A 119710-nucleotide genomic window follows, 5' to 3' on the forward strand; every position below is an offset into this window, starting at 1 on the left:
GGAAATTCCTCAGGATGTCTTGCTCACAGAGTCAGAGTACTGCTTGTGAGATGCAGGATACGTGCGCCTTTTATAAAGGCAAAAGCTCAGTTTTATATCCTTGTAGGAAAGAAGGTTCTGGCTGTGTTGTCGAGTTTACAAGATATATTTATCAAAGTCTTTCATGAAAGGCAGGTGTACAAATTGTATTTACTCTGTGGGGAGAATGTGAATCATCACTATCCTTGGAGGATGCTGTGACATGTTATGCGTGAGCTGCACCAAGTGTATATAACCTGTGCCACGAATTACCTTGGATTTCAGAAGCTGCAGAAACTTTTACCAGTACAAAAATAAATAAAAATCTAGTAACAAATCCAGCAAGTTATTCTTTCTTAAGTAGTTCACGCAGCTAATGTCCCCGGGGGCCCCTGGGCTAAAGGGCACGAGACAAAGATTTCAGTGACAGTTGGTATTTCATTGTCTCACCAGTTTCGTGCCCATTCAGAACCCCTGCAATGCTGTTTTTCACAGCCGTAGCAAACCTTCACTGTCCCAGTGTGAGACAAAGCCAGAGGCGTGCCTCAGCAACAAGTTATTTAGAAATTCAGAGCCAAGAGACTTGCCAGCAGGGGTCACCGCGAGTGTGAGCTCAGAATTGATGCCGAGTCCCAAATCTAGGGAGTAGTTTTGATTAATAAAGTTTGCTGAGGCACTTAACCATGGAATCCCAGACTGGTCTGGGCTGGAAGGGACCTTAAAGCTCCTCCAGCTCCAACCCCTGCCACGGGCAGGGACCCCTTCCACTGGAGCAGCTTGTTCCAAGCCCCGTCCAGCCTGGCCTTGAACACTGCCAGGGATGGGGCAGCCACAGCTTCTCTGGGCACCCTGTGCCAGCGCCTCAGCACACTCACAAGGAAGAGCTTCTGCCTAAGAGCTCATCTCAGTCTCCCCTCTTTAAGTTTAAAGCTATTCCTCTTATCCTGTCCCTAGACATATAAAAAGTACCTCTCCAGGATTCTTGTAGCCCCTTTAGGCACTAGGAGGTGCTCTAAGGTCTACGTCTTCCCTCCTCCAGGCCGACCCAGCCCAGCTCTCTCAGCCTGGCTCCAGAGCAGAGCTGCTCCAGCCCTCGCAGCAGCTCTGGGGCCTCCTCTGGCCTCACTCCAACGGCTCCACGTCCGTCGTGTTGTGCCGTGCTACATTTCGTGTTCCTGTGGCGTGCATCAGGTCACAAACACCCTGAGGCGCAGGGGAATTCAACTCTACGGGTTTGCCTGGCGGGAAGACACATACGGCTGCTCTGCAGGCAGGAGTCAGCGCGGCTCGGGCCTCGCTGTGCGGGGGTATGAGGAGGCCCCACCGGGTCTCGCAGGCCCTGAGCTGTCCGGTGGGGTGCGACACTGTCCAAGCACGGAACGCTGGGTGTCCACGGGCGGTGCCGGTGTTCTCCTGCCACCCCTCTGGATCCGCTCTTCCCTTGGGAACATCCCGCTCCCGGCTCCGCTCCCGGCGCACCCCGGCCTCCCGCCGCTCACCGCTGTGGTAACGCCTCGCGCCGGTGGACGGGGCCTGCGCGCGCACGGGTGAGGGGGCGGGGCCTCGGCGCGCTCCCCGCAGGCGCCTGCCGGCTCGCGCCTCATCTGCATAATCTATGCGGCGGTCTCGTTATCATGCAAATGTATGCGCATACATTTGCATCCCGATAAGGCCGGGCGAGGAGTGGGTCGCGTTCAAAATGGCGGAGCGGGGCGGGCGAGGTAGCGGCGGTCACGGCAGTTTGGACAAGAGCATCACCCTCCCGCCAGACGAAATCTTCCGCAACCTGGAGAACGCCAAGCGCTTTGCCATAGACATCGGTAACCGGGCGGGGAGCGGCGGGTGGGGGGCGATGGTCGAGGAACGGGCGGCGGCTCTCGCCCGCTGAGGGGACTCACCGGGCCGGGCGGCCCGCGGGCGCGGGGCACGCTGGGAGATGGAGTCCTCTGAGGCGGACGGTTTGGTGCTGGTAGCGGCGGGCGAACTACAGCTACCGGCGGGCAGCGCGGCGATTGGGGGGCGCGGGGCACGACGGGACCGGGAGTCCCGGCGGGCCGTGGCGGTATGGCGGAGGCGCGGAGCGGCACTACAAGGCCCAGCATGCCGGCCGGCGGCGGGGTAGGGGCAGCCGCGGCTGTCCTTGGCGGCCCTGGGGAGAGGCAGCGCCGGCGGGTCGGGCCGGCCGCCCTGGCGGAACAGCGTACTGTCCTGTCAGAAGGGTAACGGGGCCTGGAGGCCGGCGGGCCGGTGCAGACCCCCTGGTAGCTGGCCGCGGCGAGCAGGGCCCGTCACCCGCTCCTCCGTGCCCCCGGAACACACCTTGAAGAAGGAGCTGGCAAAGCAGGAGGGGAGCGGGTTGGGACTGCAACAGCCGTTGTCTGTACTTGCGCCCTCAGTCACCCCTTGAAACACCCCATGTCCTGTGCACAACCGGAGAACAGTATTCCTGGTGTACAACAGCCTGCACCAAGGGACAGCTGGAGTACTGCACATCCAAGTGACACCTGAGCACGGCAGCAGGGAGCTGGGCTGCGGTGGCGGCTGGCCTGGGCACCCTGGGCTAAGCCTGTTAAGGAGTAGGGATTAGCATTCATTCTGTGGAGAGCGGCAAAGCCAGGTCAGATTCACACCTTTCGCTTCCATTTTATACTTACTAGGTTAGTGGAACTATTTACTAAGAAAACCAGGCAAGTGCTTTTCAGCCACAGTACACTGGTACTACTGCCAGCCTCCCTTAGTCCTCTGATTAATGTTGCTCTGGGTGGTGGAGACTTACTGTATAGTGGGAAGAATATATGCACCATAATACACAGTCTTGCATCACAAGTCCACCAGGTCCTTCAGAAGATACTTGTTTCATGCCTGATAAAATAACAGCTGGATTTGGTCTTTTCTGGGGATCAGAGTGGAATTAGAGTTGTGGGATTAGTTACAAAGCCTAGTCACATCTCTCAGCTGGTGTTGCAAAGGTATTTAAATGCTCAAAACTAGGAGAGGAAGGGGAGGAAGTGTAAAGCTGTGCTTTACATACCATTTACCTGGTGATAAATTACTGATGTACATGCGTCATTCTCAGTGTTGTGCAGTGAGACATTCCAGCACAAGCTCCAGAATTCCTTTAGAAGGTTTGGAAGGAAGTTTTTCCTCATAGGGCAGAGCTACTAAATTCAGTTTTCTTAAAAACCAAGCTAAGAAAATAAGAAAACCCTCACCTTCAAGCAACAAGCTAGAATAGAGTATACATTTTGTTAACCAGAAACTTTAATGCATTGGCTAGTACACTGATGTAAGGTCAGGAAAGCTTTGCTGCTTTTGATGCTTTGAGTGTCTGTCAGTGATCACTAAGTTGACCTCACTTAAATTTTGCTGGAGAAAGCCCCCAGAAGGCAACAACTTGTGTTTATTTGAGCACCATGCAAGAGCTGAGAGTACTGTTGCAGGCAAAGCTATAAGCACTATCTGATTGTTAACACGCCCATGCTGCATTTCTCGATGACGTTTGTTTATAAGGCAGAGCATTGGGCTACTGAATTTACTCATCATGTTAAGTTATTTACTGGTGGGACTTCAATTTTAACCCAGTGGTTGGTCATAATTACTTCCTGTCTTGTACAAAGCATGTTCTACAAGATGTGTGGTAAACTTGCTGAAAGGGGTGACATGCCAAAGACTTGGCAAGAGACAAGTAATGCACACAGACTTAAATTCAACTACACATTAGGCCTGTAACAACAAGAGATACTGACCACCTGACTGCCTTGTGCTCCTGTTCCAAGAGCAGGGTTGCCAAGTTAGAACTGACCCTCTGTACAGATAAGGGTGGTTATGGTCTGCAGCCCAGGGTATTTTTAATGCAGAGTTAAAATTAAGGGCTTCTCTCCAACAAAGAAAAAAAGCAGAGCTTTTTCCTATAGAAAGTGCATTCAGAATTAACCATGCCAGATCAGTTTCTAGACCAGGGTTCTTTGGCTCGCTGCATTTTGCATTTAGCTTAATTATATCTGGCTTTAACTGATGAGATCTTAAAAACCAAGAACCCTTAGATAAAGCAAACGTACATAAATTATATTGTTTGCTCTGAGGTGAGACATTAATCATAATCTGTCATCTTCTTATTGACAGGTGGCTCATTAACCAAATTGGCTTATTATTCAACTGTGCAGCACAAAGTGGCTAGAGTGAGATCCTTTGATCATTCTGGAAAGGTGAGAATTTTATCATTCATCAGTTGCATGGGGTTGAATCATGCGAGTGAAGTACTGGACTGGCTTCTCACAGTAGAATACAAGTTTCATCTGAAACTCATCTAGTAACTTGTCCTGTATGAAGCTTTATCTGGAACTTTCTTATCGTTTAAGTATGCTCTTTGTAATGTCTGTTATTCAGCTTAAGGAGAATTAATATCGTTGAAAGAGCTTGGGATGTTACGTTTTTAATAGCATTAACAGTTTCAAGACAAAGGAAGCACAGAAATTTATGTTCAGAAATTCAGCATAACCTTGTTTCTCAAGGAAGGCTTCTGAATGATCTGTAATAAACTCTTTTCTCTCTTAAAGGACATAGAAAATGAACCTTTGTATGAAATAACTGTTCAGGAGGAAATTACAGCTCGACTTCACTTCATTAAATTTGAAAACACTTATATTGAAACCTGCCTAGATTTCATCAAAGACCATCTTGTCAATACAGAGACAAAAGTCATCAAAGCTACAGGTGGTGGTGCCTATAAATTCAAAGATCTTATTGAAAAGAAATTGGGTTTGAAGTAAGTAGAACTATTTAAACTTAGTTACAGGAGTGTATAATTTCTTTGAGTTTTTAGAAGGCTAACTTGCCACTTTGCCCATCCACCCTCAGAAGCCACCCATGCCACAAGATAGCACTATCATGAGCTGACACAGCAGAGATGCAGGCATAGAGCCAACAGGCAGGAGCACAGGGTTCAGGAGAAAGCAAAAACAAGAAAGCAAGGTCTTATCACAGCTTTTTTTCTAGAAAGGATCCATTTTTAAGTTACATTAATCTATTCCGATTACAGTTTTTAGTTCTCACCTCTCAACTTTAGCAGCACTTCAGTGATAGTATCCTGACTATCAGGAGCATGCTTTGGACATACCGTTAGACTCTAATGGAGCAGAGCTCCAAATGCACAAAACTGTCAGTGGTATATAAAACAGAGTCATATTGGAAATCAAGTAGTTGGTAATTTCATTAGTAACAAGAATTTTCACTGGGAATCCTTGATCCATTACTGTGTTTAAGTGTGTCAGACCTTCTACTTAAATTTTAAGAAGAAATCCACTTGACAACTATTACTACAAACCAAAATATTATTAGTAGACACTTTTTTTCCTTATATACCTAATCTCTGTAATTGCCTAAGCTCTCAAGCGTTCCAAAAGCCTCTAACATTTTTCTGTGCATGCTCAGAAGTAATTAATATCATACAGCAACTTATTGCATAGCTCCTATATAAACTTCATGCAGAAGCATAGGCTTGCAGGAGACTAAAGGGCAGTCTCATGAATCCACAGCCTCATAAAGTTACAGTTACACACATCTTTATCAAACACCACAAGCTAAAAAGATACTGTGGGTACAGATAAAAATATCATTATAATTTATACCAATGTTAAACATACCTGATGTTACTACTGAGAACTCCAAGGCTCCTCTCCCACTGCAGTTCCATAAGGCACTGTGGTCATCTTCTTTTATACTACTTTTCCAAATTACTTTCTTGTCCTGATAGGCAGGATTCTGTTAACTCTTTTTCAAACCAGCCTACATCAGTACCTTACTGGCTGGTGCTAATCAAGTCAAGGAGGCAATTCCCACTTCTCATGTGGGGCACCTGGTCTTTGTTTCTTTGGTTTTTACTTTATCATGACATACTTAATTGGTCCACAGGCCCAAAAAGCAGCACCTTCTCCATCCTGACAAACATTCTGTATTAGTTGACGTGAATATCTGTGCTTGGTTTGTGTTCTCAACAACTCTTGTGATATTTCATGTGAGAAATTTACCATAAATCAGTAACAATATATAAGATATAGAAGTTTACAGAAGTCAGTGTTAGCTGGCTTAACTACATCATTCACCTTATTGAAATTATGTATCATATTCCCAAGCTCCATATTCAGGATATATACTGTTATGAATCCTATTATTCTTGTAAGAAGTCTTTTTTTTCTGTGTTTAGCAATCCCAATAGTAGGCCCCTCACAGTCACTTCAGTCTGTCACAGACAAGTGCTGAAGTGTTTTTTCCTCTATTGAGAAGGAAGAGGAAGAGTGATAGAAAAGTATTCCGTGTTAGGAAATTTTGTTAGGCTACTTTCCAGATTAGTTTCCTGACCTACTTTGTTGCAGGGGTGCACATATGCTTGTGCTAGCACCAGTGCCCTAAAGAGGCGGTGTAAACAGGCAAACAAGGGAGCAGGATTATTTTTAATGACAGCACGATTAATGTAAGATTAAAGTTACCGTGTAACTCCAGTCTAACTTTGGCCCGTGTGTACTGGCATAGAGGATGAACATCAGAACATATGCAGAAGTAGGTTTCATGTTTTAAGAGAGCTGGACTTGCCATGCAGTGTGGGTTACTATCTCCTGTTCTTACATTTACGTAAGGGGTTTTTTCTTCCCTTTCCCCTCAGAGTAGATAAAGAAGATGTAATGACCTGTCTAATTAAAGGATGCAACTTTGTGCTAAGGAACATACCCCATGAAGTGTTTGCATACCAGAAAGATTCAGATACAGAATTCCGATTTCAGACGAATGACCCAAACATTTTTCCTTATTTACTGGTGAATATTGGCTCTGGGGTTTCTATAGTGAAGGTGAGTAGTTGCTAAAATGTTTTATTGTAGAATTTGATAAAGGTGATCTGAAGCATCTTGCTTTTTTAGAGTAGTAGTTGTTTCTAATAATGCTTAGAAAGAAAATTTCTCAATTTCCCTTTCTTACAGAGTTATGAATGCTTTTTCACTCACTCCCATAGTTTCTTTTTAATCACATGTAATTTGGTGTTTAAAGAAGTTGTTATATTAACTGATAAGGACAAAGGCTGTCAGATCAAAGTGATTTTTAATATTGGTTTGGTTTGATACACTATGGAGGGGACCAAGTTTTATGTCTGTATTTAGGGTTATTGGCCAAGAATTAAATACAAACATTTCAGGAACTGCTTAGGGTATGAGGAACATGCACTTCTCACCTGATAGTTACATAGTTAAAGAGTTCCACCTACACGAATTCCACTGTTCAAAAAAACCCATGTGTTCTCATATGTAACTGTTTGTAGTTAAAATAGGACTTTCTAGAAAATATGCCTTGTTTTATTAACAGGTAGAAACAGAAGACAAATTTGAATGGATTGGAGGGAGCTCAATTGGAGGTGGAACCTTCTGGGGTCTTGGAGCACTGCTTACAAAAACAAAGGTATCAAAGTGTCAGTTTTAAGGGATGTGGGATTAAATGAGATGCTAAGAGGAAGCTGGAAACGTTAGAATGACAGTAGGGAGAAATAATTATTTTAAAATAGGTTTCTGTGGGAAACCAGAAGTCTAACATTGGAGTACTAAAAAAATGAAAAAAATTATGTGTCTCTTGGCGTGTTTCACTTTTTATTCGAAGATTTGCTCTCCTGGTGCAGAAACAGAGCAGGCAGCTCTGCAATGCTCAGAACAATTTCAATACTCTCCATAGGTGCTTGTGGTCCCACACTGTTAGATAACAAGGCTGAGTCCTTGACTTATGTTCATATTTTCAAAGGAATCTTTAAATGCAAAAAGATACTGGTAGAATGTAGGGCCAAAAAGGGTAAGATGATCATTAGTGGCAAAATAATTATCCTGCTTGGGCTTGTCTGCAAGGATGAGCACTGTTTGTAGTGCGGAGAATAGCCTCCTCAAAGTGGCCTGTCAATTTTCTATGCTCTTGTTCAACATGAAATGCCCACCTAATTCCTTCCACATGGTCTGCAGAAGAAAAGCAGAGAACACCCAATTACTGTAAAATATCTGGGAACAGAGAGGAGGAATTCTACCTCTCTGTTTCACACTATGGTTTCAGGGGTTCATCACTTCAATCCCAGCTTGGTGATCTGCCAGAATAAGGCCTGGTTTAGTACTGTTCTGCCTAACTCAGCTCTTAAATCATGCTGCTTTTTCCTGTCTCAAAGATCCATGTGGTTTAAATAGGTGTTCCTAAATGTCAGCAGTGTACAGAAAGCTAAAGCTACATATGCATCAAATAAGAAAATGTCAAAGGGAAGACCCATACTTGCAATAATTTGTTTGGTGCTTTTAAAAGTTAATCTTAGAACATGATAATGTGTGCTCTTAATGCTTCCTGATTTTGTAGAAGAGGAGAGTTATGCTTTTCATCATTAAAGGAGCTTTGCTTAAGACCAGTCTGTCTGATAAGATAATGGACTTAATTACTATTAGGAATAAGGCACCCTTTGCTGCCAGACTGATTCTAAGACAAGCCCAAACCAGTAAAGGTGCTGCAGAACTCTGGGTTTATGGGCAAGGTTCTCTGTCTGTCCAGGAAAGCTGGAGTAACTCTGCCTTTCATCCTCAGAAATTTGATGAATTGCTGCAACTTGCTTCCAAGGGACAGCACACAAATGTAGACATGCTGGTGAAAGATGTATATGGAGGAGCCTACCAGACCCTGGGCCTAAGTGGAAATCTGATTGCTAGCAGCTTTGGGAAATCTACTACAGCTGATAAAGGTATCAGTGTATAAAAGATCTACTCAAGATTTGGTATAGATTAATTACTTTATATTTCCTGGATTTGCTGCTTGTGCTAGGTTCAACACTTAAATGGATGGAAAAACAGTTGCCAGCTTCATCAGCATAAACATACCTTGCCTTAGCCATTTCCCCGTGCTCGGCTGAGAGGGGACTTGGAGCACTGCTTGTGTTGCTCAGTTACTTAGAGTCATGATTCAAAACTAATAAGGAGAAGAAATGCCACCATCTCCTCTGACCCTTGGGAATCTGCTGTTCATAATGATCTAACAAGTAGAGCTGGAAAATAACCACCACTCCTTTCCATCATCTTGCCTACATGTGTTTTGCCTGCACAATATTTTATTTGCTAAATCACATTTCAGTTTGGGATTGCATAATTTCAGGCAAACAAGAAAAATAGTTCTCTAGTTAGCCTACTGGGAATTCATTCCTGTGGGAAATACATGTGGCTTTCTTGGTCCAGAAAAGGACCCATGGCAGTGATTTACTGTCATTTGCAATTTTATTTGCATTATTATTTGCTGCAGCTCATCTCAGGTCAAGCTGGATGGATGAACCATCATCTGTGGTTCCTAGAGAGAAGAAATGGAGTTCTTGCCATTGCTGTTGGCCTTTCAAGCAGGTTTCTTTCAAGCAATGTTTAACAGAGGCTTAGAGTCTTACATGATATCTTCACTCAAATATAAACTCCTTGTTGTTTGAAGTACTTTTTAGTAAGAGATGTTTTGGGGATGTGAGCACCTTTCCATACCCATAGAGATTGGTCGCACTGGATATTTTTTCCTCCACCTGTAGGCTGTCTGTTAGAGAAGCACAGTCTACCTGAGGATTCTTCATCTGTGTTTCAATTAGTTTACTATTTCTTTCCTTTAAGAATTTTCCAAAGAAGATATGGCAAAAAGTTTACTACATATGATCAGCAATGACATTGGTCAGCTCGCCTGCCTCTACGCCAAACTCCATAACTTAGAGAAGATATATTTTGGAGGATTCTTTATTCGAGGTCACCCTGTTACTATGCGCACAATAACCTACAGTATCAACTTCTTCTCCAAGGTAATGAAGCAGAGATTTTCCTGATAGCAAAGTCAAATTTTAGTTATTTTTCTAGGTTGTTGGGGGACTTTAATAAGTGGAATTACACATAAAGTAAGCGTAGAGGTCTGCTGATTAGGTAGGCAAGTAGGGCTATAAAGATCTGTTGTGGGAGGGGTAAAATCAATGTGAAATGTCTGGGAGTTCTGTCTGGCCTCTCTTTCTCTCCCTCCCTCTCCCTCTTTATTATTAGTTTTTGATTGACAGTCTGTCTTGTAGCTGCCAAGTAATGAGTTTTCACTATTCTCTTCATAGCTAACATTGTTATTCAATTCCTCTTGCTGACTTGCATCTATTTCTTTTCACCCCCTAGGCTATGCAATGTGGGATAGTTCTGCTGAGATAGTTAGTGTGGTGGCTTTGTTGTTCAAAAATACCCAAAACCCCCAGAACAAATGAGCCCTAGTTCTTTACAGGTTTTGAAGATGTGGAAAATGCTGAAGATTTTTCACAAGAAAAACTGTCAAGTCCAAAAGCTCACTTAGTGGTTCTTACAGGGAGATTAGTTCTGCACTTTTGTAATTTGATAGAATAGGCAGGACCATTTTTTTTCTCTTCTCAATGCTTTGGGCAAGAGACTCCTGTATGCTGCTTTCCCCCCCCTTTATTTTGCCATTGTGGTCCCTTTCTGTAAAACTGTTGGGTTTCGAGAAAACTATTGCAAAACTGCAGCTTTAGATTCTTGTAAGAATAGCTTCATCTATTTAGTGATTCACATCGCAGTCTCTCCAGGAATTGTAGCTGACCTCAGTGTTAGCTGTTGTTCCAGCGGCTGCTGCAGATGTAGCTGGCTCTCCTGTACAGAAAGCAGTGTCTCACCCAGCCCTGCCTAGGAAAGCTAAGGGACCCTGCTGCTAGGATGGAGGGTGTTCTTATTCTCCCTAACATTCACGTATTATATTAACAATTAAATGAATTTGATGGGGGAAATGCTTGTCTATGGATAATATACAGAGTGTCCGCATGTTGTCGAACAGCAGTGTAATGAAACCAAGGTAATGAACAATGTCTCAAATGTGTACAGTGCACAGTGGCACACACTTAGGTTGGTGACCTAGAAATCAGATGAGCTGATATTGCCAGCGTGTTTAAGCAAGAGGATTTGAATATTCATGGCGTGATGCAGTGGTCTTTTCTAGTGGAGGCACTGGCTTCCCTCTGCTTCTGTGGTTGTGCAGGCATAGAATACACACCACTTCTGCATGTATTTTTTTCCCCAGCTGTTTAATAACTGTGGAATGATGTTTGTAAGCAGTTCCTCCTGAAGCTGTGTTTCAGAAGCACCATTAAAGTTACTGAATGTATTAGAATATAGCACAAATTAATATTACCATCTTTTAGTTGTTTCTATTAAATTTAAGTGTAAAACTAGTGACAAAGAAGTACATATTAGCCAGCAGGGACCATCCAATTGCAATGTTTCATATTGTGGCAGGGAGAGGTTCAGGCATTGTTCCTGAGACATGAAGGCTACCTGGGAGCCATTGGGGCATTTTTAAAAGGAGCTGAACAAGACAGTAAGTACAGCACTGCTCTGTTCTGTATATGCTGTGTTCTGAAATGTCAGTGTAATGTCCAAGTTTCTCTTAAGAGGCTGCATGTAAGTTTTTGCCCAAATAAATACCTTTGACACTAATAAACACAGATGCTGGGCTTTGGTTTTATATATCCTGGCAGGGACATCTTAATTTCTCACCATTTCTCCTGCTCAGCTTTGAGAAGCCAGCAGGATTTCTGCAGAGAGCACTCATAACTAAATCAAGTTGGGGAAATGTTGTTTCTGAGAACTTTCCTCCTCTTTAAGAAGCCAGCTTCTGAATTCAGTTAATGCACTGAAGAAGACTGTGTTCCTTTGAGAGAGAAAAGCCTCACACATTTATGAAGGATGAGACACTTCTGTCCAGCATTCTTTGGGTTTAGGGTGCTTTGGTTGAACTCTGCCATTTGTCTTTTTCTTTATTTCTTGCTGATGCACAAGCAAGCCAGTAAGTATATTAGTTAGAATGGAACATAGAGAGGTTGTTAATGGTACTTAGTAAGTATCAAGTAGACCTTAGAATTATGGATGTGGAATAATTTTCATACCCATTTTGTAGATATGGGCAAGGAACCAGCTACTGAGGAATTACAGACGTTGCTTTTGCAGCATATACTGTACATCTCAAGTTAATTAAACTTATTTCTAAAAACTTTTTAGAAGTAACTTTAGTGTTTGTGTGGAACTTACATTGTGCTTTAGTGATTACATTTTGTTAATACTGGATCTAGATTTAGAAACAAGAAATCATGATTAGCAATAGGGCTTTGAAGGCATGCTGGTTATAGCCCTTAATGGCAAGGGAAGGGGGTTAAAAAAAGACTGATTTTACAGCTGTTGTCTTATGTCTCATTCAGATTGAAGCTCTTCAGAGCTAGGTAATTCACTGAGTGGTTGAAATGTTTCTTTAGAGGGTTGGAGGGGAAATTGTTTACTTACAAAGACAAGGGAAGATGGCTTTGGTAGTGAGGCACCTTCTCTGAAGGGATGCTAGCTCTAGACTCACTCATGGGAGTATTCTCAGTTTTATTTTCAGATTATGTGTGTTTCTGTCTTTCTCTTTTCTAGATCCAAATCAGTATAGCTGGGGAGAGAATTACGCTGGGAGTTCTGGTCTTATGAGCACATCCCCTGATGTTTACCCTATGCAGAGAACAAGGAGTGGTACAGTATGTGGTTGTCTTTTCTAGAACTAAGTGCTTTCTCTTAGTAATGGTTATTTGAAAACAGATGATTATTCTCAAGCTGGTTGCTTCCTGCCACTGGGGCTCCTTCTTACCAAAAAAGTGATTAATATGGTGTCTTGTATTGTGTGATGTTGTCTTGTGTGATGGTTTGTTGTAATGTCTCATAAAAACAGATGGTGGCTGCTACTTTGTCTTGGTGTCCTTCACCAAAGTGGGGTGGGGGGAACATTCATCTCTTACTGTTTCTCTGAAGTAGCTGAAATATTGTGCTTCAGAATTTTGAATTCGATGTTCCCCTGTCTTTAAGCAGCTTTTATTTACTTCCTATGAGAAGAGATATATATAATTGGACAGAAGAGTATGAGCCCAGTCATCTCTTAAACACACTGACAATACAGTAATTCCGATTGCACAGTGAAACTGGCATCCAGTAAGCACCCAGAAAATACCTTCAGGTTCTTAAACTATTCTAATACTTCATCTACTGAAGTGCTTTTGAAAGGAGCTAGAATAGTGGAGCTCATTGTTTTACTGTGTTACTAGTCTGCATGTCAGTGTTTTTCATGTCAAGTTTGCTTAAATGTCCTCAACCAATGATTTATCTCTTTCCAGTTTTCAGGAATTGGTTTCCTTGCTATAGGGAATGGGGTGGGAGAAGCAGGTCTTGGCTTTGGTTCATTGTTTTCTGTTAGTTGCTCAGCTTTTTTAGGCCTGAAGACGAGGTGCAGAGCTCTTACTGAATGGTTTCCCATATAAGTCCACTATGAGCTGCAGATGATGGATTTTGTGGGTTGTGCCTGTATGTAAAAACGTCGAGTTCTCAGCTCTGCCATAACTGAAATTGGGTTAATAAATTTGTGGATTGCAAGTGTGACCAAAAAATAACACCCCCATCCTTCTTAATGAGAAAATGTATTACAGATTTTAAAAGCATTTATGCAGAGGTAATGATCTGTTGTTTGTCAAGCCTTTACTCTGTGAGAGATGATATTTTTTCATGCTGGCAATGGTATAAGAGTGTCAAACCAGCTGTAATGTGCTGTCCACAGCTGCCCCATTTTGAATTCTTCTATTGCTTGGCACTCACTTTGTTCACATAAAGTGGGATCTCTTTGCAACAGTCACAGTTCACTAATGTCTACTTTCCAGCAGTTGAATTAATACTGAAGACACTTGTTCTGTAACAGCCACTTTAGTGTGTGTGCACAAAGACCTGTCACTTTGTGGGCTTTAATCTTTACTTAGGCTGAGTGTTTCTGTTGGCAGATGCGATGTGATTAGGTAGTTGTATAAAGTACAGATAAACGTGCTCAGGTTTTTTCAGATGCAAGAAATAAGGCACACTTTCGGTACAGAGCTGTGTAACGACGCATATTTCACATTAAATTAATCTGTGTCCTTAGAAATCTGATCCCAAGCATTGTTTTTACAAGACATGAGGAAAAGTTTTGGGGACTTACCAGGACTCTGAAAGGGAAGTTGTGAAGCAACATAGCAGCATTCCTTTACAAATAATCCTGTGCTCAGCTCTTTGTGCTCCTTGAACTTGATAGCCCAGCAGATCTGGGGAGGAAGGGAAGGAAAATAATAATAAACTAGAGGGCCTATAGTAAGTTTTCAGCCTGAAGCTTTGATAATCTCCGTCTGCAGGATGGGCACAGATAAATAATCCATGCAGGGGAGTGGATTATTTATGGTGACATAAAGTTGTCTACAAACTTGTCACTCTCAGCTGTGGATGGACGGACTTCTGTAGCCCTTGTACAAGTAAATCTGTTATGAGTCTATTTTTGAGTAAGTCCTAATAAATCTCTTTCATTTTTCCACCTAGTTTGACATGCTTGAAATGGATAGGTTGGAGAGACCGCTTGTGAACCTGCCACTGTTGAAAGACCCATCAACCTATATTCCAGACACTGTTGACCTCACAGATGATGCCATGGCCAGAAAATATTGGCTCACCTGCTTTGAGGAGTCTCTGGATGGGGTAAATATCACAAACAGTCATATGTGTGAGTGACACAAATATTTAGTATATAAATCTTCTGTGGACCAGCATGTTAACCCTGCAAAATGCACCTGCTGCGTGGAACCTATTGTGTAAAGGTTTGTGTTCTCTGGTGGTGCTTTTAAAACATCTCTCTTAATGACACTTACCACCTCTTCATACAGAGCTGGCAAGCAGGATGGTCAGGCCATCAAAGGCCAGAAAGGCCAAGCGTTAGGGCCTTGGCCCTAATCAGGCATGAGGTATTGCTTCTGCATTGTAAAACCGATTCAGTCAGTGCCTGCTAGTATTTAAGAGCTGTTTATGCTTAATAAACAAATCAGAAACTTCATGAGTGAGTGTCAGGAGGAAAAGGGCTGGGAAAAACCCATACTGCAGTAAAGAGAAAGACACAGTGGGTTAATGCAGACTGTTAAATTCCTGCCTGTTTCTCCTTTTATGTGTGTGTGCATGTTATTTTTTTCCCTCCCTCATGTAAGTAAGTTGTGTTTAATTTCTGAAAGTACAGTCTTGAAAATGAAGCTGAAATCCTTTGGGAAGACAGGAGGTATTTAAAATTAACTATTCTTTGGTGGCTGGAATAAAGGAAAGCTGGAAGATGCTGTGTGGGAGGGACTAGATACATGCAGGCACTGAAGAGCAGATGGAGGGGTTATTTCTCAGGCTAAACTTCAGATCAGTTACATGGAGGAAGAATTCATGTGGTAACTTGTGTCTTGCCTCGTTTCCCTGCCAGGTGGCAAAGCGTGCTGCAGCCAGCCAGCCAGACTCCATGGATGCTCTGGAGAGAGCCGAAAAGTTCCGGCAGAAGTACTGGAACAAGCTGCAGACGCTCAGGCAGCAGCCCTTGTAAGTGTCTCTGTGTTCCCTTTTCATCACTTGCTGTTTGTTTCGAGCAGAGCAAACTAAAAGCTAACGAAAAACTAACTAAAAGCTGCTTAGGTTACAAAGCAGAGCAGGCTGAAGACTGGGTAGGCCGAAGGCTTTAACAAGGTGATGTGCCAAACATCAGGTCCTCTGCACAGAACTTTTGGGTCTCGTATATTGGAATGTAATGGAAAAATTAGATGGGTTTATATTTAAAAATTTATTATTTAAAATTGCTACCTGCTTATTTAACATGGCAGCATGTTAATGCCAGTGTCCAGCTTTGCTCTGAACATCTTCCCACTCTGTATTTAAGTGACCTGTACAGCAGATTTGCCACTTAGAGGCAGTGTTTAGCACGTGTGGAATGTAAAGACTTTCAAGTGCTTGTGTGATGTGCAGTGACTTATGGAGGAAAGAGAAGAGTTTTCTTTCTATACAAGTAGTTGATCTCTTTTTTTTTCCCCCCCTTCTCCCCTTTTAAAGTGCGTATGGTACCTTAACAGTTAGAAGCCTTCTGGATACAAGGGAACACTGTTTAAATGAGTTCAATTTTCCGGATCCCTATTCAAAGGTAAGTTGTTCCCGCTTTACAGGGTGGACAACATCCAAGTTCAAGACACTTTTTCAATACTCTGAAGCTTTGTGTAAGTCATGGCTTGGGGTGGGGGGGGGTCGATAACTGGCTACCTTGCAACAGCTTTAATCAGTTGGTGGTTGTCGCTGAGGAGAAGCAATGGTAATGGGATATAATACCCTGGACTGTCAACATGCGCATGGGGAGGGTAACACTAACCATAAAAATTAACAGCTTCCATTGTCTGATACTTCTGAGAAAAGAACTGGTGTTGAGTGTGTGGTGTCTGTGTCAGCTACCAGTGTAACCAGCTCCTCCCCGAGGAGGTGTTCCCGTCAGTTTAGAACTGGGGAAGCTGGGAAGATAACTGGCTGTGTAACCCTGATCCCACTGAAGGAAAAATTCAGGAACTTTTTAACATCTGGGATGATGAAACTCTTGATGCAGAAATCAGAGATCTCCAGTGTTTGTGAGCCAGGCAGTGCTGAGCCTGCTCGTGGTAATTACCTGGGTTTGATGGGTCATGGCCCTGCAAAAGTCCCTCTATGTGCCCACTCTCCAGTCCCCAACCTGCTCAAGATCTGTTGCACCTGAACTTCTTAAGCAAAGTAATTCTTGGGCTGCACTAACAAAGCTTTTTGTTAGAATCCCAGGAAACCTTTTTCTTGATACCAAGCATGCTGATAACAGTAACTTGTTGGTCCATTAGAGGCCAAGAACGTAGAGGAGAATGCTTGAGCGTGGTCTTGCCACCGAGACAACCAGTGATGGGTAGTAAGTTCTTGTCTATAAATCCACTGTTTCATGTCTTTCTTACAGATAAAGCAGAAAGAAAATGGCATAGCCTTAAAATGTTTCCACAGCGTAATAGAGTCTTTGGATTCATTAGACTGGGAGGAGAGGCAGTTTGCTCTGGTGAAAGGACTTCTTGCGGGGAATGTCTTTGACTGGGGAGCAAAAGCAGTCTCAGAGTAGGTGTTCAATGTTTCAAAATGTTTTAAAAGTACCCTTTAAGATTCAGAATATCCAATTGTTCTATTTTCTGTAGAGAATTAAGTGCACCAATCTAACTGTAGCTTGTATTAAACCTGCATCAGGTGTTGGCTGTTTCTTTACAAGCATTGTGTGAGGAATCTCACTTCTAGAACTGTCTTTTGGGGGGGCTGATAGTACAAATCTAAGTCTTTAAGGAAGGAACTGAGAGATACTGAGTTAAATGTCATTTAGTGCTGGATTCAAGGAACTTCATGAGACTGAACTGACAAGCAGTGCCCACATGCTGTAATATTGGTACTGACATCTTAGAACCAAGTCACCTCACTGTGGAAGTCCTCCTCACCACCCACATGTCTGGGGCTACTTTACTATCAGTTCCTGGCAGTACCTTTGAAAACCTGGGTCTGGTTATTTTAATCCCTTTTTGTGCCACACAGGTACAGCTTCAAAAACTCTTGTAGTTCAGCCTTCAGAGGAGACTGTGTCACTGAGACTTTAGCCCATGACCCCATTTTATGGTGGGCTGCAGACCAAAAGGTGTCTTTTGTGCCTGTAGTCTAGTGCCTGCAAACATCTGGGTGTTAAATTAGAGTTCTTATGCCAAAAGAAACCAGCTTCAGTAATATACATCGGAGCCTTCGGTTTTTAACCCAAGCACAAAGTATCTGTTTCTCACTCACTGGACCTGTCTACACTCCCCGTTTTAACCAGTCAGATTGCTGACTACCTGCTAAGGAAACATTTGAGCTATACTTGAGATGAAGCTGCTTAACTGCATACCCTTTATTTCCCCTCTGATGCAGCGTTCTGGAATCTGAGCCACAGTTTGGATTTGAAGAAGCCAAGTCAAAACTACAAGGTAAAGGGAGATGTGTGGTGGTGGCTGGCACTGGATGTTGTGTGCCCGGGTTTATTGTGGCAGTTCTGCTGCCCAGGTAGCTGGAAACCTCAGTGCTCGCTGGGGTGACCTGGAGCACAGGCTGCAGAGTTTGAGTGGAACGTTCCCATCTGTGTGCCAAAGGAACTGCAATCTGAAAAGCTCTCCTTGAACCGAGGCCTGAGCTGCACAGATATTCAGAATGTCTTTGCTGTTTTCATAACTGTTCTAACCCACTCGGGGAGGTAGTGTCCTGGGAGGCACAACACCGTCCATCTGGGATGGATCCTCACGCAGCCAATCTGCCTGACTTCATTGCTTTGTTAGGAAAAGCCCCTTTCAAGACTGCTCCAGTTGGGCTCTTCCCTGAATTCAGAGCTCTGAAATTCTTTGTTTAACGTTCAGAAGCCTGAGCTCAACTGCTTTAATGTTTAAACACCTGGAAAGAGCCACCTCCTGCTTTTCATAGCATGCAGAATTCCTCTTTGCCTGAAAGCCACACTAACATGATCTTGTCTATGACACAGAACGTCCCTGGCTACAAGATTCCTACAACCAGTGGCTGGAGCGACTGAAGGTATGACCCACAATCGTTACTAACCATGAGTAATTAAATACATTCATCATAAACCCACCTTATTAATCTTGGGCTTTAACAGAACCCTCTTCAGACAACTCAGAATACATTCTGGTAACCCAGTACCAGGAACTCAGCAGCCATACCATAAAGAAAGGAATAAAACGGATTAGTCTGACGCTTCATCACTTACCAAGTTTCTTAGCTGTATTCCTTCAGGTTCTACAGAGTTTGGGACCCAGTTGCTCCCAGAGCTGTTCCACAGGAACCACGTTGTACCCCTGCTTTATAAAGACATTTATTTCTATACATCTAGACCCAAAACTTTGAACACTGGGCCCAAAGGTAACATTTGGCTTGTTACTCTGGCTGAGTAGCCAGCCTAAAACCAACAGTAATGTAGGAGCTTGCTGAAGGCAATTAACTCGCCAATTAGCAAAACCCTTTCTGCCCCCTGTGATCTCTGTTGCAGCTTCGTTAGGGTTAATTGAAAAGCTTTTGTGTCTGTGTAAATCCCTGTGGGCAATGGGAGCCAAAGCTTTGCTGTGAGTAGATTATTCAAACTCCTTACATCTTAAACCAGAACCTGTCAGCTCCTCCCTTGTGAGAACCCGTGAGAGCTGAGCAGTGCCAGGCACTGTCCTGACAGTGCTTTGTTAAGAATGAAGTGTTGTTCACTATGAAATTGCTGCTGCTGGTGTGAACTGGAGGGAGCCGAGTTTATAATGTCAGCTTGAGAACTGATGGAAAGGTTAACGGAGGAGAGGGAATCTCTTTGCATTTTAGGATGTCACTGCCCCCAGCAGCACATCCTGCCCTTTCCTGGCAGGGGGAATCCTGTCACCCTACAGCAGGGTAGCTTAAAACAGCCACCGAGGTAGGTGCACCCCGATGACCACCACATCACACCAGCAGCTGCTGCTCCTCCTCCAGCCTCCAAGGATGCTCCTGTTCAGAGCTGCTGTCTTTAATTCCAGTACAGGTTATATGAATGGAGGTTGAAGGGCCTCTCAAAGAAATCAGAGTTACTGAAGGCTGCTTTAAATTACTGTGCAAAGACACCACTAGGGAACTTAATTTCCCCTGAGACTGAGGGTGTGGTGTTCTGATGAGTTGTGCTGCTGCTAGAGAACCAAAATGGCCAAGTGTTTGAGGCTATAAAATGTGGGGTCTTAAAGTGAGTAGTTGTAAATAACACAGACTGTGCACTGAAATGAGCTGTGAACTCAACCCTGAATACGTTGGTTTTCTCTTTCAGGAGGGTCCCCCTCATAAATGTGCCTTAATTTTCGCAGATAACAGTGGAATAGACATAATTTTAGGAGTCTTTCCTTTTGTCAGAGAGCTCCTTTCTAGAGGGACAGAGGTGAGTGGGTTTCATTGTGAATTCACCGTGTAACAGAGCTTTGGTAATTGCCAACTATCCACCTGCAGTACTCTTGACCAGACTGGCTCCTGGCATCAAAACTGGGACTAATCCCTACCCCTGGAACTCCAAAGCCTACAAGAAAGCTGGAGATTAGCTTTGGACAAGGGCCTGTAGGGACAGGCCAAGGGGGAAGGCTTTAACCTGCCAGAGGGGAGACTGAGATGAGCTCTTAGGCAGAAGCTCTTCCCTGTGAGGGTGCTGAGGGTCGTAAGTCCCAAAATAGCAGTTAACTGAGGGAGAATGAGCTCTGGGCCTCCTGCCTTCCTCTTCGCATTTCCTCTTCTGTACAGTAAGTCAGGGCTCGATGACTTAGACAAGCAGCTCTGCCACCACACATGCACTGCATTAACCAGTGGACTCTTCTGGACCCTTACCTCAGGTTATACTGGCCTGTAACTCTGGCCCTGCCCTGAACGATGTCACCTACAGCGAATCCCTGATCGTGACTGAGCGGATAGCAGCAATGGATCCCATCATTCAGTAAGCACATTCCCAGCCTTCATTGTGTATTGAACAGTACAGGGAAGGGAAAAGCAAGTTCCTTGTTACATATTTAGCTGTGTTTATTTGTGTCTGGAATCTGGAAGCCAGGGCAGGACTTGTACTTTCATTAAGGTGAACAATTTACAGATCAGATCTTTATTAACAACCCATAATTGTATTTCTTTTCTGTGTCTTCCCTGATGAGCACTCGAGCTGCTAAAACATGAAGCTGTGTTAGAAAGAACAGAGGCAAATGCAGAGATGTCACATACAGAGTAGCCCTGTGGAGGATACGCAGCCGACCAAATAAGCCTTTTGTTGAAGGAAGCGTTGTGTTCCCTGCTGGAACCCTAGCAGGGAAAAAGCCTTTGCAGAGCAGCCTCAGGCAGTTGTTGTCATGGGTTTAGTACCAGATTTCCATGACATTTAATGGTTTTGTCGTTGTCTTTCTTCTTCAAGATCTGCCCTGAAGGAGGAGAAGCTGCTCTTGGTTCAGACGGGTTCGAGTTCTCCGTGCCTAGATCTCAGGTATGTTGGCAAAGTCCCCATCTGTTCTTTGTCTCCATCAGCTGCAGAACGTTCCGAGACTCAGCACTGGAGGATCTCAGCCACCCTTTCCGATAGGAATCACTTCCAGACAACCAGTAACGTTGCTTAGTCTGGATTTACAGACTTGTGGTCCTGATCAGCCCTTCCTCGTTGTTGGGTATCTGCCTTATCATCGTGTGTTGAGCAGTGACACGTGGCCATGGTCAGGAGCAGCTCAGTTAAATCCGGCGCATGACCAGGAAATCCCTTCGAGCACAGGCAGTGTTCCATGTTGTTAACCTGGTTATTGTCAATTCAGTTCTCTGGGGGAACAGAACTTCCCTGTGTGTTTCCTGGGAAATCCCAAGTGTGCTGGGGATGGAGCTCTAAAACTACGATTCAGTCTCATTGCCTTTAAGAGTTCCTGTTGATTGGCATCAGTAATTCCAGCTGAAAAGCCGTATCCCACCCATTGTATGTCCAGAGCCCCTAGAACCACCCATCTCTCACTTGCGGCACGCGTAAGGTCTGTTCCTAACCAGAGCTCTCCTTCAGCCGACTGGACAAAGGCTTGGCTGTGCTGGTGCGGGAGCGCAAGACAGACCTGGTCATCATCGAGGGCATGGGCCGTGCCATCCACACCAACTACTACGCGGCTTTCAAGTGCGAGAGCCTCAAGCTGGCTGTGATCAAGAACTCGTGGCTCGCTGACCGCCTGGGGGGGAAGATCTTCAGCGTCATCTTTAAGTACGAAGTGCCGTGTCAATGATGGGGGCTGGCCCGCAGCGCCGCGGCGGCAGCAGCACGGACTTGCACTAGTTTTACTTCAACTGTAAAGAATGTATTTTTATTACAACAGGGAAAAGAGTTCATAGGAAATTCCGTATTTATATTGTGCTTTTGTGACTTAAAAAGCAACAATATGATTCACTCTATCGTATCCACCCCCAAATATATATATATGTATATCACTCATTGTTTATTTTGGTAAGTGTTTATTTTCATGCTGCAGTATTTGTGATGGAAAGATTTTATTTTTTTGTTCTGTGAGACATTCGTATAGAAATATATTTAAATGTCAACAAAACTTTTTTTATACATCTCTGCCTACTCTGCCCCAAGGACATGGCACACCCCAAGTGGTTCTAAAGAGCTAAGTCAGTCTGACATGTCGGCTTTTAAACTTGGCTCAAGTGTTTGATGCTCTTTGCAGTTAAGTTGACTGAAGGACTGATCCACCTTCTAACCTAAGAAACATCACTTCAGCTGTGTTTAAAACAGAGCTGTCCTGATCTGGGCTAACTGGACAGCACTGGTTTACCACCATTTGGAAGAACCCGTAGCTCCTGTTGCTTTCCCTGTTTGTTCTTGTTACCAGCTGGGTTGGGAGGGGAATTCTGCAACTACATGAAATTACTCAGCCATAGTTTGATGAAGTTTAGTCTTACTAAGTTACCCTCAAAGTGAACATGAAGTGCTCTGTTAAGGAGCACCCATCTGTCCTCCTGTTGCAGGCATATTAGATTCTGTTGCCTTCAGTTATTTAATGCTGGGATGGGTAGGAGTTAGTCTCTTGGTTCCTGCAGTGCAGTTAAAGCCATTCCCAAGTAACTGAATTTGCCTTCTTTCCCCCTCCATGGGCTGTGCAGTACCTAAATGGAGTAATTTAACCATGAACTTTGCATCAGCCATTCCAGCTCTGAGTGGGAGAACTGTAATACACAACTGAGCCAGCTGCTCCCTTTAAGACCCAAAGATTCTGCTTTGCAAGCAAGAGGCTAATGCCCAGTCCCCACAGCCTCACCCTTCCCTGGGGAACTTGTACTTCAGCTGGCCCATAACCAGGCTTCACACTCTGGTACTGCTGGATTCCAACCTTCAGTCTTCCTCAGTAGTTCTTGACTGGGTAAACTGTTAACCCTCTATGGCTGAGCAGTGAAACCCGTCCCTGATGGGAACTGGGCAAGGACAAGTCCACATCTGGCACTTCTTATGTCCAGTAGTTCCTCAGTTGCATGGGCTCCCTCAGGGCACTGCACGGGATCCAGTTAAGTCCTACTGTTGGGGGTTACGCCTCAGCTCTCTCATTCCTCATCAGAATCAATCTTCCCAGTGAGCAGCATCTGCTCAGAATGGGGCGGTTGGTAACTGGCACGTTTCAGCAGCAGCTCTTGATGAGAACAGGCAGCTAAGAGAGAGCTTTCTGTTTCCAAGGCTGTACCTCAGGCTGTCAGTAGTAAGCAGAGGCTCTGTATTAACTGTCCCAAGTCACCGACTCCTACAGGTGTTCATGTACTTCTAAACTAAATAACAGACCCACCACTGCAGCCACCTCAGCTGTATCTCACCACATCATTAACCTCCCTTACTGCTAAGTTACCCTCTATCCCTCATGGACTTAAATTCTTCCAAGTCACTTAATTTTCTTCAGCATCCAGCTCCACCAATCCAGAAGTGCTCTGTGTGTGTGTAATTAGAAAACTAACACTCTAGACCTGCAGAGAAACATGTGTCTACATCGATGTAGTTCCTATGAAATACACATGGTATGAACCTAACAGAGGCCTGTTCCTTCAGGACAGAAGTGTTAAGCATTGGCCCTCCCTGAAGTCTCCTGGCTCTGTCTCATGTTTTTCTTTATGTGCAGACGAGTGCAGATTTCCTCTGTGAAAACAGCACAGCAAGATTTCTGGAAGACAAAAGGGAGGAAACACAGGGATGGGTGTTTCTGTGTCCTGGGAAGGGGTGCACAACCCGCCCCTGGAACAGGCAGGGAACAGGGACACGCTCAGATTCTAGTGCGGTTTCATTTACATGTGTTTTCCTGCTTGTCAAGTGACTTGAGAGAAGCCATACTTGAGAATAAACTTGTTACTGGTGATCTGTTGTCCTCTGTACACCCTGAGCACACTGGAATGCACTTGGGCTGCCAGGGAACCGAGCAGACGTTTCTACTTAGTGTTTTGGCAGGCTGGGAGGTTATTTTATTATTGCTGCCCTGTCCAGGCTAGGAATCAGTCACCCAGCCTAAGCCATGAAAGCCCAGCTCTTCAAAGAGTAACTGGGTACGGTGGCTTCCCCTGTCACTGCACTGCTTTCCTCAGAAAAAGCAGGATCAGGCTGGTACCGAGCTTGTTCCTGCTGGTCCGGTGGGATACAGGGAATCAGGGCAGGAGATAAACCCATCACGCACCTTGGCATGCCCAGCAGCGCGTCTGCTCTTGTTGGAGAGCTCGGCCACGGCTGCGATCACGCCCAGGGCCAGGCCGACGGCCAGGGTGAGGAAGAGCCCCCCCAGTGCCTGGGGCTGCAGAGGGCTCCACCGCTCGCGGCTCCTGTGCAGGCAGCTGCTCTCCCACCACTTGTTGCGCAGGTAGTCGAGGTCCCCGGACTCGCGCAGCTTGAGGACGGCCACAGAGAGCTGCTTCGTCCACGGGGATGCTGCGGGGGGGAGAATGAGAGCGTGAGGAGAGCCCGGGACAGCTCAGAGCACGTCTGAGCAATCCTCTGCTATGCACCAAGAAACGCTGGGGTCTGAAGCAGGAGGCTGACGGGACGAGGGGCATGGCTTAAAACTAAGAGGGGAGATTCAAGCTGGATGTGAGGAAGAAATGTTTTACACTGAGGGTGCTAAAACCCTGGCGCAGGCTGCTCAGAGAGGTGGTGGCTGCCCCCTCCCTGGAGACATTCCAGGCCAGGCTGGATGTGGTTCTGAGCACCCTGCTCTAGTCGAAGATGCCCCTGCTCATTGCACGGGGCTGGATGAGCTGTGAAGGTCCCTTCCAACCCAAACCATTCCATGGTTCCAAGTGGAGAGGGGGGCAGGAGCAGGACACAGGCTAACCCTGGGTGGTGGCGATGCCAAATCCTCTGGCTCCGATAACTTCGGGGGCCCTGATGAGGTTGCAGTGCCGGGCGGCAGCGAGGTCCTGGGAGATGGATTCCCCGATGAAGGCGTAGTTGGACTCCATCACTCGCTGAACTGCCTCCTGGTAGGTCTTGACTAAAACGTGGTCTCGTCTCTTGTCCATGTACTCGTAGATCATCTGATGGATGGGATTCTTGGAGTTCTGCGGCCCAAAAATCCAAGTGTCAACTGAAGTGCAAAACCATCACATAAAATCTGCCCGTATGTGCAGGGGTTGCAAAATAACTTGTTCGAGGCACACAGGGACAGCCCCTGCAGGCTAGAGTGCTGGCTTGTAAAGGAATGCACTATAAACACACAGTCCTCTACAGGCTTTTCTCCCTGAGAAAAGGTGGAGGGAGAGACGAACAGAACAACAGGTACCTTGAAGAAGTAGAAGGTAGAGGAGCCCTCCAGTGTCCCGAACTCCAGCTTCCTTTGCTTCACAAGGTCCTCAAAGGTCTGGATGGGGAGCTGCTCGCTGCCGGAGCTCAGCAGGGCAGTGAAGTTGGCAATGTAGGCAGCCAGCAGTGCGATGGTGAAGAGCCACCAGACAGCAGCAACAACCCGCACAGAGAGAGCCTTGGGCCGAGGGGTGACACCTGCATGGCCGGGGCCGGGAAAACACATGGGAGGGATGCACAGAGACACAAAGAGCTTTAGACCGGGAGCCGAGTTCAAGGCTTCCCTCTACATAAAGGCCAAACTGCAAAACTTGCCCTGCAGCTACTAACTGCATGAGCCTGAGAAGAGCTGCGATGGCTGCTTTGACCTGCACCAACCTGCAGAGCAGAGCTGGAGCAGTGTCAGCAGCCAAAAGCAACAACAAAACGCTCCCCTCTACGAAGCACCAGTGCAGTGGTTACCTTCACATTCCCCAGAGTAGCTACAGACACACCAGAGCTGGGTATACAAACCCCGTACCTCCTCCAGAGCCCCTCCATGGCTGTTCTCCAGCTCACCTTGCAGGGCAAGGGCTCCTGCCCCAAACCAGAGGCTGTTTAAGAAGGTGAAGTGGTTCTCTTCGTTCTTTGGCTCATTCCACTCACAGGGGCTCAGCCTGTGGGAAAATGACAGGATAAAACAAGACATTCAGGGGAACAAAAGATCTAAACCATCCTGCAGCATGAGTGCAGCAGTGCAGATTAGACTGAAAATGCCCCTTCTGTGCATGGCAGCTCCTCTTGCACCTGAGGAGTCCAGGGCTCCAGAGCAGGGCTTTTGTTCAAGACTGCAGCTGCAGAAAGCATTAGTGTAGCCTAAGAAAGCAGGGGAAGCCAAATCTCTTGGGAAAGAGTGGAGGGGTGGCAGAGAGAATCTTCCATCAGTCGATGCAGGACACAGTGCATAAAAATACGGGAGAGGGACCTGCCCATGGGAACATGGTCATAGTCCAAAGCAAACTCTGGTAAGGGTGAGAAGGAAGAGCTGAGGTGCTCTCAGCAGCCCTAGGTAGGCCACATCCACAGATCTCGTGCTCTTTGTGCTCTTAACCTGACATTACCGAAGCTTTGTTGGCCCTGGTTCTGGACCTGTACAGAAGGTTCCTCAAAGCAAAATGCACCCAGGTGCTTCCTTTAGAACCGAGGTCTCTCCATAGCTGGGAAAGGAGCTGACTTGACCAAAACCTGGGAAACAAATTCATTCATTCGTACCTGGCAACGAGGAAGAGGCAGAAGCACGTCAGCACGTAGGCAAACAAGAGGCCGGTCCAGGTCTCCTTGCTGAAAGGGGCCAGGAAGTGGAAGAACGACATCTCCTCAGAGAGGGTTTCTTTGCGGAGCAAGATTCCGATCCCGGTCTGCAGGAACGGGGTGGTGAAGGAGACCACCTCTTCCCTCGCTGATGTCACCGTCAGCGGCGCCACTGCAATGTCTGCTTCCTGCGGGGTGGGGAGGAAACCAATGGACCCTCAACCTGCCTGAAGAGCCTGCGCAAGCAGAGCCCCCCAGGCTGAGGCAGGTCTGCAGCGCCGGGCACTGCCCTGTGCCACGACAGCTCTGACAAACAGGGCAGCTTTGTGCTGACGGCTGTGGGCTGGAATCTGGCCTCATGGTTTCCTGCCACAGCATCACAGACCGGCTGAGGCTCCGGTGTCCAAGGCCAGTTTTCCTGACAGCTGTTATCTTTGTTTCGCCATGGAGCTGAGGTGCCTGTGCAGTTCCTCAGAGCTCAAAGAAACCCTGGGTGGCCTCTGAGACCAGCCCAGGAGGGCCTCTCTCTAACAGCAAGCTCCTGCTGTGGCCATCACCTCCGTGTTCCCTGCTTTCCATACACGCAGGCCAAAGCCAACCACAAGTCTTGCTGCTCACAAGTTCTATGCCCCAGGCAGGATGACCCCGATCTGCTCGGTCCCTGAGCAGACCCCGGCACTGCTCTGCCCTCCCGGAGCCCACTCTGGAAGAGCACAAACAGAGGATTACCCGTCTCAGAACTTCACCGATCATTCCGGTCCAGTTGCCTCCGGGAGCGACAGCTCCGTACTGCCCATCGCCCACCACCTTCACCCTGTAGCGGAACCGGAGCATTGCAGCCAGAGCCTTCAGCAGGTCGATGCAGTACCCCTCCAGCTCCGCGCTCCTCACCATGACGTAGGGATCTTCCTGCATGTTGGAGGAAAGACACAGAGTTCTGGGCTCCCAGAGCCTGCAGGGACCTTAGAACAGTCTCCCAGTGCCTAAAGGGGCTGCAGCAAACCTGGAGAGGGGCTTGGGACAAGGGCCTGTAGGGACAGGCCAAGGGGAATGGCTTTAACCTGCCCGAGGGGAGACTGAGATGAGCTCTTAGGCAGAAGCTCTTCCCTGTGAGGGTGCCGAGGCGCTGGCACAAAAATCCACTTTCAAATACATGGGTGGGAAGAAAAGGCAAAGTGTGACCCCAGCCACCCCAGAGCCATGCCACTGCCTCACCAGGATCGTTGTGACGGTCAGAGTTGGAAGAGCCTCTTCTGGTCTCCTCGAGTCAATGCCCTGCAGATCGAGAAATGGAGCGGGAATGATGGGGTTGCAAAGTCCCAGGCAGGGCCCTCAGCTGGGGGGGGGGGGGGGGGTGGTGGTGGTGTCAGGGGGTCTCCTGTGCTAAACCAGCTGTAAATCTGCCCCTGTGAGCTGCAGCAACCCCACCACTGTGGTTCCCCAGCAGGAACTGAGCCATCACAACCGTTTCCCCTCACTGCCTGTTGTCAGGATTCGTTGCCTGAGTAAAAGTCACTTTAAATGCTGTCATGCAGCACACAGTGCACACAGGCTCCCAAAGAGATCAGTGCCTGTTGCAGACACAACAGTCAGCGGCTGGAGGCTGGTTCTGCCCTGGGGCATGGCTGAGTTCTGAATTCTGGACTAAAGGAAAGCAAAACCCCAGTCCAGACACACACAGACTCAGACATGGCCAGCACCAGCCACGGAAATGTACTCAAAATGATAACTTCATGGATTAAAAGCATTGCACACCGTGACCACATCTATTTCTGGTCTTGTGCACCCGCACCTTCACTGGCAGCTTCGCTCCAGGGAACTCAAACGTACCTGACTTAGAGCATCGTCATTCCTTGAGGTTCCTGAAAAACACAACAACATCATCAGCTTCCTGCAGGGCTTTTATTTACAGCTCCTCAAAAGTGACGTTTCACACCCTCATTCCCACTGCACTTCAACAGCAGGATGACTGTCCTGGCCTCACCAGCTCATGGCTGAAGCAGTTCAAGTTTGCTCATGCACAGCACAGTGCTAGTGTGAAACAGGAGCAGGAACAGCCACAGCCAGATTTAGACTACAAAAGGTTCTGACTGTAATTCAGCAATGAGGGCTGTCACTCCCACATTGATCCTGCACAATCAGCTGGCTTATTTCCTGACTGTCCTCCCCAGCGAGGCGAAAAGCCAGTTCTGCTGCTCCACACACTGAGATTTCCCTCTAACTCCAGCAAACCCCATCAATATCCCTAAGGAAAAGCCCTGTAAACAGTCCATCACTATCAAGTTCCAAGACACGAGGGGCTGCACCCACCGGGATACAAACCTTTCTCCACTATGTCCTGCTCTGTTCCCCCCTCAATTTCCAAGCACCCTGACCTTTCATTCCTCTGAAAACTAAAGCCTCCAAAAGGCCCACGTCCAAAACCAGGAATCAACAGCAAAAGGGGCCAGGAAGCCTCTCTGGGGTTGCCTGCTCTTTGTGTCACATCAACGAATAGAGAGCAAGGGAAGTCCATAAAACTGACAGGGTTTAAGCATAATGGGAGCCAGGAACAACTCTGTGAACCGCACAGAGTGAAGACCAAATGTCACACCACTGTTGACCTTTTGGGTATTACTTCTCTTTCCCATGTCTTAGTTTCCCATCTGTAAAACCAAGGTAATGATACTCCCCTCTTCGGTAAAAACACCAAGTGCTTCTACTGGGGTCAGCCTTGCCGCTGGGTTCTACTCTCTGCTCTGCTGTGTGACTTCCAGCAAGTCTTGTTAAATTATTTGATCCACAGCTTCTCTTTCCTTAATCCTGAGGAGAATCCCCCCATTTCACCCCAGCTGCAAAAGAGCAAAACTACAGTGTCTGAGATGCAGAACTGACCCCACAGTTGTGTCAATGTACGACTCACTAATTGCCTAGGATGCTTCTTCTAGAACACGCACAGCTTTGCTCCTGGGAATCAAAGAATTGACAGTGGAAAAGCCAAAAATCCCTCAAGATAACACCAAAAATTCACTCTTTCAAGCAAAAGCTGCGAGTTTTTCATTAAATATAACAGCATATTCATTCATTATGTATTATTCATCCTTTGGTTTTGCAGTTTTTGGCCTTGAGCTGAACTCTACATTATGGAGAAACAAAACCTGTTTTTTCCCTCTCCACTACAGTTCTCCATGGGAGCTGGAAATCTTCACAAAGGAGTTCTCTTGTCTCCCTTTAGAAACTCATTAAAGCCACTAAAAGCTTTTTGAGGCTTCTTTTTGAAGACCTGCTAGGGTTTCCTGGAAGAAAACAGCCTGTACTGAGGGCCTCAGCTCCCCCACAGTGGCACTGGATGCAGCTGTTCAAAGCCCCATTGTAAGGACTCCTGAAAGGACCATAAGTAACCAAGTCACAGCACTTGCTCACAGTTCATGGAAGTGATGCTTCAGAAGCCAACTCCTCACTGGGAGCTTCTATGAAGAACAGAAGACAAAGAAGAGGCTCATCCCTCTGCTCTTGTTCCCCACAGGCTGGTGGCTGCAGGAAACAACTACAGTGGCAAAAGTCAGCCTCATCTTTACCCCTTCTCCTCTGACATGCCCAGCCTTCCAAAGGGAGCTGGCTGCCTGCTTAGCTTCCTGTGGAAAAGCTCGCAGCACTGTTAAGCACTGGCCACTTCACCTCAGTTTCCTACCCCATCCTCTCTCTAGGCTGGGAGTCTTGCCTTTGCATCCTTTGCCAGCATTTGTCTCCCCTAAGAAACAGCTTTAACCACAATGATGGTGTTCAAGGACACTAGACACCCTTTTTCTAGGCTTTTTAACCTGCCCTTCTCTCTGTCATCTGATTTACAGCTACAGCAGTGAAGGCACAAAGAGCACAATCACAAGCTGCAATAACAAGCTTGGCCCTGGTGATATCTTAATAACCAATTCAAAAGCAAAATCCTATGTTGATGTAACCAGCAGAATAAGCTGCTGAAGAAGAAGAAAATCAGGCAAAAAAAGCACTAGCAGTTAAAGACTGAAAGAATTGACTCTGTAAAGAGCAACAAACCCAGATTTGGATGGAGGCAGCAGGTTTGGACCATTTTTCTCACCTGTCCGGCTTGACTCTCCCAGGAGCAGCATGGTTGTAATCACACAGAGAAGGAAGGAAAGACCTTTGTCCATTGTAGCAGAAATATCTTCTGCCTAAAGGAAACTTCCTGCTGGAGGTGAAAGGCAAGCAGTTAGAGCTGTGTTTAGAGATCCTCACTGCTGAGTTAGAAGCAGTACATCCTGGATTTTCTGCAACTCATTCTGAAGGGTCCCAAGTCAAGCAAAGGTCTCTGGGTGAAAACAGAGTCACCGCTGAGCCCAGTCATACAAGTATTAAAGGAAAGAGTCTGCTGAGCAACTTAGTGCAGCAAAAAGGATGTGACCAACCTGTAGAGTGGATTTATCACAGATGTTGTGCTGTGTCTCTGCTGGTCAGCTCTCCACAAGGGAGAGGTTTGCCACCATGAGCATGTAGGCTCTGGAGAGGGGTAGGCATAGGTGTGTGCCCTGACAGGGGACACAAACCCATGGATGTGGGAAGGGAGGGGATACACATCCATGGGCTCCCAGGGGGAAGCAGCTGAAGTGCCCCTGAGAGCCAGGCCCTTGTGCTCTGGGAAATGGAAGATGCTGTCACAGAAATTTTAGAGTATGAAGAGGCACTAATAAAAGAAATCTAGAGAAAAGAGAAATTGCTTCTGAAGCCCTCTTTCATCTCAGCCTCCTGCCTGCAACTGAACAAGGGAAAAGGGACAGGCAGAGGAGGGCAGAAACCAGCATATTTCCAGTGAACTTTTTTCAGTTCAAACTCTGCAATGAGATTTCTGCAGGGCTTGCCACAGTTGTACATTTGTCATTGTAAAACAGCACGAGAACTATGAAAAACCATCAAGGCCAGGTTATAGTAAGTCTTCAGCTGCAGAGATATTTTGGATTGTACGTGTTGTCACAGAGTCAACCAAGGTCCAGGACAACGTTATCCCAGAAACAATAAAAACCATATTAAAAAATGAAAACTTACCTTTTAGGAGACTGCAGACAAAAAAAACCTACACTACATACAGTGTTAGCTGCTTCTGTTGCTGCTCAGAAACACGGCTTCAGTTCATCTTACCCCATCATGAATGTTTCCCCAAACCTGCCCTCCTGGAAAACTCTTGGCTTTACATCTCAGGAGCCTCCCTCCCTCAGTTTCTCTACATTTTTCACCTAATGAGAGGAGTGAATAAAATGAACACAGAAGATTCTTTCTGGGTTTAATTTAAATGCTGTCTTTGCTGTGAAAAATACTTCAAATGGGAATGTTTTGATCCTTGCAAAAGCACCAAAGAAGGAGACTGACATTTGAGTTATGGATCAGTCTGCTTGTTTCCTGGTAGATTTCACCTGTGAATTACTGCTACTTTCTCCATACAGCTCAGTAAAAACTACAAAATGAGCTTTATTTCAAGCAGTCTCCTTCATAAAAAAGCTAATTAGAGCTGGCAATGTATTCCTTGCATCCCCTGAAAAGAGAGCGCTGTAACACACTGCTGCTGCTGTCTGAAAGAACAAATACAGTGTAAATATGTGCACAAATGAAAACCACAGACTTTTAGCAATGGCTGATACACTTCCCTGGCTCTGATTTATACTGGAGTCATTTAGGGACAAACAGAATCCCTTAGAATAAAGGGAGAGCAGAGGGGTTTAGTGCCTCCCAGTGTGCAAAGAGTTCCTGAGGTACTGCTTAGATTAACCATTGCAACATCCATTCACCATCCACCTGAGGAGATACTACAAAGTTTCCTCATGCTGGCTTTACAGCAAAAGAAACTAAGGATTTAAACAGCTGCTTTGCTAGAATCAGCTCTCACTCCTCAGAAGGTTTTCAGTCTGTGAACCAAAGAAGACATCATTACTCCTCAGCCAGTCTTCTGTCTGCAGTGCTGCCAGCAGAAGAAAAGGTGAACAGCCATGACCTAGGAAGGAGACAGCCTGCTGCACACAGACGTTGGTCCTTGCCATCTACAACAAGAGCAGTGACTGGAGGCAGTAGCTCACTTACAGTGTTCCTTTCTCCTCTCCTAGTCCGTTTCCTGACGGGGCAGGAGCAGCAACTCGATGAGCAGGCACCAGGGAACTGCTGGGATGCTGCGCTCGCAGCCAAAGCTGTTATAAGGAGAGAAGAGAGGGAGGAGCCAGGCTGAGAGGCTTCTGTAGAGCATGCGGGGGCCACCACACACCCCGCGGTACCTGAGGCTGGGAAAGAGGAGACTACACCCAGCAAGAAGACAAGGGTTGGAACCAGTTTGGTGCAGCAGCTGAATGCTACACTGAGGCTCAGAAAATCCTATTACTGCCCTGCTGGGTGGTCCTGTGAAAGTCCTCTCTCTTTACAATAGTGTCCTGTCGAGCTGTGCCCATCTCTCCTGTCTATTGCTAGTGTGAGCTGCTCCAGACTTTCTCCACTCTGTGGCTGCCTCAGAAGATCAGCTGGAGACTCATGAATAACACCAAAAAACCCCCCAAACCATTACATACATCTAGGGTTTCCTCATAATGCCTGGACAGTTGAAGGAAGGCCTGAGCTTTCAAGGTAAACCATTACATTCCTCTCTGGATTGTACAGTACTGTTTAACACACAGGCACAGGAATTAATTCCCTATCCCCTCCATCCTCCCATTTACTAGCTTCACTTCAGAAGTGAGCTGAAGCACTACACTGCCAAGTGGCTGCTCTGCTGCGCCAGGTCAGTTATAAATACGCACATCAAGGCACTGTAACAACAAAGAAGTGCCTTCACAGGAACTCAGCAGAGTAAACTACTACAACTCATCCTGCAGGGGACTTGGAACATGTCCACACTTGAGGAAGAAACAACAATTTACTCCCTGCTTGACTTTAAGATGATGAAAAACTGAAGATGGAAAATTCTCCAGGAGCGTGCACGTCCTGGCCTTCTTCCCTGAGCATTCTGTATACGTGCCACTGAGGAAATCAATTATTAAATATCAACACAGCTTGATCTGTGTAGCCAAAAAGTGCTTACACTTCAATTCAAAAGGCTGCAGCTGGGGAAGCTGGCCCCTAACAGAGTTCAAAGGCTTGCCTCATAGCTCACTGCAATTAAGGGGAGTCCTTAGATCACTTTTAGTGCACTTCAGACCCCAGATGGTGTAAATCATTCTTGCAATATAAATTATGCCGAGGTGCTAAGATCAGTTACAAATGACAATTACCTCCTCCCTATAGGACAAAACAGAAAAGGAATCCAGAAAGAACTCTTTACCTTGGATTCCTCTCGGAGGCTCTGACCTGCTCACAGGTTCATCTCCAGGTGCTGTCTTTGGTGGTTTGAAGGCGAGTGCACAACAGTGTGGGTACCACGAAATGAATTCCATTTCTAGGAATAAACAGACACACCATTAACACTCATGTGTAGTGTAACAGAACGAGCTATAAAGGTAGCTACTATTAGTTTAGAAGCAGGAAGGCAAAATTCAACTGTACCCACTAAGTTAAATCCAGACACTGCTTTTTAAAACCTTGAACAAAGATAAATGCTTGGAAGTGCTACAAGGCACTGCATTCTGTGACGTGCATTAATTTAACAAGTATCAATCAAAGATAATCTGATTGTTAAACTTGGTCTTTGAAAAGATACAAATAGGCCTTTTAAGCATTAACTTTCTGAAGCTGTCAAGTTGTGGGTGCTTTCCTGCTTTAAATATAAAAAAGCAGCAACTCCCTGCAGCTTTTCAGCCCAAAACCAAAGTTTTACAGAATGACTTTTCATCCAGAGAATGCTAATGACATCTGCTTTGTGTTAAGACACAATGTGAGACTAATCTTGGCAGACTTACCTTTTTTCCTTCAGAAATGATTTTGTAGGGTTACTTCAGGGCTCTGCTACACAAACCTCGAGAGCTTCTCATCCAAATTATGAAGTCAAACAATGAAGATCTGAGCCAGGATGGAAAACTGAGAGAATATTTTTAGACCAAACATAATGAAGACAATTTAAAAAGGTTTAATTGGAAAATTTAACCCCTCACAGCCCCATCCCCATGTCATGATGATATCATTACCTATAGGTAGCCTTACATTTTGATACCTCAGAGGTTAACTGCTTGTGGCCAAATGATACTAAAATTAGGAACCAAGAACTTCTTTCTAGCCCTGCAAGCCACAGGTAAGCTGAGGACCTTCCAGGAGTGAGCATGAACTAACACACTCCTACTGTGCAATCTGTGGGGACTGGAAGACAAGAGATTTTTGAATGAGACAGGTGAAGAGCAAAGTTTTGCTGCAGTATTGTCAGCCAGACTTCAAACAACTTCAGTGATGGAAAAGGGCTGACTACGTTCCTTGGAGAGCTGTAACAGAACAGCTTAGGTCTTTGGATTGTGTCTGTTTGGCTACTAGTTACATGAGCTCCCCTAGAATGTTCATATACACAGGCATCACTGGGTGCCAAGCAAGACATTGCTTTGAGACAACCCATGTGCTGTGCATCACAGCATGACAGAATGCCAGTCTCTACCAGTACTGGCACGTGATTTGGTGGACCTGAGAAAACTTGAGCTGGATCTGAAACAGAATGAAGAGTAAAATTAAATGTTACCCACTGAAGATAAAACAAGGCAGATGGGATTCACCATGTTTGTATAGTACAGACTTCTAGACAGCATAGAACGAGTGTTATGTTACAGGTAAACAGTCACAGCTGGAGGGTTAAATATGTTTATTTTAGTAGTGTAAGGTGGTTTTACAAACAGATCTTTAGATTTTGCAATATACACAAAGGAATCAGTACAAACAAAAAGCAAAATATCCTCTCAACAATGCAGCCTCTATGCAGCCTGAAATAAAATTAAATCCCTGCTTCTCTTTAAAACACATCTCAGTAAACATTCTTCTCCATCACTGGTAAAATGTGCATCTATAATAAATGACATAATAACTGGGGGGGGGACGGGGATGGATGGACAGGAAGACAACGATGACATCCCTAAAAACAGAACGTAAAAAAACTGGGGAGGAAAAATTATTCTCGTGTTTCGGTTGGTTTTTAATTCTGAACGTGTCCATCTACAAAAAATTAAATAGCTCTATTTAAAACATACCTGGAAAAGTTTGCATGGCAGTGCAATACAGAAATAGTAAAATTCATCCAAAAAGTGCTATGTACAGCAGCATTGTTAAAGTACCGGGAGGAAGGGATGGTCTGTTTCCAAGCAAAGACCAGCCTGCTTTTGAGCCATTTCTGAATCAAAGTCAGAAGATGTTTCCAGTCTATTTTCAGTAATTCCCTTCTCTCTCCTGTCTCATTCCCACAGATGATGCTTTGAGACAAGGAACAGTCACAGTTCAGTTAAAAGTGTGTGCATGTGCACAGCTAGGTGCAGACATCTATTTGCATACACACAGATGTGTATATATGTATAGATATATATATAAACAAGCTTGGTTTAAAAAAGCATTGCTTTGGAACAGAGCGAGAGCTCTTCTTCAGAGTCGAGACCATCTGCAATAAACAGGTCCACGATGGAAGATGGACTTTATCTACCACATTACTAATTCATGAAACAATTTCACTGCAATTTGGAATATTTCCCAGAGAAGACACCCTCAGAGGCCTCAAAAAATAAGCAAGGACTGGAAGCATGACTCGCAACCCAGCCTCTTTTTGTGGATCCACAATTTGTAAGAGCAAAATTAACCTTTAGCTGTCATTAGCATCACATTTACCTATTAAACATCAGCTTTAGCTATTTTAAGAAGCAGTTACTGAAATTTGTAAAGAACGTGAGATTTGCATGGAGCAAAATGTGAATGCAAGAAGTGGTGACACACAAGAGAGGCCAAATTTGAGGCTGGGGAAGTGTATTTAGAAAAAAGGAGGTCAGATCACCAGGACTGTAAAAATACAAGTGCCTGATTTCACTCGATGGTTCTATTTCTACAAGCTGACAAATTTAACACTCATCTGTTCTTTTGGAGTCATGATATTAAGGCCCTTTACACTGAAGGGAAGGCCAGGAAGTGCTGAGCCAGATGAGGGTGTTTTGTGCCTCTCAGGTCACTGTGGTTTGCTTGCTAGGAATGTAAACATCACCTTCTTCAGTGCTCCCCAGAACTACAGTTTCAGCATAAAGAAGACTTCTGTGTCAGTGTTATAATCAGTCTGGTTCTTGGGCTGGGATGTAAACACGGCAGGAGAAGCTGTATCTGTACAAACTGCTTTTGCAACGCTGCAGGCTCCCTCGGGATTACCTCTCTCTTCGATGGGGCTGGCACCGAGCTGGCCCAGGCTCTGCAGCCGCTGCCTCTCCTGGGCCTGTTTAGCCCTGTTGGCGATGTACCGCACCCGGCTCTGGCTGCGTGACGACGAGCGGCGCAGGAGCCCCACGCTCTCCCCTTCCTCCTCAGATTCACTTGGGTCAAGGCTGATAGGGGAAGTGATATCATTTTCCTGCTGAAAGGCTGTCAGCTTCTTCAGCTGCTCCGTCAGTTCATCCTGGGATCTGACTGAGGATCTCAGGCCTGAAGAGCGGCGCTGCTCCCGCATTGACCGAGTGACGAAGCTCCTGCTGATGCTACGGTATTTGCTTTCAAAAGTGCACACAATATCATCAGAGGTAAGGTCCCCAAGACTTTTGGATTTTGCCTGGTTATTCCCAACCATGTCCTGTGCTTTGGATTTGTTAGAAGACTGTCTGAGACTTTCTATGTAGAGCCTGCTCCAGGTATGCCTTCTAGGGATGGATGAGAATGCATCTTGAGGACCCCTGGCAAGAGGACGGGAGCACAGTTCATCTGCTGGCAGCTGGCCAGACCTCAGGTTAGGGTTGGATTTGCTCTTGCTCACCATTGGCATCTCGTTACTGGAGGCTGTGGCTGATCGTGGACGCATACCCTTCCTTATGGCAAGGGGCTCAAAATTCTCATGATGGATGCCAAGATCTGGGAGGCTTTTGCGAGCTAGATTGGGGAGAGAGAGATCTATCACAGTGTCATTGGAGGACATGCTGGAAGAGGAGGACATGCTGTCACGATGATTGCTGCAATCTAGCTTGCTCCAGATCCGGTCATTAACAGTGGCATCAAAGTATACCTCTGCTGCTGGAGACAGGTTACTTGGAATTTTTATTAAGGCTGAGGAGTCTGCCATCTTCAGGCCTTCACTCTTTGACCTTCGTACTAACATGTAAGAGCCTGTCTGAGAAACAGGTAGAGCCTGTGCAGCCTGGGCTTTCTGAAGAGTATCTGGAGGCAAAGTTGTGTGCGTGCTGTGAATCGCATCGTTTTGCTGCCGTACAACAGCTGCTGCACCGAGTGTTTGCCCTTTGGATTCAATGGCGCTTCTCATGCCTGGTTGGCCATTTTGGTCCTGGCAGTTCTCAACAGGTTGTCCATCAGTCTTACCTGTTGCCAGTACCAGCCAGGCTTTCTGAGGGTGCACTGCCAGTCCACACTGGTCTTCAGCTTTACTGCATGCCTGTTTCCAGCCATTTTCTTCTTTGAGACATCCTGCCACGCCTGTCCTCTCATCCTCTTGAACTACTAAACTTGTGTCAGCCGCTCTTGTGACTACCTGCACTTGGTCTTCTGCAGCCAGATTTGTTCTTTGCTCTTTAGTGAGTAGAGACTCTTGAGGCTGGTTGGATCTGCTGCTTGCTTCTGATAGAGATTCAGTGGAATGATCAGACACAGATGCTTCTTCAGAATCACTGTAAGGAGCAATGTGCAGAGGGAAGAAAAGGCTGGTGTGATGGTTTTCATTGGCAATAACAGGCTCTTCAGTGATAGTTTCTAGGCTGCATAAAGAAGTGACTGACCTCTGCATGGAGAAATGGCAGACATCTACTTGGGAGACATGAAAAGACAGGAAAAAGAAAGAAAGAAGAAAAACAAAGACATGAGTTAACACCTATTACAAATGGCACTTCAGCTGAAGATTCATTCTTCTTGTGTTATTTTGTTTTCAGGTAGTAGCTGCAGATATTAATAATGATTTTTATAGTAACTTATGATTTAAATCATCTGGCTAAAGGCAGCAAAATCTTCTGCCCATTCAGTTTTACCTCCTCAAAAGCCCCACTGCTTTCAGATAATCTCAGTCCATGCATGGTAGCACCACATTGCCTTTCTGATTATCTCATTCAAACTACCCATCCATTTCTTTGTGTCCTTTGTGCCCCTTCTCATAAAATAACTTTTCTTCCTCCACCTCCCAGCACCACTTGAATTGCTCTTTTCCTTCCTTGCAGCATTCAAACGCGTCAATGCATCAGAGCATCAGCAGACTATGTACAATAATCAGAGCACCACTGCCCAAACAACAGACATGTTCCCAGGGATCAATTACATGGAAGAGAAGCAGCGCTGGATTTCTGGAGCAGATGACAAACAGCACAAGCTATACACATACAATGGAGCGTAGTCAGTGTGCCTTTTAAAACCAAAACTAAACTTTAAACAGGCTAACTTGGTTTTCCTAATGAAGTTTATAATTTCTTTTGCACAGACACGTGGCTCACGAGCACCAGGTGACAGCACAATCCATAGGATCCCTATGGCCACCAACTACCTGAAGGGAACTCTCCTTCTGCCTGCAGTGTTCATAACCTGTATCCCAAGAGCCAAAGCAATCACGCCCAACAGACTATTTCCCACATCTCCAAACCACAATGCAAACATGCACTTGAGAACTAGCAAAGCACCACTGAGCCAGACAACAACCTTAAGAACATAGGAGCAGATAATTATATGTCAGGAAACAAACAAAAACTGGGACTACAGGCAACAAGGTGCTTTGATCAGTGACACTCAGGAGACAGTTACCTTTGGCTTGCTTGTCCTTTCAGTTCTTAACTAGAAAGAGAGAGTGTGCATGTGGAATAATAGGACAGAACAGAGGAAAAATCCAGTTAATGTAGGGAAGGCAGGTGCAGGTAACAGGATAAATTAGTGCTGAGGGAAGGAAGGGAAACAGACAGAAATATTCACGCATTCTTGTAGGATCCTAAGAATTTCTGACCAACCAGAGCACTCAGTGGGATCCATAAATGGAGGGATTTAAAATCCATTATTTAGTGATAGAAAAATAAAGAGCAATTTTTGCTATTGTTCAATAAATGCACTCTGCTGGGCTGGGGAATGGAATTCAGCCTCCTCTTCTCCAAAGCCCTTTCCTAATGCTAAGGGAAAAGATAACCTGCATTACCAAAAAATTCCAAGGAAATATTGGGCCTTTCCCTTCAACACCAGTATTCCCACCCCAGTGCAGTGACAAGACGCTTAACGATGGAGAAAGCCGCTCAATGGCCCATGTGAGATCAGCTGGGAGTGTTCAAAGGGAAGGCAGCACGTGTGTCCATAAGCAAACCCCACTATTCACAACACAACAGAACTTGTCAGGATCTGGAGGAGGATTGGGAAGAGTTTGGAGCTGATCAGACCAACGAGCTCTGCTCCCCATCCATCAGCATGGGGAAAACCTTGGCCTGTCAGCACAGATTATGGGACAATTACACAGCCCAATACTGGGAACTGTAATGCTGCTGCCATTAAGGGGACAATGAGAGACTATAGTTTCCTGTCTTATCCCAGTGGCACTTCCCACCAACGGACTGTTAATTATGAAATGCACCCATATTAGGCTGATGTTACTGGTTTCCCTGGTTTCTTGGCACAAGGCATTAAATGGAGGGCGGATGGGGAGAGCACACTGTGCAAGCACAGTGTTTTGTTACTGGATCAGCAGCAGCCACTCCAAGTGGCTGCTTCACCATTTTAAAGGTTTGCTGAGTCCATGCTTGGGAAGTCAGATGGATTTAATCAAATTTCAAGCATATCACAGTATTTATTTAGTGACTTGGGGGGCTGGCAGGGGAGCTGGCACTGGTAATGGGAAATGGTTTCATACGGCACACTACTCAGAGCTTATGAAAAACCTAATGCCAATAATCTGGGCATTGAAAGAGTTCTGCTACTTTGGATTCATTTCAAGGCATGGGAATGGGCAAACTTCTCCCCTCTGCTCCCATTGCCCTGGGAGTTTCCTAAAAGCCTCAAAGCAGATATTGGAAAAAATACATAAAAAGTAGAATTAAGAAAGAGAAATAGAAAAATCGTAGGCACTGAACCAGATTTAACTGATCAAACAAATGGGGCATTTTACATTCCTGTATGTGGCTCTCAAAGAAGCCACAATCTGTTACTAAAAAAGGGATTGCATTCCAAGAAGCACCAAAGTCCCCTAATGTTCCCAAAAATATAACCTTGTCCAAATTCCTGAGACAATTAAGGGAAAGGGATTGGAGGAGATGCTTTGTAGTCACAGACAAAAGCCGTGTTTCTTTACTTCCTCTTCATAATTGTATGAAACAGAAAATCTTGCCAAAATCTCTTCCCTACCTCCTCTCTTTGACAAACCAGGAGGGTAAAAAAGCATCAGCTTCCTTATTAAAATGTAAACCTTGATCACCTCTGCTCCTGTTCTCCATCTCCCCAAACATCCAGCTCATGAGCACAGACACAGCTGCGCAATCCCAGGGACCACGTGCATATTTCTGCCTGGGCACAGCTATGAAATGCTGTAGCTTAAGCAGCTGTCCTTTAAACCAACACATTTTACTCTGCAACCTGGAAATGCCAACAGTCCACCTAGCTCGGCTGGTGTCAGGCAACATCACATCAGATACCTCACTCCTTTATACCCTCGGGTCACAGTCAAATCACATACATAACACTAAGCACATCTATAAATGGGGATTTAGACATTTAGGACCAGAATGGTCTGCTGTATTCATTAAATGTGATCTCCAGAATAACCCAGAGAAGAGAATTCCATCCAGTAATCCCTGAACTGACGGCAGTAAGTTTGCAAGTTCTTTGAGGAAGGAATTAGTGCTACTGCCAGCAGAGTGCATCGTTTCTGGTGTGGTTATCCCTCAGTGAAACACAAATACTGATAATGAATATTGTTTGTTAAGACAGATTTCCAATGGCCAATCTCTACTTAATGCTCTGGTTTGGATCTTAAAATTCACTTAGTATCATACCACATTCACTAAAAACCCAAAACACATGAGGAAACAAAACACCCTAAACAAGCAACCCAAGCACTGATGGGCCATTGACAGTTCTACCACTGCAGATGCTCAGCTAGGCATGGGAAGGACTAATCTAGACCAGACACTTCTAGGAAAGAAAATAAAATAAAATACAAACATTTATGCAGACTTTTTTTCAGTCATTGCCAACAATAAAGAAAAAGAGCTTTTGGTAACAAAACAACAGAGAGGAGCTGCCAGGTAAAGCTGCTATGCAGAAGCTGAGACAATTATGTGATCTACGGTGGAGAAGGGTGAAGAAAATCTGGTCTTACCAGTAAAGAATATAGGGGATTTACTTCGAATTTCCTCCAACTTTTGAACGAACAAGGCGTTCATTTCCCTCTGTAGGGTACCCACTTGCCTTCGAGAAGTTTCAGAACAGCGCTTGGGGAATTCTGGGCTTCCAAGGCTTTCTAGACTGCTGGAGTTGGAGGATACAGAGCCATTGCTGGCTGCAACCAAGTTGACAGTGCTTCCATATTTGCCACCTGATTGGCACTGCCACTGCTGCCGGGAATGAGCCTTTATTCCATGACATTTAGATTCAACAGTTTTCTTCCCTGGGGTCACAAAAGACTGGGTGCTCCTTGTTAGATCATCACCAGTTCCAGGGCTGCTGCAAGACTGCAAATCTGCTGCTTGCCGCCTGGGCTGAGCTTTCACAGGTTTAACACCCCAGTTTTTTAGCTCTAACCTCTCTTCTCCAGTTATACTGCTATACTGGTCATGGTGAAGTATATCTTTAGCAATAGGCCTGGTAGGATGGTCACTCCACTGGCATTCTAGATCTGGGCTTTCCTGGGAGCCAATCATGCATTTCATGCAATTGGTGGCCACTCCAATCCTACCAGAGCTGTTGATGGCACAGCGTGCAAAGACGCTTTGCTTCTCGCTCTGGTGCTCCTGAAGCCGGACCCTGTCAGACCTCTGGATGGGTTCACTGAAAGCAGCACCCCCTCGAGCACAGCTTTGGCTTTCGGCTTTATGGGAACCATGGGCCTTACCTTTCAACCCCTTGCCATGCACCTCCCCACTGGCACCATCTCGGGGAGCTGGTGTCAGGGGAGCGCTTTCTGCCTCCTGCTCAAAGCGAGGCTGTGAGGCAGCGTCCACTTCATGGTCTTCACTGACCCCTTCAGAGCTGTTGTCTTTTGTGTCAAAAGCAATTTCAGGAAAGCCCTTCTTGTTCTTCTTCTGGCTCTTGGTGGGCGCACTGGCTGTCCTCCTCAGGATGTGGCTGCTAAAGGAATGTTTGCGATGGAGCTGACCAGCAGCATGACTGTCCAGAGAGGCCTGCTTTGGATTTCTGAGAAACAGACCTTTTAGACCTAGAGCCTGTTTGGCCTGGAAAATTAAAACAAAACAAAACAACATGTCCTTAATTGAAAAATCAAGTGTCTTCCTTGGGCCACAGGAACTCATGCACAAATTATCAGGTCACATATGCACTATGTATAGAGTCTCCTGCCGTATTCCTACCATCAGCATGAAAACTGAACCAGAAATAGGACAGAGATGAAAAATGAAACAAATCAGTAACAGCAGCTTTGCAAAACATTGTGTCTTTCTTTGCTCAACTATGTTTTTAAGATAAACTTTTCCAATCAGGCTTATCTTTGTATCTGTCATCATTTTCTTACTGTAGAAATAATGGTAATTTTAAAAAGTTACTTTAAAATCATTTTACTTGTCCTGCAGCATGATGTGGTTATAGAATTTAGTTGATAGTGACCTCTTAAGCTAAAGAATATTCTTGAGTTAAACAGGTAATAATAAATTGGATGTTCAAATGGAGATTTCCATTCTTCAGGAACTGTTGGGAAATAAACTGTGGACTAAGAGTATCAGATTTTTTCCCTATAAAGGAGATCTACACTTCAATTGAATTGACCTCTCCTATGAACAGCAGTTGAACTACCTGCCTGATAAATGATCATCAAATACTTCAATTTCCACTTGTGTGATTATGTTTTGATAAGTTCCTACCATACAACACTTATCCAAAGACACTCAGGTATGTTTGCATCACTGAAGAAACACACTATAAACAAGCCAAGTTAGTCATGGTGATAATACAGTACTTTGTAAACTTCAGTATTATTTAAGCATCAAACATATATCCACCATTATAAATCTCCCACCATCATACAGCTGATTTACATGTCAGTGAAACAGAGAGGTTCAGCATTCCTGTAAACATTCCGGGTGTATTTGCCAACTTTTAAAGCAACAGGCTGATGCCTGATAAGGACCGTGTTGGGTGTGCTCTGTACAAAGAGCCTCCACACATAAATCACTTAGAGCAGAGACACGGTATTTTTCTCCTATTTGTTTTCTTGATGTCCCAGTTAAATCAGACTCTTTAGCAGCTGTAGCACAAAGAATGAATAAAACCAGAGGACACAGGCTTGTGACTGAAATGCATGTTAAGAAGCCCATGATAAAATGTGAGCAGTGTCCATGCTTGCTGGCACTTGCTGTCAGTTCAAGTCGTGCCATGTGAGGTCACATTCCTGCAGTGCCAGCCAACAGCACAGAAATGTCTCATTTAAATTACAGTGGTCTCTCTTTCACCTCAAACTATTCAAGTGCATGCTCATGCATTTCAGAGTTTGCTTTGTAGCACTTCATGGATAGATATGGGCTGCGCTGTACACTAAGCCTGGGTTAAAAGCTGCTTTTATTCCTACGTGCCCTGTGCAATCTTCCCCATGGGATCAAGGTTTATTTGTATGCCACAATTTTTATAGCTGACTGAAGATTAGTTACTGCATGCCAAGACCCAGTATGAGGAGAAGATGATTAAGGAGACCTAAATTGGCCTTTAAAAGTATATACAGGATAAGATGAAGACGGTAGGGATTGATTTTTCCCATACAAGGCAAAGAAGATGTAATTTACATATTGATAAAGCTCTGCGAGAGCCAGACTAATGAACAGGCTGCCTGGATCATTTTGAATTTCACTTCAAATTGAGTTTGTGCAGTTGTTGAGGAGTGAAAGGAAAAAAGCATTCTGCTCCAACGGAGACAAGTTGGCAAGTACATGGATTTAGTGCTCTAAGAAACAGACAACGTAAGGATTTGCAAAACCCAGAGAAATTGTCATACACTGCCCCCCAGCAATATCCAACAAAAGGAAAGCACTGATGGAATGGGTGACAGCAGTGCAGGGCTCCAGGTATCAGTCTAGCTTACTCGGTGCATCTTTGTTAAGCTAGCTACTACTGCTTGAATCAGTGGAGTGATTCAAGATCCCAAACTCAAATTCAATTAACTCAGGGGAAAAAAAAAGCTGGAAAAAAAAGGGAAAAAGAGGAAAAAAAAAAAAGAAAGAGGAGAGCCATTTTGACGGAGATCCAGAACTTGGGCTTTCAGCTCCAGTCCAGCTTTGACAGGACTACTGCATTCTTTAAAGCAGACTTGGAAAACAGCACAAGAGGCTTTCCCACAATTTAGCAAACAATTCACTGTTAATCATAGAATCACAGACTGGTTTGGGTCTTAGTGGAACAGACACCTTCCACTAAACCAGGTTGCCCAAAGGCCCATCCAACCTGGCCTCTTACTGTTCTCTTCCATGTGAAAAAGTGGTTTGAATTACACCAGAAAAAAGACACTAGAGGTAGAGCCTCAAAGATGATAGAAAAGGAGGGTAGGAAGGGCTTGCATCCTGGATCTGCTTCATTCATGGAGGGCTCTCTGATCAATGACCCCACAGAACTGACCAAGTCAAATGTCGCCATTCACATTACATGAGTTGAGGAGCTTCAAAATATTACTAAGGAAACACTGATGTTAATGAAGCAGCTAGTCAGAGGCATGCAGGTGTGTCGTGGTGGTCACTGCACCTCCCTGAGGCAGGAGGGGGTACCTTCAAGGCGTCTAAAAACGCTCTGCTTCTAAAAGTAGACTTTTTGACATAGAGAAGCCCACTGCAATCACAAACAGACAGAGTAAAGGCAAAACAACAGTGAGGGAGGATCTCAGAGATATGCACATCTAGAAAACCACATTCTACAGTACATGAATAAACTACAGGAGAGACAGGGACAAAGAAAAGCACCTCCAGGAAACAGAGCAATCTAAGAGAGATTTCAGTTAAATACAAGTTAAGGTGAAAAAAAATCTAAGACTCTGCCTCAGTAATATCAAGCTACAGAGCAGGTGCAATACCTACAAATAGAAAAAAGCCTCTAAAGGGTAATGCTTGGATTAGAATATCTGGATTTATAAAGGGTAAAGCCAGGCTGATAACCCTGGTGATTTTTCTGACCATAATTAAGAGAGGGGAAGCAGGGAAATAATCCTCGTTTCAACAGCACTCTGTTAACTGAGAAACCAAAGCAGAGCATGATTCCAAGACACCAACCCAGGAAGGGCTGTGCAATAGCTGCTCCATATTTTCAGTAGTTTCTATTAAAAATGATAAACTAATTCAAACACACATACGAGCTTTCCTTCCTATTCCTTGTACTTCAATCCCATCAGTGCACAGCACCAGCATCTTAACACCAGTAAATCCAAAGAGACTGCAGTGATAATTAGATGAAATAAGGGGTGTTTGATAGACATAGGACATGAAAAGGGAATAAAGCAATCAAAAAAGCAAATCAGGATGGAAGCCAGCGGATAAGGACACAAAGGATGCACACAGGGGTCCTTCAGTTGTTTAAAACACTTACCAAGAAAATCTGAAGTCCTCAAAATAGCTGCCAAAGTTTAAATGGACATTGCACTACTGCAAATTATAACTGTCACCAGGCAGTTACTCATGAAACAGACAATAAGAGCAAATGCTTATTAAAGGCTGGGTAAAGTAAAGATTTAAAGGGAGATAATGCTGTGCAATGTTGCCAAAGAAGATTCGAGGTGAAAACTCTTAAAACATTCACACAGACTGCGAACATTGTCTCTTCATGAAACCCTGCTATAGAGAGCAGTGACTTGGAAGCTGATGAAGTTACTAGTCTGTGATTAAGGCATGCAGGCTCAGCTTGGCTTTCATTTAAAAATCCCATTTGCAGTGGGTACTGACTTAAAGAACTGGACTTCCAATGAAGGATGCTGAAACATTTGCTATCCTTACAATAGTACTGCAAGAGCAGTGCAGAGGACATCACCTGACAGTAGCAAACAACTGGAGGATCATGAATGCACACAACACAGGGAGAAGGAGGAGAATCTGCTTATTCTGTATCATTTTGAATAAGAACAGAAAGGAAGAACTGACAAAAGGATGAGTAGAGCTGGCCAGGGCAGTCACCTTCCCTGCTGGATGCATACAGCAAATCGATGCCTGCTTTCATTAAAGCATAGGTGAGGGATGCAGGCACTGCTCAGACCAGTTCCATCCCTCTGGCCTCGTGCCCAGCTATCTCACAGGAACTCCAAAGAAGTTCATGACAAAATATAAAGCTGGTTGAGTCTGCAAGTGTCTGTAAGGCTTCTGAGACAATGGCATCCCCACCCCATCAAAACAGGCACAACTTACATCCTATACAGCTCCCTTCAACCCCAAAATACAGTCAGGAAAGATCTTAGCATTGAAATGTTCAGCCTGCACCACTTTTCCCTGAAGCCTGGGACTAAATGACCATTGTCCATGACCTGGGTGCCTGTGACAGGCCCTACAGCCCAGAATTAAGCACTGCTCATCTGCATTGTCCTGCTTGTACCAACACCAACCACCTCTCTTTCACCTAAATCTCCTAATGTCTCTGTGCTTAACAGAGCTAAATTCAAACTGATCCATAGTGCCATCACAAGGAGTTCCAGGCAGGACTCCTATCCTGTCAGGATGAAGCTACACCTGCCTAAAGGTTTGGCATTAGACATCAAATAAAAAAAGCAGGAACTGAGGTAAAACGTCCAAAGAGACATTCTTTCCCAAAACAGCCCTTCCTCCCATAAATACAAACCGAGGCTTTCCTGGGATTTATCTCTGTTTCATCCCACAAAAGTCTGGATTAAAATCGAGCAGTTAAAAAAGCGGCTTTCCTTTCTAAGAATTGCTTTCATTGAACAGCCACCCAAGCAAGGGAACTCGGGATTCCCGGCCTGTTCAATGCTGCCCTCTGCTGTCAGGATGCTGATATTGCAGTTATCCTGAATTTCACTGAAATTAGCAACACGGAAGAAAACAAATCTAGTGCACTGCGAGGAAAGAAGCTAGCTCATTCTCGGGTGGCCTAGGAAGAGCCTGAAGTTAGGGCTTTCCTTTCCGCTTGGAGTTATTCGTGTGAATTTAGATACAGCACCCAGATAGTTTAATCCTTGAGAATTTAATTGAAGTGTGAAAGCATCAGGCAGGCAGAGCCTTTATAGAATAAGCTTTACATGCAACAAGCAGTCAGGGTTCAGGTGTGTAACGCTTTGTTCAGCAAGGTGCACTTATTGTGTTGGATACAATCATCACACAAACGTGTGACGGCTGCAATGAAATAACTTTCCCCCCTGGCTCCCACAAAAGGCACTGCAAAAATCTCTTTTTGATTTGCCTTTATCTCTATGTTATTCAGAAAGATCTCAGGCTACCATGACAATCACAGAGATGGAGTTTACTCTGGTTGAACAAGCTAGCTTGGACCTTCAATGACTGGGCTTCTCCACTGTGATACAAAATCCTGTCAGCTCACTTACGTACATATTCTATCCCACTGAAGACACTCACCTTACCACAGATGTCATTAATTGCCACATGAACAAAGATGGATGCTTCTTCTATACCCTCCAGGTACACATGCCGGTAACCTGAAACAGATGATAGGATCTAGAGACTCTGCTTTTGTAAAGAGTAAAAGAAATGCACCATTTTATTCCCAGTTCCTCCCTGCAATAAGCATCCAGGCTTGTGCATCACCCAGCCACACTCAGTTACCCAGGAGCCAGAGCACTCACAAACCTCATTGCCACCTCGTCTGTCACCCTGTAAGTTTAGAAAAAGCCGTGTCCTGTTTTCTCCAGTGTCCATTATTGCTGCTGTCAGACCGTAACTTACAGTGTGTGACTTAAACTACCTTGGGGACTTACAGTCTATCGTTAATACTGCAAACATTTCAACCAAGTTCATTTCCTTGAGATGTTTGATTTTTTGGCTGCTTGTTTTCAACCTTAAACAGAAACTTTGTTCTTTACTTTGAAAGAAAAGGAAAACATACAGAGAAGAAGCTTTAATGTGAAAGAAGACTGAATTCAAAACAGAACTAGGAAACTGGCAGAAAATGGCTTTTAATAACCTGGATCCCATCATTAGAATGGGTAACTAGTAGCTCTATGTTAAAATATTACTGATTGTAATAAGGCCAATCAAGCTCCAGTGACTCTCAAAACACTCGTGTACAGAAAATGGAGGCAAAAAGCAGTATGAGGCAACAGTGGTAAAGATTCTCTATGATAGTCTTCCAAATGCACAAGATTCAGTCATCCTGCATAACGATCTTACCCATTTTTTGTAAACCTAGTCCTGTAGAGCTGATTTAGTCTTGAGCATTACCTAAGTCAGGATTGAGGCAAGGGAGAGAACTCAGGGTCCAAACTCCCAGTCTCTTGTTCAAACCAGAAATTCCCACAGCACACATGAACCCTGCATTTTGCAGCTTCAGTTATCACAGAAGAGGATTTCAGCACTCCGGTCTTACCTGGCATCATGCTGCTGAAAGCTATTGTCCTCTGGCCAATGAAATCACGCCCAATTGGATCATGATCCCATACGAGGAACCGAATCAGTGCGATCTCTGGCATGTGCACTGTGAACACCAGCGTTTCCTCCCACATGGGGTTAAAACCTTGGAATGAAGGAGTCAGCTTTTAGACATTCCTTTCACAAGTTGCAAGAAGAAACAAGACTGCCTACATAAGGAATGCCTAAACTGCAATGCCACTCTGGTTTTCCTAATAGTGTGATCATTGTTCTTGGAAAATCCAGTACTCCCACTGACTTCAGATGGAGACACAACAGCACAAGAATTTGCAAGAAATAGTTGGATCTGACTTACATTTGGCCATGCTTTCAGCAGGTGTTTGGACAAGCTGCTTGCTTTTGACCACAGCAAACTCTAAACACCCTTCTCATACACAATGAGAAGTCAGACAAACGCTGTGTTTCACACCAAGACCTTCACAACATTATACCAACTCAGTAGAACAATTCAAGACCCAAGTCTGATGAACATCAAGAATGCTCAAATCAATTTTTCAGTGCTTTGTCATAATAGGTACCAAATTTCATCTATTCATATCTCTATGAACAAAACTTGCCTGAAAGAGGATGTTTCAGCCATAAGAAAACAAAGCCCCACATAATCTTACCATTATCATCAACTACTCTAGTTTGTTCTTTGAAGCAGTCGACAGGTAAACCTATGACTTCAACTTCCACAAACGGATCAATGATCTGGAAAACAGAAAGTAGCAAATACTGAAAAGAAAGAGTGACGAAGCTGAAATTCCAGCCCGTGGATTTTACAGTGTGGGCATTGTACGTTATTGTCTTAATAATTATTGGTCCTGAGCCTTTCTGTAAAGTATTATTATGCTGATGAGAGATCTGTGGCTAAATCATGTAAAGCATAATTTGGAATCATCATATTGTATGCATTTGTGATCATTTTTCTGTTCTATTCTATGGATCATTTCTGTGTTCTTTCTGTACAGAAAGAGTAAAAAGAAGATGATTGCAACATTCACATAAGAATCGGGCTTGTAAGAACTTGCTTGAGAGGTTTGATTCTAATTGCAAAAGGCTAAAAGGGAATTTTAACTCTGGCAGAACTTCATCCTAGCATTCACTAAAGACTATTCTTCGATAAAGTCATGTGGGTGACATCGTGACACCAACAAACGGCACAAGAAATGAAGAAGAAAGCCTCTAAAAAGTTTCCAAGGGGTGACACATCTGGCTGTATTGGCAAGGGTGTTCTGGAGGAAGGAGGAAATTTAGAATACTATGGTGAGTAGAAGTTCACTATGATGAGCTTAGTGCCCCCTTTTTGCTCCTGCTGGAGGCACTGTATTGACAACTGGAGGAAAAGCATCACATCATGTGATACTTAGAAGTGAAGAAAACCACCTAAAGATCCAGGATATTAATGACCTGATTTAGTCATAGACTATGTCTCCTGACAGACTAACTGCAGGAAGTTAAATCCTCATCTTTAGCCCAGCCAATATGGAAATAAACCTTCTCCAACATGCAAGCACAATCACAGACTGTGCCATACCTCTCCTCTGTCTCCCAGCATAGAATCACGTGGTTTGGGGAGCTGTTGACCACTGATAATTCTTAGAACTAGCTGTTTCTTCAATTGACCAGGCAGCGGGTCTTCAGAATTTGGATTAAACACACCTGTACGAAGAAGTCACATAATGTGAAAGAAGTGCAACCTGGGGCACATCTTCAGCTGTAGATACCTTATGGTCTGCTTGCTTTGAGTATCAGAAATGCATTTTTAAACAAACTGTAGTAAGGATCCACACCCTCTCTTCTCATGCAATAAGTGATCCACTCATTTTGCTCATTTTTCTTACCTTGACACATGCAGCTTGGTTTGAGGACATAGCCACAATTCCCATTGGCACTAAATTTGGCCCGGTTCAGTTGCAGCATTCTCCCCTCTGACTGGTAGTTTAGTGCAACTAGTTAAAAAAAAACAACACAAAACCTGGTGATATTACTTACTGAGTACATTAACATCGTTCTATTTTGTAGAACCAAGTTAAAGGAAGGACACCTAGACACACTTCCACATTTGACTTCTTGGCTGCAAAACCTCAAGTATTTTAGGAAAAAGAATTCTTCTATATATCACAGCTTCAGGGAGAGCAGCTCTCCAAAAGAGCCTGAACTCTGAAGTCCTCTTGCATTTCAGAAGTTCATTTATTTCCATTTATCAGACAACTACTTGCATGTAAGACACATGTTTGAGGCTATCTGTCTAGGTAATAACATGGTAACAAGGAGAACTCAATTATCAATAAAGTTGGATCAGCAGAGAACTCAGTGTTCTACGGGGTGATTCCAGAGCTCCTACTAAAACATCCCTCCCAAAATATATCAGAAATAAACAGGTTTTCTTTCTTCTCACCAAGTTGGCAGCCAGCATTCCAGAATGGCTGGGGATTGTAGTTGCTAGAGTCCACACGGTAAGAAGACGGGTAGATGCGGGACAACTGATGCTGGTTGAAACGCAGATACTGTGCTGGCTTTTGCTGCAGTATCTGGTGGGCTTTTGTTTCACTGAAAGATGAAACCTGCCAGCTGGAAGAGACTACAAAGAAAAGATTAGAGGTAATCTCCTTATTATTTAGATAAAGCATTCAAGCCTACAAAGCACCAGTTCCTTAAAAGTATCAAGCATCATTTGAATAGAACCCACCCAGAAAGAACTACACTTTTCTAATATTACAGCAAAATCAGTTCTTACTGGAGGAGTTATGGCTGGGAATGAAGCTGGATACAGAGAATGACCTGAATCTTCGTTAAAATGTTTTAAAAAGTGATCCAAGATTTTTGGGATACAAGAAGAGAGGTAGGAACAGAAACCTTTCCTTTTCTTTGTATAACAATTATTTTCAGCAGACTTTCAGCTCAACCTACTTTCAGTTTCAACATCGTGGATGCCAACAGACTTTGTGTATTTCACCAGGTCAGAGAGTGCCCTGGACAACTTCATTGTTTTCTTCTGTCGGTTTACCCTAGAAAGATAAAACAAATTCATTTCCCATTAATTAAGGAGTAAATTTTATCTTTCCTATTTAAAAATCAGTCAGGATAAAGATATACAAGAAGGTGGGAGACACTACTCAAATCTGGTGGGGATTACTCTCAGTTGTTTTGACCAAAAGGTGGAATAGCTATTCACATATATATTTACTTGTCAACTGCTAACAAAGAAACTTTTTAAATCCCAAAGAAACAATATGAAACTCATGCTCTGCTCCTCATTTGCTTCAGGTTTTCACTAACAGCATATCTACTAACCTCCCAAAGAAAACTCCAAAGTATCCTAGAGTACTGCTTGATCTAATTTCATACTTTTGAAGCCTGAAGCTTAAGCAACCATTCTGCAAAGGATCTTTGATGTCAGGGTTTTGAAGAGGCAATTTCAAAAGAAAAACCAAAACAATCACCTGAATGTTGGTGCAACTTCATTTAGCAAATTCTAAAACAACTAAAAACATCAGCTGGGGACCAGATACTCCTCAAATCCGCCTTAATGGATGCACTGGGCCACCAGCCAAGTGGCATGTATGTCAGCTGGATGACATGGTAAGAGCTCAAAACATAAACAAGGTCCAATGTACTTTGTTAATTAGTCTGAATGGCAACAGCAGTTCATTCTGATGATCTAGTGGCAGCCACCTTTATACCAGATTCCCATCATGTGCCTGCAGCCTTCAGCAATCTGCTTCTAGGCACAATATCTATTTAGTGGGTAAAATTATGTAGTTACCTTCTTTAGAAACAAAATTGTCAAATCACTTGTTAACAAACCTGCTGTAATGTACGGAGCTCCTGGCTACAGTTCCTTGAGAATCCGAATCATCTTCCCCCTCTTCCAGACTTGCTGCCTTTTTCAATTTGCTTCCTTTTTTCTGTGCCACAAGGAAATAAAACCATCATGTCGCAACTGTCTGAGGAATCTGCTATGCAGTGTTATAACCAGAGGCAGTTATCCAGCCTCTCTATTTAAGTGAACAGTCTGATAGCAAGCCTCTGCCAGACAATGCAATTACAATGCTGTTCTCCACCCATGTGTGCAAAGACAAAACCTATCCAAGAATATAACATTTAGTGCAGACCAAAAGTACCAAGCGTCTCACCTTGCGCTTGGAAAAGCTGCCCATCAATGACCTGCCGTGCCTCTTACTGGTGCTGAAATCTTCCCCAGATTCCACATCATCCTCAAGTTTAGTCTAAAGCAATCAAACAGAAAGAATAGCATAGCAGGACAAAGAGAGTGCCAGACAGCATATCTGAACAACAGAACTGGACCAGGCTGATGCAGCCTTTAGTTTTGAACACAAGCTGAGTACAGGACTTCATACCCCAGCAATAACTGCCATCATTTTCATCCATGGGAACTTCCAGAGCAGACAGAAATCACACAAATACCTAATCCCAACTTCATTTTCATCCAGGCAGAGCCTGAATGCCCCCATACCACGTACAACCACTGACCCCCAACTGGTTTGTAGCTTAACATTTGGAAAGCATAGTTTAACAGGACTTACTGCTGGCAATTACAGTTCCGGTAGGATACTCCATGGTAAGAAAGAAGAAATATTCTCGTAATCCCTAAAAATGTATATACATCCTTGGTGCCTCTAGTTTTAATACGACCTTGCAGTTTCATTGCTTTCTAGACTAATACAACACAGACTGTTCTGGTTAACACCTACACAAAAGGATTCTTGAAGAGCATCTTACAAGAATAACCACCTCATGTGAATCAATAGGCTTGAAAGTAGCTACAGAACTCATGCCATAGAAAGTTTTGGGAGGCTGGTTTCAGTTCTCATCTAGTTTTAAACCCTAGTTAGTACCTCTGCTTATTATTGACAGATCTCCAAGAGTTTTCATTTGCATGCAACATTCTTCCTAAGCTTTTTGGGGCTTATTACAAATTCTAAGACAAAGCCTCAAGTTCTTGAAGTGGAGCTGTGGGCTGAGCACATTTTTATAAATAAGCATTAGTGTAAAATTAAAATGCAAATGTAGATGCGCAGAACATAGAGAACGGAGGGGGGAAAGCCCAACTTTCCTGTGCACTTTGTGTAATGGAAAATAAACTTCTTCCTGTTAAGAAGTCATTTCATGTGCACATTTCATGCTCCAAATGCTGTGTGAGCAAGAAAAAAAGCTTTGTGTATCTGACAGTGATGTTCACCTGGCATCAGCAGTAACAGAATGAATTCAGCTGTGAATCCCAAGTCAGCAGTATAGGATTTATTTAGTAAGCTAATAAAACACAACAAATGGAAATGCTAAACACCTCTTTCTCTCAAGTCACTGCTGAAAGTTACTGCAGTTTGGATTTCAGTTTGTATCTTGAACGACTGCTATATTTCATTATTCACCTGCAACAACAGAGTACCCCTTTGCATCAAGTGTGAATCATAAAACCAGATAAAATTAAAATCTCATGATCAGCAAATGAAAAAGAAGCTTCCACTATGTGGACATAAGTGTAAAAAGTATTCTTCCTTATCTCATAGCTTCTGTAAGCAACACAAGGCGTTAATAAGATGTCAGGACAAAACAGTACAGAAAATATTAAAGAAGGGAACGTGTTTTCTCACATATTGAAATAGCCAAATAAGCTATGGTCAGAGCAGCCATCCAGGAATGAAAACGTAGCTTCAAAATCCCAGGGCTGCCTAAGTCTGACTGGGGACACGGACCTGGGTCTCCCACATCCCTGGAAAACATTTTGGACATCTGGTCATGTTGTATTATCCGCGTTAACCTAGAGGGGTCCTAATGGCAAACAGACTCCACAAAAATCATTGTGGGACTCACACTATCATGCATTCAGGGAAATGCTGAGCATTCTTTAGTTTCATTAGTTCTAGTTAGAGCTGCAGATAGGCAAACTGAGCTATCTTTACCAGGGAGTCCCAAAACAGATTTAAAGCCCAACTGCAGACATCCACCTATGAAAGAACAAGCATTATTGTTATGAAACAATAACACGATGTAGCTACAGAGACAAACAGAACAACAATCAGGTCCACTGAAGTACAATAAAACATGTTCACCTTCTTACTGTCTGATTTTAGGCCAGTCTTTCCTGATGGTAGAGTGGCAACTGTAAAATTGTTTGGATCTTCACAGTCACGGATTTTGGATTCTTTTATCAGTGAGTCAAGCTTTTTCTTTGCTATATTCTCCACTCTTTTCCTGTTAGTAGATGCCTATAAACAAAACAGAATCATGAAATCAAGTAGTGATGAAGAAAGTCTTAGCAATTCCAGCCAGGATTAATGCAAGCTAAAATGTTGCATGCAAGAAAAAAAAAAGAGAATAAAAAAAGAGGTTCTTCATGTGCATAATGTGAAGCAGGTACCTGCAGGTTGGTATTAGACTTAATGTAAGGTATGGAAGCATAGGAGACCCTGAAGCAGGTGTTAGATCTAAACAGATTATCTGAAGTGATGAGAGAGTAAGACTAATTAATACAGTTCTAATTTAATATTTTAAAAACCCCAAATTAGTTTTCCCCTTTGGTAGACTTATTCACAAAGAAGTTTCTTTTTCAGTTTTAGATGAAAATCCATAACACAAAATGAGGGAAGGCCCTAAGGACTGAAAAAGCAATCTTGTTTCAAGGCAATCTGGTTCATGCTATTAAATGGTTTTGCTGTGCATTTTATCTTGTTTCTGTGAGATGCAATGTCACTTGCCAAAAGATTAAAGTGACAAAATATTTAACCTGTTAAAAGGATGAAAAAGAAGGCAATTTCAGATGGAGGCAAGCAGAGTTTAACATGTTCTCCTTCTTATCATCTCCTTGCAGTGAAAATCAATTAAACCCAGCATTCAGCAAGCCAAAGGGGTGCTCTGCAACAATGACCATAATTTGGCGTAAGCAGAACTTTTTCCTTTCTTTTTTTTGCATTTGAGGGGAAGAAGAACCCCATGAAGGTTTAGAACCTAAAAGACTTGGCAATGAATCCCAAGGATTAGACCACATCCACATTCTAAAGAGCTCATACAAGGTTTCTTCTCAGTGGGATGGGAAAACCTGACTTATATTTACATTCAAATGGTTACTTAACTTACATCTCCATTCATTAGTTTACAGTCATCATCAATCTCATCAGCACTGTCCTCATCAGAAACTTCACCCTCCTCTGCATCATCACTGATGTTGGATGGAAGTTTCTTCCCCTACAAGATAGTGATTACACAGGCAGGTTAGCGTGCAGCTCTTGCTAGCACACAAGAAAAGAAAAAGTATTGCAAGCATGTAACCAGGCTCTTATTGATTGAGAAAGCATTTGTTCAGGACCTTAAGCACCAGGTCCTTAAAGACTGCTTTTTGTAAACTGATTTATGTTAGGGTATAAGCAAAAAGCAAGCAGAAACCATAATCATCACAAAGAAAAAGAGGGATGGAACAAATGAAGCAGGTTTTTACCTTAACCAGTATCTTTCCTTTAAGACTTGCTGGTGAAGGGAGAGTGGTAGAATCATCATTATGCACAGAAGACAGATCCAGTTTGTCTCCCAGGATTTCTGTAAGATACTGAGCCATCTTCTTCTGCTGAATGACACTGCAATGGTTCTCAATTGACAAAATAACAGGGTACCTGGCAGAGACATAAGCAAGTATCATCAACTGCAAATTTAGCTTTTATAGCATTAAGATGATAAGGGTTATTTCTCTCCGAGCCATTTCTGTAACCGGCATCACCACCAATTATGCCATTCATGAGGAAAACTTGAACAGCCAGTGCCTTCAACTCTCCTTCACAATCCATGCTTCAGCCCTTCTGTACTCTCACAGGTAAAAGTAAATAAAGGCTCCAAGGACTGAACCCAAAGGGGCTTTGTCTTTACCTTCCCACTTCCAACAACCAAGTGATAAACCTTCTGTTAGCTCTTGCCCGGAAACTTCTCTAGCTGGCAACAGAGCATTGCCATACAAACAAGGCTGCAATAAAGCCTCTTCTAAAAGACAGGAAGTATTATTTCTAGGTCTAGTTTTATCATTGCCATTTATTATTGATTTTCCAAGCCTGAGGCTAAAAAGTAACAATGCCTGGTTGTTTGAAAGGCATCAAGACAGGAATTGTTGAACATCCAGTGCGGTTGGTGTCATATAAAAGCACACTGAAGATGGATTGCTGTTTAGAGATGATGTACTTCTAGGATGAGCACAAAAGTCAGCATACAGTGCATTTTGTAGGGCTGAATTATAAGGGATTCATTAACTAAAAACTGATTATGAATAAAAGATGGCTGTCCTGACATCTGCCTCCCGTTAGCTCCTCATCAGGAAGAAAGAGGCTTCCAAGAGAGACAATGCCTGCAGGACACAACTTCCCAGCTGATGACTATGCTTGAATTCCTAGCTCTGCCTGAAGACAGCTCCTAAGCTGTCTCTCCCAGCCTAGCCTGGAAACGCAAACATCTGCAGGTCTCGTGTATATTTCATTCAGTACTAAACTCTGACTGAGCATCAATACCCATAAGGAAAAATCCCCACCACAAATAGTTAAGTAGTAACATCTTCCCATTGGACCTTTCTGTAAAGCTTTTCTGAACTGCAACAATTCCAGAAGTTCACGTATTCTGCTGGCCAGCTTTCCTGCCCTTTATTTGCCATCTCTTCAGGCAAACTCCAAAGATTTCAGGCTCACGGGAAATTTACCCAGGGTGAAATTTCAGAGCAAGCTCAGCTTTATTAATGAAGACAGATGGGCTGCTCTGGGGAAGCTTTTACACACATAAATTCATTTATCTTGAAAAAAACAGAACTAACTGGTTTGACACCCCTATTTTGACTCTGAGGAGGAGGAGGACAGTACTGCCAAGGTACATGAAGCTTCCCACTGCATAATTCTCTGATTTCTTGAGCAATATACAGGTAGGGAAAATAACCTATTTCTGTTGAACAGTCAGCTTTCTCCACAGCTGGGCTCCTGTCCCTTTGCTCTCTGACTTACTCCCTGTCCCTGAAGCAACCTAATGTAACCGTGGCATCACTTGAGTGCACATGAAGAGAGAGATGTGGTTAAACTGTCAGCCTTTCACTACATCATTCACTGTCAAAACATGTTGATCCTCGGGTCTACAAATGGGATAAAGACAGCCCTACATCTATGTACAGAATGTCCCTACTCAGACAGTTGTGCCTTGGTTACTCCTTTCTGAAGGCTTTCTCCCCACAATAAAGTACTCAGAATTCTGGCATATGCAGGAACAGGTCAGATTTTCACCATCTGCCTTTAGGAGGATGCCAGGGAACACTCCAGTTCACAGTCCTCAGACTCTCAAGTTGGCACACTGTATACATACTCATTCTTGATAAAGGCATATTTGTTGATAGTTTCAATCACATCTTTGAAGAGAATTTTGGAAGTCAAAGTGTATCCATGGTGGACAATTGGTTCACCGTCTGGCCCGTCCCAGCAGTCAACTGTAGAACAGAAACAATGACACCCATCAGACACTTTCTTTACTTTCCTGATCAGAAATATCTGCTCTCCTCTCGTGTAGCAGGAATTCTGCTGTATTTACCAGTTTGGTTGTCATACACTTGGCTAGAAAGTACAGACACCAAGAGAGTCTCCTGAACGTTAGTACTCAGTCTACAAAATATGCCACGATCAAGAAAATTTGTCAATTATATGGCAAGATCATTCTGTTATTCCACTTTACTTGGCTTTTTCTTCTACCCAATTACCACATCTTCTGCAGAAGTCGTGAGTCTTCCTTTACAGAGGAGAGACAAAACTATGGAGGCTACTACTACTTCCTTTTTGATGCTTACCTTCTACGCACCGACAGCCAGACTGCAGCACCCATGCATACATGTCCACCCTAGACTGGGACATCAGCTGATCTCCCATGAGGTAGGTATTATGTGAAGAGGTAATGAAATAGTGACTCAATGGATAACTCATGTCCTGATTCACGTGGTAGTGTTCTGGGTTGAATATGTCCCCTGATGGACTCCGCATGTAATTGGTGAAACCTGTAAACAAACAATACCATAAATAATACGGTTTTGTCCTTTTTGTTGCTATGGCCTTCCTGAAAGCAGCCAAAAAATGCATCCTACATTCACCGACACAGTCATGAACATGTAAGATAAATAAATAAAACATCCCCACTGTCACAACAACCAACAGCAATTATTGCTTTCAAGAAATTTTAGTTGCTTTGTACCTTTTCCTCCTCTGCCTTCTCCGAAATAAATATATCTACTTAATACAAACCTGACATTTGAGGCTTATAATTTTTGTCAAAAGACTCTGCTGGGACATTAAGTCGCATGGTATATAAAAGCCTCCAGAGAGCTGCAGTCATATCCTGCCATTGCTCCTCAGTGAAATGAGTTGGAAGATACATGGTGTTGCACTACCTAGAGACAGTTTCTAGTGGCACAACACAGTTTGAAGCAAGGGAGATGCTTTCCTCTCCTCTATTTCTCCTGAAAATACCAGAAGAATGTCAACACACACAGGCTTGTGCAAGCAACAGTCTCTACTGCTGATATGACACCACATGCACAAACATGTACATGGATGGGAGAGATCTGCAGTGCTGCATCCCTGCCACTTTGTGAGGCTGAGGTTCACTCCAGACTTACATCAAAATATCAATTCTCTGTAGTACTTGGGTGATGTGACCAGAAGAATTTATTTGCTGAAGTAGTGGGATGCAGACAACATCCCCTGCACTTGTGTATTGCAATCATTGCCCTTGTTCGGAAGGAAAGTGTTAGCAAGTAATGGTTTTTATCTTTGTATGAAATTGCTGCTCTCTCAGGTCACCAGCACACATTTGTGCACATATTCACAGACACCTTCACAAGACAAACATCAAAAACTGTACCTTCCATTTCAAGTCTCCCTAAAATCCTTTTAACTTGCCACCAATGAAAGACTACGGTTTCCACCCAGCTCCTGGCTGGAACAGCTACTGACAGTGATGATGCCTTATTCAAAAGGTCTTTGCTTCAAGACTTCTAATTCTCCTGACATTTCACTCATTATTCCATAAATAACACAGTGCCTTTATAAAAATTCTGCCAAACTTCTAAAGGTCTTAACGCCCTTTCTGTGACTGTGACAGACTGGTGCTTTGTTTCACTAAAGGCAAAAGAACGCCAGTCCTCAAAATCAGTCTGGTCTACAGAGCAAAGGGAAATTGAGCTTCAATAGAGTCTAAGATAAAATGTCCTTTATGATGGTTCTTATAGGCTTTATATTTCATGGTGATGAAAGTTTTATTAAAGGAAAAGAGATGATAAATACAAAGAGCAGCCAAAACTTTTTTAATGGTATTTGAGTCTCTGGAGGCACATATCAACTAGCAAACCTGTTATATAGCTAGAATAGGAACAAAAGAGTAACCAAGTCAGAGCAGATACCATGAAAAATGGATAGGGCACAGTGTGTAGCAGCAAACATATGGCTGATCACTCTTGGCAAATCAGTCATTTCATCTCACTACAAACCATCAGCTACTACAAGACTAACTCCACACAGCACTGTTAATGCCCCTGAAACAACACCAGTGTTTGCTTTAAGCATTTGTGAAGTTATAATACCAAAATTGATATTTGAGTTCACAGTAACTGGATCTATCAGCCTTTGGATGAAGAAACATGAATGAATCAAGACATTCTTGGCAGTGTTAACTGTAGATCTCTGGTATTCCCCCACTCAGGAAAAGCACGCAAACATAGTGGTCTGTTCTGATCAACAGAGGAAGGTAAGAGGGGTTTTGCAGGACTATGTTGAGTGAATTGGCACAGGCCAGTCCAAGGTGCTCCATGACAAAAGCCATCACAGCTGAGGAAGCAAGGCAATACAGACACATGAATGGGTATGAACAGGTCAAGAACACTGTTCTATTACTTTACTACTAGTGAAGTGCTGCCATGTGTGGCCAGGATGCTCCTGTCTGGTCTCTACCCATGTAAGGAATAAACACAGAGCTTCAGTTTCCATAGCTGCTGTATCTCAGCCTCCCCAGGTAACACTTGATTTAGAATACCAGAGGGATCTAAAGTCAGCTCCCCAGTCACTTCTGTTCAGATGTTGTTATCATACACTGCATTAGTTGAGCTCTTGACTAGGTATGTTCTGCTCTGTTGCACTTCCAGCAAGACACTGAAGTGGTTAAAGTCCCCCATACAAGGAGCAGAGCCTGTTAATGGGAAGCTTTTTCCAGCTCTTTCAAAACAACCTCATCTCCTACCTCCTCCTGACCAAGAGACCTGTAACTGACACCCAGCAGAATGTCACCCATTAGAGAGCCGGGCTGCTCTCTAATCCTAACTCGTAAACTCTCCATTGTTTAACCACCCATTCTTAGATCAGGCTAGTTTTTAAAAGGTTTTCTTTCCAGTATGGAAAGCTACAGCTGTTTGAAGCCTAGCCTTGCTTTCCTAGCTATGAGGAAGGCAAGATAATGAACCTGACTATTCATTATTTATGTGACTGCCACTGAGTGTAGAGCACCAGAAAATAAAAGCATGAATATGTCAACTGTCACACTCACTTGGCATTGGAATAAGCTTTAAAATAAATAGAAAATTTAGTCTGAAAGTAGAACAGACCTGAATCCATCCTAAACAACCCTCACTGCATGACATTTCTTACACTCTTACACAATGTAAGAGAAACTATCCACTTCCTTATGCAGTAAACCAAACTGAACTTATATTTTGCCACCTTTCTCTGTGACCACACACTCACAGAAATGGATAAGACAACTTTTGCACAGTATCTAATTCCTGAGGCATGTACTCTGCCCTTGGAGTCGATAAGATCTAGCAGACAGTTTGCTACTTGGGGGAAAGGATTTAGAATCAGTGCTCAGAATAACAGCTACCATCATTATGGCACAGCATCATTGAATTCAGAGTGAAGGCTCTAGCAGCAGAGGTCATGAAAGCATGCTTCAGGACAAATTTCATCTATCGTCTCACTTCACATGTTTATTCTGGATCAGATCACTCCTCTGATTAAAACTTAAAGGGTTTCCAAAAATACCTGCAGGAATGATGTAACTCAATTCTACTGTATTTTCCAAAAGCACAAACACAGACACATCTGGCTCCAGCTCACCTTTAATGACTGCTGTGCTGCTTCACAATATGTACCTTTAAAAACAAGACTTCCAAAGAGTAGCAATTTCCCTTTAGGTTCCTCAGCAAACAATAGGCACTTAACAAGGTACTGAACAGCATACTCTGTACAACCTGAATTCTATATATACAACAGAATTCTATGACTAAATACTCTGCAAATGGATGCAATATTCTCATAGGCATTGAACAGTTGCCTCTTCCCTACAAAAGCTATGCCTGCCCGCTTACCATCAATCCCCAGAGCTCCCTCCTTCTTGTTCTCCAGGCACGGTTCAAACTTGTTGATGATCTCCAGGCAGTGCTCTTTAGTCACATTTGTCATCTGTAAAAGTAGCAAAAATGGTGTTAAGTGGTAATCACAGCTTCGCTGGGCTCTTGTCTCTGTATACAGTTCAGCAGCTGACCAGATTACACACAGTGGTAGTAGGGATTTCCAGTTACCCAGTGTGATTCTCACTCCTGTCAATCAGTGTCAGGTCAGATAAGAACTAGTCTGCTCTGGGGAATGTTTCTGCCCTATTGGCAGCTGCCTGATCTCGGCCAATACAGAGTTCTGCTTTGTAGGTCAAAGCTGGTTAGAGTGTAATTAGGCACCCAGAGCATCCAAACAGAATGAGCTTTGTCCCAAACCAATGGGATTTCTTCTCTTGTAGGATTAAAGGATTAGTTTGCATTATCAAGGGCGTTTTACTTTGAAATAAACAAGAAAACGGCTCATCTCTATGCAGCAGACAGAAAAATCAGTTAGTGGCAGGGTAACAGAGAATCAGAAAGCTCTATGAGGAAATCTGCTAACTTCAATGTTATTTTGCATTCTCAACTGAAAATGACAGAGCACAAAGGGAAATATATGTTTCCAAGTGCTGTCATTTATTAAGAAAGGGCCATTTATAATAAGCTGTAGCATTTTTTGCCTTGCAAGTTTTCCATAGTTCAGTTTTAACACTATTATTTAATATTCCTCTTTACTGTAGATTTATCCTATAATTATTATTCCTGCTATTATTTAATATTCCTACCCTCAGTGGTCCAGCAAATCTTTTCCATTAAATGCTGTACAGGACACATGAAAATACAGCCCTTGTCACCAGAGCGGATTGCCAATAAAGTGACCAAGTCAATGACTGTTTTGGAAACACAGAATCTTTGCCCAGGGGGGAATGAAACCACCAGCATCTCTGCAACCAGATCACTGCCTCTTCTGGGGGTCATTTAAAACCTAATAAATACGAGTGAAATAAATAAGAGGAAGAAAAAATCCTAACCCTGTCTTTGCCCATACGCTACTGGTTTGCTGGGTTCAGAAGTTAAAGCTCTGGCAACAGAAAGCTTTTCTCGTGGAGCTTCAAAGCACAGAATGAACATTTGTTTCCCATGTACATATGGTATGAGTAAGGGCAGCACTAGACAAGAGAGAGAAGCCCCACAGGCCTGAGTTGTCCACGTCAGTGATTAGCTAATCCCAGTGTGGTGTGTTCGTTTTCCTCTCACCATCTGGAGGATCACTTGACCAATGAAATGGAAACACACCCCACTAATCTAATACCATAATTGCCAGAGAGGTGGCTTTTTATTCATTCATTTTTTGGACAATGTTTGAAACTGATGGAGATTCATGACTTAGAGACATGCAGTTACAAAAGAGGTCGCGGGAGGAAAAAGGCAAAGACGAGTCAATGCATTTGTTCCTGCACTGACTGCATCTTGCTGCCCTATCATTTTTTCTCTCTTCAGAGCCTTCCACAAGTTTCTAGATGAAAGATATTAGGATCATTCAGGGACCCCAGGAAGTCATTCAGCTCAAAATCCTGCCCCAGGCAGGGTCAATGATAAGGTCATATCAGTTACTTTACAGCAAAAACAGTATTTAAGACCCTCTCCAGCAACGGAGCTAAAGCACTATGAGACAAGGGAATATGTGCTACTACAGATACCCAGAAAACTGTCCCAGACATTAATAATCCTCCCAACAGCTCTTTAAAAATTAATCTTACACTTTACAAACTGAGGTAGTGTGACAAAGCAATTCAATGTCTTATCATGGACTGCGCAGTGAGTCAAAAGCAGAGCCAGAAACACTAGTACTGAATACTGGGAAAAGACAGATATGGATAGGATTGTCCTAAAATAACACATGAAAAAGAAAGAAACTGTAGAGACTATATTCAGTAGCACAACAAAAGAGCTTACAGAAAAGAAGAGGTAGTGAGAGCAAGCAGATTCAAGAAATAGTCAGGCCAGATGAAAATCAAGAGGCATCCAGCTGTCTATTTGTCATGTGCATGACAACAAAGCTCCCACCCTTTAGAAGGTGATGCATCCCCATGGGCAGCAGAACGGCATGAGGGCTGCAGTGCTTCTCCTGGCTTGGCCCTACCTTCTGTTCAGTCTCCAGAAAGCGTCTCAGGTCATCTGCATCTAGGTGGTCCTTGTGGTTACTGTAGGTGAGCATCAGCAGGTAGAGATCACGGCGCGTCGACATCATCTTATAGAAGGCGCAGAACTCATCGAAGCCCAGAGTGCCCTGGTTATCATCTGTGTCAGCCTCCTGCATTGCACAGCAATAAGGCAATGAGATCCCAGCAATAGCCAGAACAAACCTTAAATAAACAAACTCCTGCACGGGAATAAAGCAACATGGAAATTAAATGCAGGATAATAGCACCTGACCCAGCCACTTTCTGTATGACCTCCTAGAATAGAGTGATTTACCAGGCTGATGCTTTGCCATGTGAATGCTTTGCACAGCTTTCCCCTTTGAACCTCTTGAATGTATGCATTAGTGCACGAGCCAAGAAATAACTTTCATTGTTCCACTGGGAACTCTGCTTGAAAGATTTCTTCTACCTATGGCAACAAAGTAAGACAGCATAGAAAGAATGTGCATGCGCCTGGCAGAATTACCCACCCATGTTTTCTTGAAAAGATCATTACAACTCAAGTCATCTTGAAATTAATTTTATATCCAGGATTTGGGAGGCTAATAAGATCTGCAAGAATACTAATTTTGCAAGTAAAGAAATAATCATCAGTCAATGACACAATATCCTCTAGTATATCTACCCCTACAGTATGTATGTTTCTTGGTTTTTTACTTTTTGGGCTAGGTGTCCCAGCCTGTGACCTGAACCACTCTCAGCTGTATCAGCAGCGTTACTTAGTGCTACTGTGTTTGCACACAGTGGAGAAAGAATTTCTTCCCTGAAATCTTGTGATTGTCTGATCATGATAAGCTCTACTCAATGATATAACTACCTGGAGAAGAGATTATGAATTTACTGTGTTTCCAAAAAACCTGTTCCTAAAACCATGAAAAAAATGAATGAAAAACTCTGCCAGGGGGGAAGTATGAAAAAGGAAAACTGCACTGTTTCATGTAAAAAAGCTTATCCAGCACTCCCCACTTCGTTCTGAGTAAAAGAGTGGTCAGTTTATTGCTTTGCTCACCTTCACTGCGAACACGTTTAAGCCCATTTAAGGCCACAACATTGAAAAATAAATAAATGAGACAAGCTTTTACCAAATCTTCATGGTTTTCACTGAATTTCCTTCACAAACTGTCATGCGCATGCACTGTATCGGTTGAGGAAAAACTCCCTTAACCATGGACAGCAGCAAGAACAGCCTTCACAAAGCACTTCTGATCTGGCAAGCTGACATCCATTCAGTTACTTGCCCAAGACCAAAGTACTGCCCCAACTCTGTAATGTATTGTAATGCACCCCCAGGGATTGTTAAAGCCTTACACAAACAGCCTCCTCTTCCCTTGTTCCAGGACTTGCTCCCTACTTGAATTAACAGTCAAGGAAACTTTCTTCGAGACCTACATCTAATCTACTCTATTATATCTTTAAATACTTGGTGTAGCTATTTCATTAACCAAGAGATTTGATTTTTAATTTCAAGGCTGTTTAATATTCTAAGCTATCAAATAGCAATTGTATTTTCAGTTGAGGTCAGCTCAGTTTCAATTATGGATTGCATGTGGAAAAAAGAAACCTATTCTTCTCTGTTAATGGCATTTCTAAAGCACCCCTATGTGTAACAATGGTTGTTGATTACAAGCAGTAAAACCAGAACACAGCATACAGTAACTGCAGGGTTTTTTCCCCAGGAAATACTTCCCCAGCCTCTTTTATCCAGTTCACATCAAACCTAACGGCTCATCCTGGAAAGAGTCACTTTAATCTACACATTTTAATGAGTTTTTAAATTCAGTTCTTCGGTGAATTACTGAGCATTCATAAGTTCAGTGTTTGCTGGTATGAAAGAAAAAGATAAAAAGAAGTGATGAGTGAACCCCTCAGATTTCTCTGGCTGTACATGCATGATTCCCAAAGGGGTTTGAGCCTGGAATCTGTCCCAGAACTGAATTACTGAGAATCCAGTGATTCCCAGGCATGACTTTGCAAAAACATGAAGCAGTGCTGAGATGTCCCTGACTCAGGATAGTGCAAAACTCAAGGCAGCTCCCTATGCTCAGAACTGTTGATTCAACTTGTGCTTAGGTTCTTCACACAACAGACTTTCGGGTTACAAAAGTACACACAACACATCTCCGTGGTTCAGCTGCCCAGTAAATTGGGTCAAGGTCAGCAGAATGCAATGGCATTCAAACAGCTGATAGCAGTGCAAAACCCATGACAGATACAGAAGTCTCCATGCTAGGTATTTTATAGGTGCCAGTTACTGAAGGATTCTAGATACTTAGATAATATTTACTAGAGAAAAGGTAATCAGAGGAGGAAATGTGACTGAGATTCAGATCAAGAAGTTTAGCAAAGAAGCAATCTCTGTACTGTGTGTCTTGATGTTATGCAACACCAGAAGGTACCTGATGTAATGACTTTTGCTATGAATATCATTTATCTATGATGTGTTTCTGGAGCTCTTTTCAATTTACCAAATGGACTAGTGAGGTATCTTTCAGCAGAGTGGAAACAAAACAGCTGCTGAAGTATTTACAATCTCTCCTATTAGGTTCAATGTGAAATCTCCAGCAACTGAAACCTTGTTCTTTTAGAAACCAATACATTTTTATTTCTTACCTTAAACATTTGCTTGACTTTCTGTCGGGGTAGGTTCACATTCAGCTTGTGCATTAGCTGGAGCACTTCATTAATACTCAGACTGCCATCACCATTCTTATCTGCCTCATCAAACGTCTGCTTCAACCACATTGAACAGGAGTTAAGGAACAGCATGGAACAGTAACGGCTATTACTGATGTAATAATAGTAAAGGATATTATGTATATATGATATTTTCCATGTTAGGAAAGACTGGGTATTATACTGGGGATGAAAGGGAGTTTACAGTAATATATAATTCTACTCATGCTATTTCAGTAACAGTTTCCAGACTTGCTATGCTCAACACGCAACACATGCTATCGACCCATACTATATAGCACAGAAGAGCTAACTTCTGAGAGAGCTGCAAAGCTGCATCACACTTTGTCCTGTAGAACCAAGTGAAACAGACACCTTAACACAGGGAGTAACGGATGAAAGAATATACCTGTATGGTTTTCAGTTCACTCCAGTCATTCACCTCCAAATCTTGCCCAGAACAATCCTCTTCAAGGACTCCTCTGTCTCTGGAAACAGGGAATATAACGGGAACCACTTTGAAGCTTTGAGCCTAGTGCTTACTTTCAGCAAAACAAATACTTGAAGGAATCCCTATGCTATTGATAACTCTCCACCCCCAGGAATTACTCTCAGATAGCATTAAGAAGGATATTGGTCTCTGGTCCTTTGGCGTTTTGAGAGGCTGTCTTCATCACTGATCCCTGCCATCAGGTATTTTAGCCCTGTGATCCAGGTGCGTGCTTCCTCTCCACTGGAAGATACCAGGTCCAGAGATTCCATATGGTCTCCATAGTAGATACTGAAGCAGCAGTTGGGATCAAAACTGCCATCAGCATAGCGCTGAAAGATCTCTGACTGCTTCCCCTCGCAAACCTCCTGAATAGAGTCGATGGAAACTAGAATGACAAAAGCATGTAGTTCATCAATGAGTGTGTGCCAGCCCTTGGCCACAGGGTGTGTTTATCCTGTAGAGAAACCCTGCAGAGAAAGGGCCCAAACCAAACACTGCAAGGTCCCCAGCTCACACATGTTTGGCCTGCAACTCAGTACTACTACTACAGTATTGCAACCTGCAGAGCTGACAACAACCACTTCATCTTCAGAAAGTAATAATCATAAGATCATTTACTACCCTTTACATTCAAATACAACAATCTTCTTGGTCACCTATCAATGAGCTAAATAATTCCTGCTTGCTTGGTTGTAGGAGGGCAAGACCCTAGGAGGAATCAGAAGTTCTGGGGCTGAAACTCACTTTTGGCTTTCTCATTCTTCCGAGAGGGTCTCCAGCGAATACACGACTTGTGCTCATCCAGGTAATAGAAGCGGACCAGCCCTTTGGAACTGCCACGGAGCTTGATCATTTGGGTACCAGTTTGCATGGAACTCATACATCTTTCCACTGCAGAGAGAAATGAAGTGATATCAGTAAGTCAAGCTATTAGCAACACACTTATTTGAGGGGATTTAGCTGAATGAATAAGATCTACCTTCTGATCACACTCTAAATCAAGCTACTGTCAAGTATCAGTTACTAGAATAAGCACAAGGAAATTCAGACAATATTCCTAAATCGATAGGTAACACCTTAGTTGACTGGCAGTATTCCTGCAAAAGGAAAGCAGATTTGGGCACCATGTCTGCACATGTATGTGTACTGAAACACGCACCCTGGCCTGTCTGTGTGACTGGAGGCTTAGAGCACTAGAGAGGGGCAGGAAAACCTGCAGGAAGAACTCAGTGGTACTTCTATCAAAGAAAAAAGCAAACCTTTTTGTTCTGAGGTTTTTCACCGCATGGAAATGAGCGGAGCACACTGATGGAAGACAAGTCTGACTGCTACCTACCATTGTTCAGGTACCTGCTTTAAGGATTCATTTCTATGCATCAAACAAAAACCTCTCAATCTTGCAATGAATCATGTTTTTGAAGAAATAGCTGCTAACTTCAGGCTGGAGTTTTCTTTGTGCTTACATAACATTTTACACTTCAATAGAACCTTTTTGCAGAATTCAGCTGAGGTTCAGCTCTCTTCTGATCTAATGAGTTGCCTCAATTTGCATCTGGACAAAACAGAGTCATGGAGAGCAGATGGATCTCTGTACTGCAGCAAAAAGCAGTGTCAGAGCAGAGCAGGAGAGAGGAGCAAAGAACACTCAGTTCTGCACTTGTGTTCTTACAAAGTGACACTGGACTGACGCAGAGAAAAGGCTCAAAGTGATGTTTCATGGCTCATGGTAACATTTACAGTTTCTATTAAAAGTCTGAATGTAATGATAAATAACAAAACTATGCAAATCATAAATCCCTACAACTTGTCCTGCTACAGGAATACAAAATAAGGGCCCAATTTCCTGCTTATTGTTAGAAAGATGTTCTAGTGCCTGTTAATTAATGATTCCTGGCTCAGCAGCATTATTGTCCTTTAGGAGTTTCTGGGTTTGATGTATGCGTGTGAAGGAGTGGGAGTATTTCAGCATGTGGGGATGAAAAGAAGTTAGAAGGATTGAGTCACAGAGTATTTTTATACGGGGACCAGCTTTGTCAAAAGCTTCACGTCCCAGGTTCAGCACAGCTCCTGGTTATGTTGTACCACACTGACCCTCCCCAGCCTCTTTGGAGAAGTCAGGCTCAGCTCTGGCCTGATAACAGACCCTGACAAAGATGCATCCTGACTGTGCGCTTCAAAACAACCCCTCTTCAAACACTGTGAGGAGAGAGAAAGAGATTTCAGAGGCTTATTTCTCTCCAGGGCCTCCAGAAGACACAACATGTTTGTTGAAAGCCCTCCAGCACACGTGCGCTGTAAGGGCAAGCTGTTCCCTTAAAATACCACCAAACCACAACAGCTTTCCCCCATGCAGACGAGGACTCCCACACTTATCCTGCACCCAGCACTGCCAATCCATTGAAGAGATAATACTTGCTACGGGTTTTAAAAGTCTCACTGGAAATGGTTTTGCAGCTATAAGTGGCTCATCAATAGGTAAAGCAAAGAACTGACTGGCTCCAAGTATTCCTGCCAGGAACATTATGAATCATAGAATGGTTTGTACATGGACTATCATAGACTCATAGAATGGTTTGGGTTGGAAGAATCAATTTCAGTTCAGAGAGGAGGCATCAAATCCTTTAAAAAAATGAATATATAATAACAGCATACACATGTTCCCTCTGTACAATCCATCCAGTAGAGCTGTGAGAATTCTGTTCAAATGAGAGGTCTTGAAATCAGAAGATATTCTGAAAATTCAGCTGATGCCTGTGAGCTCAGGGAATCCCCACGGCAGCTCATGGGACCACTTAACAAGGGCTCCCAGAGTGTCACTTCTGACCCTGAAGACATCCGCTCAAGTAAGGGTCTTATTACAAAGTTTTTACATTAATTTCTGGCTACAGCACCCTGGGTTTGTTCCTTGTTCTTTGAAAAAGAAAATGTCTGTGTAATTCTGCCAGCCACGGCAGGGATGGCATTTGCTGCACCCGAAAGATAATGTGAATAGGACAAAAAAGTGCTTATAAGGCAGCAGGCAATTCTGGCCAAGGCCACTGAGGGTTTCCTCACTGGACATGAGTGGCTCAGGAAGCCAGCTATTAAAATGCAGTTAAATAGAAGAGGAAACATCTCATTTCTATAGCAAACTCCAACTGGGTTTGTTGCGCTTATTACCTGCTTAAAAGCAAGGCTGCTACAAAGCAAAAAGGGACCCTGCTCAGCTGGCTGGTGAAGCTTTAGAACTTTGCCATTCTATATCACTATTTAGAAAACAACCTCTCAAGAGTCCAGTGACCTATTGTGGAAGAAGACATCAGAGATGCTTCTAAACACTCATTTCAGAGTGAAAGCTACAAATCCTGCATGAAAAAATCAAAAAGGTAAGAGGCGTACAAATCCTGGTAGATAGCAAGGCTTTCCTACTGATGGCACGGAGAGGGAGATTGATTCTATCTCTGCAATAGAACATGTCTAAAGATCTGCACAAGTCAAAGTGTACAGCTTTGCATTTGCTTTTCCAGAATAATATAAAGAAATCAGTAATGGAATTATAACTGAGAAGTTCTTGAAGACCGAGAGAATTGCAGGAGCAACCATGCAACATAATGTAGGACTAGGGCTGTGGCTCAAGTTCTTCCTTCTTTTCTGCCCCACACCCCCTCCCCCCCCCCCCCAACACACTACTGCTGGACAAAGCTGTCACTAAATAACGGCTCAACACAACAGCTTTCAAGGTGATAGCATCACGCTCAGTGCAGTGGCAGGTATCCAGCCTGCATCTTACCAACATGGCCCATTTTCCATCTTGGAGAAGCTACAATGCTGCCACCAACCCAGAAAAACTCTTCAGCCAGACGGGCCACTGAGAACTTATTCTGAAGCAAGGGAGTGTTTGAGGCATCCATATCTGAGACAAAGAGCAGCTTCAGAACTGAACGCAAGCAAGCACCGATGGCCTTAGTAGATATCAAGGTTCTTCAGGACACATTTTCAATGTAATAGCATAAAAATATTAGCAGGAAAATCCAAGATAATCGGTGATTTCCAAAATCCAGTGGTATTTTCAGATTGTTACAGAGATGTTTCACAGTAAATTTAGGCCTTCTTCCAGATTTAGTCCAGATTTAGGATATTAAAATCCTAACAAATTCCTTTTTGTTCTCTATGTGTCTATTTTTGAGGACTGGGTGGGTTTCAGTTCCGTATTTTCAAGAAGACACATGACGGCACATGAGGCAGTATGACAGGTAAACGAATCCATTTCTGGACAGAAAGGCTGCCCCATGATATCCTTTGTCAGTTGCTACTTTACCAGCTGCTGGGCATACACCAAGACATCACACCGATTTACAGTTGTTGGCTTTTCCATGGTGCTTTCTCCTTCCAACATAGAGGTACCTCTTCTATATGATTACCAACAGATTTGCAAGTCCCACTCTTGCTGAGGGCTCTGCTTGCTCGTCAAAACCAAGCAACAATATCCACTGCAGTAAGGAAGCGCAAAGTTAGTAGCACAATCCATTCCTCCCCCTGCACTCCTAAGCCAGCCTTGCCTTTCACTGCGAATCTGTCCGGGTGCTGAAGCTCTTCAGTCTCTTTCCAAGTCTGAATAAAAGGAACCACATTTTCTTCTCTTACAGCTCTTCAAAATCTCCCTGTGTCAGTCTTCACCTTCTCTCAGAAGGTTCTCCTCAGTATTTTAATGGACATGCCTGCCAAAAGGCAGAATCTTTCTCCCTAGGCAGTAAAAACTAGATGCGACACAAACACAGCAACACATGTTTGCTTCCAATCCTAAATCCATCATACGCACTAATCCTAAAGCTGGGGTTCTGCCCTATCCAGTCAAGGGATTTGGGTGACACATTACAGCTGTAGGGGAAGAAAAAAAAAAGGAGGTTTAAAAAAAGTGCTTTCTTCTTCACCTCTGTTGGCAGCATCTTTCCATCTCTCAGCCTGTTTAGGAAGGTCTTTGCAAACTGACACAACCCCACAGAAGATGCCTGCTTTAGGACACATCCAGGCAGCTACCCTGTACAGAACAAATGCTGCACAGAGAGACCAGGAACGCAGAGGGTGCTCAAAATATGACAGAGATAAAAGCAGGTAAGGATTAATGTTTAAAAAGCTCTAAGTCACTGCCTCATTCCATTTGAAATGCACCCTTTAAACTCCAAACACAGAAATCTGTCCTTTATGTTATCGCAACACTTAATCTACATCAAGTTGCAAGCACAATATACAATCGCTCTTGCCATCTGTGATCCATACAAGGAGCCTAATATGCTTCTAGCTTGATGAGCTAAACACAAATTGCCCGTTTAAAAACACATTCATTAAGTGCTTCCTACTCCTCCTTTCAGTTTAAAAAAGCTTTTGACTAGTTAAATCTAGAGATGATTCACTCTCAGTGTTGTTTATTTCACCACCTCTGCCCAGAGTTCTTCTGTTAGGCTGGACCCAGAATTTAACCGATTCTCCAAAGCAAACCCAAACTGGGTCTGTGCTAAGGGTCAGCGGTGGCAATAATGCTGCATGCACTCTTGTCACATTCTGCTCTTTATTCAAACACTTCAGGAATAGCCTTCCCCTGTCCTAAGGCATCTTTCAAGAGTAATTTAATGAGAAGACTGCAAACTAATTGTCATCAGAGAAAGAACAACTTCTTCTGTAAAGAAACACATATTCGTACAACAGAAAACTGCTCCACAGAAGGCAAGAACCCATTGAGTGTTGTTCTGAAAATCCTAATCCTTCTGTCTGATGAAGACCTAGCACAGGCCACAACAAGACCTGAGAAATGTGAGCTTCATTGCCTGCTCTACTGCATGCTCTGGATTTCTTAGATACATCAGTAAACTTCTTTGTGGTTAATTGCCATGCCATAAAAAGAACATCTTAAATGGGAAGGATGACATTGTTGTACCTCATAAGGGAGGAGATACCACTAAACTTAAAGGCAACAGAGTTAAGGCAGAGTTTTGCAATAAACCAGAAGTATTGCGGTGGTTTAGCTCCCTTTTGTTTCCTCTTGCAACATTAATCAGGACAATTACTCGCAGTCTCTCAGGTTGTACATGCACCAAAATCTCAGCAGCTGGCACTCTGTGTGCTGGGCACCAAAGGCACTCCTTTTACAATTCAAAAATGGATTCTGTGAAGACATCCTAGATTCTGCATTAACTATTTATGTGTTATCAACCTGGGGATAAAGGGAAGAAGGAGAAAAAGAGTGAAACCTAACTCTTATTACAGTACTGCCCAAGGTATTAGTTTCACAGTTCAGAACTAGAATTCTGCATAAGGAGGACTCTGAATGTGGATTCAGTTTTATTCAAGGACAGAGAAATGTCAGTGATTTATAGCACCAGAAAAGAAGAACTAATTCAATGTTCAAGTTAAAGTTAGATCTGCAACCCAAATCCCACCCAGAGAAGGTTAATTTAAGTCCTTTTACTTGGCACTATCAATCCATCCTCCAGGCCTCTTAAGAAAATGATCACAAACAGAATCGTTCCAAAAGCCCCTCTATTCCCTGGTTGTGCTGGATAGTAAGTAACAGTGTGGGAAAGCAACAGGAAATAACAAAGGGTTAAATGTGACATAATCCCTCTCCCAACTCTTAAGCTACTCAGCTGAGTACTTAGGACATAAGCCTATTGAAATGGGTTTCTATTCTTGTCTCACTGGACATCCTCAGAAAAGCCTTGCTCACCTGACACAACATGCAGATTACACACTTCTTTCTTTCCCTGGCACTTCAGAAACTTACTGTTCTGAGTGTAACAAAGGCTTTCCATGCCACAGAAAGCTTTTGAAAAAAGCAAGGTCTGAGTCTGCAGGCTGGCCCTGGCTCAGCTAAGAGCAGAACTTGGAACACTTGGCAAACAATGCTAGAAAATGACAAGTCTGGAGAAGGAAGAAACTCACTTCAAGACCGGTGGAAAAGCCAGAGTCTACCATATGGAGAAAGAGCATCTTGCAGAAGAGACAGGAGCACAGCATATACATGGTTTGGAAGATGGGAGAAAAAACTGTAAAAGGGAGATCCTACTGAGACCAATGGGTTTATCATTAATGCAATCCATCAGGGGGATGACAGCCTTCTAATACACCTGCTTTACTGCTGAGGGAAGGAGAAAGTGTTAATAATGATTTCATACAGAGGGAAACAGCAGTAGCACTCAAGAAAAGACAAAACTAAACATTTCAATGCAGGAAACTTCACTATATGGGCCAGACTCTGCCTCTCATTTGTCTTCTGCACATCAGGACTCAAGCAGAAGACAAAGCAAAGACCCAGCACCAGAGGTAGAAAAGGCTCGAGTGTTGCAAGAAGCTTGAGCATGTCAGGTAACAGCATGCTACTGCTACAGCTAGCTGCTACTCTGCAGCTCACTGCCAGTTGAAGATAGCACAGAAAATACCTCAGATGTACTTTATAAACTGATTTTAGTTTAAAGTTCGTATTTTGATTGCCACAGACATCAAATATTCCAGCCCTGATACTGTAACTGACCTGTAAACCCACAAGGATTACACTTGTAACTTTACAGCTCTGAATTCCATGTATCCTCACATGAACGCACTGCAGACCCACTTTACCAGATTAACAAACTAACCTCATCACAAAGGCTGATTCTAAACCACTTAGCAGCACATGGGCATCTATTAACTTTAATACAGGTATCGCTATATCTGCCTTCCTACCCAGGGAAATCTTGCTCCTGATGGCTGTAGAATAAAAAGAAGTGATTGCCAACCCACAGCATGGGTCATAAAAGAAGGAAACAAAAGGTTCTAATGTCATCAGGCACACTGCTGTTGTGGGTACGCTTGCTCTCTCTCACTTACTTTTATCCTCCCCATTGCACATTTACCTGCAAACACCAGTCAAAAAGCCCTGGAAAACCAGCAGAAATTACAGGTACAGCCACAACTCTTGATACCCATAGAGCTTCCTATGAGTTACCAGGACTGTTACTGTCTTCTGAAGTACTAAATGCTGAGAGTTTTCCAAGGAAAATAACAAAAGCAAAGAAACCTCACTGAAAGGCACATCACTAAATACATTTGCATTACAGTAAAGGTTCAAAATCCAACATACATAAGCACGAACAGCAGGAACACACAAAGCTTGACTTGATGAACCAAAGTCATGCTGCTCATTCACTGCTTCTAAACGTGTGATTTATGCTTCTTCCCTTTCCCCCAGAAATGCTGCTTCCTGAAGAGCTGAAGTAGCCTAATCTACACAGCAAGACCAGTTAACTCAGCTTCAGTTTCTCCTCTGCTGGAACCATATGCCTTCGGGTTCACATTGCTCTCTCTTCTTTTACTGCTGTGTGTCCATATGCAAGAGCTGTTTCTGGTATAAACTCTTACCAAAAAGAGGGAGATGGACAGTATATGCTGAAGAGTGTTACATTTTCTATCACTGTCTGACAACTAAAAACTTCTGCATTACTTATATTAAGAATTCCCAAAATAAATCACTTTTAGATGGTTTTGGTAACTCCCATGGAAGGCAAAAATCCAGCTGCATGGAGAGCTACGACCAAATTGCCCGCACTCACTTCACGGGCTCAGAAAGGCCGGAGCACTGGCTGGGCCGCAGCATTATCCCAAATGCCTGTAAGCTGCCTTTCCCTTAATTCTAACACACCGCACTCTGCTGACCTTTGGCGCGGACCCTGCAGGGCTATAGCCTACCACAGGCTGCAGGACCATCTGGACAGCAACTCTAAGCACAGTAATCCACACTCGAGATTAGAGCCACGCATCTCGCCTGTGGCAGTGGAAGCTGGGTTAGTAACTGGCTTCTGCTTCGCACCCCCATGCTCCAGAGCTCAGTGTTTTTACACTGGCTCCGAATATACTCAAGTTATTCAGTTTGACTGAAACACATCTGTCTTCAGTATGCACCAATCTACGAGGCCACTAATTCCACTGGGAGAAGCAGGAATGACTCCAACATTGCATGTCCCAGTGCACCCTCTCAATACTGGAATTCCCAGCAGGTAAGCCCCAAGACAGCTGCTTTAGCTGAGCAACCACACACAGGAATGTTTCCAGGGCTTTCCAAAACTGTTGAGAAAGTTGCATTATTAAAATGAGCAGACCCTGAAATCCCTTAAATTACTTTATTCCCACAAAGGAATATTTGTGGAACTGGGATCCATTAGCAGCGACAGCACAAACGTAACTCCAACAATTAGTCTGCCTCCTTCCACGATGCAGAGTTCTCCTGAGCTCCTCGGAAACAAATGAGGCAATTATTTTAATGAAGTGAGAACTGGCTCTGTGTTTTGAGGCCTGGAGTAGGTTTTGCATTAAGGAAGACTGTGTCTTTAATAAACACAATCAGATTTGTGTGTCAAGCTTCCTCAGTGAAACTGTAGGAATATTATTAACCCTTGTCCACTTCAGACGTGTACCATCTTGGAGATGTGTCTATAGTTTCTGCCTTCAGTGATTAAAATATAATAACAGTAGCTAGCTCCTGACCTCTACTAAGAATTCTGATGCTGGTTTTGGCAAAGGAAATCCCATTTCCAAGATACCTACAGTAAAAAGGAATTCAAGCTATCTGAACCTTTTTCCTTGCAAAGCTGTAGTAATGCAATTTTGTTGACTGTAGAAAATGTCAGCATAAAATAAAGATTTTAAGACTCTAAATGTAGCTCTAAGGTCACCTTGTTTCCAACCTCTGACTTGCATAAGAAAATGTCCCTACACACTTAATTGAAGTGAGACTGTAAACTCTTTATATTTAAAGATCTTTCAGCACTTTGCCATCTGTTCTGTGACACGGGTTATAAAAACTGACAGGGAGATTAAGGCAGGTTGGGAGGGAAGAAATCCGTCAGTATGATTGAATGCCTTCTATGAAAACACCTCTAAAATTCAAAAATCTGCAGCAAAACAAGACACTGAGAGACACTGAGAAGAGTCATCTCCTGCTCCTAAATGCATCACCACAAATTGATTTTAACTCACAACTCTGCTTCCGTATTTGGGGTGAATTCTAATACATCCTACCTGTAACAGACTCAGAACTCTTCTGGACCTTCCTTTTGTGCCATGTACCATTTAAAATATGTGAGAGGCTTCTTATTTCTTCACATATATACCAAATACATACAGCTTCATGAAAAGGGGACCTGAGCTGCACCGTCTCCAGGAATAACCCAGTGTCTGCCTTCCCAGTTACACGGCGAGTGCAGGCTACTGAATGGAATCCACAGCAGGGTCAATGACTGCAAGTCACTGCAGCTTATTGCCTCATTTTTTTCAAGTCTTGGATGCAATATAGCCGGGGTAAAAGCCCAGGAAGTAAAGTAATTGCTTCTGGGTTCCTAGAGGAAAACTATTTCCATGTCGATAGGGTCTCCAATATCCACCTCGGTTTGAAACAAAGTCTGACCGATTCACTTCCCCCAGGGTTTAGAGCCAGAAGACAAGCAGCGATTTGAGGGCTGCTAAGAGGCTCAGCTTGCTGGCTGCACTGTGAAACAGGCTCTCTGGAAAATATTGTACAGAGATCCACATCTAACAGTGCTTCTGACAGAGCTGGTCCACATTCCTTCTGTGTCAGGCCACATCACACCGTAGAATTTAGTTGCTCTCTGCCACATTAATGCCTTTAGACCTGCAGAGGCCAATCCTGATGATCCCTCCTTCTGTAATTCCCTAAAATGGGAAAGCTTTCCCTTTTAGCTGAACCAAAGTCACATCCATCAAACAAATTATTCTATCTAGGGAGAGAAGGTATATGAATTAAAGACTCCACATGGAAGGTGTCAGGTTTAAGTTGTGCTCTCAGCATCGACACAGAATTTTCTTTGCAGTCTTCTCTTTTTCACTCAAGCTGAAGATGAGGCATCTTTAACCACCTGTAACTGAAGGCAGAACAGCAAAAAAAGGTGTGCAACATCAATAGGCACGAAGCTGCAGAAACAGAATACCTGTGTATGGATTTTTCTTTGGTGACCTACATTTCAAGAATAATCACTGTGATTATATCAGCTCCTCAGCAGAAGACTTTTAAAGAACCCTTGCACATAATGAAACAGAAATAGCACCCAAGAAGGTGGATCATACCTGTGTAAAGCAGTTTAATTATAAGCCATGTTAGTATTCGGAACTTAAAAAGCAAATTCTGGCTCCTGTTTTCTGCCATTTGCTTTCAATTCATCAGAACACTCACAGTGACAACAGGACAAAGAAAATAATTTTGATAGAAAATCTCAAAAACTATAACTGGAAAGTAAAACCATAATCAATCAACAGACTCCAGAACAGGGACCTTTACAAGCTGATCCTCAGAGTGTCAATTATTTCACAACTAAAATCCTTCTGGAATTCAGACAGAAAGAACGGTGGGGACATATTTGAAGGAAACACCAACTGTCAGTTGCCGAGTATAAAAAGCAGCATCAAATGCATCATCTCTTCTCCCTCACTTAATTCCCACCTGCATCACACCAGCGTAACACAAGGACAGGGCAACAACTCTGACTGAATTGAGACAAAAGCCATGTCATTACTGATGCTTATGATCCACTACTTCATGGTTTCCACCATTACCCTGCAGTGGGGTTTGAGCTGCTGTTGCTATGGGACAATACAGAAGTGGTTAAAGTAAAATAAAGCCATACTGTGGTGGTAGTGGCCATGAAAATAGCTGTTTCAGTGAATTTGTTTTGCTACAGTTTCCATGCCTGTCAAAAGAAAGGATCCATCGTGATTTATGCTTTACGTTGCTCTCACCATGATGTTTGACCTGAGAAGACCTTGCAAGATGCCACAACTGCCAGATGTAAAAATTATGTGAAGCACATCAAGAAATAAACAGCACTGTGCTGTAGGTTCCAGACCTATGCTTGCCAAGCACTTCATCTCCATCATCATGCCCTAACAAGGACTTCTACTCTCCTACATCTTACTGAAGATAAAACCTGCTTTTATGTGTATACCAAGGACAACGCAATTTCTCAACTGAGAAATCAATTTACAATCTCAAAAGTAGACAAGGATTCACAACAGCTTGGTGTACCTTTAAAGAAGTGGTATGTTCTTCCTTATAGAAGGTTTCCTTTTATATGATGAAGGCCTCTAATTAGTTGGATTAAAAAACCCAAACAAACCACAGCAAGAAGAAGATAGTTATGCATAGAATATTGTATGCAATTTTTCTTCTAAGCAGTTCCTGTGAAATGAACCAATTCCTGCAACACAAATATGTGTTCAACAGCAGTCCATTGAGATGCTCTTGTCATTGACCAAATTAAATATTCCTTTAGATTTAATTCCTGGTGCAGTGCTCATTTCCATTGTGCACTTGTTTCTCCCTCATATAGATAAATGTAAATGAAGAGGAAAATTTAATCCTACATTCAAGAAACCCTGTGCAGAATTCCCAATGAAGTTATTTACACTGAAAGTTCTGGGGGTTTCTGCTGATCAGAAATAAAAACGTCATTTATTTATCTACTTAAGATTTCTGGTATTGCTATAGACAAATCAAAAACGATCTTTGCTTGATAAATTCAACTGAGAAATGCAGCTGGGATCATTAGTTTGTGGTAAGAAATAGAAAAGCTGTTTCTGAAGGCATTATTTTTGGCAAGCTCGTTCCTCGGTTCAACTAATGGGACGCGGCATGGCAGACTGTAGCATTTCAATCACCTTCAAAATAATCATTCTGCTGTAACAGAGTGATGGGTCTGAGTGAGCAGCATTTCACTGTGTCTGATTTCTCATGGATTTCTCATCTTTTAATCTGTAATATCAATAATACCTCATATACTCAACATCAAGGACTGAACCCATCAGAAAACAGGCAAAGGTGATTCTTTGAATCAGAACAGCAACTTCTGACGGGAGAAGAGGATGGCTGGCAGCCCAGTTTTTTCCAGCACACTGAATTTGTGAACTTTCACATTTTGATTTTCACTCAATTTCACATCAACAGCACTGATCTTTATTACACCGTATGAAGACTCCTAGAGGCATTCGTATACTCTGGAATTACCAGCTTTGGTGTGTTACCACTGTTTTACACCTGAGAGGAGGATCACATTGATGTCTGATGCTACAGGTGACAGCAAGAAGGTGGTCACCCTTTAAAAACAAACTTCATTCCACTGCCATGCCTGTAGCTTCAGGTCCTGGAAGCTCCAATCTTTTAAGTTACCCCATTTGTTTTCAAGGTGCTTCCACGAGCTGGCTTAGAAAGACACCATCTGGCAGAAACACTGTGGTGGTGAGCATCCTTCAATCTCAGCCTGGGCATTTTCTGTCTGGGAACAAGGACAGTAACTGCTACATTCAGCTCCTCAAATGAGAGCCCCCTCTCCTCCCCCTCAATTTGCAGAAGTTGGAGGCTGAACCTAGTAATAAGAAGTCAAAAGGACTTTGGATGACAGAATTCCTGGTCCATCATACCTTCCTTGAGGACCTTGTCTGTCTAAAGTACAAACAAATCCACAATGGTACATCAGGATTCAGAGAACAGTGATTAGATGAGGAATACTCAGGCTGTCCCATCATGACATATTTAAAACCAGAATATTTTGGGTTTCCGTCCTGGAACACCTCTGTTACAAAATGCAATCAACAAAGTATGTTAAAAGAAAAGGTTTCAAACTGTACCATTTCAGTCAACTCAACCCAAAACTTGGGGATTTACAGCTTATGAAGATATAAGAAAATCACCTTTTCTTCCTCAGAACAACTCTTGCACATAAGACACAGTTTCTCGCCATTCTATTTAGCATCTTCTTAAATTAAAGCTTGCATCCTCCAAATCTCTACACTCTATGCACAACATGGCACAGGTCAATTAACCCTCACCCCAAGTTCTAAAATATGTTTCAAGTTTTGTACTGTTTAAATAAATATTGGCAATGCCTAAATGCATCCCATCATTTCCGCTTCATCCTTAAAACTCTCACAGGAAAACATTGGTTAATGTTTTCCTATTCTTCTGATGCAGACTGAGATGCTTTCATTATTTACTCGACTTCCTTACATAGCTCTCACAATCTTTAAATCTGTCATAGACTAGAATCCATATTCTTGGATTTGATATTATTTTTGTTAAGAAAGAATATCATTACCAAAATGGTCATAAAATACAGAAAAAAATCCCAACATTCTATTTCCATTTACAATATATTTTTCTATGTGATGTTCTATGGACATCCTCTTTTTTGCATCTAACTCTGCTCTGTGATGAGACTCTTCCAAGTCAATTTGCTCTAATTTTCACCCCCATATTCTTCCTCAGTTGCTGAACAGTATTTGCTGCAGTGATCAGTGACACACAGGTATCCACACTTGCCTGCATTACCTTTTCTCACTTTCTCAGTGAAGAGCATTGATTTAGCTTAATTTTGGTATGCTAATAATAAAGACAAGGAAGAGTCAAAGGCAGAGTTAATGGACACCAGGTTTGTTTCTAACACCTAGATCCAAGCATGTTTCCACTTTGATAAAGTTTTATTCTAGATACGATTTTTACAACCAGTGTTACAAAGAAAAGTGACCTTTAATAGGCGCATCCTTCAAAAGCTATGGCAAGATACTCATGAATGTGAGAATAAGTAATCCTATTAATTGCAAATACAGGGAATCAGCCTGCCTGCCCAAAGAGATGAAGGTGTTAGACCGGTACCGTGTGCACCCAGAGCAGCTACTCTGAACACACAGAAGTCACACTTCTTTACCTGTTGCGTAACTATGGTAAAACCAGATGCCTAGCAGGCATAAAGCACACAATGCAGAGACAAGCAACTGGGCGTTTTACTTGACTAAAATATATCACAGGTAAGGGTTTCTCCCTCTGTGCTTTTCCCAAACAAATCAATGAGAGGTAAGACTTCGGAAAAATAAACCCGGCGGTTTGAAATTGGTTTGAATGAATATGATTTCTTAAGAAGCTGTCAGTGCAGCTCAGCCTCCAAGTTCAAACTGCAGGAAACTGCATCGTAGTTTTAACAGCTTGAGGCAGCAGCTCTCAGCCAGGACGGAATCCATCCCTCGGAGAACTCCGCCAGGACAAGCACAACCCAAACGAATGCTGCGCACTCTTGTTTGATGGGTATAAAGAAACAGTATCTAATTAGAAGCAAATCACCTAGTTTAAGAAATGAAAACAATACAGCTGACTCACAACAGTGCTGGAGTCTCTTTTCTCCAATCTAATGTGGGTAGCAGAAGGTCTATGGCTAAAAATAGAAAGCCTGTCTTTTTGGTCACAGTTAGCTTCTTCAGCGGGCAGAAAAGGGACCAGAATATCACTGGTGCACTCCTCCTGTGCACTGCTCATGCAGGGAGACGCAGCCATTAGACACATGTATTATTTAAGGTTTGGCGCTAACGGGAGGCAAAGGCAGGGTACAGCAAAGGCTGCCTTAAGAAACTGCTAGATACGTGTTTGAAGCATTTAAGTTTCATAACAGAGAACAAGTGTCCAAGAAAGCTCTGTAAACTCTACTTTCCTCTATAGCAAAACTAATTTCCCTCAAAAAGGTGGTTAAAATAAACATTTCCCTTACCTTTATCTGGGCTGAGGCATTTAATGGTGCTTGCATCATCCATATTCCAGTGAGAGAATCAAGTGAACAAAACACCAGAGGAAGCAGCAAAAACCGTATGTACATCACTGGTATTTCCAAAGACTCTTTCAAATAATGAGAAAAATACCATTGCACGGAGGTCTCTAACGTAACATCAGAGGGCTCCTGAGGATGCTTGCAGCTTCTGCTCTGAGCAGGCTCATTTTTTCCCTCTGTACTGTAGCGTAAGAGGAGCTGCTGACAGGTATAGACCAGCACAGGAGCTCAATGAATGTTACCAGCCTTTCACTGCAACCCAAGTGTTCAGTCACCTGGGATAATCGTTTCTTAACTCTTTGTTTCCCCACTCTCAGACAGGACATATGGATGTCTTTTGCTTCACTCCTTCAAAAAAGAATGGGAGGAAAACTTGTGGGTGTTAGGAAATAAGTACAAAAGATAACTCACTTTTAACTCCTCTGGGATGTATTTCATTCAGGAGCAACAAATATCAATAGGGTGCTACTTCATTTAGGAAGGAAAAAGACTTCTTTGTTATTTTACTGCCTCCCCTGTGTCCATACAGCATCCTACATATCGTTAAGGCATCCTCGCATACTTGCTTGGTTGAGAAAGTGAGTTTATGATTACTGATTAAAATAGACAAGCTGTTCTCTTTGGATTCTTGACTGATTCCTTTTCTTGGCAAAGACCATCTATTTCCCTCCTTTTTAACTTGCAAGGAAATATTAATGGAAAATTGCTAGCCAACAATGCACATTACAGTATGCTGTGTCCCAGAAAACAGTGCACAGGAAGGCAGATGCAGACTTTGGAGGTCTGCTTACATTCTGGAGAAGAATTTCAGCATCTTTATATGATGGTGCTGCTCGAAAGTTCCAGTCAGAAGTTCCTGCCTGTCTACATGCCACTGAAATACACAGGATAAGGCAATTTGTGCTTTGAGAGCTTGAAATCTAAATAAATAGGATTGATAAGCGAATGGAAAGCCTCTCCTTTAGAAAAGGAAAACTGATGCATGGAGGCAGGATAATGAGGATGACAGTATCCTGCCCCAAACAGAAGGTGTATCTGCCACGGAACCCCGCAGGCATTCACCCCTCACAGATTTAGCAAGCACTGCTGCTCTTGATCCTCTCCCGCCACATCTGCAGCAAATGAAGTCAATCCATTTACATGTTTGACATTGCTTTGCTGATTTATGCCTCATTGCAACCTCAGCACGGACGTGAGGTGCTGGGTAATGCTCACGATTACTTTTCTCCCACCCCATATGGACTTTCCAAGTTAGAAATGTTGACTCTCATTCACAGCTTGAGTTGTTACAGCTGGATTGTCCTGCTGTTTTCACTCCACATCATCTCTGCATTTTAGGCAGCAGTCAGTGTTCCAGACAGAGCGAGACCTTTGCAAGACCTGACACAACCCCCCTGCAATTTTCCTTCAGGCCTGAACCCCACTGTCCCTGCCCCTAAGGAATGATTTTACGATTTGGCTCAAGTCTGTTTTCAGCAAACCATCATCTTGTTTGCTTCCTCCTTTCCAACACTCCCTGTGTCCCCTGGGATACCAGCTCCTGAGTAATCAGTTCAGGAGCACTTGTTCCAGGAGCCTCCTGGGGCATCCTGTGTTTACACCACATCACATTTGGGTTATTCCTATTGCATCCACTGCATTTTTAATATATGCTTATCCGGGCAAATACCCATATCAGGTATCGATACTGTTATCAGAAAGTCTCTTTATAAAATTACTTTTCTGATTGCATTTTTGTCTCTCCTGAAATAAATCTTGGACTCAAGAGGACCAACAAGCCCTTCTCTTAACAGTGACAACTGCTCAACAACGTATCATGCAATGCAGTTAACAGAATGTTCCAGGTTTATCCTAAAAGTAGCTGGCATTTCTGTGCCACTGCTCTTATCTGCTGTAGACAAGTACAGGTTATCAGCAAATCCCTGTCCTGAATCCTAAGGGAGCAGAGGGGCACCTGTTGAAGCCCAGGAAATGTCTCCAAGACAACTTCTGTGGGGAATACAGGGCCAGGAAGCTGTCACACCACAGGCTAGGCTCAGTGCATCACCTCGAGACAAACCTCCCATTCAACACCATCTATTCCTCACACCTTGGCCAAGACACAGAGCAAATGAAAAGATAACAGTCTGGCAAGCACAATGCTAGCATGGAACACATCTACACCATTGGCAGGTCCATACTGGACAAAGCAGAGGATGCCCCAATTCCTTCGTTCTTCATCCCAAGCAATCCAGTCCTGTTATCCAGAGCAGAAGAGTGACTTGTGGTGTGCTGCTATCACATCCCAAAGATTTAAGTCCTAAGAAGGGGCTGAAAGGGGAATTCTCTCAGTCCCTACTTTCCCAAGGATGCACTAAAGCACAATGCAATGCTACTTTGCTCTCATTGACAGCCATCGAACTCCACACCAGATAGTTCTGTATCTCATAATTCATGGCATCACTTCAAGACCTTCTATAAATCAACTTCAACACACGTGGGTGTCTGTTCTTAAGTTTTTGTTCCCATAGCTACCGATGTTCTTTACCACAGGAGAAAGCAGCAGGTGGCCAGACACAGAACAACATCACCATTCTTCATGGCACAAGGAGCTGGCAAGCTTCAAATTCAGGTTTTACCACCAAATGTTTACAACACCGTTAACAGGACTGACACCACCAGATCAGCAAATACAGGATCCTTCCACACCTTTATTGCTCAGTCTACAGTAAACAACATCCTGTGAGATGATGACTTTCCAGCCTTGCACCCAAAGATGCCATGGGGCTGCACCATCTAGGACAGAAATACAATTGCCTCCTTTTTGTTGTAATTTGAAATACTCCCCAGATCCCTTCGATGCCTTTACATGAGCCTTCTGCAGAGAGAAGGTAAAGAAGGCAGGACACCGTGTACCAGGGAGAGTTCTTGTGATAAACCTGTCTGTGAGGGATAAAACCAGTAAAAACAAACTCCAACAGTTTGTTCAAAAGAAACAGCAATTTACTTGAAGGCTCCTATCAGAACCATCCCAGTTTGCAAGGCAATACCTTTTCCATTTTCAACTGAAATAGAGGGGAAAAGGCACTTTTTTCTGGCATTGAATGTGCTGCAAATAACGTGATGCTTTGCATTAACATCTTTTGTGACTTTTCGTACGATAAATTAAGATGCTGTGATTTTTTTACCTTTTGCTTTAAGGTAGATGAACAAAGCTACTGCTGTTCATACGCCCAGTGCCTACAGCCTCACTTACTGTCATGTTAGCACCTTCTGTGCTACACCCAGGTCTAATGTGACATGTAAAAGCTTCATCAAACTTCACTGCAAACTTCCAAGAGTTAGGAACGTATCACAAATCTGATTTCATAAATGGAATACTAGAGGCCCACAGAGACTACACCTCTTGCCCAAAAATCCCAGAATCCAACAGGATTTTCTGAGAATGGGCTCTGCTACAAGTTCTGATTCATTCAGAACTGAGTGAGCAGGAAGTTGAATATGGATCCCCTCAGTCCCATTTCATCACAACCCCAAAACTATCATGTCCTCAGTCCCATTTCAGCACAGAAAACAAAACCACTTTTCCCTTCTGCAGGTACAACAGGGCAAATTCTCTTCTTGAATCCCACCAGCACAGACACAAAGCAGACTGACTTTCATTTGTACCACCAGCTTTCCAGGTGAAGCAACAATGCCTAAAACCACCATTAGGGCTGCAGTATCTTTATGTCAGTGTTTGGTAATCTGCAAGCTGCTCATCATTCATTTTTTTATCTAAGGCGCAAGCATCCCCTGGAAGCTGTTTGGTCTTTCCTCTGGAGCTCCAATACCTTCATTACTGAAGAGGTTCTATTGTTCTAGACTCATGATGGCATGGGCTTGTTTATTTATTTATCAGCTCCTCATTCTGCTGAACTCAGAACACAGTTTGTCCCTTTGTCAATTAAGACTGTATAAAAAGCAGTTCTCAACAATTCCTGCTGCAAGTGTAATTTCTCCATTATACCAGCTGATGTCAAAGTACTGTTCTAAACCCCATGTTGTTCACTGCAGGCCACAAAGCAGCTTTTACATTTAAGTTGGGGTCACTAGTACAACCCTGGATTATTGACCAGTTTCCCCAGCAAATGATACTGCTACAGTAAGCATTTGCTCTCCTGCAGCTTCTCAGAACCCCCACTGCTGGGCTGGCTATGGCAACCAGATAAGGAATACAACACACAAAGCAAAAAGATGACAGCACCATCAGAGAGAGATCAGGAACTGAGACAAGTAATATTGGGCTCTGTGATAAATTACACCTTCATTGTGCTGGGACAAGATACAATGTACCCAGAGACAGGAACGGAGCAAAGAAACCGTTCACATTTTCATTCCTGAGAAGGTGACATCCATGATGCAATGTGCGTAGTGAGGGCTTGGAAGTGAAACCTGTCCTGAGCGAATTCTGTCCCCAGCATCAAAACTTGTAACTCCTCCAGTCACAACCATGACCTGGATTTCTGAGCAGAGCTGCACTTTGCAGGCACTGAGCCACGAAGCGCTGCAAACCACAGTGAGCCAGTCTCGATTAGCAATAGAACACAGTGTATGTTTGCATATAGAAAAAGCAGCTGTGTTGCACTCTGCTCCCCTGTTCCAAACAGACTGAAAGAGATAGATGCATTGCTCTGCATAAGCACCAAGTAGCTGGAGCATTCACGCTTTGTTAAACTTTCTAGACACTTGAAGGTGTTTGAAATTATGATGCATGTTCAATTTCAGCAGATTTATTATCCACGTGCTCTGAATGTAATGAACACTGCACTGCCTCACATTTCCTGCTTACAAAAGAGCAAGACACATGTGTCTTGTGGAGGTCTAACAGAAAACCTTTAGTAACACTGAAGTAACAATTAATGCCTAATTTTAAATGTTTTCCTATAGCTTTATTTATGCCCACACAGCTTCAAGTGCACATAGGAGCAGTTACAACAAAGCAAGCTTCCAAAAGTGCTGGGCATTTGTGAGCCAAAGGGAACTGTGGGTACTTTGCACTGGACAGTCTTAAATAAATTCAGTTTCATCATGACAATTCTAGCTCAGATCAGTAGATCTGCTGCCAAAATGAGAACCAAACACTTTTCATTGTAAGGCCTCGTATTTAGATAGCTGCAGCTCCAACGTAGCTGGGTTTGGAGAAATACTCTCAAAACTTTCTCTTCACACACCAGTTTGAAGCAGAGGATGAAGATGCAGCTGCACAAGGAAACCAGGAGAGAATGTGGAAATTAGGGTTCTCCAGCTGCACTGACCTGGACTCTGGATGTTTAGTAAGATGCGATAACACACCTTTTTGCACTGTAAAAAGACATTTTAAAACAGAAGTTATTCTCATGTGCTTTGTGTTTTGTAATCTATAATAAACTCCCTCAGATACTATGCGGAGAAGGGTGCAATATCCATATATATAGCTCAAGACCCAAAATGAGATATCCAAACCCTAGCTGAAAATTTAGGGCTGGTTTCTTTACTTCTAAGTGCTGCTCTTATGCAATGCTTTAATTTAGACTACCCTGAGTACTGGTGCAGAATTAATCAGGTCAGTGAAAGGAGGCTGTAGCCCTCCGTACTACACCTTTACCTACCCCTTTGCACTGACAGTTCAGTTGTTACTCTTCTATTTTAAATTGGTTTTAAGCTCAGGACCCAGAGGCAGGGGACAAGCCCATCCCCAAGATGCCACTGACAAGAGGACAGCACCTCAGCTCTTGAGGTTATTCCCCTTGTTCCCAGAGCCTGTTTACTGGATTGTTAAGCATCCTGGCAGCAAATGGAAGGGGGTGGGGAAGGAGATGAGCTGCCACATTTCTAAAATTAGCATCTTCTGTCTCTGGGAAGCCTGTGGAGATTTAAAAAATTAAGGTTTCTCTGCAAGATGCAGAGATGTGGAATTTCAGCTGTGTAACACAGTTCCATCCTGCAGCTCTGCTGCGTTCCAGACAGCTACAGCTCCCCTTCCATTTCCCCCCGCTCCTGGCTGTCACTCAGAGGCTGCCACCACAAAATACCAGCTCCATTTTATTATAGAAAGTAATTGCATTCATTTGCCCTGTCGGCCATAAGCAGCTTCGTGACATCTTCCACATAAGCTTGCCTATAACCTCGCAGGCTCGCTCTCTTCCACAGGTCACTCCCGCTGTGCTGGTGGGAAGGCATTGTGAGGATGGCAATTCCTGCTCAGGGTGGTTGTCTCCCCTCAGCTGTAATTTTCTGGTGCTCAGGTACCAGGCAATACCCTGCTCAGAGAATATCTTTTGTCCTCCTTCAGTGTTTAAAAGGCAAACCCTGATAACAAAAGATGCTGCTATTAACTGCTGTAGCACATAGCCTATGCATAGATATAGCCATTACTGTACTAATTCTATTTCCAGAGTAAAATTAGACAGCAACATGTTGTTTTTAACACACATACTCTCATCAAACAATTAAAAGTGGCAATATTTTAATCTTTGTTATTTATTAATAGAACCCTGCACTAAAAAAAACCTGATTGTGCCTCAGTGCCTGTCAAGTCAGACTTGTGCTACCGCTACCATTTGCTCTCTGCAAAAATATCAGATGTAGAAATAGACCTGTGCTGCAGCTCCTAACTCTGAATGCTGCTTCTCACAGATGGGCTGAAACTTGGAAATGGAAGCGACTCGGGAATGAAGCTCAGGTTCCTTTCCAAGAACCAGTAAGCATGCCAAAGCCAGACTGGTTCACCTCCTGAAAAGGACCAAAGGCTCAGCCATGAAACAATGCATGCCAGCACAGGCAGACGTAAGACATGGGCCTGGACATTTTTGTTCCAAAATTCCCTTTTTTAAAGCAATTATATTTATTCTGCTCTGGTTACAAGTCTCAGTTCATGCTGTTATAAAAACCTAATATCGCCAATCTGTTTTAATTGATTTTTATTATAATTAATATCAAGAGACAATAAGCAAGCAGCACTGAGTGCGCCGGGGAGTCTCTGCTCTGCCCCAGATGCACGAGGGGAATTTCTGGGCATAGTCTCTTATACTTTTTGGTTTCCTGGGCTTCTTGGGTTTCAGCCAATCCTGTTGTCGTCTTTTCCCAGGCTTCTCCACCCGGGGGGGTGGAGAAGGGGTCTTGTCTAATGGTGAAGAAATATGTCTAGCACAAGTCTGACTGCCATCCTAGCCCCCATAAATTCCACTCTTTATGTGTTTATTTGTTCAGCGCACAGATTTCACAACGTTCTGTAACAGGACATATCTCTAAGTTACCTACGCCCCCCCCCCCCAAGAACGTTCATGCAATTTAAACAATGAACAAAACATTTCTTTGCACAATACTGGGGTTGACCCAGGGGAATTATTCCCTTGTTTCTTCTTCCTCCTCACTGTGGTATTGGCAGGGACACTTATACCCTTTGCACGTAGCACAATGATCACAAGGAATTCCATCTCCACACAAAGTGCAATGATCACTAGGACCCCTGAGTTGCTGACACGAATCACTCTGATGTAACTCACAATGCCTTGTAACAACTATATTTGCTTAGGTCATCTCACACCACTTCTTTCACATACCCGAAACCAGTGGACAGCAGATAGAGCAGAGAATTGTGAAATTGGGCAGGTTAACATGAATTATAATCCAAATAAATAATACATGTACTTTGGATCGAAGTGTTTTGTTTCATCAAAATAGTTACTGACTTAAAAAGCACATGAGTAGTATCTAGTATATATTACAGATATATACACACACAAGCTTAATTGAGATGAGAGGTTTCAAAACAACCAAAACATACGCACATTTTGCTCTCAAACTGAACAAACAGATTTCTTTGAGCATTTTTAATCTGGCAGGAAAAACAGCCCAAAAGATATTCAACTTGACAAAACATTTCACATCTGGGGAAGCTCCATAGAGCCCAGTAAGTGATTTCATTCAGGTTACTCCAGCATCTCCAATTTAGATGCTTACTATAAAATTCTTCTGGAGCTGCTTTGAGTCCTGAAGTTAAAACATGGTCTTTTCAAGTACTTCCTGATGGGAGACAGAAATATCTGCATATACCCGAACCAAGATCCAACAGAGCTAATAGGAGGGTTCCACAGACACATGTTTAGGCTTTGTCACACACACATGCATTCAGGCTGGCCCCCAAATGTCACAGAGATGCTGCAATTCATAGCCTGACACAGGAGCTTGCTGCAAATTAAGCCTCTACGTACATATTTGTACATATCACTGCTAAATTAACTCCCATAGCCCCTTTTAGCTATTTCCTGCTAATTAAATGAAAGCAGAGTTCCATTTACTTTAGCAGGCACTCCAAGCACCCAAACCCAGTCTGCACACAGCAGCTTCACTGTTCTGAGTGACATGCCATATCCACTTTGTTTGCTCCCACCTCCCAGGCACAGCCCTTTGAAGTTCCCAGGATCAGCCACTGTTACTAAAAGCTCAGCTTAAGGTGACCAATGTCCCATGCATGAAAAAGCCTTTCTCTTTCTTTAAGGAACCCGCCGTCCTCAACACGCCAGTGTGTTCAGCCTGTCCTCGCTTCCACAGGCTATGGCTTGCTCATTCTTGGTAATCAATTATGAATGCCCCCCCATTCACATCTGTTACTCAAATCACCAGCTAAATAATGTATGAGTAAGTGAAGAGACTCCTCTGAGGGGAGAGAACTGCAGGGAACTAAACTTTGAATCGTGTGCTCCAGCAGCAAGCATCAAAGCTTTATGATCAGGTTTGTCCTCAACTGGGCTTTATTTTTTAAAAGGGTTGGAACTAACCTCTTATGAACGTGAATGGCTAAACAGCAGGGGCACGGCATGAAAGCTGGCCCAGAAATGCAGGGAAAGAATGAAACCCTAAATGAAACACTTGCTGGAAGCACAGGGGTATCAAAGTTCTTCGCTATCTTGTATCAGTCTGAACTGGGACAGAAGGTCACAAGGGAAGTAATAGTTTTCACCAGAAATACATGGGCAGTTAATTCCCACTGACAAAGAGTGCTCTGGTGTGATTGGAAAGTGCAAAGCCTGCAAATAAAGCAAGAGGTGATGAAGAGCTGCTCGAGGGAGTTCCTACGCTTATAATAAGCTTTGAATGATAGGAAATGAGAATAAAGACAAGAGACAGCACTTGACAGTATCCACCTCACCAACCCACAGCCACACAGCTATGCCTCATAAGATCATAAAACTTCATTATTCTTAGCTCATTATGAGGCAAATCTGTGATCACATGTGCAAATAATTCATAGTTTCTGTTATGCAGAGCTCTTACTGCTGCTTCAGGCAAAAAATCTGCATTAAAATACAGCTGCAAAACTGTATTTCAAAACAATACCTTTGGAAAGGGGAAAAAGGGAATTACCAGACTGTATCAGGCTGCATCTCCACATAAGACAGCTGAGGTTTATTCCTGGAACATCCAGTCAAAGCCTGTTAGATCAATGTTGGAATGAATTTGAAACAAACCAAAACTTCCTTAACAGATCAAAGGATGAAGGAAGTGTCCTAGTGCCACGAAGAGAAGGAAGGGAGAATGAGTTCCATCCTTGGATGAAATCAAATCAGTTTCCCTCCAGGACAGACATGGGAAGGCTCTGAAAGTGCCTACCACCTGTAAGCATTGATCCAGACAGAAGCAAACCCAGAAAGAACCATTGCAGCTTCAGGGAGAGGGTTTATCAACAATGAAAGGCTTTATCCACCAGGCATCTCCAGCATTGGTTCCAGAAGAAAACAAGGTAACCATGAACATTTCCCTCCTACTCCCAGGCCTGCCGTGTTTGGAATATATGGCAAAAAAAAAAAAACAAACCAAATCATGTTAAGCCTGCTTGTGTACCTTATTCAGCCACTGTATACAGATATTTGTAGATTAATGAAGTAAGACTTGCCATTCCTCCAGTTCTCAAACAGAAGGGAAAAACTACTTTCTACTATTACCATGTAACTGGCACAAGCCAAAGCTTCAGGAGGCATCTGAACAGCAGCACTGCCAAGATGACCCCTTAGTCTGAAATGTTTGCAGTCTGGTACAGTCTAGCTTGTGTTTTGTTGTGCAATTAAATCTATGACATCCAGTCTTGGTGCCCCAGCTCCTCAGCAACGTACCAATTGCCCGTAATGCAAGACTTCATAACAGAAATAGATAGAACTTCATAATGCAATTCCCTGAGCTACACCTGGGAGCTGCTGTTTCCCAGACACTGGATGGAAGAGTAAGGAAAGTTAGGACACTGCAGGTTGCATCTGTTGATACACATCACATTGCTCACTGCAGATGTAGCAGAGACAATCTGTTTAATGGCCACTATTCCTGATTTATTTTAAAAACAAATAGTCACAAACACAGGCACACTGCAGGCTAAACACAAAAGCAGCAGTAGGATGCAAACTCAGTTTAGTTAAACTTCACAAGAGCTGTAACATCCAAGAGTTATGTTGTCAAAACTACAGAGAAATTCCACTGGCATTCAGGAAACTCATAGGTTTCCTGAATCATTGTGCAGCAGAGATGCAATATAGAAGTTGCAAAACAGGATTCCAGATCTTACTCTATAATTTCTACTGTAATGTCGACTTTGGGCTATAAGTTAAGAGCATCACCTTACAGTACTGTTCTTCAGAAATGCTGAACTAAGGCAAGCTTGGGTAAGGCGGTGCTCACAGCAGGGTGAACAGGCCAGCTTTCTATCAGCTTGCTCTGCACTTGTTCTGCTGCCTTCCCAAAAATCCTCCATCCTGGAGATTACACACCTCCCTAAGGCAGCTCCCGAACAGCTCACTAAGGTCCCTCTCCACCCTGTCCCCACCCAGCCAGGTTCAAGGTTCTCCTGCTGCAACCTATGACTTTTGCTTCTTGCCTTTCCACTGCTTACCTTCGAGAAGATCCAGGATTTACCTTCCCCCTGAGCACCTGACAACAGCAAAATGCCATTACATCCCCTCCTCTCCATTATAAAAATGGACGGAACAGCTGTCAATGCATCATCTCTCTGCCCTAAATTATCGGTTACACGGCATGTTTCACAACACTAAGTAGCACGAGACCTTCACAACTTTCTCACAGTTCTAACTTGCTATTGCCTCAAACTTTGTTCTGACTGAAGTGGGAAGTCTGCAGGGTGGATGTTACTTGAGGTCAGTTGGCAGCTTTTACTGAGAAGTAAACAGCAAACTGCACGAAGTCACCTGAATTCACAACAAGGAAGAAAACCAGGTTCTAAATCAGACAGTAAAGGACCCAGCACACACTCTCTGGTGGTAGTTACCAGCAAAGTCACTCTAATAACAAAACTACATTTATGGGACATAACGGCCATGACACAACACGCAGAGAATACAGACTTCGTCCCTACCTCACCTGTCTACAAGAAGCTTGAATCTGGTACTTGCACTATTAAAGAAGCTCTTCCAGAGCAGGATTAATCACAAGCATCTAAATAGCAAATTCATGTGAGGAGTGTGGGGAAGGTTATATAAAACCCACAGACAGACAAAAATGCAAGAACGGAACTGTTTCCCTGGAAGAACATCCCTAAGGTCACTGTTCTGTGGGCACGGAAGACACAAGAGGTAGCACTGCAGGCTGCAAGACAGCAAAGTGGTTGGTCAGTAGAGCTCAGAATAAACTAATCTCCCCATTCAACATTTTCTGACCTGGTTTGCACAGCACCCGAGTGCCTGCAGGTGCTTTTAACAGGTGTTCCATGTGTTAGCTGTAATTTACCTGTCAGTCATTTACCTGACTAATTATCTACCCAAAATGGCTTATCATACAGGATACCTGAAGTGTTACAACCATCATTAAAGGTGCAATAGCTTCATCCTCAAACAGAATGAGGATACAAGTAACACTGTCCTCTATAAAAACATGCTTTGTCATAAAACATGGCATTGACATATGCATATACAGAACCACAAAACACACCACTGGAGAATATGCACATGTTAATGTCTCAAATGAGCTATGTACCACAAAGGTAAGAGCAACTGCACAACGAGAACTGATCAGCATAACCTACAAGAGCAGAACTACTGTATAATCACAGAGAGAATGCAGATACATCTGACCTGTGTGGTAGTTTGCATAATGATTCTATTCTAGATAGCAATAATTAATGACACTAAGAAATGATGCTTAGTGCGTTGTGGCACAGTCCCTCTTATTTAAAAGCCAACTTTCGTTTCCTCCATCAGTAAAGTTTGCAAGGTACACTTAAATGCAATGCCTGTAGCTAAAGAAACTGCTCTGAAGTAAAGACATTTGCTAGAGACTCTTGAATTGCTCTATCTTTAGCATGACCATTTCCCTGAAGCAGTACATATTTCGTTCACAGTAAGAAAAATGGATTTTCATTTACTTAACAGTCTTTTTATTCCTCTAGGTACTGTGGCCATAATTAATGAAACATGCCTGCTTAGACATTAAAGAGCTTTAGGAATGACAATGTGCTGATAAGGTCTGAAAAAATACTATCTTCTAAACAACCAGGGTCAAACAGGTAAATAAGTATCTGTGAACAAGCGGCAAGAAGGAGTGATGTGATGCTATCATAGTACTAAAAACCGCACTGTGCTCAGAAGCAGGAGTGCAATTTATCCTCTAGCTGAAATTCTAGGGAATGTGGTAAAAAAAAAAAATAAATAAATAAATCCACCTACTGTGCTCCTGCGGTGGGCTTCCTACATCCATTGTCTTGTAGAAACAAGAGTACCTCTTTACAAGTGCTACATTAGAATGCAAAAAACACTCAGCATTTCCCCTCTGTCTTGCTCCCTCTTCTGCAAGTCCCTCTCTCTGGTCGTGTGTGAAGGCAGTTTAAATTTCATCCCATCTATTAGCTCAGTCAGTCACTGAGGAATCACTGTCAGTGTTCTGATGGTACAAGCTCCTTTACTGTACACAACACCCGAGGAAGCGGGGGAGAGAAAAGAGGTAGGATTTTATCTAAACTACTTTTTGCTGAAACAATTAACTCCTCATTGACTGACATCTCCTCCCTGGTATCTCCAGTGTCAGTTGACGCTAAAATGTCTGTTCCTCTAAGGCAACAGGGAATTCTTTGTGACAGCTGTTTAATGCTCATGTTCCTTCTTTCATGATTTCCTCTGCTTTTCTCTTCCACTGCTTGACAAGGAACTACAGTCAGTCACTGCCACAGCCATGACTTCTTACAACTGTGTGAGGTGTCTCTTTTCAGTCATGCCACAGCAATTAAGAATCACAAATCCTATGAACTTTCTAAGTTTACTGTGATCCCCAGTCACTAACAGCTTCCAAAACTGCTAGAGATCTCCAGTAGTGATTTAATCTCCCCCAACTAATGCTTGCTTCTTCAGGGAATGTATTAAAACCTCTAGCCCTCAACATCCACATAACAGAACAAAACTATTTGCAAAGAAATCCAATTAACTGCCTCTAGAAAAAGTAACTGTGGATGCACCAGTAGGAGTCACCCTCATCCCTAAACATTCCAGTGTTTTCAAGGGAGCAGAACAGAATCATGTCCATTCATTTGCTGTGAATTTACAGTCAGGGAACAGCTGACCATCTCACTTCTCTTTTCCCAATCACCTGTTCTAATAACAAAACAGTTTAGTAACAGCACCCCATGGCCAGCTCAGTATCATCAACTGGGACTGCAAAGGTTTTCACCAGAGTAGTGGTTTCCTGGGAGAACGACACGCTCTGCAGACACTTGCATCCTTCAAAGAATTTTAACATTGGAATAGAATATTCTCATTTTTAACTATATAGCCAGTGATGCAGCTGAAGAACCCTGGATTTGCCTATAAGACAGTGGCAACCATGCATAAACCAGTTCCTCATAGTTAATTAACTGTAGAAAACCACTACACTTCCCATCAGAAGACAACTGAGTTATTTGTTCTCTCAAGAAACAAAGCATTCCTCTCTCTGAAAAAGTTTAACCTCAGATGAAACTGGCAGATAAGATTCTGATGTGAACAAAGATAAGAAGAAAACTGCTTGTAGATGAAGGGCATTTACATGTTCTGGGAGGTGAGCAGCATCTAAAGCCAGGCAGGCTTCACAGTATCACAGTCAGGGATGGATGGGATTTTAAAAAAGCCTTTTGCCAAATTCCAAATGCAGCTCAAAGCCAGACAACAGCCTGTGCTGTAAGACACTGACTAAGAGAAGCCACTTGGTTATATGTGCCTTTGGTGCTTTTCAGGGGGATTAACTTTACCAGGATTATCAGCAGATACAAACCACTTCATTGTGGGAAGATGTATGAGGGAGAGCCCAACTTTCCTTTACAGTGCTTACAGCACCCATCTGAGCAGCTTTGATTGACAGACTCAACTAATGAGTTAATACAAGATACAACCAATGGCTGTACCTTCGAACTTCCCACAGATAATGCTAATATCTTTGAACTGTTGAGGAACACTGGATCCCTCCCCTCCCATATTTGACACACAGGCTAAGCACCCATCTAAATGAATGAAAGAAACATATTTTTCCCCTTCACAGCATTATAAAGACTTTACTTTTGATTGTTCCAGCACTGCTTCAGTCAATCCAGGGCTTAGCTTATTACATCTAAACATACTGCACTTTGACCATCTGACTGCGCGTTGGTTTTACTTATTTCATTAGTTTGATTCTTAAAAATTAGTGAAACAAGTAAAACCAACACTCGGTCGGGTCTGTGCTCTCGCTGCCAGTTTAGCATTTGTGCATTCCCCCAGTAGATGGCAATAGCGATACAGACAGACCGGTGAATCAGCAAGCTTCCTATCCTGGACTCCGGAACGTGCGTGCAAATAGAGGAGTATTCATTCTGCTTGAAGCGTCCCGTTTCCCACTACATACTTCCAAAATCTTTACAGGCAGCAATACATATACAAGAGAAAGAGCAAGAAAATGCGAGATGGGAAATTCTGGTGGAAGTGGAAGAAGAAACAGAAGGTAACACATTCCTGTGTAACATTATCTAGGTGTTCCTGCTCCGGCAGGGGGATTGGACTAGATGATCTTTCGAGGTCCCTTCCAATCTCTAACATACTGTGATACTGTAATATTCAGGTGATCTAGTTTCTTATCCACATTCAGCCATAAAAGCTCTTAACACCAGCACACAAAACTTCATATGCCTCAGGCTTTACTTCAGCAAAATAACTTTACTTCTTCTGCAAGTGACACAAAAGAAGATCCATTAACATCACAACAGCAGCTTGGATCAGGTAACACTAGCATGAGTTGAATTTCTGCTCCCTGCAAAGACAGCCCATCAAATCTGCCATTTGTTACTTTCCTTTTCAAACTTTAAAGTCAAGGCCCGACGATTTGAAGTTACAGAAATTGAAATCCGAGATGCAGATTTCCACTGTAAAGCTAGCATATGGCTGTACCTACAGGTGTACTACACCGCTTTTATTTTATTCCCCGGTACACATAAAACACTGATTCTGTGACACAGGTCAGCCAGTACCTTTTACCTTGTTTACACTAGATGACTGCGGCAGGAAGAGCAGGGCCAGCACATAAACTGGCTATCCAAGTAACTCTCCCCTTTTTATTACAGTCACATGATTTCAGTAGTGCACAGCAAAGAAAGGTGAGGCCAAACCACAATATTCCTACTGACACCAGAGAATGACCAAATAGATGCCTGCTTTAAGCACCTTCATGGCTCCCATTGCTATTTCTCAGTTTCACAACCTTCCTCACATTTATCCTGATAAAACTCCACTAGGACAAAGACAGGTAGTTATTAGTATTCCACGATTCTAACCCAGAATCACTGTCCAAGGTCAAAGGTTGTGCAGAGACAAAGCGAACACCCCTCCGCTTCCTCGCAGGTGTCAAATTCCATAGTATTAGGCTCCTAACTGCCAAGAGATTTCAGTGGGAATGTCGGTGCCTAGACAGGAGTTAGGAGACTAAGCACCTTCAGGCATCTTGGCACAGCACCTCCAAGAATGCCATGGCAAGAGACTTCACTAAAAAACAGGCAAAAACCCACCCAACCAAACAAGGAAACGAATCTAGAAAACTTGACAGGTTTTTACTGCCCCTTGAATCCATTTGGGATAAATGGCAATGCTTGAAAAGCTTGTTTGATTCAAACTAATATCCTTAAGAAAGGAAATATACATTCCTCAGCCAGAGAAAAGGAATATATTAATCACACTTACAGATGACATTAAGAACACCGCTGCCCTCTAGTGTCAAGCTACAAGCAGCTATTACCTGCTGCATTGCACAACGACCTGAAGACTGAAGTTGCTCTTACCAAGTAATCCAAGATCCTTTCTCCTTTACAACATAAACTACACTACATAAATGGCATAATTTCTTACAATTTTGCCTGTCTTAATGCGAGATAACCCAGCTCAAAGGCCAAATTCTTCCCTATTGCTTTTCTTCTAAGACTTTATCAGTACTAAAGAACGCTAAATGAGCCTGGACAACAGAAAACAGCCCTTTCCACAAGCTGAAAAGTTACTCCATTTCACTGATCCACTCCTGAGCAGCACCACCTGAGGAAAAGATACATCTGTTTGTGATTTCTCAGGCAAAACACCCACCTAAATGTTTGGGTGCTTATCTGCAGGTATGCACCGACAAATAGAGCAAACCTTGTTTTAAATCCCAGGAAGTCTGGCTAGAGGTTGCCTGTCACATTCTGAATCTGCAGGAGGAAGCAGTAAAAGCCTAAACTCAGAGAAATTCTAGGCTGAAATTGGCTCGAGCAATAACATGGAAAAACATCCCAATCTATTTAGCTCTGCTGTTTTGAATCTAATATTATTATTATGTTGTCTAATCTATGACACCTACTCTCATGTGCCAAGGTCTGAACAGAATGCTAAACCTCACAGCTGCAGATACATGTACCAGTTGCATCACAGGTCTCCAACACTAATGAACATCTGAATGTTCTCACCTCTTCTGCAAATGAGGCGAATCCTGTTAACTTGTCACTTGCTCAGAAGCCTCAATAGAAAACTCATCCAGTACAGGACACACAGAACCACTTCTGAGCCCCCCTGTTTACACCCCTTCTTTAAATTTATGTGTTCTAGGAAAAATTCCGTCCCTCGGATACACACAAGTTTACTTCCAAAGGAATCCTTATCTTACATCCAGGGCACAGATTTGCTGACACACACAGAACCAGCAGAACCACACCACCAGTTCACATTTCACTGATAATGATGGCCAGTTTCACACAAACTCAGCCTGAATTCAAGTACTTTCAGACAGCTGATACCAATTCACATAACAGCACTTGTGTGCCTGCTCTCCAGCTAAACCTGCACCACAGACTGGGTCGGGCTGGAAGGGACCTTTAAAGATCAGGTATTCCATGGCCCTGCCAGGACAGAATCACTGCTCCTGCAGCCAGGCAGCACACTGGAGCCACATCCTGAAGGCCATCCTAAGCACTTCTCCAGGCTAATCTGATGCATGATATATCTAAGCAAACAGGATTTTGCATGTCTGTGCACAACACTTTCATCAGATTACAAGGGAAAAGTGAGTCTAGACATGCCAGAACCTATTTGAAAACTAGAGAATTACCAAATTTGCTATATACTTCCTTGATTTTGGACTTCCCCAATGCTGCTGTAATAACATTTAATCACATTATACAGCAAAATTATGTAAAAGTTAACTGCATTCCACTCAGATTCCCTTTGCACATAGCAATCACATTCCTCATCCATACAGAGCCTACACAGAAAAGCAGATGTTTTATTCCAAAACCAGCAAGTTCTGAAAACTGTGTCTCAACTGATGAAACAAATCTGAGAGCTGCAGAAGAGCACCGAGAGTTCCAAGCTAAGATGAGTAAGTATGGTACAAAAGTAGATTGTAAGTAGCTATGATACAATGGGACCAAATAATGAATTAAGGAAGATTTATTTAACTGCATGGTTTTAATCCAACTAGTGATACCACTCTCTAGCTCAATCCTGTCTTAAATTTTCCTGCAGATATAGTCACCCAAATGAGACAGCAGGAATGTTACATTTGACAGCATAGGTTTGATAAAGCTGAAGTGTCATCCTTGAGAGCAAGGGGTACTCAAGACAAGACTCAACAGCACTGTGATCTCTTCTGTGCAGGTTGCTTAGTATTTATTATAATACAAAGGCAAAACAAGGAAAGAGCTGTCAGTCACTGCACAGCATTTACACTGAGTCATGGAAGGAGTTAATGGAGGAAGTTAAGAACAAATGCAAGTGGGTGTTGTGCACAAGTCTGCAAAGGGATTCCTGAGCTGCAGACCAGCTTTTTTTTAGGGGCAGGCCCACTCACACTGGAATGCTGGAAGTGCTGCACAGGCACAATGAAGACTTCTTCTCCCTCCAGCTATTTCCTACCACTTTGTCCTACGCACACACTCTGACAGAGCTTTATGTACAGGAGTATATAATGGACAATGCTTGCTCAGGACGCAACAAATTACAGTTCATCTTGCAAATAAAAAGCAGTGCTCTAAAAGTCAGTTTGTATCATCTATCACTAACCAGAACACAGCATCTTACTTTTGCAGTGCCAGAACACACACAAATGATGTAATACACTTAAGTCACCTCTAAACTCCTGGACTTTTCTTTGTCAACCCCTGCATGCCAATTTATGAGAAAGAGCTGGGGAAAAAAAAAATAGAGCTCATTGTTGATTCTGCAGGTGAGGAGCAGGGACATAGCTTGTAAATACTTCTCTATTAATTATATAAAATATAAGCATAAAATATAACTATGGGTTATACTTTCACTGACGAGCCATTTTTAATACAACTACAATACAAATATATTCAGTCCCATTAATGCTAGTAAAAAAATACACACACATCAGCCCAAATTGTAACCCAGAAAAAAGCCAAACTGATTTCCTGGAGATTTGGCCAAAATGATCAAATTAGTTCATATGAGAGCCCAGCCAAAACTGTGAGTGTTATCTGCTTCATGACGATAGGCAGTAAAGGAGAACGTATCTCAAGCAAATGAGTCCTATGTTGAATACATAAAGTTCCAATTACAATCTTGGGCTAAATCAACTTTTTAATTTTACTTTAGATGTAACCAACCAGCTCCTCCTCCCCCAGATCCCTCCTGTAGCACAAATTCATCTGCCACAGACATCAGTTACACAATTCCCTTCCTCCCACCCAATCTCTAGTCAACACCTGATGTGCAAAATCACATCTGTAATCTCCAGAGCTTCCTGAGAGAAGAGCTCATTCTCCTCTGCACAAGCTGTCAACACTCAGAAAAGAGCAACAGACAACAATAGTAATTCTGTGAGCTCTGGATCCCTCGGCTCCATCCAGACAACACCATGGCACAGAGCCACAACCTGAGGCACTATAAATCACGGGCTCATCAACTACAAGATTTTCCAGAAGCACTTGAAAGAATCGAGGACAATCTCATCCTATCCTAGGAACTTCAATTTTTAAAATATGTGGCCTAAAATGTTCTGCTTTGAGAAAGAGGTCGGGTCTTCCTGCTGCTCATACGGCCTCCATAGCTCCATACCACTGCAAGGATCCCTCCCAGTCTTCCCAGCATTTCGCTTTCCCACTAGACTATATCTGGTCAAGATTAAACAATAAAGTATTTCGGAGCACTTGGTGCTGCTGAACAAAGGAATCTGGGTGAAAGCCAAAGAGCAGTTGATGGGCAACTGCAGCAGAATCACCCACAAAAGAGAATGCCGAGACACAAAGCTACCACCAGCACTTTCTTATTAGGATGAATTGCTCTGACAAGAAAAAGAATTGTCAGTCTCATAAAGATTCAGCAGACCTCGCTCCTTCCGAAGAGCAATGCAGCAAACACACACATTTGCTCTAGGAAGGCTGCACAGACCAAATGCTGTATTTCTTACAAGTTGTCCCTTCTCCTATAATCCTCTTTCCTCTCAAATCCACTTCAGAACATCATTTCAATCTAAAGACTTCCCCTATTTTAGGTTCAATGACCAGCACAAGGTGCTTCAGAGATCTATGGAAATAAAACTTGTAATGAGACATATGAAAATCTGTACCTCTTTCCTCCTGCTAGACAGTCCTGATCTCTCCTAGCTTCTGAATTAAACCCGAAAAATAAAGCTTAACTGGGATAAGATTGAGAATAATTTAATAAATGGCAGATCTCATTTCTGCCTACATTCATACCTACACTTCTGGCCGTCTTCTGCCTACCTGTCTTGAAAAGACTACTCAGACACATTCCTTTTAAATTCCAGTGCCCACCTCAAAACACCAAGACTTTCAGACTTCTATTCTTTTTCTCTTTCATCTGTGTTTATATGTCTTATCAGCTTAATTTTTACATGTATTGTTTCCAGTCTATATTAATTGCAAAGGGAGCTGCAAGACACCAAACTGCTATCCACTGAAAATATTCAAGTTAATTCACCTCAGAGGAAAACATCTCTGCTAACCAGCATTGTGAGGCAGCTAAAAACACAGTGGTCAAGTTTAAAACATGCAGGCTTGCATTCTTTCAGAACAGTGTTAACTTCTATTAACCACACTTTCAAACTAAACCAGATACCCATTGCCTGTTGGGGTCAAGAACAGACAGGAATAAACAAACAGTCTAATATTGGGTTCCCACTGCATTTGGACATGAAAAATCTAAAAGCAGGAGAAGCACGGTTTCTACGTACAGCTGCTTGGTTTTATACCTGGAAACCTGCTTAGACTGGAAATATATTACTTTTTGAACACATAGACCTTACATCATACACTTCACCCAAACTCTAGTCATCATGGCAACTACACAGATGAAAAGGACTCAGGAATATACAAGCACAATTCACTCAAACAAACTTAAGGAAAACTAGAAGTCCCATATGAAATCTCAGTGCAATAAAAATAAGCTGGGAGAAAAAGATGGTAGCCTTTCACTTACCTATTGAGATGACATTTGCAGACAGGAAATGGAGACAGTTTCCATCGTGGAGCATGAGTTCTTCTCTATGTGCCAAATCCCCTGCTACAGATTTTGGAGAAGTCAGAGCCATCTCAAGCTTTCAGAGCAGCCCAGCTATGCTGCTTGCTCCAAGTCAAAGTACTTCAGAACAGGTTATCTGCAGAAAGATTCAGTCCAGTAATAAGAGTGTCTGAGACAAAGCCACAGTTTGAGGATGCGGCTGGCTTACTTCAGAACTCACAGCAAGGGCCTTCTCCAGAATTCCACATTCAGGAGACTCTCCTGGTTTAATCCTGCTGACACATATTCCATGCATTGAAGAATAGAATTTATGGTATCAGTGTGGAGAAAGAACAACTGCTGAGCTCGGCCTTGATAGAAGGGATGTAATGGCCCTTCCCAGAAGCAAGGCAGTCACAAGTCTTCAGCACATCTCCCAGAGGCTCTTGTGTGTTGCAAACCTGAAGACAACAATTGTCTTTACATAGTGGAAGCTGCTTTAAGTGTTTATTATACAATACTTACTAGAACTTAGCAAGATGCTATACACAGGCCTGACCTCAGCAGTTGCCTATACCCAAGAGCCCCTCACGTAGAAGGCACCAACTCTTCTTTCCTTCATCCCAGTATTTTCTATAATCGTAGAAAATTATGCTTTTGAAAGCAGCAACTTCTCCAGTAGCCAAACTACTCATGTTGGGTATAATATCTATATATATATATATACACACACATTTAAATCAAACATTCTCCATAATAAGTGAATGTATCAGCTATATTCCCAAAGGACAGCTTTGAGAACTATCTGCTGTGATATCAGCTTGGTGATTCAGTCATGTCTCTTGCTCTTTAAAGCTCTCTTCTCCTCTTACATGCTGTCAGCTGTCTCCACACTTTCTCCTTCCCTTTTCTTACCCATCTCCTGCCCACTGGATACTGAAGACTCACCTTTCCAACACCTTCAGGTGGATACCTTCCTCAGAGAAAGGTCAAAGGCTCCCTCCAAAACAGCAATCAGACAAGACAGAAACCCAGGATCCTACCTTGTGCTGGTAACTGTTTGAATCTTTGGGAGTCTCCTTAAGTTTGTAATTACAAGTTGAGCTCTGAAACATTGCCCTAACATGTTTTGTTGTGAAAGCACGGAGCCAGTTTGACATTATTTTAAAAGAGAGAGGGCAATGAGGCATCACTATTCCTTTACAGAGAGTAGAAATAGAGGGGGCTTGAGCTATTTCAGTGTCCCTGCTAGAGCATTTGCCAGTCTGAAGCTGTACATCTCTTCCTGTCCCCAGTCCTCATTCAACTTCTTTGGGAAGTCATTTTCTCTTCATAACTCTCTTTTCACCAAACCCCACCTTCTCCATTCTCATCTTGTCAAAACCTCCTCTGAGCACATCAGTCAAAGAAGTAATACCAGTGCATGGAGCCAAATGTACAGCAGCTTCATGTATGGGATACTAGTGCTTAGCAACATTAATCCTGTAGAAATTCAGTATTGGTAAAAATCACCTCTTTCCACATTTAAACCCGAAATATCTCAAAGGGTATCCTATGGCTCAAACAATTTTGGGCACATGAGAGTGTGAAATTCATTTGGTGAAGAACATGTTTATCACAAAGCACATCCACAGTCACCAAAACCAAAATTACAAGTTTAGGACAGATTTCACAAACCGGCTGGATTGAAATGGGAGGGAGGTGACAGGTTATCAGAGATGCTGGATATATCTGGATATACATCCTTGCACATGCTATCATCTCCCTCCATTACTGTATCCCTCCATCACTGTCTAACACATACAGAATTAGTTAAAAGAATACAGGACTAGACATTAGAAGCTCTCTCAGGAGTTAAGTCAACCCTGTCCACTGAAAAAACCCAAACTGCACTCAAGGGCATTTCCCTTAGCCAGTCCTTGATCAGAGGAGAGGCAGGGCCCTACAGCAGGTGAGTTATCCTCTGCTTTGGTCAGCTGGGCACTGCTTCTCCTAACCACAATTTTATAGCCTTTAGCCACAAAGTGCCATTGCTGGAATGTGGGCATTAAATGTTTAACCCTGACATTAATCCTGGAAGCCACAGCTCAAAGGACAGATGAAATTGTTTTTTAACATGAGACAAGATCTCCCCATTTCCCATTCAGATAGTTGAACTGGTTGGTAGGTGTTTTGCCAGGCCCTCTCACCTCTTTGCTTTAGGGGTTTTTTGAGAGGTCATTTCCTTTGTAGGAAGTTCAATCACTGTGACTCATTATACACCAAAGAACATATCCATGAGAGTGAGGAAGACTGGGCACAGATGCTCCTGCTGGTATATACTGACATCATTTCAGTGAAAGCAGATGAGCTGCAGTACTTTACTTTGGATGAGGATGTGGCTCACAATATTTTAGTGTCTTGAGTCATGTCAAACTCACGTTCTTTGTTCTTTTTCCTAATCTGGAAGTGATGCTGTAACTCAGCTGATCTCTCTTCTGTTTTCACGCAAAAGATGTTCTTTCTTCACTCAGTCCCACCTTTTAGAGCCCAGCCCCTCTCCCCAAAACACCAAGCTGAATGTCCCTATAAACCCTAGGCAGCCAGCAGAAAACCACACAATCCTTAACAATACTGCAGGATTCAAACTGGAATCTCAGAGCAAGACTCTGGGGCCAGACATTGAAGTCAATGACAGCAGCTCAGTTGGCTTCCCTGGAAAATCTTTTGTGAGGACTGTGTATGATGACTTATATCAGTTATGTTCTTTGAAAGTGTTTCTCCTGTTTGGTAGGAATCACTCTGCCCTCAGAGAGCAGCACTGCTCACTGACAAGAGTCACAAAATGGCCAAAAGAGAGCAACTGCATCAGTTCAGACTGCAAGAACAAGATTTAAACTGACTGCTGATTTAAGAGCCCTACGTAAGTACTATTGTATGAGGTTCTGTATTCCCTTAAAAAACAGGACTTAAACCCCTGGAGGCAGGATAGATATCACTTACAGACAAAAAAAAAAAAAGCTGTGTACACCATTAACAACCCTTTACCCATTTTACAATCACTGTAGTATTTCAAGTTTAACCCCAAAGACCTGCTTTTGTGTTCAGGGAGGTATCATGTGCCAGCCACCAGAACTCACACAAGCTCTGATATCCTTCCAGAACAGATACACTGACACTGCAGATCAAACATACAGAACCTAAATCATCACTTCAGCCTGAACAGCTTGATCAGGAAGCAGATCAATAGAAAAAAGATCAAAGTGCTACCAAATGGGAAATAAAAACACCCAACTTTAAAGCATTTGAATTTGGGATTTGCTTTTCAATTCTGCTGCGGTTCACTGTGACATGCTGTTCATTTTAAAGAATGCAACTCCATTCACCGGGCAATTCCATCTGAGATAACTTTCACGCCCAGGCATGTTACTTCACATCCAAAGCAAGTACAAAATGAAAGAAGTGTGCTTCAGGACTATGGAAGAAGGGGGTGAGCCCACACCTTAGGGTGTGATACAGCATTCTTTTTCCAAAGGGACAGAACATGCACAGAATAAACTGGCATGAGATGGTCTCCTCTGGCACATGATTCAGTGAAACATGTAAGGGGGAAAAGGAGAAAAGAGAGTCAAAAAAAGAGGACATTAGATGTCTTTCTGGCAGCCTGAGGTACTCACCTTACACCCAGAACACAGTCATCCCACTTAAAAGGAACACTTTACATTTGTCAGCTTTTCCTCACCCACCCCTTACAGCTTGAACGAGGGCTGCACATGCAGGAGAGCTCTGCATTTTTGCCGAGTGATGTCACTGAATATTTCTTATGCATGTAAGGAGACTTATTAATCCCAAATAATTTATTTCAGGCTTATACTGACTGTGTTGTATGATTTTAGCATTTTCTTTACAAAAATCAAACTTGAAATTTGCAACAAATTCTATATAGAGCAGATAGAGTGTTTGTTATCCCCTTCCCTACTAATCCTAAACTGTCAAAACCCTTCTCGGTTTCATAATCTTTACTTGCTGCTAGCCAGTTCCCAGACCTACCCAAAATGAAAATGGAAACACAGCACACAGCAGCCTCTTGCCTCTCATGAACATTTGCATTTCTTACTAGCAAAGAACTGGATACTTTCATTAGAAGAGCAAAGAGAACTAATTAAGGAAGGCTCTAGATCTCATCCAATAGCATGGTTCCAAAGTACATTGAAAATGCAAGTTTCATACTAGAGACTACAAAGCCTCAAAAGCCTCAGAGAAGGAATAGGGAGAGGAAGGTCTCCTTGTTAGAAGACGGACAGGAAGTGACTCCTGCTGAAAAAGCTAAGCCTTTCCTGCACATGGGAATCTGTGAGTCACACTAAAGAGGAGATGCAGACTGTGGGCTCCAATGACATTTGTAATCAACACACCTACAAGACTAACACTGTTAATATTCTCAATGATGGGAGCAGTCTTGGTCACTCTCCAGAAGCTGTCTTTTTTCCTCATCTAAAGAGGCAAGAATTTATTTTAGGAATTAAGCCTGTGACCTTTAACCAAGCAGCTTTAACTCAGTACAGCAGAGCTAATTATCCTTCTCCATTAGAGGAAGGGGTCTTGGAACCACTCCATCCATTTGCGTGTTGTCAAACACAGGGCAGTGACATACACAAACACAAGCTAATGGACTTGCTACAAGGATGCAAGTCTTTAGGGCCCAATCCAGTAAATGTCAAAGTACAGCTCTGCTTCGCTCACCACCTCCTTGTGGACTTTGGTACCTTGTTAGTCAATAAATAACATTACTTCAATAACCTCATCTCATTCGGAATCCGTCTAAACTCACAGGACAGGAAGAAAGAAGTGGCATAGGTCCCTTTTTGCTGTAGGAGACAAAAAACCCTACTAATCTATTTGACCAATGATGATCCAAAACCAAAATCATAGACCACAGTCTCACTAGCCAGGTCATATAGCACCAAATCCACCAAGTGATTTCCAAGTACAAAGAAAACATACACACAACCCAAATCCACATGCCAGAGACCAGCTCTAAGTGAGTTTACAACAACTGGTAAACCCTATTTTTAATCAGACGCACTTCAAAGAAGCTCATGCAAAGTCTTTCTGGTAATTTCAGGCATCTGACAACCTATCCCCAGCCACACTCACACCAGTTTCCTCTACACAATCCTATGTGTGCTCACATCCTTGCCACGACAGATCAAGCACAACTTCACTTAGTTCTTGCAGCGATTCCACTAAAAATTACCAGCACGTAACACATCACAAAGTTCTGTTCTTCACTTTCTCCTCTGCAGGCTATATGGCTCCTCCCAGGAGGAAGCACCTACATCTTCCTTTGTCTCCTCAGGTGCCGCTCCTTGCTCTTGCTCTTTTTTTTTTTTAATAAATGGAACACAAATTACACATTTTCAGTTAGAGGCAGAGAAAACTTCCAGAAAATATGTTCCAGCTAGGAAATCTGGAATAACAAGCTGGGAGGGTGTCACATTGAAGGGGAAAAGAGGCAGGGAGGAGCTTCTTTTAAGTTATTTTATAGTAACCAGTCCTGCAAGGAGAGCAATGGAGACACATCCTCTTCACATCACATTCAACACAAAAAGTGGTATTGCAAGTTTCTGCATAACGGCCTTTGGCAAACAGGACCTGGAGGGGATGGGAACTACAAAGGTTTTGCAGCACTTTCAGTCTCTCCCAGGAATGTTAATTTGTAAAACTTCTTCACCTTCCAGCCTGATTTCCCTCTTAATTTCTGAGGCAATTTAGTTGCTCCCTGGCAACTATTAAGATGTCAGAAGATGCTCCAGGAGCCGTTCCTTAATTAAATGGAGATGAGATAGAACAGTGAAAACTGAAGGGCCACATCAGAACCAGGTATATAAAAACCCCCCAAACTAAGTTGCACACTGTATTTCTGAATCAACTGTTCTGAAAACCGCACTCAGATAAAGCACTCAGGTCCGTGCATACAGGGAAACTGCACTTCCAGATTATCCAAGTGCTTATTTCAACTTTTACCTCATGTCTGCTTGACCTCCCAACTTCAGGTGGCTCAGACAACTTTAACAAATGAGACCCAGAGGCCTGCAGGCTCTCTTCAAGCTGCCAGAGGCTTAGCTACAAAATTCTCCCATCATACTCATCCACAGAACCTGATGCACCTGACTCAGTGTATTTTATTGTGGCCATTTTGCACCTGAGGAAGTTATTCATGACACATAGCCTGTAGCCTAAAACATCACCTCCCCATCCAGAGCCCTTTTCTCATCTCTTCAGTCAACACATCAGGATTTTGGTTCAATTCCTATTTGAAAAATCAAACAAGTTTTCTAGTGTAGACTCCAGCTACCACTGCTCCCTTGTTAGCCACGATGCCTCCTGCAGAACAACAGAAACCAAGAGTCTTAAAAACACTGCAGCATCAGACCCACTTGTTTAGGCAGTCTGCCGCATGGTGATGTACAGAAAACAACAGGAAGGAAAGTCAGAACTTTGCCCCAGCATGTGTAAAGATTTGTCACAGCCTGCACTTTTACAGGTACCGATCCAATGACTTTACTGTGCAGTTACATGTGCTGAAGGCAAGGACTCCACCCCCATAAAACGAAGGCAGATTAAACAGTGAATAAAAGGTTTGGAAATTCCCCACAGATTTAGAGTCTGTGTTCTAAGCAGTAATGTGGAGGTCCAGAACTTCACACTGACTTGTAGCAAACACTGGGCTGAGATGCTCTACAAAATGGCCATATACATAATTAGTTCAGTGGCCAGGGAGGGAAAATAGCTGGCCTTTTGGAACAGGACTTGGTCTGTGTTATACAGGCCTTTTCTTCACCATTATCTGATCCTGAATGCATGCCAGCTACTCATTTCACATATGCCATTAAGAAGTATGCACAATAAATGATATCCAGGAAGGTTTGCTGTCATTTACCAAGGCAGCAGTACCAACAGGAGCAGAAGGTAACTCAAACAAAGCCAAGACAGCAGAAGCAAGTGAAAGAAAGTTCAGATATAACACTGGAGAAGGCATGTCAATAGTAAGATCAGATTATTTTAAGTTTACCATGGGAAGTAGCAGGTCATTTTATAGGTAACAAATGCAGGCTAAGATACCTTGATGCACGATAAATGTATTTCACTAAATTCAGATGATTCTTAGTAACTATCTTTACCAAAAAAAAAATCTCTTCAGTTTCATCCTACTGCCTATTCATGTTTATTTATACAGTTACTTTCTCAGCTCTGGACAAATTAACACAACTAACAAGAACAAATTCCAGTAGTATTCACAAATAAGGTGGTCCCTTCAAATTATATTTAAGAACTGAGTGCCTAACCAAGGGTGAAGATTCTTTTACAAAAGAATTTCAGTCTTTCACCTCTGCAGCTTTTTAGAGCCTGAATGTAACTGACAAGCTCTCAGTAGGAAAGACTTCCTGCAGTAATGATCACTTAGGTGCTCTCAGACAACTTCGGGCAAGGACGGAGCAGTGTTTAATTCAGCACAAATTACAGAAATGATGAATGCCACAAAAGAACAAAAGCCTTTTCAGATAATGCAAAAGGAGCTTGGCCACAAACTGCAAAAATGATGATAACTTTCTAAACCCAGAACAAAAACCAACTACAAGCAAGGAATGACTGAAAATTTTACAGTGATCTCTAAGGCATGAATTCAATACATTTCACACAAACCTACAGACAAGACTTTTACTTACCAATGACAAGGCATGATTTCACAAAAAATCCCTCTATCTGTGGCCCTGAAAAACTTGTGGTTTTATAAGATGAGAACATCCATGAGCTGCAAGGACAGAGAAAAAATTAACTTTCTAAGACTAACATAAGGATTAGGCAAACTAACAAAAAAATGCTCAGATTAAAGTTTTCATGGATTTAGGCAGGAAGCCAAACCTTCGGCAGGGGATCAGAATGACAGATTCTTTGGGCTGAGAAGGATCAAATTATGATGCATTATAGAAGCTGATCTTCCCAACACAGTCATTAAATGCAAGAATCATCAAACCATTAGAATTTCAAGATTCAGTATTGCAAGGTCTCTAGTCTATATATAATAAATCCTGGGTCTCCAGAAGCAATCTCAAACAAGCTGTCTGCCTACTGAAGATACTGAAGAGCTCAGAGACAAGTTGGCCTTTATTCATCTGTTCTTCACACACTGGTACTGAGGTCATTTGAATGTAATAACTATGACACCATCCAGTCTAGCCCACAGTTAGATAACTGATAGCACATTTCACGAGTAGTCACTGACCTTCCCGCACAACCTCTGTCCTTCTTCTGGACTGAACAGTTCCTTCACACCCAATCTAACTAGCAGAAAAAGAGTTCTTCCCAGCTAAAGACTTCCCCTCTGGAAGAACAGAAAGAAACCCCTGATAGGCAAAACTTTGAACACTTTCTTCTGAACAATAAAGAAACAAATTAACTTTGAGATAGGTTCTGAAGACAGCCTCAATCTCCTGACTCAAATTTATCACAGTCAGCAGTGAATCTTACTCCACTTCTATCTTATTTTTAAACAGTCGAAACTGCCTCTGACATGAAACAAACCAGGATGCTAGGGATTATCACCCATCGTATTTGGGAATGTGATCAAGACCTACATCTAGACTCTGGAGCCCAAGGCATTTGAATGCACTTGCAATTTGACATCCTTATTATTTGCCCTATCTCCGCAATCATAAACCACATTTTTATGCCAGGGAAGAACAGAAAATTCCTTCTCCACAGCCCAAAACAAAAAGAAAGAAAAAGGAGAAACAAAAAGCCAAACAATGCACACCTTTTTGAAGGGTCATGTGAAGACTTCCCAGCAGTGCAGTCATGGAGCCAGCCAGGTTAGATCACCTAACTGGTATTTCATTTAACTTCAGAAAGTTCATTTTACATTCAACTTCTCTTATCCAAGTCGGGTTTAGTTCTGGCTTAGGATACCTGTGAAAGCTCCAGGCTCAGGTTTCATCCCTATAAATCTCAGAAAATCTAAAAATTTAGGACTAACAGAACCTCATGACTCCTGAGCATTCTCATCAAGAAAAGAAAACATGACCAAATAAAACAAGTGTTAGACATCATGCTCTTTCCATTCTCTCTCTTCCTTAAAGGCAAAAGCAGCAAACTATTGCAGTCCTAAAGATATATATCTATATATATGGATATTCATTCCTGTAGTAGTGTATCATAGAATTTGTTACTAACTTCTAAGAGTAAGCAAAAGTGTTAAAAGTACACCAAAATGATTCCTGAAAAAGTAGCAAATGAAAGCAAACCAAACCCCACACACCTCTCTGGGCAGTGCAGACGAGATGTCCGAGCTCCTCTGCACGGTGTATCGGAACCTGCATAAGCGAGGAAGAAATAAAAGAAGGGAGGGAACTGCCAAGTCTGAGAGCGAAGGCTCCGCCCTGCATTTTACATGTTAAGGGCTCTCAGCTCACTGATCACAAAGCAGCTCTTACAGTCCTTATTCAAACAGTTCAGCTCCAGGGCAACAAGTTCAAAGTGGGAGGAGGCAAACGGCATCAGAGGGTGGTAACAATCCTCAACAGGCATTTCGCTCCTTTTACATCTGCAGAACCTGTTCTTCAGGTTGGAAACTGAAACATCTGCCTCTTGCTGTGTTTGAAAGCTGCACTCCAAACCTCTTCCATACTAACAGGTCTGCAGAGCTAAAACCATATTTAATAATGCACAGACAAGCTACACGTGGGAGGAAAAGTTAATCATTACTGTGCTCTGAATTTGCTTTACATTTTGGACTTCCTTGTTAAAGTCAGAGAAGCAAATCCCTAATCGGGTCTGTTAGGAGGAAAAGTAGAGAACCATGCAAAGGAAATGAGTCTGTACAGAAATTTGTCCTGCAAAAGCTTAAGTAAAGCACAGCAGCTGAATTTGGAGATATGGCAGTTTTCTGTAGTTCCAATATCAATCGGATACAATAGAACAAACAGATTTTTCCCACAGATCACTGTGTAACAGCTAACATCAGTCTGATCTGGCTGAATGTGATGAAGGGAACAATTAGTCATGTCGATCCCGGGGGGTTTTACCACGTCACCTCCAGTTTCAGTTGAACAATCATATCGGTAAAAGTTCATACTGGGCCAATAATCAATAATCCTCATGATACAGTGTATTCAAGAGACTTCCATCAGGTTAGCAGGCAACATTTGAAAGGTGCTAGAGCCTCAGGTCCTCGAGGGATGACTGCTGTGGTTTTCAGCTTAATACATTGAGCTGCCTCATATTCGGTTAGGAAAAAGTGCCAGGTTATTGTTTTAATAAATACAGCTTCAGCTTTAGAAATGGTTTCCAGTCTAATAATGGCATGCTCATCAGCCAGAATTGAAGCTTTGCAAAAAAGGCCTCTTGAGCTCTTCTTTGGTTTCTTGACCTATAAAACAAGAAAACCGTATTTATCCACTTGAGTAAAATGGCAACACACATTTACCCTGCACATGTGTAAAACACAGAGCACTAATGAGAAATTATTATACCTGGAACCCTAATCAGCTTCTCTAAGAGCTCTTCACAACCAAGCAGTTATTACCCTAAGCCAAGTTAGCAGCTCTAACAAGACATCACTGTTTGCTCCTAACTCCCCCACATCGTTTACATTCCATATCCTGCTCCTCACTGGACATTGTCGTATGCAGGTGCTCCACCTACTGTCTGAATAAAACGTTCTAATGTTCCTTAATCGCATTGATTTTACAGCGGCAGATGGAACACCTGTTTAATTGAGGCTATACACCCTTCCATACACTAGCAAATAACCCCTGAGGTTTACCTGGGGCAAGCAGGCAGGGACAGGAACACATTACTGTGTAAGATTCCACAGCTTTACTTAGGGTTCACAACTTCTGGCGCCGTTAAATTAGAACTCTGTCGTCACAAGCTGTGTCAGTAACAACAGCCTGCACACAAGTAAAGCACCACAAACCTCCAGGTTAGCTGTGGTGGTAGCTGGCAGCAGGAAGCCTTTCCTTCTGCTTCTCAGCATTGAGAAGGAACAAGGACGAGCTTCCGCTCTTTCGTGTTACCTTCAGGTGCGTTACTGCAGTATTAGCCTGCAAACTCCTCTGCAAAACACCTATTCTAACCCAGCTGCAAGTAGTTCTGCCACATAAACCAACTCCATGGCAGATCTGCTTCATTTCACCTCACTCGAACATGTTGCAGACCTGAATTTGTGACTACATGTTAAAATCTGCTAAGAAAAACAATCCCGCTTTCGACAAAAGGAACGCATCAGAGCTCAGGACACGCGTGGGCACTCCGCGCTTCCTTTGGCCGCAGGGAGCATACCACAAAGGTTTCGGGTTTTCCCCTTTGTTAAGTATTAGTCACACATGGCACAGCCAGGCAGCGGGATTCTGGCCATCTCCAAGGGGGCAATAAGCCTTACATCAACCGTCACCAGACGAGCCCGCCTAAACAACCGGACACAGCACCCCCACAAACACCGCTAAGCTCTTCACGCCTCCCTGCACTCATCCTCTCCCCCAGTCCCGCCTCCATTTACCTCAGCCAGCCGCGGCCCGGCTCCCCTCAGGGCGGAGGGACGAGCGCGGGCCAGCCCGCTCAGCGGCAGCGCCCAGAGCCGCGCCGGGGGAGGCGGCCGGAGAGCGGAGCCATGGGGGCAGAGCCCGCCCCAAGGCGGCAGCCCTGAAGCGGGCGGCACCGAGTGGCGATGGGGGGGGGCTGTGACTCCCGCCCCTCACAAGGCTCCTCCCCGCGGGCGGCCCGCAAGGACGTCACGGGGGTGCGCGGCCCGCCATGGCGGGGTCGGTGGCGGGCCCGGCGCGGCTGGTGAGGGGCGCGCAGAAGGACGAGCTCTACCGGAGCGGGCTGCGGTCCGCGGCCGGCACCGCGCTGCACGGGGCCGCGGGTAACCTCCGGGGGCTCCATCCCGAGCCCTACCCAGGGGCCGCGCCGGGCGGGATCCGAGCTGCTCCTCACGGCTCGGGGGGCGGGAAGTTCCCGGAGGAGAGCTTGGATCGGCACGAACTGTGGCGACGTAACCGATGATCCCGTCCCGTAGGTGCCCGGCAGTGGCTGCAGTGGAGGAAGGAGGTGGAGCTGCTCTCTGATGTAGCCTACTTCGTGCTCACCACGCTGTCAGGTAACGCGTGTGTTTAGCGTTTCTCCTCAGTGCTAAACGCGCTGTCTGTTGGGACCAGCAGCGGGAACTACGCTGCCGGCAGGGGTTCTCTTAAAGGGGGGGGTGTTTGGATTGCTTTCGTACAAATGCCTTTAGTAAAGAGGACGCCACACAGCTGCTGCCGGAACTTGGAGATCGAATGCAGCAGTTACCAACCCAGATAGATGTTCTTGTCAATAAGGATGTCCTTTAAAAGCAAAAGTCTGTTCTAAAAAGGGATGCAGGACACTATGAAAAAGCACCCCTGCTTTAAGCCTAAACCCACTGCAGACAGGGCTGCTGCAGATGCTGAGGTAAGCACAGTGCTCACCTCATTGGGCGCTTCAGAAACCCCAAACCCCGATGGTTCTGACCTGAGCAGCCTGTCTCCACTGCAGTTGCCATCTTAACCCTGCATGTTCTCTGTTGCAAACACTATTCAGGTTACCAGACGCTGGGTGAAGAGTATGTTAACATTGTTCAAGTTGACTCAACCAAGAAAAGGGTACCTGCCTTTCTTCGACGGGCTGTCTTTGTTGCTCTTCATACAGTAGTACCTTACTGCTTAGAAAAGGGATTACAGCACCTGGAACACGAGCTGCAGACAGAAGCTGATGTGTCCAGCACCTCACAGAGCAACCCAGCACTTGGCTTATCCAGTAGGTCCTTAATACGAAGCTGGATACAAAGACAAGTTGGGGAGCTTACAGAGCAGCAGAAGAAGAGAGTCCTGCAGATCGTGTATGTTCTTAAACAAAGCATTCCTTTGCTTCATCGACTGCATCTGGCAGTGTTCTACATAAGTGGCACTTTTTATCACCTGTCTAAAAGAATCGCAGGGATTACATATGTAAGTATTTCTTGTTTGAAGACAGCATCCACTGCAGTATTTTGGTCTCTTCTGGGATGCTGTGTGTGCAAAAATGATACAGGATTTGGCTGCAGTTGATTGCAATAGTGGTGAGAGGGTATTTTTAATACCATGTAGAGGGGCTGTGAGTTCCTGCAGCCAAAAGGTTATGGCTAGTAAACGTGAGTGCAGTCAGAACTTAACACCTTGTGTAACTTCAGAACACCAGCCCATTGTGTCTCCTACGAATCCAAAGAAAGTGAGAAGTCACATTAGTAACTCCATGGGACATGACAATCCCAAATCATGGTTATTGATGGGGTGTGCATCCGTGTGTGTGTTCATAATTTCATCAAATCGCAGTAACAAAACATTTCTATTTCTGTGAATTATGTAGCTGCATTTTGGAGGAACGCAAGGAGAAGATGAGAGCATTCGATCAAGTTACAAGTTTCTTGGAATCATTTCACTCTTCCATCTTCTTCTAACAATTGGTGTTCAGATGTACAGCTTCAAACAAAAGCAGAGAGCAAGGCAGGAATGGAAACTACACCGCAACCTAGCTCATCAGAAGTATGATGGTGTTCACTTACTAAGGAAGAGGTGGATGCAAGGGTGGGAAATGTAGCAGCTTTCCTGAACAGGGAGCTACTGTCACTCCATAACCGGAGTGACAGCTTTGGCTAGGTTAGAACCTGATAAAACATTTGAATTCCTCACTGTTTTTGCTTTCATGTTTTCTGAGATCGTCACAAAAAAGGGTTAATACTTGAAGAAAGGGTTTACTTTAGGATTGTGCTATTAAATATTTCTTACAAGCAGGCTAAACAGAAGTAACATATAACTATGTTAACTAGAAATATGACCAATGAGAGGACTCCTGGGCGCCACTCCCGCTGCACACTGTGTTTGGAAGAACGGAGACATACAACAGCCACTCCTTGTGGCCACCTCTTCTGCTGGGAATGCATCACGGAGTGGTGTAACACCAGAGTAAGTACCGAGGGACAACTGGAGGCTGGAAGGGGTAAACGTGATGAAATTTCTCCTTGAACATGCCCGTCAGCCTTGGTGTTGAAGTAACACCCTTTGCCTCACTAAGGCACCCAAAATCCCATGAGTCTGCCAGGGCCTATAGATTTTGTTAGAGCAGAATGACTACATTACATAGAAGAGGTAAATAAGGTGAGCAGTTTTCTGTCCCAGCCACTGAAACACAATCAAACTACTGTGGAAGCTAGCCATGGAGGCGATTTCTCCATCTACAGACCTGGAGATCATTCTGATTTCCAGTAAAAAGGCCTGAGTTACAACCAAACTGAGCTAGCTCTTATGCATGGTATTTTAAACTTGGATTTTGCTCTGGATTAATGAAGTACAACAGTTTTCATCCATTAATGATTTTACAGACACTGTGGAATAAGACATAAGACACGTATTTTTTTCCCTAAACTTTTAAACAGAACAATTCAGAATGTCTCAATTTTTCTTCTTGCAGACAGAATGTCCACTGTGCAGAGAGAAGTTTCATCCTCAGAAACTGATCTACCTACGTCACTATCAACTCTAAAGGAAATAATCTGCTGTTTGATGACAACGGCCTCAGCTCTCATACCCTTTATAAAGTTGTCATATGGTTTGAGTTAGTCTAAGACTTTGTTAAAACTGGTAACTGCCTGTGCAAAGCGGCACTCCATCCCTGCTGTACAGAATAAATGTATTTCTGCCTCTACCTCTGCATTTCTTCTAACGTGGTTCTTGACTGTATTAAAAATACATCTCTCTAAAAAGTGCATACCACAAACGTAAAAGTTTTCTTCACTTTGGACAATGAAAAATTTCAATCAGATTCTCATTCTCTAAAGTGTAGATAATGGGTCTTCCAACCTTTCATAGCATGCCTAAGGTATTAGTAAAGTTCTATGATTTGTAAGAAAGACTCCCTTTCTCCTGTAATATGATTCCATGCTGTGGGCTTCCAGGGAAAAGGACAAGAGCTGGACAGATCCAAGTGTTGTTTCAGAAAAGCCCTAGTATGTACACTAAACTCAACTATAAAATG

General features: G+C 43.3%; 4 protein-coding genes across 5 annotated transcripts; 2 read left to right on the forward strand and 2 right to left on the reverse strand.

Moving 5' to 3' along the window:
- The first annotated feature begins 1620 nt into the window (after window positions 1–1620).
- Window positions 1621–21921, forward strand: PANK4 (pantothenate kinase 4 (inactive)). The gene is made up of 19 exons (XM_061450429.1): window positions 1621–1838; window positions 4141–4223; window positions 4575–4783; window positions 6677–6860; window positions 7369–7461; window positions 8608–8761; window positions 9660–9841; window positions 11316–11397; window positions 12486–12586; window positions 14436–14591; window positions 15349–15461; window positions 15966–16053; window positions 16876–17027; window positions 17856–17911; window positions 18457–18506; window positions 19765–19872; window positions 20315–20415; window positions 20878–20946; window positions 21502–21921. Exons 1-19 carry the CDS (start codon window positions 1634–1636, stop codon window positions 21713–21715), a joined length of 2400 nt encoding a protein of 799 aa, XP_061306413.1. The 5' UTR covers window positions 1621–1633; the 3' UTR covers window positions 21716–21921.
- A 1325-nt stretch (window positions 21922–23246) lies between these two features.
- Window positions 23247–30998, reverse strand: LOC133267805 (probable glutamate receptor). Its single transcript, XM_061450430.1, has 10 exons — window positions 30623–30998; window positions 28378–28409; window positions 27763–27822; window positions 27277–27456; window positions 26509–26735; window positions 25816–25913; window positions 25238–25455; window positions 24791–25016; window positions 24140–24387; window positions 23247–23635 (listed from the first exon to the last, which is right to left on the reverse strand). The coding sequence occupies exons 1-10, from the start codon at window positions 30693–30695 to the stop codon at window positions 23534–23536; spliced, it is 1464 nt and encodes a 487-aa protein (XP_061306414.1). The 5' UTR covers window positions 30696–30998; the 3' UTR covers window positions 23247–23533.
- Window positions 30999–35273: 4275 nt separating this feature from the next.
- On the reverse strand, window positions 35274–105095 carry PLCH2 (phospholipase C eta 2). Of its 2 annotated transcripts, XM_061450419.1 has the most exons (23): window positions 104621–105095; window positions 68851–68997; window positions 68248–68491; window positions 67551–67680; window positions 64880–65050; window positions 62731–62824; window positions 59170–59373; window positions 58695–58815; window positions 56812–56983; window positions 56454–56561; window positions 55430–55585; window positions 53492–53584; window positions 53163–53263; window positions 52266–52363; window positions 51754–51936; window positions 51197–51304; window positions 50890–51014; window positions 49979–50063; window positions 49309–49455; window positions 48342–48421; window positions 42674–43013; window positions 38388–38412; window positions 35274–38279 (listed from the first exon to the last, which is right to left on the reverse strand). In XM_061450419.1, exons 1-23 carry the CDS (start codon window positions 104730–104732, stop codon window positions 36686–36688), a joined length of 4638 nt encoding a protein of 1545 aa, XP_061306403.1. In that variant the 5' UTR covers window positions 104733–105095; the 3' UTR covers window positions 35274–36685. The 2 variants fall into 2 exon arrangements, with proteins under 2 accessions (XP_061306403.1, XP_061306402.1); XM_061450418.1 differs by having other exon boundaries at window positions 35274–38412; window positions 41942–43013.
- An 11305-nt stretch (window positions 105096–116400) lies between these two features.
- Window positions 116401–119380, forward strand: PEX10 (peroxisomal biogenesis factor 10). Its single transcript, XM_061450432.1, has 6 exons — window positions 116401–116546; window positions 116700–116780; window positions 117242–117648; window positions 118046–118221; window positions 118506–118641; window positions 119147–119380. The coding sequence occupies exons 1-6, from the start codon at window positions 116435–116437 to the stop codon at window positions 119216–119218; spliced, it is 984 nt and encodes a 327-aa protein (XP_061306416.1). The 5' UTR covers window positions 116401–116434; the 3' UTR covers window positions 119219–119380.
- Window positions 119381–119710: the final 330 nt, after the last annotated feature.

The sequence above is a fragment of the Pezoporus flaviventris genome, unplaced genomic scaffold (genome assembly GCF_033815535.1).
Source record: "Pezoporus flaviventris isolate CSIRO_AGI_PZ_B2104156 unplaced genomic scaffold, CSIRO_AGI_Pfla_v1 ptg000009l, whole genome shotgun sequence".
Lineage (NCBI taxonomy): Eukaryota > Metazoa > Chordata > Aves > Psittaciformes > Psittacidae > Pezoporus > Pezoporus flaviventris.

What these genes read in the sequence shown, in the direction of transcription:
- PANK4 (XM_061450429.1), top strand. Translation starts at nt 1,634, where the DNA reads ATGCGGCGGTCTCGTTATCATGCAAATGTATGCGCATACATTTGCATC. An exon ending in GCGCTTTGCCATAGACATCG is followed by an intron (nt 1,839 to 4,140) that starts GTAACCGGGCGG and finishes TCTTATTGACAG; the next exon opens with GTGGCTCATTAACCAAATTG. An exon ending in GAAAAGAAATTGGGTTTGAA is followed by an intron (nt 4,784 to 6,676) that starts GTAAGTAGAACT and finishes CTTTCCCCTCAG; the next exon opens with AGTAGATAAAGAAGATGTAA.
- LOC133267805 (XM_061450430.1), bottom strand. Translation starts at nt 30,695, where the DNA reads ATGGACAAAGGTCTTTCCTTCCTTCTCTGTGTGATTACAACCATGCTG. An exon ending in CTACCTTCTACTTCTTCAAG is followed by an intron (nt 25,017 to 25,237) that starts GTACCTGTTGTT and finishes TTTGGGCCGCAG; the next exon opens with AACTCCAAGAATCCCATCCA. An exon ending in GCGCTGCTGGGCATGCCAAG is followed by an intron (nt 23,636 to 24,139) that starts GTGCGTGATGGG and finishes TTTGTCTTCCAG; the next exon opens with AAATCTTGCTGTGCTGTTTT.
- PLCH2 (XM_061450418.1), bottom strand. Translation starts at nt 104,732, where the DNA reads ATGGCTCTGACTTCTCCAAAATCTGTAGCAGGGGATTTGGCACATAGA. An exon ending in TGCAAATGTCATCTCAATAG is followed by an intron (nt 68,998 to 104,620) that starts GTAAGTGAAAGG and finishes TTCTCTCTGCAG; the next exon opens with TGGAAAGATGTATGAGTTCC. An exon ending in TTAATGACATCTGTGGTAAG is followed by an intron (nt 43,014 to 48,341) that starts GTGAGTGTCTTC and finishes TTAATTTTCCAG; the next exon opens with GCCAAACAGGCTCTAGGTCT.
- PEX10 (XM_061450432.1), top strand. Translation starts at nt 116,435, where the DNA reads ATGGCGGGGTCGGTGGCGGGCCCGGCGCGGCTGGTGAGGGGCGCGCAG. An exon ending in GAATCGCAGGGATTACATAT is followed by an intron (nt 117,649 to 118,045) that starts GTAAGTATTTCT and finishes TGAATTATGTAG; the next exon opens with CTGCATTTTGGAGGAACGCA. An exon ending in CGCAACCTAGCTCATCAGAA is followed by an intron (nt 118,222 to 118,505) that starts GTATGATGGTGT and finishes TATGTTAACTAG; the next exon opens with AAATATGACCAATGAGAGGA.